Source organism: Ranitomeya imitator, unplaced genomic scaffold (assembly GCF_032444005.1).
Source record: "Ranitomeya imitator isolate aRanImi1 unplaced genomic scaffold, aRanImi1.pri SCAFFOLD_458, whole genome shotgun sequence".
NCBI lineage: Eukaryota > Metazoa > Chordata > Amphibia > Anura > Dendrobatidae > Ranitomeya > Ranitomeya imitator.
The window spans coordinates 1-136,051 of record NW_027194712.1 but is presented as its reverse complement, the minus strand read 5'-3'; the positions used below and the strand labels follow the sequence as shown (position 1 = coordinate 136,051).

At 46.9% G+C, this 136,051-nt stretch overlaps 1 protein-coding gene across 1 annotated transcript; it reads right to left on the bottom strand.

The window, feature by feature from the left end:
* Positions 1–70,002: 70,002 nt before the first annotated feature.
* Positions 70,003–117,842, bottom strand: LOC138656306 (scavenger receptor cysteine-rich domain-containing protein DMBT1-like). Its single transcript, XM_069743671.1, has 10 exons — positions 117,756–117,842; positions 115,797–116,100; positions 113,746–114,069; positions 111,787–112,110; positions 99,184–99,236; positions 96,759–97,056; positions 94,707–95,030; positions 73,496–73,671; positions 72,047–72,435; positions 70,003–70,255 (listed from the first exon to the last, which is right to left on the bottom strand). The coding sequence occupies exons 1-10, from the start codon at positions 117,840–117,842 to the stop codon at positions 70,003–70,005; spliced, it is 2,532 nt and encodes an 843-aa protein (XP_069599772.1).
* Positions 117,843–136,051: the final 18,209 nt, after the last annotated feature.

The window sequence follows — 136,051 nt, the reverse complement described above, 5'->3', positions numbered from 1 at the left end:
GCCGTGATCAGGACGGCGCACAGTCTGAAGAAGAGGGAGGAATGAGCGAGAGTCGAGGGAAGATATGCACTGTGCATGCCCATGGTTCCAAGGCCCGCAGTGGGATTACGTTAGATGAGACTGCGAGGTGGGATCTGGAGCAGCGTGGACGCACAGGCACTGACAGCCTGACACCAAATTATGTCAGAAGACAGGCAGCGCTAATTGGGCATGGCCAAGGGCTAACAGAACAGCGCAGGCTCCGTGGCAGCTTAAAACAACGCTGAGGAGGCAGCGCACGGCATCAAGGGGATAGGAATGACAGCTGTGCTGTGTCCCATTACGAAGGAAATTCGCACCTCCGGAACGGTTTAACGGTATAAAGGGACACATTTTTAGTGTTTACTTCGGTGTTTGCAAGGAGCATAATTAAAAGAGCAACCTTTTCCTTTTGCATCCTTAGTGCTGCACAACATGGCTCTTTCAGCTACAAACGTCTTGGGGGGGGGGGGTTAAAGGTTTCCTTTCAACTTGCTCCAATCAGGCTTCGGCCTACACTCTGTTCCTCTGCTCCTCCTGCTGTCCCTGGGCTCTAACACCGCCAGTTGGTGCCTGGAAGTGCTGTGTGCACAGTCAACAGTCGCTCCTCTGTTATTGGGGTTCAGTAACGTCAGCTGATCCCCAGCTGTGTGTGCGGCAATACCTCCAATCTGCTCCTCCTGCTGTCCCTGGGCTCTAACACCGCCAGTTGGTGCCTGGAAGTGCTGTGTGCACAGTCAACAGTCGCTCCTCTGTTATTGGGGTTCAGTAACGTCAGCTGATCCCCAGCTGTGTGTGCGGCAATACCTCCAATCTGCTCCTCCTGCTGTCCCTGGGCTCTAACACCGCCAGTTGGTGCCTGGAAGTGCTGTGTGCACAGTCAACAGTCGCTCCTCTGTTATTGGGGTTCAGTAACGTCAGCTGATCCCCAGCTGTGTATCCGGCAACGTGTCATGCGACCGCCACGCTGGCACAACTAAAATGTAAGGGGACCTGTCCCCCCCCCCCCCCTAGGCGTTTGTTACTGAAAGAGCCACCATGTGCAGCACTAATACTGCACAAGGGAAAGGTCGCTCTTGAAATTATGCTCCTTGCAAACGCTGAACTACACACTCATGTAATGTGTCCCCTCACACCGTCCAACCGTCCCGGAGGTGGGACTTTCCTTTGTAATGTGACACAGCACAGCCGTCATTGCTACCCCCTTGGCACCGTGCGCTGCCTCCTTAGCGTTGTTTGATTCCGTCATGGACCCTGCGCTGTTATGTTATCCCTTGGCCATGCACAGTTTGCGCTGCCCGTCCTCTGACATCATTTGTTGTCGTCCTGGCTGCGCCTGTGCGTCCACGCTGCCCGAAATCACACCTCGCAGTGTCGTCTAATGTGATCCCACAGTGGGCCTGGTATCCATGGCCATGCGCAGTGCATATACTAGCCTCTCACTCCCCTTCTTCACGCTTCTTCAGACTAGGCGGCGTCAGCTGATCCCTAATAGCATGCCACGGCCGTGACGCCGCACAGTCTGAAGAAGCAGGAAGGAGGTGAGTGAGAGGCGATGATATGCACTGCGCATGCCCATGGATCCCTGGCCCGCAGTGGGACTACATTAGATGACACTGCAAGGTTGGATCTCGGGCAGCTTGGACGCACAGGCACTGCCAGCCTGACACCTACATGATGTCAGAAGACGGGCACCGCTAACTGTGCATGGCCAAGGGATAACATTACAGTGCGGGCTCCGTGACAGAACCAAACAACGTTGAGGAGGTGGTGCCCGGCACCAAGGGGGTTGGAATGACGGCTGTGCTGTGTCACATTACAAAGGAAAGTCCCACTTCCGGGATGGTTTGACGGTGTGAGGGGACACATTATATGAGTGTGTACTTCAGCGTTTGCAAGGAGCATAATTTTCGGAGCCACCATTTTCCATGTGCAGTATTACTGCTGTACAAGATGGCTCTTTCAGCAACAAATGCCTGGGGGGGGGGGGTTAAAGGTTCCCTTTCAACTTGCTCCACTGCAGGCTTCGGCCTACACTCTGCTCCTCTTTGATTCCCTGGGTTTCAACACTGTCAGTTGCCACCTGGAAGTGTTGTCTACACAGAAAAAAACACTAGGTGATGTGTCAGTGGGGTTCAGCACCGCCAGCTGTTCCCCTGCTGTGTAGTCGGCAACGTGTCCAGCACAAGCCACGCTGGCACAACAGAACAAAAGCTGCCACCAGTGCAGGCTTCGGCCTACACTCTGCTCCTCTCCTCCTCCTGCTGACCCTGGGCTCAAACACCGCTAGTTTTTGCCCGGAAGTGCTAGCTGCACAGAGAAAAACACCAGCCAATGTGTTAGTGGGGTTCAGCAACGCCAGCTGTTCCCCTGCTGTGTAGCCGGCAACGTGACCTGCAAACGCCATGCAGGCACAGGAACTGAAATTAAAAGGGAACCTGGCCCCACCCCCCCAGGTGTTTCTATGTATAACAGCCACCTAGTACAGCAGTACTGCTGCATTTGTACAAGGTGGCTGACTTTTTCTCCTTGCCCACGTGGAACTCAACACGTACAAAATGTGTCTCATTGAGACCATTCCACTGTCCCTGAGGTGTGACTTTCCTTTGTAATGATACGCAGCACCCCCCTTGGTAGCGTTTCCCGTCTTTTGTCATCATGGTTAGCTGGCTGCGCCTGTGCATCCGCCCTGCTAGAAACAACGCCCCTCGTTGTCATATTTATTTTGTCAGCGAGGGTGTGGTTTATGGGCACGAGCAGTGCATATGTTCGCCTGTCTTAACTCATCTCCTTCCGCCTTCTTCAGACTGTGCGGCCTCCTGGCCGTGGTAGGCGATAAGGGATCAGCTGAGGCCGCCCAGTCTGGAGCCGGTGTAAGGACATGTGTAAGCGGCAAACCTATTTACTGCACAAGGCCACGAATCCCAGCCACGTAGTGTGATTGTTTGAAAACACACTGTGGGTCTGGGATTCATGTCCATCGCTAACCGCAACGGCCGACATGAAATGAGGTCAGAAGACAGGAAGCGCTCACAGCGCATGGCCAAGGGATCACAATAGCGCAGACTCCTGTACAGCAAATAACAACGCTCAGGAATCTGCGCCCAGTACCTAGGTGCAAATTTTGACACCTGTGCTGCGTCTCGTTAAAAAGACAAGTCACGCCTCCACAACTGTTTGACAGTATAATGGGCTAAATAGTGTACGTGTTTTAGTCAGCGTGTGCAAGGAGCAAAACAAATAGAGCAACCTTTTACTTGTGCAGCATTAATGCTGCACAAGGTGTGGCTCTTGTACCTTGCAACACCTGAGGGGGGGGTTAAAGGTAACCTTTGAAATTGGTTCAACTAGGCTTCGGCCTACACTCTGCTCCTCTACTCCTCCTGCTGACCCTGGGCTCAAACACCGCTAGTTTTTGCCCGGAAATGCTAGCTGCACAGAGAAAAACACCAGCCAATGTGTTAGTGGGGTTCAGCACCGCCAGCTGTTCCCCTGCTGTGTAGTCGGCAACGTGTCCAGCACAAGCCACGCTGGCACAACCGACCAAAAGCTGCCACCAGTGCAGGCTTCGGCCTACACTTTGCTCCTCTCCTCCTCCTGCTGACCCTGGGCTCAAACAACGCCAGTTTCTGCCCGGACATGCTAGCTGCACAGAGAAAAACACCAGCCAATGTGTTAGTGGGGTTCAGCACCGCCTGCTGTTCCCCCGCTGTGTAGCCGGCATCGTGTCCAGCACAAGCCACGCTGGCACAACCGACCAAAAGCTGCCACCAGTGCAGGCTTCGGCCTACACTTTGCTCCTCTCCTCCTCCTGCTGACCCTGGGCTCAAACAACGCCAGTTTCTGCCCGGACATGCAATCTGCACAGAGAAAAACACCAGTCAATGTGTCAGTGGGGTTCAGCAACGCCAGCTGTTCCCCTGCTGTGTAGCTTGCAACGTGACCTGCAAACGCCACGCAGGCACATGAACTGAAATTGAAGGGAGCCTGCCCCCCACCCACAGGTGTTTCTATGTATATCAGCCACCTTGTACAGCAGTACTGCTGCATTTGTACGAGGTGGCTGACTTTTTCTCCTTGCCCACGTGGAACTCAACACGTACAAAATGTGTCTCATTAGAGACCATTACAATGTCCCTGAGGTGTGACTTTCCTTTGTAATGACACGCAGCACCACCCTTGTTAGCGCTGCCCGTCTTTTGACATCATTGGTTAGCTGGCTGCGCCTGTGCATCTCCCCTGCTCGAAACAACGGCCCTCGGTGTCTTATTTTTTTGGACAGCGAGGGTGTGATTGATGGGCATGTGCAGTGCATATGTTTGCCTGTGTTCACTCATCTCCTTCCGCCTTCTTCAGACTGGGTGTCCTCATGGCCGCGGCAGGCGATAAGGGATCAGATGAGGCCGCCCAGTCTGAAGCAGGTGTAAGGACATGTGTGAGCGGCAAACATATTTAGTGCACCAGGGCACGAATCCCAGCACCGCAGTGTGATTTTTTAAAAACACACTGTGGGTCTGGGATTCATGTCCATCGCTAACCGCAACGGCCGACATGAAATGAGGTCAGAAGACAGGAAGCGCTCACAGCGCATGGCCAAGGGATCACAATAGCGCAGACTCCTGTACAGCAAATAACAACGCTCAGGAATCTGCGCCCAGTACCTAGGTGCAAATTTTGACACCTGTGCTGCGTCTCGTTAAAAAGACAAGTCACGCCTCCACAACTGTTTGACAGTATAATGGGCTAAATAGTGTACGTGTTTTAGTCAGCGTGTGCAAGGAGCAAAACAAATAGAGCAACCTTTTACTTGTGCAGCATTAATGCTGCACAAGGTGTGGCTCTTGTACCTTGCAACACCTGAGGGGGGGGTTAAAGGTAACCTTTGAAATTGGTTCAACTAGGCTTCGGCCTACACTCTGCTCCTCTACTCCTCCTGCTGACCCTGGGCTCAAACACCGCTAGTTTTTGCCCGGAAATGCTAGCTGCACAGAGAAAAACACCAGCCAATGTGTTAGTGGGGTTCAGCACCGCCAGCTGTTCCCCTGCTGTGTAGTCGGCAACGTGTCCAGCACAAGCCACGCTGGCACAACCGACCAAAAGCTGCCACCAGTGCAGGCTTCGGCCTACACTTTGCTCCTCTCCTCCTCCTGCTGACCCTGGGCTCAAACAACGCCAGTTTCTGCCCGGACATGCTAGCTGCACAGAGAAAAACACCAGCCAATGTGTTAGTGGGGTTCAGCACCGCCTGCTGTTCCCCCGCTGTGTAGCCGGCATCGTGTCCAGCACAAGCCACGCTGGCACAACCGACCAAAAGCTGCCACCAGTGCAGGCTTCGGCCTACACTTTGCTCCTCTCCTCCTCCTGCTGACCCTGGGCTCAAACAACGCCAGTTTCTGCCCGGACATGCTAGCTGCACAGAGAAAAACACCAGCCAATGTGTTAGTGGGGTTCAGCAACGCCAGCTGTTCCCCTGCTGTGTAGCTTGCAACGTGACCTGCAAACGCCACGCAGGCACATGAACTGAAATTGAAGGGAGCCTGCCCCCCACCCACAGGTGTTTCTATGTATATCAGCCACCTTGTACAGCAGTACTGCTGCATTTGTACGAGGTGGCTGACTTTTTCTCCTTGCCCACGTGGAACTCAACACGTACAAAATGTGTCTCATTAGAGACCATTACAATGTCCCTGAGGTGTGACTTTCCTTTGTAATGACACGCAGCACCCCCATTGTTAGCGCTGCCCGTCTCCTGACATCATTGGTTGGCTGGCTGTGCCTGTGCGTCCCCCCCTGCCCGACACAACGCCCCCCGTTGTCTCATATATTTTGACTGCGAGGGTGTGATTGATGGGCACGAGCAGTGCATATGTTCCCCTGTTTTCACTCCCCTCCTTCCGCCTTCTTCTGACTGTGCGGCCTCATGGCCGCGGCATGCGATAAGGGATCAGCTGAGGCCGCCCAGTCTGAAGCAGGTGTAAGGACATGTGTGAGCGGCGAACATATTTACTGCACAAGGCCACGAATCCCAGCACCGCAGTGTGACTTTAGGAAAAGCCACTGTGGGTCTGGGATTTATGGCCATCGTTAACCGCACCGGCCAACATGAAATGAGGTCATGAGACGGCCTGCACTAACAGGGTATTGCCAAGGGATAACACAAGAGCGCAGACTCCTGTACAGCAAATAACAACGCTCAGGAATCTGCGCCCAGTACCTAGGTGCAAATTTTGACACCTGTGCTGCGTCTCGTTAAAAAGACAAGTCACGCCTCCACAACTGTTTGACAGTATAATGGGCTAAATAGTGTACGTGTTTAATTCAGCGTGTGCAAGGAGCAAAATTAAATAGAGCAACCTTTGACTTGTGCATCATTAATGCTGTTCAAGGTGTGGCTCTTGTACCTTGCAACACCTGAGGGGGGGGTTAAAGGTAACCTTTGAAATTGGTTCAACTAGGCTTCGGCCTACACTCTGCTCCTCTACTCCTCCTGCTGACCCTGGGCTCAAACACCGCTAGTTTTTGCCCGGAAATGCTAGCTGCACAGAGAAAAACACCAGCCAATGTGTTAGTGGGGTTCAGCACCGCCAGCTGTTCCCCTGCTGTGTAGTCGGCAACGTGTCCAGCACAAGCCACGCTGGCACAACAGAACAAAAGCTGCCACCAGTGCAGGCTTCGGCCTACACTTTGCTCCTCTCCTCCTCCTCCTGCTGACCCTGGGCTCTAACACCGCTAGTTTTTGCCCGGACATGCAATCTGCACAGAGAAAAACACCAGTCAATGTGTCAGTGGGGTTCAGCAACGCCAGCTGTTCCCCTGCTGTGTAGCTTGCAACGTGACCTGCAAACGCCACGCAGGCACATGAACTGAAATTGAAGGGAGCCTGCCCCCCACCCCCCCAGGTGTTTCTATGTATAACAGCCACCTTGTACAGCAGTACTGCTGCATTTGTACAAGGTGGCTGACTTTTTCTCCTTGCACACGTGGAACTCAACAAGTACAAAATGTGTCTCATTACAGACCATTACAATGTCCCTGAGGTGTGACTTTCCTTTTTAATGACACGCAGCACCCCCATTGTTAGCGCTGCCCGTCTCCTGACATCATTGGTTGGCTGGCTGTGCCTGTGCGTCCCCCCTGCCCGACACAACGCCCCCCGTTGTCTCATATATTTTGACTGCGAGGGTGTGATTGATGGGCACGAGCAGTGCATATGTTCCCCTGTTTTCACTCCCCTCCTTCCGCCTTCTTCTGACTGTGCGGCCTCATGGCCGCGGCATGCGATAAGGGATCAGCTGAGGCCGCCCAGTCTGAAGCAGGTGTAAGGACATGTGTGAGCGGCGAACATATTTACTGCACAAGGCCACGAATCCCAGCACCGCAGTGTGACTTTAGGAAAAGCCACTGTGGGTCTGGGATTTATGGCCATCGTTAACCGCACCGGCCAACATGAAATGAGGTCATGAGACGGCCTGCACTAACAGGGTATTGCCAAGGGATAACACAAGAGCGCAGTTTCCTGTACTGCAAATAACAACGGTAAGGAATCTGCGCACAGCACCTAGGTGTAAATTTGTACACCTGTGCTGCGTCTCCTTAAAAAGACTAGTAGTCACGCCTCCACTACTGTTTGACAGTATAATGGGCTAAATAGTGTACGTGTTTAATTCAGCGTGTGCAAGGAGCAAAATTAAATAGAGCAACCTTTGACTTGTGCATCATTAATGCTGTTCAAGGTGTGGCTCTTGTACCTTGCAACACCTGAGGGGGGGGGTTAAAGGTAACCTTGGAAATTGGTTCAACTAGGCTTCGGCCTACACTCTGCTCCTCTACTCCTCCTGCTGACCCTGGGCTCAAACACCGCTAGTTTTTGCCCGGAAATGCTAGCTGCACAGAGAAAAACACCAGCCAATGTGTTAGTGGGGTTCAGCACCGCCAGCTGTTCCCCCGCTGTGTAGCCGGCATCGTGTCCAGCACAAGCCACGCTGGCACAACCGACCAAAAGCTGCCACCAGTGCAGGCTTCGGCCTACACTTTGCTCCTCTCCTCCTCCTCCTGCTGACCCTGGGCTCTAACACCGCTAGTTTTTGCCCGGACATGCAATCTGCACAGAGAAAAACACCAGTCAATGTGTCAGTGGGGTTCAGCAACGCCAGCTGTTCCCCTGCTGTGTAGCTTGCAACGTGACCTGCAAACGCCACGCAGGCACATGAACTGAAATTGAAGGGAGCCTGCCCCCCACCCACAGGTGTTTCTATGTATAACAGCCACCTTGTACAGCAGTACTGCTGCATTTGTACGAGGTGGCTGACTTTTTCTCCTTGCCCACGTGGAACTCAACACGTACAAAATGTGTCTCATTAGAGACCATTACAATGTCCCTGAGGTGTGACTTTCCTTTGTAATGACACGCAGCACCACCCTTGTTAGCGCTGCCCGTCTTTTGACATCATTGGTTAGCTGGCTGCGCCTGTGCATCTCCCCTGCTCGAAACAACGCCCCTCGGTGTCTTATTTTTTTGGACAGCGAGGGTGTGATTGATGGGCATGTGCAGTGCATATGTTTGCCTGTGTTCACTCATCTCCTTCCGCCTTCTTCAGACTGGGTGTCCTCATGGCCTCGGCAGGCGATAAGGGATCAGATGAGGCCGTCCAGTCTGAAGCAGGTGTAAGGACATGTGTGAGCGGCAAACATATTTACTGCACCAGGGCACGAATCCCAGCACCGCAGTGTGATTTTTTAAAAACACACTGTGGGTCTGGGATTCATGTCCATCGCTAACCGCAACGGCCAACATGAAATGAGGTCATAAGACAGGAAGCGCTCACAGCGCATGGCCAAAGGATCACAAGAGCGCAGACTCCTGTACAGCAACTAACAACGCTCAGGAAGCTGCGCCCATGCAAAAAGGTGTTTTCGACACCTGTGCTGCTTTTCTTTAAAAAGACAAGTCACGCCTCCACTACTGTTAAACAGTATAATGGGCTAAATAGTCTACGTGTTGCATTCAGCTTGTGCAAGTAGACAAATTAATAGAGCAACCTTTTACTTGTGCAGCATTAATGCTGCAGAAGGAGTGGCTCTTGTTCTTTGTAACACCTGAGGGGGGGTTAAAGGTAACCTTTGAAATTGGTTCAACTAGGCTTCGGCCTACACTTTGCTCCTCTCCTCCTCCTCCTGCTGACCCTGGGCTCTAACAACGCTAGTTTTTGCCCGGAAATGCTAGCTGCACAGAGAAAAACACCAGCCAATGTGTTAGTGGGGTTCAGCAACGCCAGCTGTTCCCCCGCTGTGTAGCCGGCATCGTGTCCAGCACAAGCCACGCTGGCACAACCGACCAAAAGCTGCCACCAGTGCAGGCTTCGGCCTACACTTTGCTCCTCTCCTCCTCCTCCTGCTGACCCTGGGCTCAAACACCGCTAGTTTTTGCCCGGAAATGCTAGCTGCACAGAGAAAAACACCAGCCAATGTGTTAGTGGGGTTCAGCAACGCCAGCTGTTCCCCCGCTGTGTAGCCGGCATCGTGTCCAGCACAAGCCACGCTGGCACAACCGACCAAAAGCTGCCACCAGTGCAGGCTTCGGCCTACACTTTGCTCCTCTCCTCCTCCTCCTGCTGACCCTGGGCTCAAACACCGCTAGTTTTTGCCCGGAAATGCTAGCTGCACAGAGAAAAACACCAGCCAATGTGTTAGTGGGGTTCAGCACCGCCAGCTGTTCCCCTGCTGTGCAGCTTGCAACGTGACCTGCAAACGCCACGCAGGCACATGAACTGAAATTGAAGGGAGCCTGGCCCCCACCCCCAGGTGTTTCTATGTATAACAGCCACCTTGTACAGCAGTACTGCTGCATTTGTACAAGGTGGCTGATGTTTTCTCCTTGCCCACGTGGAACTCAACACGTACAAAATGTGTCTCTTTGAGACCATTCCACTGTCCCTGAGGTGTGACTTTCCTTTCTAATGATACGCAGCACCCCCCTTGGTAGCGCTTCCCGTCTTCTGACATCATTGGTTGGCTACTTGCGCCTGTTCGTCCGCCCTGCCTGAATAAAATGCTCCTCGTTGTCTTAATTATTTTGACTGCGAGGGTGTGATTGATGGGCACGAGCAGTGCATATCTTCGCCTGTCTTAACTCATCTCCTTCAGCCTTCTTCAGACTGTGCAGCCTCATGGCCGCGGCATGCAAGAAGGGATCAGCAGAGGCCGCCCAGTCTGAAGCAGGTGTAAGGACGTGTGTGAGCGGCCAAAATATTTACTGCTCAAGGCCACGAATCCCAGCACCGCAGTGTGGCTTTATGAAAAGACACTGTGGGTCTGGGATTTATGGCCATCGTTAACCGCACCGGCCAACATGAAATGATGTCATAAGATGGGCAGCGCTAACAGGGCATTGCCAAGGGATAACACAAGAGCGCAGACTCCTGTACAGCAAATAACAACGCTCAGGAAGCTGCTCCAAGCACCAAGGCGTTATTTTGGACACCTGTGCTGCGTCTCATCAAAAAACCAAGTCACGCATCCACTACAGTTTGACTGTAGAATGGGGTAAATTGTGTATGTCTTTCATTCAGCGTGTGCAAGTAGACAAATTAATAGAGCAACCTTTCACTTGTGCAGCATTAATACTGCACAAGGTGTGTCTCTTGTACTTTGTAACACCTGAGGGGGGGGTTAAAGGTTTCCTTTGAAATTGGTTCAACTAAGCTTCGGCCTACACTCTGCTCCTCTCCTCCTCCTCCTGCTTCAACACGGGCTCTAACATCGCTAGTTTTTGCCCGCAAGTGCTAGCTGCACAGAGAAAAACACACGCCATTGTGTTAGTGGGGTTCAGCAACGCCAGCTGTTCCCCCAGTGTGTAGCCGGCAAAGTGTCCTGCAAACGCAACGCAGACACAAAGCTGCCTCCAGTGCAGGCTTCGGCCTACACTCATCTCCCCCTGCTTACCCTTTGCTCCAACACCGCTAGTTGGGGCTCTAGGAAGACAATCTTTAATAGGCAAGGCAACGCATCCGGGTTCCAGCACCGCCAGCTGGTTCTCGGCAGTGTTTTTGTCACAGGTACTCCCTCGTGCCAAGCCTGGTTTCAGCACCGTCAGCTGTTTCCGGGTTGTGTCAAGCTCACTGAGACACCTATGCTTGCCTCGTCGTGGTGCGGTCGGGTTAGCCAACTCCAGGGTGCCTCCAGTTTAGGAGCTTCCTATGTGGGCTGCGTGAACTGGTAGTCAAGGCTGGTTCTGTAGTGCCAGTAGGCCCAGCTCCCCCTGTAGGACTGTTGGGGTTCGGTAACTGCGGCTGCCTCGCGGCCTAGCTGTTCTCTCCTCTCCTGTGGACCTTCGGGTCCACCACCTGGTTCCAGCACCGTCAGCTGGTTCCGGGCCGAGCCTTTGGCTTAGGTGCCTCCTCCTGGGTATCCGAGTTCCGCCAACGCCAGGCGGTCCTTGGTAGTGCTTTTAAGCGCGGGCACCTACAGCTTAGTAACCGGGTTCCAGCACCGTCAGCTGGTCCTCGGTCGTGCCATTGGCTCTTGCACACTGGGGCAACGCATCCGGGTTCCAGCACCGCCAGCTGGTTCTCGGCAGTGTTCTTGTCACAGGTACTCCCTCGTGCCAAGCCTGGTTTCAGCACCGTCAGCTGTTTCCGGGTTGTGTCAACTTCACTGAGACACCTATGCTTGCCTCGTCGTGGTGCGGTCGGGTTAGCCAACTCCAGGGTGCCTCCAGTTTAGGAGCTTCCTATGTGGGCTGCGTGAACTGGTAGTCAAGGCTGGTTCTGTAGTGCCAGTAGGCCCAGCTCCCCCTGTAGGACTGTTGGGGTTCGGTAACTGCGGCTGCCTCGCGGCCTAGCTGTTCTCTCCTCTCCTGTGGACCTTCGGGTCCACCACCTGGTTCCAGCACCGTCAGCTGGTTCCGGGCCGAGCCTTTGGCTTAGGTGCCTCCTCCTGGGTATCCGAGTTCCGCCAACGCCAGGCGGTCCTTGGTAGTGCTTTTAAGCGCGGGCACCTACAGCTTAGTAACCGGGTTCCAGCACCGTCAGCTGGTCCTCGGTCGTGCCATTGGCTCTTGCACACTGGGGCAACGCATCCGGGTTCCAGCACCGCCAGCTGGTTCTCGGCAGTGTTTTTGTCACAGGTACTCCCTCGTGCCAAGCCTGGTTTCAGCACCGTCAGCTGTTTCCGGGTTGTGTCAAGCTCACTGAGACACCTATGCTTGCCTCGTCGTGGTGCGGTCGGGTTAGCCAACTCCAGGGTGCCTCCAGTTTAGGAGCTTCCTATGTGGGCTGCGTGAACTGGTAGTCAAGGCTGGTTCTGTAGTGCCAGTAGGCCCAGCTCCCCCTGTAGGACTGTTGGGGTTCGGTAACTGCGGCTGCCTCGCGGCCTAGCTGTTCTCTCCTCTCCTGTGGACCTTCGGGTCCACCACCTGGTTCCAGCACCGTCAGCTGGTTCCGGGCCGAGCCTTTGGCTTAGGTGCCTCCTCCTGGGTATCCGAGTTCCGCCAACGCCAGGCGGTCCTTGGTAGTGCTTTTAAGCGCGGGCACCTACAGCTTAGTAACCGGGTTCCAGCACCGTCAGCTGGTCCTCGGTCGTGCCATTGGCTCTTGCACACTGGGGCAACGCATCCGGGTTCCAGCACCGCCAGCTGGTTCTCGGCAGTGTTCTTGTCACAGGTACTCCCTCGTGCCAAGCCTGGTTTCAGCACCGTCAGCTGTTTCCGGGTTGTGTCAACTTCACTGAGACACCTATGCTTGCCTCGTCGTGGTGCGGTCGGGTTAGCCAACTCCAGGGTGCCTCCAGTTTAGGAGCTTCCTATGTGGGCTGCGTGAACTGGTAGTCAAGGCTGGTTCTGTAGTGCCAGTAGGCCCAGCTCCCCCTGTAGGACTGTTGGGGTTCGGTAACTGCGGCTGCCTCGCGGCCTAGCTGTTCTCTCCTCTCCTGTGGACCTTCGGGTCCACCACCTGGTTCCAGCACCGTCAGCTGGTTCCGGGCCGAGCCTTTGGCTTAGGTGCCTCCTCCTGGGTATCCGAGTTCCGCCAACGCCAGGCGGTCCTTGGTAGTGCTTTTAAGCGCGGGCACCTACAGCTTAGTAACCGGGTTCCAGCACCGTCAGCTGGTCCTCGGTCGTGCCATTGGCTCTTGCACACTGGGGCAACGCATCCGGGTTCCAGCACCGCCAGCTGGTTCTCGGCAGTGTTCTTGTCACAGGTACTCCCTCGTGCCAAGCCTGGTTTCAGCACCGTCAGCTGTTTCCGGGTTGTGTCAACTTCACTGAGACACCTATGCTTGCCTCGTCGTGGTGCGGTCGGGTTAGCCAACTCCAGGGTGCCTCCAGTTTAGGAGCTTCCTATGTGGGCTGCGTGAACTGGTAGTCAAGGCTGGTTCTGTAGTGCCAGTAGGCCCAGCTCCCCCTGTAGGACTGTTGGGGTTCGGTAACTGCGGCTGCCTCGCGGCCTAGCTGTTCTCTCCTCTCCTGTGGACCTTCGGGTCCACCACCTGGTTCCAGCACCGTCAGCTGGTTCCGGGCCGAGCCTTTGGCTTAGGTGCCTCCTCCTGGGTATCCGAGTTCCGCCAACGCCAGGCGGTCCTTGGTAGTGCTTTTAAGCGCGGGCACCTACAGCTTAGTAACCGGGTTCCAGCACCGTCAGCTGGTCCTCGGTCGTGCCATTGGCTCTTGCACACTGGGGCAACGCATCCGGGTTCCAGCACCGCCAGCTGGTTCTCGGCAGTGTTTTTGTCACAGGTACTCCCTCGTGCCAAGCCTGGTTTCAGCACCGTCAGCTGTTTCCGGGTTGTGTCAAGCTCACTGAGACACCTATGCTTGCCTCGTCGTGGTGCGGTCGGGTTAGCCAACTCCAGGGTGCCTCCAGTTTAGGAGCTTCCTATGTGGGCTGCGTGAACTGGTAGTCAAGGCTGGTTCTGTAGTGCCAGTAGGCCCAGCTCCCCCTGTAGGACTGTTGGGGTTCGGTAACTGCGGCTGCCTCGCGGCCTAGCTGTTCTCTCCTCTCCTGTGGACCTTCGGGTCCACCACCTGGTTCCAGCACCGTCAGCTGGTTCCGGGCCGAGCCTTTGGCTTAGGTGCCTCCTCCTGGGTATCCGAGTTCCGCCAACGCCAGGCGGTCCTTGGTAGTGCTTTTAAGCGCGGGCACCTACAGCTTAGTAACCGGGTTCCAGCACCGTCAGCTGGTCCTCGGTCGTGCCATTGGCTCTTGCACACTGGGGCAACGCATCCGGGTTCCAGCACCGCCAGCTGGTTCTCGGCAGTGTTTTTGTCACAGGTACTCCCTCGTGCCAAGCCTGGTTTCAGCACCGTCAGCTGTTTCCGGGTTGTGTCAAGCTCACTGAGACACCTATGCTTGCCTCGTCGTGGTGCGGTCGGGTTAGCCAACTCCAGGGTGCCTCCAGTTTAGGAGCTTCCTATGTGGGCTGCGTGAACTGGTAGTCAAGGCTGGTTCTGTAGTGCCAGTAGGCCCAGCTCCCCCTGTAGGACTGTTGGGGTTCGGTAACTGCGGCTGCCTCGCGGCCTAGCTGTTCTCTCCTCTCCTGTGGACCTTCGGGTCCACCACCTGGTTCCAGCACCGTCAGCTGGTTCCGGGCCGAGCCTTTGGCTTAGGTGCCTCCTCCTGGGTATCCGAGTTCCGCCAACGCCAGGCGGTCCTTGGTAGTGCTTTTAAGCGCGGGCACCTACAGCTTAGTAACCGGGTTCCAGCACCGTCAGCTGGTCCTCGGTCGTGCCATTGGCTCTTGCACACTGGGGCAACGCATCCGGGTTCCAGCACCGCCAGCTGGTTCTCGGCAGTGTTCTTGTCACAGGTACTCCCTCGTGCCAAGCCTGGTTTCAGCACCGTCAGCTGTTTCCGGGTTGTGTCAACTTCACTGAGACACCTATGCTTGCCTCGTCGTGGTGCGGTCGGGTTAGCCAACTCCAGGGTGCCTCCAGTTTAGGAGCTTCCTATGTGGGCTGCGTGAACTGGTAGTCAAGGCTGGTTCTGTAGTGCCAGTAGGCCCAGCTCCCCCTGTAGGACTGTTGGGGTTCGGTAACTGCGGCTGCCTCGCGGCCTAGCTGTTCTCTCCTCTCCTGTGGACCTTCGGGTCCACCACCTGGTTCCAGCACCGTCAGCTGGTTCCGGGCCGAGCCTTTGGCTTAGGTGCCTCCTCCTGGGTATCCGAGTTCCGCCAACGCCAGGCGGTCCTTGGTAGTGCTTTTAAGCGCGGGCACCTACAGCTTAGTAACCGGGTTCCAGCACCGTCAGCTGGTCCTCGGTCGTGCCATTGGCTCTTGCACACTGGGGCAACGCATCCGGGTTCCAGCACCGCCAGCTGGTTCTCGGCAGTGTTCTTGTCACAGGTACTCCCTCGTGCCAAGCCTGGTTTCAGCACCGTCAGCTGTTTCCGGGTTGTGTCAACTTCACTGAGACACCTATGCTTGCCTCGTCGTGGTGCGGTCGGGTTAGCCAACTCCAGGGTGCCTCCAGTTTAGGAGCTTCCTATGTGGGCTGCGTGAACTGGTAGTCAAGGCTGGTTCTGTAGTGCCAGTAGGCCCAGCTCCCCCTGTAGGACTGTTGGGGTTCGGTAACTGCGGCTGCCTCGCGGCCTAGCTGTTCTCTCCTCTCCTGTGGACCTTCGGGTCCACCACCTGGTTCCAGCACCGTCAGCTGGTTCCGGGCCGAGCCTTTGGCTTAGGTGCCTCCTCCTGGGTATCCGAGTTCCGCCAACGCCAGGCGGTCCTTGGTAGTGCTTTTAAGCGCGGGCACCTACAGCTTAGTAACCGGGTTCCAGCACCGTCAGCTGGTCCTCGGTCGTGCCATTGGCTCTTGCACACTGGGGCAACGCATCCGGGTTCCAGCACCGCCAGCTGGTTCTCGGCAGTGTTCTTGTCACAGGTACTCCCTCGTGCCAAGCCTGGTTTCAGCACCGTCAGCTGTTTCCGGGTTGTGTCAACTTCACTGAGACACCTATGCTTGCCTCGTCGTGGTGCGGTCGGGTTAGCCAACTCCAGGGTGCCTCCAGTTTAGGAGCTTCCTATGTGGGCTGCGTGAACTGGTAGTCAAGGCTGGTTCTGTAGTGCCAGTAGGCCCAGCTCCCCCTGTAGGACTGTTGGGGTTCGGTAACTGCGGCTGCCTCGCGGCCTAGCTGTTCTCTCCTCTCCTGTGGACCTTCGGGTCCACCACCTGGTTCCAGCACCGTCAGCTGGTTCCGGGCCGAGCCTTTGGCTTAGGTGCCTCCTCCTGGGTATCCGAGTTCCGCCAACGCCAGGCGGTCCTTGGTAGTGCTTTTAAGCGCGGGCACCTACAGCTTAGTAACCGGGTTCCAGCACCGTCAGCTGGTCCTCGGTCGTGCCATTGGCTCTTGCACACTGGGGCAACGCATCCGGGTTCCAGCACCGCCAGCTGGTTCTCGGCAGTGTTCTTGTCACAGGTACTCCCTCGTGCCAAGCCTGGTTTCAGCACCGTCAGCTGTTTCCGGGTTGTGTCAACTTCACTGAGACACCTATGCTTGCCTCGTCGTGGTGCGGTCGGGTTAGCCAACTCCAGGGTGCCTCCAGTTTAGGAGCTTCCTATGTGGGCTGCGTGAACTGGTAGTCAAGGCTGGTTCTGTAGTGCCAGTAGGCCCAGCTCCCCCTGTAGGACTGTTGGGGTTCGGTAACTGCGGCTGCCTCGCGGCCTAGCTGTTCTCTCCTCTCCTGTGGACCTTCGGGTCCACCACCTGGTTCCAGCACCGTCAGCTGGTTCCGGGCCGAGCCTTTGGCTTAGGTGCCTCCTCCTGGGTATCCGAGTTCCGCCAACGCCAGGCGGTCCTTGGTAGTGCTTTTAAGCGCGGGCACCTACAGCTTAGTAACCGGGTTCCAGCACCGTCAGCTGGTCCTCGGTCGTGCCATTGGCTCTTGCACACTGGGGCAACGCATCCGGGTTCCAGCACCGCCAGCTGGTTCTCGGCAGTGTTCTTGTCACAGGTACTCCCTCGTGCCAAGCCTGGTTTCAGCACCGTCAGCTGTTTCCGGGTTGTGTCAACTTCACTGAGACACCTATGCTTGCCTCGTCGTGGTGCGGTCGGGTTAGCCAACTCCAGGGTGCCTCCAGTTTAGGAGCTTCCTATGTGGGCTGCGTGAACTGGTAGTCAAGGCTGGTTCTGTAGTGCCAGTAGGCCCAGCTCCCCCTGTAGGACTGTTGGGGTTCGGTAACTGCGGCTGCCTCGCGGCCTAGCTGTTCTCTCCTCTCCTGTGGACCTTCGGGTCCACCACCTGGTTCCAGCACCGTCAGCTGGTTCCGGGCCGAGCCTTTGGCTTAGGTGCCTCCTCCTGGGTATCCGAGTTCCGCCAACGCCAGGCGGTCCTTGGTAGTGCTTTTAAGCGCGGGCACCTACAGCTTAGTAACCGGGTTCCAGCACCGTCAGCTGGTCCTCGGTCGTGCCATTGGCTCTTGCACACTGGGGCAACGCATCCGGGTTCCAGCACCGCCAGCTGGTTCTCGGCAGTGTTTTTGTCACAGGTACTCCCTCGTGCCAAGCCTGGTTTCAGCACCGTCAGCTGTTTCCGGGTTGTGTCAAGCTCACTGAGACACCTATGCTTGCCTCGTCGTGGTGCGGTCGGGTTAGCCAACTCCAGGGTGCCTCCAGTTTAGGAGCTTCCTATGTGGGCTGCGTGAACTGGTAGTCAAGGCTGGTTCTGTAGTGCCAGTAGGCCCAGCTCCCCCTGTAGGACTGTTGGGGTTCGGTAACTGCGGCTGCCTCGCGGCCTAGCTGTTCTCTCCTCTCCTGTGGGCCTTCGGGTCCACCACCTGGTTCCAGCACCGTCAGCTGGTTCTCGGCAGTGTCTTTTGCTCTTGTACCTTCTGCTCCCCATCCTGGTTCCAGTACCGTCAGCTGGTTCCGGGCAGAGCCTTTGGCTTAGGTGCCTCCTTCTGGGTATCCAAGTTCCACCAACGTCAGGTGGTCCTTGGTAGTGCTTTCAGGCACGGGTACCTCCTGCTTAGTAACCGGGTTCCAGTAACGTCAGCTGGTCCTCGGTAGTTCCATTGGCTCTTGGACCTTCGGCTACCCATCCGGGTTCCAGTACCGTCAGCTGGTTCTCGGCAGTGTCTTTTGCTCTTGTACCTTCTGCTCCCCATCCTGGTTCCAGTAACGTCAGCTGGTTCCGGGCAGAGCCTTTGGCTTAGGTGCCTCCTTCTGGGTATCCGAGTTCCGTCAACGTCAGGCGGTCCTTGGTAGTGCTTTTTAGCACGGGTACCTCCTGCTTAGTAACCGGGTTCCAGTAACGTCAGCTGGTCCTCGGTAGTTCCATAGGCTCTTGAACCTTCGGGTAGCCATCCGAGTTCCAGTTCCATCAGCTGGTTCTTGGCATTTTCTCAGCCTTCTTGTACCTTCTGCTACATTTCCAAGTTGAAGACCCTAACGTCGACGACCCGGAAGACCACCACGATGACGACGACACGGAAGACCACCCCGATGACGACGACGACGACGGCGGAGATGACGACACTGGAGACGACGACCCTGGAGACGACAACATGGAAGACCGAGAAGCAGAAGAACAAGAGGCTGCAGAACAAAGAGCAGAAGAACATTAAGCATAAGACTTAATATCAGAGCAAAAGATATTATCTAAATTATATGCAGAAGAAGACTAAGCAGTGTATGGGGGTGAGTCCGTTCCTCCTCGTGGTGCCCCTGGATAAAGCCTGATGCTGCAGGCCAAACTGAACGCGGACAAATGTAACTTTTGTGACTGGCAGAACGGAAGGTGTAATCTTCAAACTTTTATAGATAACAACTACGGGAATGCCTGTCACAAATGAGAATATGATGAAGAAGTAGAATAGGAAGAATAATAACAGTGGAATAAAAAGAATATGTAGAATAAGAAGAATAATAATAGTTGAATAAAATGAATATGAAGAATGTAATAAAAAAAAAAAAATAGGTAGAAGATGAAGAAGAAGATGAATAAGGTGAAGAAGTTGATGTCAAAGATGCTGATGATGATGAAGATGAAAGTGTGGGAAAAGAAAAAAAAAAAGAAAAAAAAGAAGGGGAAGGGCGTGGAATAGTGAAACATCAATATCTGACAAAATAAAAAAAAAATTTACATAGTCAATATCTTTGTCACTCCGAACGTCTTAAAAAAAAACAAAAAACATGCTATTCTATTTGATTGGGATAAACCTCTATGACTTTAATGTCTCCGCCACCTCCCCAAATACATCCGGCATTATTCTTAGTTGTTTTCCTTCATGTAGAATGAACCTACAAGGAAAGAAAGGGTTTATTTTAATTCCGATATTTTGGTCCCATTGACTTGCATTGGGATCGGGTATCGGTATCGGCGATATCCGATATTTTTTGAATATCGGCCGATCCAAACCGATACCGATACTTTCCGATATCGGAAGGTATCGCTCAACACTACTTATCAGCCAAGTCAAAGCCATTAAAAAAATGCAGGTCTTTTTGTTTAATACATAATTGTAGTGAAAAGGATTGCAGATTGCCACATAGCGGTCATAGGACATCACTGTTAATGTGAAAAGCTCTGCAGACTGTAAAGTTATAAAAATGTAACCCTGCACCATACATTGCAAAAGGGATATTCTTCTCATGTTCACAAAAGTGCCTAACAATTTGGGAATGATGAGTGAGGTGAAGGAAATGTCTATAAAGGACAAGTTACATAGGAAGAAATACATAGGCTTGTGTAAATGAGAATCCAGGTAAATGAGGACAATCAAGGTTACATTCTCCAAAACACTGAGGATATATGAAAGTATAAAGATGATAAATAGTGGAATTCTTAGGTTTGGATATTCATAAAATCCCAAAAGGATGAATCCACCATCTTCCGTTGTGTTGACCACCATTCTTAAGATAGAGTATAGAGGCAGAAAAACAAACTTCACTGTAATACAAAGTATCTTTAACATGAAATAAAGAGCCATGATAAGCAAGACCTGAAAAGTGTCAAATAATATAATGTAGAAAAGTATATTAAAACTTACCTCTCCACAATCCAGCTCTGTTGCTCTTTCTGGTAGCTTTCTTCCCTCTCTGTGACTTTTTGCGGCTTCCCTGATTCCTATCGGCAGACTCCTGTTGTCCATTATTGGTCTTATCTGACATGACTCCTTCTTTGCCCCTACCTATTTACACATTGTTGAACTATCTAAAATCCACTATAGCACAGTCCTCTGATCAAATCTCGGAAAATCCTTGTCACTTCTACTCAACCCTGACTGCCACTCTCAAGATGATCCTTGGCTATTCTGGCCTAGAATTCTGCATTCATCATGTAGCTCTGACGGCTTTACCAAAAGCCAATTTCTTTGGTAAAAGATCATACTTTTATTAGAAGGTTAAAGGAAACCTATCACCAGTTTTTTGGCTTATAAACTATGCCCATCACCTTTAAAATCATGTGAATCGGGATCATAAAACCCCTTTATATCCTCATAAGGGCCTCTGAATACCTTTGAAAAAGTGTTTTATACATGTCCCGCACTGCCTGTAAGTTGCGCGATCTGGTCCAATGGGCGAACCCAGATTTCCATCAGAGCCACCCCAGTCCCTTCAAACGCCACCTCTTCTATCTGGGCAAAAATGAATGACATCACTTTTATCATCAAAGTGCTTGAAATCTCGCACCTGGGCAATCAAATCAGTGACAATGGCAGGCGCACCTCACTGGTGACGTACAAATGAAGTCTGCTCCTACGCATTACATGACTTCACGTAGCCGGTCGCTCATTTCCATGTGCAGGAGCGGGACTTTGAGCACCGCATAAATGACATAGAAACATCATCCACTTTTATTCAGAAAGAAGAGACAGCATTTGAAGGAACCAGGACAACGCTAAGTTCACCCATTAGTTTACATGCAGTGCAGGATATGAAGAAAGCACTTTTGAAAATGCATGCAATGATACGTATGAGGATATAACGGGGTTGTAGGAACCCAATTCACATGATTTCAAAGGTAACAAACATGGTTTATAAGCCAAAAAAACTGGTTCCCTTTCAAGGAGAACAATGTGAGGCTCCATCAGATTTTACATAGTTGTAAATCAGTGCCCTTGTCTTGATTACTTGCCCAATAAACACATACAATCTGCCTTCTTATTATTCACAAAAAATCATAACTCTAATTCACCATCCACAGTTACCAATTTGCTATTTCTAAAAAATGATAGAGTCTAATGATAAAATTCTGATTATGGTAATTAAAAAACTATCTTCTAAATCTCTGTTTAATTTCCAGTGGCATCATTTCAATGGGGGAACAGGGTCATAAGCTTTATACATCTCTCATGCCTAAATATTTAGAATTAAAATTCTGAACCAAATAACAACTTACAAATTCTTCAAAATGCCTTCCACATCATTCTTTAGAAAATCTGGATGTAAATAACCATGTGGGAAGTATCAAGTACCCATGCAACAGTGAAGGTGTGAAATGAACTGCAGTTATTAGTTTATGCATATTTGATACCTGTGGGAATGAAAAGTCCTCTGATGCTTTATCAGTGTTTACAAATCTAAACTTTTAACTTTTAGAAAAGTGGCATAACTACCAATATAAAACTTTTTACAGATGGCTGATATCTTGAGATTTTGCTTTCATATCTCTACATAATTTTTATATCTAATTATGTCATCTATTCTGTTTAATGCATAAGCCCTTCCTGCAGCAAAGTACTCACATGCACTTAAGCACATAAGCACTTGTTTTTTCATCTACTTCTTTCAAGAGCCATATCTATTTTATTTTTCTGTTGACATAGCAATGCGAGGACTTGTTTTTTGCTATGTGATGTTGTTTAGAATTACTTAATTACTTAATTCATTTACCATATAAAGTACTGAAAACCAGGAAAAAAGTTCTAATTTTAGAAACTAGTGGCTTGACCCTCGGAGGATCGAATTCAAGTCAAATTTCCTGCAATATGTGGTTTCACGCGAATTAATACATTTTGAGACTCAATTCACCATTCCCAGAGCTGGAATTTATTCTTAAGGCTCCATGTAAACAAGGTAGTCAATAAAAAGGAAACAGATTTTCCAATTCTTCCCATTTCATGGATCTTTACCTCCAAAAATACTTCCTCTCTTCCTTACACCCTTCTTTCGTCACTTCATTCCTTCCATTTTTCCATCCTCTTTTCCTTCTTTCCTTTCTTCCATTTGTCCTTCTTTCCTTCCTTTCTTGCTTTTTTCCTTCTTTCCTCCCTTCCTTTCATCCTCCCTTCCTCCTTTCCTTCTATCCATTTCTCCTTCTTTCCTCAACTCCTTCCTCCTTTCCTTTCTTCCATTTTTCCCTCCCTTCCATTTTTGCAAAAAGTCCAGAGTAACCCTGCTGTCTCATTATAGTGAATAGATCCCTGAAGGGGTTTCATCTGAATCACATAATTCTGAAATTAAATGGAAACCCCGTTGTAAGTGGTCAGAGTAGAGCACAGGATAAATGTGATCCAAAATGCTATGTAAAATGTTCCCAATAAAAGCTTCAACTCAATACACATAAAAAGCAGGTACCCACTCAGGTCCATCATTGTCAATGGAAATATAGGGGGCTTGTACACTAGTGGTAGCACAAAGGCTCTGGAAAAGCACTATAACTGCTCACGCCACACAAGAAATATAGTGAATTTTGGACTCCAAAATCCAAATGCCCCCTTACCTTCTGAGTCCCACAGTGTGCCAAAACCACATATTAGCTTCAATATGTGTGGCATTTTTGTAGCAATGAGAACCCACTTAATCTATGAGTGCATATCTACACAAGCAAGAGCTGGCCATAATATATGGGCACTACAATGATAAATTTGCAATTTTCACTTAGAAACATCCATATCCGGTTACTTCTGGAAAACACCCAGTGAGTTAAAATCATTACTACACCTGTAGATAAATTACCAGAAGGGTGTAACTTTCCAAAATGGGGTCACTTGAGAGGGACTTCTGCTCATCCACTGCCGCTTGCATCTGGAAAACACCACAGAGTCAAAATCATCACTACACCTGTAGATAAAATCACAGAAGGGTGTAATTTCCAAACTGGGGTCACTTGAGGGGGACTTCTGCTCTTCTGACACTTAAAGGGAAGGTGCCCTGATTTTAATTTTTGTATTAATAATTATTGATTATACAATCAGTTATTTTTAATACAAAATTAAATTAACTACTTTAATAGTTTTTTATTTATTGACATTTGTGTGTGCCACTGGGGGCTGCCATTTTGACTAGTGGGGGTGTGTGTGTCTGGGAACGACACTTGCACTCCTCACTTACGGCACACATGGACATAGGAGCCAACAGTCGGACCCCGACCGCATCTCTTACATTGAGGCTGCTTCTCCTGCCTCTCAGCTGTGACCTGGACACGCCCACTGGGCTGCTACGTCACAGCTGTGAGAGGAGCTGTGAGAGGAGATCGCGGCCATTTTGTTTGCTGTGGGCTGCGAGGACAGAAGATGTTGAGGAGAAGCTGCTGGGAGCGAGGGTTTGGGGTAAGTATCTGCAGCATTAGCAGTGATCACAGCCTGTACTTATTACAGTACAGGCTGCGATCACTGCCGACCTGCCCTGTGTTGCTGAAAGCTTCCTCCCTCAGTCCAGGGGCAGGAAATCCCCCAGCAGCAGCAGTGTGTCTCCCTGTACATGGAGCGTTATGTGTGCAGCACTGATCTGTGGCAACACTTCATCACCCCACACAGTGACTGTCCCTGTAGATTGCAGCCTGGAGTCTGAAGCCCCATGATTCTAAAAATAGAGCGATTCTCTGCAGCAGGGGATCCCTCCTGTCATGATCCCAATGGCAGGGGATCACAAAAATGACAAGCACAGATACAAACAAGCTCTAGGGCGATGGAACCTGAGCTGACCGCGACCCTGAACCTAACACACAAATAAAAGTAGCCGGGGAACGTGCCTACGATGATCCTAGACGTCTCGCTCCAGCCGAAGATCTAACTTCCCCTATCAGAAGAAACACAGACCTCTCTTGCCTCCAGAGAAATACCCCACAGCAAATAGCAGCCCCCCACATATAATGACGGTGAAATGAGAGGAAAGCACATACGTAGTATGAAAACAGTGTCAGCAAAATGAGGCCCGCTAAAGCTAGATAGCAGAGGATACAAAAGTGAACTGCGCGGTCAGCGAAAAACCCTTCAAAAAACCATCCTGAAATTACTTGAACTCATGTGCCAACTCATGGTACATGAAAAGCAATTTCAGCCCACTAGAGCAACCAGCAGCAGAAAATCACATATCTGCAGGCTGGACTAAAAACCAAATTATGCAAAACACAAAACAGGAAAATCCAAACTTAGCTTGTCCAGAAGGTTCTAGGAGCAGGGAGCAGAGGTAACAAGACACACTGGATACATTGATAACCGGCGAGGAAATGCCAGCAAAGCCAGGTTAAATAGGAAACTCCCATATGCTGATGGAACAGGTGGAACCCAGAAACCCAGGAAAGACAAGTCACCCAGTACCATCAGTAACCACCAGAGGGAGCCCAAAAACAGAACTCACAACACCCTCCTGGTTACAAGGGGCAGCACCCAGGCTGGCCTGTAATGGTTAACCCTTCCCTGCCTGCAGCTGTGCATGGTGCAGGGGGATCAGTGTGCAGGCAGGCAGCAGCCTGGGGGCTTCACCTATGGATCAGGTGGGAGGTCTGCACAGTGTAAAGAGGTGGGCTATGGTTGGCACAGTAATAGTGTTCTAACATTTGGGCTATGGTTGGCACAAGGAAGCAGACCCAGGGGGTGATGACACTCAGCAAGCTCTAGCTGCTGTGTCACTACAAGTCCCAGCATGCCAGGACTGAGCTCCTAAGTGTTGTAGTCCTGCAGCTCCTCAGGTCTCCTGCCTGATCGTCCTACTATACAGTGCAGAGCAGAGGGCAGGTGGTCTGAGACTAGTGATCCAGGGAGCAGAAGAGGAAAGACTGAGACTGAGCCCTGACACCCACCCTAAGCTCACTGACCCACCCCATGCCCCCTGACACCCATCTCCTGCTCCCTGAAACCCACCTCAATCTCACCGACACCCCAAGCCTGCTGTCTTTCAGGACAAGCTGTGAGGATCGTCACCAGGGGCGTACATACAAATCATAGGGCGACATAGCATAAGGTCTAATTGCCCCCCCCCCCAAAAAAAAAAAAAATAATAATAATTGTGGGGGTCACAGAAGGGCATAGCTCACAACTGTCCTGCCTTTACATAATAAATATACCGCCATATATATTTATTACATAATACTGCCATATAGGTCATACATAATGCCGCCAGATATATCTATTACATAATATTGTAATATGGACGGAACGTAATGTTGCCATATATATATTTTTTGCATACTGCTGCCATATAGATCAAACTTGATGCCACCATATAATGTATATTTTTTACATAATGCTGCCATATAGACCACACTTGATGCCGCTAATTATTATGTGTGACCTGTATGATGGCATTATGTGTGATCTATATGACAGTATTATATGTAATATGTATGGTTGTATTATGTTTGATCAGTATGGTGCAATAATATAAGAACTATATGACGGGATTATATGAGAACTGTATTGTGGGATTATGTGTGATCTATCTATGTGGCAGTATTATGTGAGAATTATATGGTGGTTTTATGTGTGATCTACATGGCGGTATTATGTGTGATCTGTATGTCAGTATTATATTCAGAAAGCGGACCCATTCTAGGGTGGTTCTGGCTGAGCACCTGCACGCGGGTCTGGCGTAATAGAGGGGACAGCATGACCTCCAGTTAGGTGTAGTCAGGGGAAGGCTGGTGAGGCAGCTGAAGAGAGGGGTCTCATTTTTATTGTTACTATATGGCTACATTTCCTTCCCAGCGTCACCCCGACTGTGCCTGTCGCCTTGCTTTCACACATCGCCAGGACAGGATCTGAGGAGGGGAATGGGGTCTGCATGCAATGTCTGGATCAGAACAGGCCATCAATCCTCAGAAATGTTTCCTGGATTTCTGTGGAGCAGACGGTCCATCCAGGTGTGTATAAGACAGCGCTCTATGTATAATCCCTGGCTGCTCCGTGCACCAAACAGGGGGCCCCTATAGACCAGCACACTGCTCTCCTGAAATACTCTGTGCTGCTGTCACCCTGCTCCCTCCACCACATATCTCCCAGAATCCTTGCTGCCTGCCATGGTGACTGTCTACTTGTCAGTATAAGGCTGCTTTCACACTAGCGTCGGTACGGGCCTTTCACAGTGCGTCGTACTGACGCATGCTGTGAAAGAAATGCCCGACGTGGGCAGCGGAAGCAGTCTTGCGACGCTTCCGTTGCCCCATTGTAAGGTCTGGGCATGAGGGGGCGGAGTTTCGGCCGTGCATGCGCGGTCGAAAATGGTGGACTCGACGCACAAACGTTACATGCGTCGGTAATGTTAGTCTATGGGGAAAAACGCATCCTGCAGACAACTTTGCAGGATGCGTTTTTTCTCCTGAATGACGCATTGCACCGTACAGCCAAAATCGCTAGTGTGAAAGTAGCCTAAGGTTTGCCGTCCACGCTCAGTATTTGGTCAGTATTTTACCTCAGTATTTGTAAGCCAAATCCAGGAGTGGGTGATAAATGCAGAAGTGGTGCATATGTTTCTGTTATACTTTTCCTCTATTTGTTCCACTCCTGGTTTTGGCTTACAAATACTGAGGTAAAATACTGACCAAATACTGATAGTGTGACGGCAGCCATACTCTGCAGTCACCAACAAAATGGCTGCTCACTGGGTCCCTGAATCTCATCCTCTCTAATCCCTTAGCAAACACCCAGAAGGGGAGGAGACATCACACAGGTCAGCAGACTCCGCCCATAATTACTGCAGTGCTGTAATGTGAGCTATTTGTACACTAGGTTTTTCTGAAATTTCAGCAGCTGCTCCCCCTAGTGTTGAAAAGTGGAAATTCCAAAACTTTTCAAATTATTTTTCATATTTTACTAAATTATAAACAAATGATAATATTTTTTAAGAAAATGTAATCATTAATTCTTTACATTTTTACAATTTCTGAAAAAAAAAATTTTTTTATGGCACCTTCCCTTTAAGGGCTCTGTGTATGGTGTCCACAAACTATTTTGCGATAATTTGCTCTCCAAGAGTCAATAGAGCTCCATTCCTCCTGAATCTCATCGTGTTCCTAAGCTGTACTGTACAGCCTCATATGTAAAAAATGTGAAAATGTGTGACAACATTTGGTACAATTCTTACCCATTTCCCCATGTGATAATGTAAAATTTGAGGCTAAAACAACATTTTTGTGGTAAAAATGTAATTATTTTTTCTACACTGATCAATGGTGTACCATTTAATGACACACCCATCATGTTAATATAATCACTGCACCCTTAGAGGAATTCATCGAGAGGTGCAGGTTGTAATGGCATCATTTAAGAGAGGATTCTGGTTTTCTGCCATCTTGGGGGCTTTTCCATTGGGTCATGGCACCCACAAACCATTACAGCAAATCTGCACTATAATATGCAGGACCTTCCTGATGGTCCAATAGGAGCCACAGCAGGACCTGCGCATGTGACCCCCGATCTCAAATGGGAAGTCGTCCCGTGGACATGCTCAGTATGGGAAAAGCAGGGCTTAGTCCCTGAAACTGAAGCTGCTCATTAGTGCTGGCCACAAAGGCAGTGCCTGGAAAGGCAGCAGTAACCAAGCGCGCCGTATCAACTTGAGCCAGACACTGGGATCAACATCTCTGCTGAGCAGGTTCCACTGCAGCTGGAGGAGAATAGGAGACTGCAGTGGACATGTTTTGTGATTCCCCTTGTGCAGCAGCAGGAACTTGACACATGGGACCCCTTCTTTGATTTCACCGTCACAGTTCTTGCATCCATTGAACTTGTGAGTTTTTGGAGAGTTTCTGCTTGTATTTCTTTGCATGGAGTCAGAATAGCCTCCCAGAGCTGCTGTTTTGATGTGAACTGCCTCCCACCCTCATAGATCTTTTGCTTGATGATACTCCAAAAGTTCTCTATAGGGTTGAGGTCAGGAGAGGATGGTGGCCACACCATGAGTTTATCTCCTTTTATGCCCATAGCAGCCAATGACTCAGAAGTATTCTTTACAGCATGAGATGGTGCATTGTCATGCATGAAGATGATTTGGCACCTGAAGCCACGTTTCTGCTTTTCATACCATGGAAGAAAGTTGTCAGTCCGAAACTCTATATACTTTGCAGAGGTCATTTTCACACCATCAGGAAACTTAAAGGTTTCTACCAGCTGTTTCCCTATGATTTCAGCCCAAAACATGACTCCTCCACTTCCTTGCTGACATCCCAGCCTTGTTGGGACATGGTGGCTATCCACCAACCATCCACTACTCCATCCATCTGGACCATCCAGGGTTGCTTGACATTCATCAGTAAACAAGACTATTTGGAAATTAGTCTTCATGTATGTCTGGGCCCACTGCAAACATTTCTGCTTGTGAACACTGTTTAGGGCTGGCCGAATAGTAGGTTTATGCACCACAGCAAGCCTTTGAAGGATCCTACACCTTGAAGTTCAAGGGACTTCAAAGGCACCAGCAGCTTCAAATAACTGTTTGCTGCTTTGTAATAGTATTTTGGCAGCTGCTCTCTTAGTCCAATCAATTTGTCTGGTAGAAACCTTCCTCATTATGCCTTTATCTGCATGACCTCTGTCTGTGCTCTGTTTCAGTTACAAATCTCTTCACAGTATGATCATCACTTAAGTGATCTCTCTTAAGTTTTGTATGTAAGTGAGTATGATCATCTCTTAAGTTTTCGTGAAATATCTAATGTTTTCATACATTGTCCAAGGCATTGCACTTTTTAAAGCTTTTCAGCAGCAGAGAGATGCTTTTTTATTTCCCATATTGCTTGAAACTTGTGGCCTGCTTAATAATGTGGAACATAATTTTTAAGTAGTTTTACTTTAATTAGAATCACCTGGAAAACTAATTATCACATGTGTTTAAGATTGATTTCAGTGATCCATTGAGCCCTGAGACAGAATACCATCCACGAGTTTATTTGAAAAACAAAACAATTAAATCTTTATGACACTTAAATCCAATTTGCATAATAATTGGGAACATGGCGTTTTACCGTGTATTGCCCCCTCTAACATCAATGACAGCTTGAAGACTTTTGTGATAGTTGGGGATGAGGTTCTTTATTTTCTCAGATGGTAAAGCTGCACACTCTTCTTGGCAAAAAGCCTCCAGTTCCTGTAAATTCCTAGGCTGTCTAGCATGAACTGCGTGCTTGAGATCTCCCCAGGGTGACTCAATGATATTGAGGTCAGGAGACTGTGATTGCCACTCCAAGACCTTCAATTTGCTCTGCTGTAGCTGATGACAGGTTGACTTGGCTTTGTGTTTTAGATTGTTGTCATATTGGACCATCCAAGTACATCCTATGCGCAGCTTCCGTGATGATGAGTGCGAATTCGCCTCCAGTATTTGCTGATAATGTCCTGCATTCATCTTTCCTTCAACTTTGACCAAGTTTCATGTGTCTTTGTAGCTCATACATCCCCAAAACATCAGCGATCCACCTCCGTGCTTTACAGTAGGAATGGTGTTCCTTTCATCATAGGCCTTGTTGACTTCTCTCCAAATGTAACGTTTATGGTTGTGGTCAAAAAATTCAATGTTGGTGTCATCACTCCAAATTATCGTGTTTCAGAAGTTTTAAGGCTTGTCTCTGTGCTGTTTTGCGTATTGTAGGTGAGATACTTTGTGGCATTTGCGCAGTAATGGCTTTCTTTTGGTGACTCAACCATGTTCCTTCAAGTGCCTCCTTATTATGCATCTTGAAACAGCCACATCACTAGTTGTTAGGTGTAGAGTTCCCGCCGATGCACAGGGGGAATCTCGAACCACCTCCGCTGCAGTCTCCCATTCTTCTTCAGCCGCAGTGGAGCCTGCTCTGCGGACATGTCGGTCCCAGTGTCTGGCTCAGCCAGATACTGTGCGCTTTGTTACTGCTGAACTTCCAGGCTCAGCCATTGTAACTAGCACTGTTCTGCGGTGAGCAGATGCTCCTGGTACTAAGTCCTGCTTATCTGCTACTGAGCATGCCCAAGGACCGACCTCTCATTGGAGGCCGGGGGTCACATGCTCAGGTTCTGAAGCAGTTCCTATTGGACCACTAGGAAGGTCCTGGAGTGCTTTCTCCATAAAAGGTTCGCATGGCCACACGGCCATGCGCTGCTATCAGCCTATGTTTATGAGCTTAGTTACCTTGTGGTCAGTGTCTGCACCTCCGGACAGGAGTTTGTATGTGTGAATTTAGGGCTGGCATATAGCCACTAGAATTCCGGCACCTCCGGAAAGGAGTTGTTTGTGTGCTTATGCTGATTGTATGAACACTGTATTCTATCTGCTCCGTTAGTTGCTGTGATGCTCTGTGAAGTTAACAGGGCACAGCGTTATCCTAATCTCGGCAACTCTGTGAAGCAACAGAGTTCGCTCCTATACAGACCGGATGACGGAACCCGTGTCTATTCTGCCGTTATACAGCCATATAGTGCCGCCATTTACTAGAAGCAGGTTCCACTCCTGCACGATGGACCCCGGGCTGCGAACACACCTATATTATCTCAATATTTACTCGGTGCGTTCCACCAGCCCTAACACTAGTTTTCACAGAGTCCTATATTTCAGCTGATGTTATTTGTGGGTTTTTCTTTCCATCCCAAACAATTTTCCTTGCAGTTGTGGACGACATTTTTATTGGTCTATCTGACCGTGGTTTTGTTTTTACAGAGCCCTTGATTTTCCATTTGTTAATCACAGTTTGAACACTGCTGACTTTCATTATCAATTTCTTGGATATCTTTTTGTATCCCTTTCCTGTTTTATACAGTTCATCTTCTTCCTGTAGGTCCGCCAACAATTGTTTTGCTTTCTCCATGACTCATAATCCAGAAACTTTAGTGGCTGGATGAAAGATGCAAGAGTCTGTCCGGATCCCAGAAACTCACTCAGCTTTTATGCACACACACTCATTACAAGCAAACAGGTCACAGGTGAGGATGTTACCTTTAGTAGCCATTCAAACCCATTTGTGCAAACTTTTGTGCATGATATCAGGCCAAAATCACCAGGGTATGTGAAGTTTTGATCACGGTCATTTAGATGCTTTGGGTTGTCAATATGGGGCTAATATAACATTTTTGTATGAAAAAATCTGTTATAAATGTCTGTGAATAACCTGAGGGTCCAGGTGCTCAGCACACATCTAGATGAGATCCTGTAGGGGTCTAGTTTCCAAAATGGTGTCAATTGTGGGGAGTTTCCACTGTTTAGGCACATCAGGGGCTCTCCAATTGCAACATGGAATTCGCTAATTATTCCAGCAAGTTTTGCATTCAAAAAGGCAGATGGCGCTCCTTCCCTTCCAAGCCCTGCCATGTGCCGAAACAATTGTTTTTCCCTACATATGGTGTATCGGCATACTCAGGAGAAATTGCAAATTGCACACCTGTCCTCGGTCCTCCCTGCTCCTGTTTGGCAGCAACTGGTTCCCTGCTTAGCTCTTCTATAAGTTTTTCTTCCATTTGCAAGGCCCCAGGTTGTCATGTGTGGCATGATGCACATTGTTGACATCTGTTATGCTGTATGCGGTTACATGGGGTCTGGTAAGAGGAAGACTCAGATGGATACAAGATAGATGTAAAGTAATGGAAGACAAAAGATAGAAAAGTCAAACAGAGGCAGAAGGACAGGTATGGAGCGGGCCAAGGAAGGATGACTATAGGATTTTTTACAACTCCTTAAATCCAGTAATAATGATGTCCAGCCACCATTTTGCTGAATTTGTCTAAAGCAAAAAATTAGGATTCTTGTCACATCTGCAATCAAGAAAGAGGATGAGAACTCTAGTGCTATCTACCGGTTGTAATAATTGTAAAAGCCAATATCAACTCTTTAAAGGGAACCTGTTGTTAGGGCTAGCAGAATGCACCAAGTATAGATAGGTAGCTACAAGGTGCGTTCGCAGCCTGGGGTCCACTGTGCAGAGATATCTGCTGCAAAGTAACGGCGGATAAACTCTGAGCTCACACGTGGGTTAAGCTTCACCCCGTGTGAGCTGAAAGCGATCTCTGTTGCCTCACAGAGTCATGCTGTACACAAAACTATTACCCTAACTAGGGTTGTGCTTGCTCTGGAACTCTTTTGTGCTAACCGCACACATGAAGGAACCAGATGCTAAGCCAAGGCTAATTGCCCCCACTGATGCTAGCTGCCTGCCTGAGTGTACAGTCCCAAAGCTACAGCCTCACACCACATATGTATAAAGTGGTATAGTATCCACTGGCATAAGCCAAAACACATTTGCTACTAGCGCATGGCCATGCAGCTATGCAAACCATTTATAGTGGTGGACCAATAGGAGCTGCTACAGGGGCCTGAGTGACCCCCGACCTCCAATGAGAGGTCCTCCCGTGGGCATGCTCAGTGCGTGAAAAGCAGGACTTAGTAACAGAAAAGCCTGCTTGCCGCTGACCAGTGCTGGCTACAAAGGCAGAGCCTGGAAAGGCAACAGTAACCATTCGTACATTATCAGGCTGAGCCAGACGCTGGGACCGACGTCTCAGCTGAGCAGGTTCCACTGCGGCTGGAGGAGAATGGGAGACCACAGCAGACATGGTTCGAGATTCCCCCTGTGCAGCGGCAGGAACACAACACCTAACATTACCCCCCCAGGGCCCCCTCATCCTTGAGCCTCGCTACGCTTAAAGGCTGCAATAAGCAGCGGAGCCCGAATGTGCTCCACAGGTTCCCAGGTTCTGTCCGCTGGGCCGTGACCCTTCCAGTCCACAAGATAATAATAATCTTTTACTTTTATATAGCGCTAACAAATTCCGCAGCGCTTTACAGGTTGCACACATCGCTGTCCCCGTTGGGGCTCACAAACTAAATTCCCTATCAGTATGTCTTTGGAATGTGGGAGGAAACCGGAGTACACCCACGCAAACACGGAGAGAACATACAAACTCTTTGCAGCTGTTGTCCTTGGAGAGGTTTGAACCCAGGATGCCAGCACTGCAAGGCTGCTGTGCTAACCACTGCACCACCGTGCTGCCCAGATAGTATTTATTGGCACGTACCACCTTGCACCCCAAGATAGAGTTCACCTCGTACCCATCCATGGATGAACCCGATGTCACGGCAGATGACTCGGAAAACCGGGACATATAGATGGGCTTTAAGAGGGAAACATGAAAGGTGTCGGTGATACCAAGACGCGGAGGAAAAGTCAAACGGTAGACCACAGGGTTAACATGTTCCATAACCTTGAAAGGACCAATGTAATGAGGCGCAAACTTCGTGGACTCAACTCACAGCCTGATGTTATGGGCGGAGAGCCACACTAAGTCAACAGGAGTGAAGGTCGGAGCGGGGCACCTATGTGCATCAGCAGAAACCCTCATTCTCCCCTTGGAGGCCCGAATGGCATCCTGTGTGTGGTCCCAAATGTCAAGTGCCTCCACTGCCCAGTTTGCCATCCTGGAATCAGTGGATGACACGGGCATGGGCACAGGGACACGTGAATGCTGGCCATAATTAAGGAGAAAAGGAGTCTGCCCAGTGGAGTCGGCTACGGTGTTGTTCAAAGCAAATTCTGCCCAAGGTAGCAAAGATGCCCAGTCATCCTGCATAGTAGAGACAAAATGTCGCAGGTATGTCACCAGAGTCTGGTTGGCCCTCTCTACCAACCCATTCATCTCAGGATGGTATGCAGAAGAGAAATTCAGCTCAATGCTGAGTAAACAACAGAGCTCACTCCAAAACCGAGATGCGAACTGGGGATCCCGGTCACTGACAATATTGTCAGACATGCCATGTAGACGGAAAATATGTTTAATGAACAACGACGCCAAGGCCCATGCAGAAGGTGACCGTGGAAGCGGCACCAAGTGCACCATTTTATAAAAATGATCAGTGACTACCCAGATAACGGTGCAGCTACGAGACTTGGGTAAGCCCACCACGACAGGCAGGGGGTAAAGTAGCTCAGCAGGCCATTGCCGAGGAAACTGATTCTTGGCGCAGGAGACACACACTCAAATATAATCCCCGATGTCACAAGCCATATGCGGCCACCAGTATGTCCTCGTCAGAAGCTCAAATGTCCTCTTGGTCCCAAAATGTCCACCCACCCTGGACGAATGAGCCCAAGGGCGAACCTCTAGTCGCAAATTTGATGGTACAAAAGTCTTGCCCGGGGGCACCGACTCTAGCAAAACCAGAGCCACGGTTCTCAGGCTCTCAGAAGGGACAATAAGCTGAGGCTCCTCCTCCACTGATGACACTACGGAGCGAGAGAGAGCGTCAGCACGAATGTTCTACTCCCCAGTGAGAAAATGGAGGGTGAAATGGAACAGGGAGAAGAACAGGGACCATCTGGCCTGGCGAGAATTTAGCCGCTGGGCTGTCTGTATGTACACCAAATTTTTGTGTTGTGTAAAAACTTGGAAGGGAAATCGAGCCCCATCCAGGAGGTGTATCCACTCTGAGAAAGCCAACTTCATGGCTAGCAAATCCCTGTCCCCGATGGAATAATTGCTCTCCACTGGTGAGAAGGTCTTGGAAAAGAAGAAGCTAGGATGCTTCCGACCTTGAGCATCCTTTTGGAAGAGGACTGCTCCAGCACCAATGGATGAGGCATCCACCTCCATTATAAACGGCTTATCTACATCGGGGCGATGTAGGATGGAAGCGCTAGCGAAGTGTGACTTAATAGCGAGAAAGGCCTTGGAGACCTCCTCCAGCCACAATTTGGGATTTGCTCCCTTCTTGGTGAGGGCAACCAAGGGAGCTACCAAAGTTGAGAAGTGGGGAATGAACTGGCAATACTAATTAATGAACCGCATAAAGCGCTGCACCGCTTTAAGAGAACAAGGTTCCTGCCAGTCCATCACAGCCTGTAGCTTGGCAGGATCCATAGCCAATCCCTGGGCAGAGATGATATAACCAAGGAAAGGCAAGGACTCCTGCTCAAACACATACTTCTCCAACTTAGCATAGAGGGAGGTTGCATGTAAGAGGTCGAAAAACTTTACAAACATCTCTCTGGTGGGAGTCAATATCTGGAGAGTAGATGAGAATATCATCCAGATAGACTACCACCGAGTTGGTGAGCATAGCCCAGAAGATGTTGTTCACAAAGTCTTGGAAAACGGCTGGGGCATTACAGAGCCCGGAGGGCATCACCAGATATTCATAGTGCCCATCCCTGGTGTTAAAAGACATCTTCCATTTGTTCCCCTCACAAATGCGAATCAGGTTGTAAGAAACCTGCAGATCTAATTTAGTAAATACCCTTGCTCCTTGTAGCCTATCAAAGAGCTCAGATATCAGGGGTAATGGGTACTTATTCTTAACAGTGATGGCGTTAAGACCCCTGTTGTCTATGCATAGATGTAGTTCTCCACACTTCTTCTGCACGAAGAAGAACCCAGTCCCTGCAGGTAAAACTGACTTCCTAATGATCCTCTTGCCAGATTCTCTAGGATGTACTGGGACATTGCCTCCTTCTCCGGAAGAGATAACAGATAGACTCAACCCCGGTGAGGCTCTGCACCAGGCAAGAGGTCAATAGGACAGTCATAGGGGCGGTGAGGTGGAAGGGTCTCCGCAGCCCTTTTGGAGAACACGTCCGCATAGGGCCAATAGTGCTTGGGGAGAGAGGAAAGATCTCTCGGGTACCTCAGTTGTAGCAATCTGAATGCACTCCTTCTGACATCTACCCTCACAGGATTTACTCCATCCCAGAATTCTCCCTGAGGACCACTCTATATGAGGAGAGCCATGGTATACCCTACAGGACCTCATCAATTCCCTCGGGAATGACTAGTAGGGAAATAATCTCCTGATGAGATGGAGACATGGAAAGAGTGAATGGAATGGTTTGGTGTGTAATTTATGAGGGTGGTGTCGATCCATTTACCACTCCAACGGTCACAGGTTTGGCGAGCATCACCAGGGGTATTGCGTGTTGTTGGGCAAAAGCAGATGACATTAAATTGCCCTCTGCCCCGGAGTCCACGCAAAGCTCTACCATAAGAGTGGATGGTCCTTTGGTAATTGTCCCCTTGAAGGACAATTTGGAGGGAAATGTTGCCGTGTCTAGTGTACCTCCTCCGACTACCACTAGCCGCTGACGTTTTCCTGACCGCTGAAAACACCTGGAGGCAAGGTGTCCTGACTGCCGGCAAACATGACAGACCTTAAGAGCATGAGTGGTCCGGGACTTAGATCCTGCTCGTGACACCTTCATAGCCTCATGTGACTTGGATGCCTGGACCAGAGATTCCAGAGTTTTGGCGAAAGTGGGAGCCAGCCGAAACCTCTGCCTACACTGGGCTCACTCCAACCTTTACTCATTATAACGAAGGTCGATGCGAGTTGATACTGCTATGAGTTCCTCCAGTGTGGCGGGAATCTCACTAGCGGCCAAAGCGTCCTTCACATGGTCAACCAGCCCCCTCCAAATTACCGGGATGAGGGCTTTATCTGGCCACTCCAGCTCGGATGCTAAAGTCTGGAAGTGGACAGCAAAATGGCTGACCATGGACGAACCCTGAGTTAATGCCAGCAGTTGGACCGCCATATCATGGGTGATTCGAATTCCTAAAAAGACCTATTTCAGAGCGCTCAAAAACCGAGGAGCACTCTGCACCACATGGTCGTCGCGCTCCCACAGCGGCGCAGCCCACTCCAACACCCTGTCCGACAGAAGAGAAATAATGAATCCCACCTTTGCCCGCTCTGTGGGAAAACGTGCAGCCAGGAGCTCGAGGTGTAAACCGCACTGGCTCACGAAACCCCTACATGATTTACTGTTACCAGAGTATTTCTCTGGCAGTGGGAGGTAGGATAAGGTCGGAACAGGGGTGGCAGTGGTTAAAGTTGCTGCAGCCACGCTAGCAGCTTGAACAGATATTGCGGTAACATCCACAGCTGAGGTTGCACGTTCGCCAACCTGCCCACCAGCTGCTGGATGTACCCCTGCAAATACTGTTTGTCTGCCATTACTTAGCCAGACCCTGGCGCTAGTGTACTGTTAGGACTAACGGAATGCACCGAGTACAGATAGGTAGCTACAAGGTGCGTTCGCAGCCTTGGGTCCACCGTGCAGAGATATCTGCTGCAAAGTAACAGCAGATAAACTCTGAGCTCAAACATGGGTTAGCTTCACCCCATGTGAGCTGAAAGCGATCTCTGTTGCCTCACAGAGTCGCGCTGTACACAAAACTATTACTCTTATGAGGGTTGTGCTTGCTCTGGAACTCTTCTGTGCTAACGGCACACATGAAGGAACCAGATGCTAAGCCAAGGCTTTTTGTCCCTATTCTGTAATGCTGTAGATAAGCCCCCGATGTATCCTGAAAGATGAGAAAAAGAGGTTAGATAATACTCACCTAGGGGCAGTCCCACTGCTGTCCTGTCCGATGGGTGTCATGGTCCGGTCCGGGGCCTCCCATCTTCTTATGATGATGTCCTCTTCTTGTCTTCACGCTGCGGCTCCGGCGCAGGCGTAATATGTCTGCCCTGTTGAGGGCAGAGCAAAGTACTGTAGTGCGCAGGTGCTGGGAAAGGTCAGAGAGGCCCGGCGCCTGCACACTGCAGTGCTTTGCTCTGCCCTCAACAGGGCAGACAAAGTACACCTGCGCCGGAGCCGCAGCATGAAGACAAGAAGAGGACATCATCGTAAGAAGATTGGAGGCTCCTTACCGGACCACGACACCTATTGCATCGGACCGCCCGCCCAGGTGAGTATAGTCTAACCTCTTTTTCTCATGTTTCAGGTTACATTGGGGGCTTATCTACAGCATTACAGAATGCTGTAGATAAGCCCCTGATGCCGGTGGGTTTAGCTCACCTTTGACTTTGGCAGTCACTATTCCCTTTAATGGGCCTTGCCACATGATTAAGCATAAGAAGCCAAACAAGAAACTCAGTTTGCAGACACTTGTTTGTGGGTCTTTACCCTAAATCAGTGCAAAGCAGGAGATCTGATTTGGTGGGGTGAGATTCTCCTTGTGTAGTGTGCCATGACTGCATAAGGAAATGTATAAGTCGCGCAATGCTTCTCTGGGAAATTATGTATGCAAATAGCCTCTTCAGGGAGGAAGAGGACAGAAACTCTAACACCACCTATTGGAATTGGCACTCATAAAGGTCAATATAGAGCCTTGCCACGTGAGAGAGAATAATAAGCAAAACTAGAAAGTCTATTGGTAGACAATTATTTTGGGGTGTTTTCCCCTCATCAGTGCAAAGCAGGAGATGGATGTCTGGGTGAGAGCCTTCTGCATTCAGATTAGCTTTTTTGGTAATAATTAGCCTAACAAGTTATTTTAATGGCTTCTTTTGTAAATGACCATAGTGGTTACTTATAATTACCCAATGATGATTAGCGCAATTTTGAATTAATTCTGTCAGCAAGTGTGTTCCTAGAACACATGGGAGAAAGGCTAAAGGAGAAAATGTTATGTAATGGTTACTAGCATTCCCAATAGGTCATGTAAAGGATTCATAAAACAGATTGGCTGCTTCTCGTAATTCAGTTTCTGAGACACGGTACATGTCCAGACTCACTGCTAGTTTAACTAGGAACTGCTGGTAAGTTGGTTTCTTGCAAAAAACCTGTCTCTGCCGTGAATAATGAAATAGCTATTCTTTGTCTTAATACTGTATTATTACATATCTATTTAACCCCTTTCCACCATAACCAATTTTCTTCCTTGCGCTTTTGTTTCTTCCTTAATTTCTTCCAAGAGTCATAATGTTTTTCCATCTACATAGCAATATAGCGGCTTGGTTGCTGTGGGGCAAGCAGTAGTTGTGATTATCACCATTAATTGTACATCGCAATAAAAAAAAAATTCTGTAAAATTGTGAAAAATAGAATTCAGATATTCTTTTTTTAGTTTTTTTTTCACAGCATTCATATTAAAGTAACTCTACAGGTCAATAGAATTATGACGGTACCAAACTTGTATAAATTTTAGTTTTAATTATGTGGTGAAGAATATTTTGAAATTTAAAAGAAAAAAAAAGAAAAAAATGTTTGATCGCTGGGCATCATCTAAAGCCCCAGGCAACTATAACAGCCCAACGCTGCAATCACATGGAGGGAGGAAATTGGCAATGGAAGTGCACCAGTAACCAGCCCATTTATATGCCACTGTCAAAAATTGTTAGCAACATTTACCGTAAATGGATAAACAACAGTAATTGCAGCTTAGGCTGGTTCCTTTTGTTACAAGCAGATGCAGGCTGCCAACAGCTGCTGTGTATAAAGCAGGATCAGGGACTGAGCCTGCTGCATACAACGACATCTGATATAAGATTAACAATTACATCCTGCATTGGAAAGCAGTAAAAGTAAGATTGGTCAAACAATTATATATGTGTACATTGTTTTTGTAAAATGTTTAAAAACCTTTGTGGCCTAATTGTCAGATTGTCCCAAATCCTTAATGTAGTATCTAAATTGAATCTGCAAGATAACCTTACATTATTGTCTTAAGCAACAGCTTAACAGTCCTATTAAAAACTTGACAAGATGACAAAAAAAACTACCTCCAGTTATTAGATTTTACAAGTAGTCACAGTAGTCATAGCTCCACATCTCCTTGATGTTGAGGCTCACCCTTGATACAGATATAACATTTTTTAACCTAACTCAGAACAAGTACACCATACAACATGATGCAGTAAATTAACACAAGCCAATTAACAAGTTAAGTTAAGGTACCTTCACACATAACGATTTTGTTAACGATATCGTTGCTTTTTGTGACGTAGCAACGATATCGTTAACGAAATCGTTATGCGTGTCAACGGCCAACGATCAGGCCCCTGCTGGGAGATTGTTGGTTGCTGGGAATGATCAGGACCTTTTTTTTGGTCGCTGATCAGCCGCTGTCATCGCTAGTAACCAGGGTAAATATCGGGTTACTAAGCGCAGAGCCACGCTTAGTAACCCGATGTTTACCCTGGTTACCATTGTAAAAGTTAAAAAAAACAAACAGTACATACTCACATTCCGGTGTCTGTCACGTCCCCCGGCGTCAGCTTCCCACACTGACTGTCAGCGCCAGCCGGCCGTAAAGCAAAGCACAGCGGTGATGTCACCGCTGTGCCCTGCTTTACGGCCGGCCGGCGCTAACACAGTGCAGGGAAGCTGACGCCAGGGGACGTGACAGACACTGGAATGTAAGTATGTACTGTTTGTTTTTTTTTACTTTTACAATGGTAACCAGGGTAAATAACGGGTTAATAAGCGCGGCCCTGCGCTTAGTAACCCAATGTTTACCTTGGTTACCCGGGGACTTCGGCATCGTTGGTCGCTGGAGAGAGCTGTCTGTGTGACAGCTCTCCAGCGACCACACAACGACCTAAACAGCGACGCTGCAGCGATCGGCATCGTTGTCTATATCGCTGCAGCGTCGCTAAATCTGACGGTACCTTAACTGTAGGTCTTGACTCTTGAGTTACAGCTTTATGCACCAAGACATCTTACTGAATGTGAGACAAATTAGAAATTGCTACATTTATAGGCTTCTATGCAGCAGTAGATTTCTTAATCCACTTTGACAGGTTATTCCAACAAAGAATAATTATGGGGACATTCACTAGCAATAAAACCCATGAGAAAATTTAGGAAATAGTCGGTGGTATACAGGTTGACTCTGCTGACCATTATTGCTTTATGCCCCCAGATTATTTTATCTATATAATAAAAACATATCCTCATGGATTTTACTACTACTTGAGGATAGTCACATATTTATTCTTTCTGGAATACATTCTTGGATTGCTATTGAAAACTGAGCATTTTTGATGCAAAAAAATGCCTAGCTCTTATAATTGGAACTTCAGCTGATGAATGATGGCAGTGCCAATTGTATGGTCCCCTGCATTAATTGAAACCATGACCCAGACCTAGTCTATATCTGTACAATGATGGTTCCAAATGGCTCTTGATGGACCACATTGACTTTCATTGGCTTCCAAGTAGATAGTACTTGAGGGACTCTGGCGCTTGCTGTTGAACCCGCATGCTTTCCTTGTCATGAAATCTGATAAAAGGAACTACTAGATTATCTCACAGATACTAATTATCTGTCTTTAATTTACAAAATATGTTTTTGTATCGAGGAAGGATGATATATGAAAATACATCAGTGGAAGGATTCACCCTGTTGGGCTATTTTGAATACCCAAATTTCAAATTTTTACTCTTTTTTGGATTTCTGACTGCTTACTCCCTGTGCATTTTGGGGAACATAGTTCTTATTGCCCTAGTTTGTCTTAATTCTCAGCTTCATTCTCCTATGTATTTTTTCCTTTGTAACCTATCCTCCTTAGACATTTGCCTGACCACTCTCATCCATCCAAAATTCTTGTTGACATTTTTGAATATGAGATCAATTTCCTTCCATGAATGCATGGGCCAGCTTTATCTTTACATTGCTTTTCAAAGTTTGGAGTATCTTTTGCTGACAGTCATGTCCTACGACCGCTATGTGGCCATCTGTAATCCACTCCACTACAATATTATTTTGAATAGAAAGTTCTGTGTAATTCTATCTGCTGTCACCTGGCTGATCAGTTTAATAGATCCAGCCCCCATCATGCGATTAGTGACCAAGTTGCCTTTCTGCAAGTCGCATCAGATTAACCACCATTTTTGTGATTCTGTTGAATTGCTGAAACTCTCTTGTGGAAGCATTACCAGACTAGGAATTGTTATACTTATTGAGAGTGTGATTTTGGCATTACCAGCCTTCTTATTTACATTGTATACTTATGTTTCTATAATTTCTGTCATTCTCAAGATCCAAACAGCCAGAGGAAGACTGAAAGCATTCTCCACCTGCGCATCCCACCTCACAGTGGTATCTATGCTCTATGTGACTCTGACTTGCGTCTATTTTGTGCCTTCATTTAGTCAATCGGTCAATGATTCTAAAACAGTCTCTCTCCTAAATATAGTCCTTATTCCAATGCTAAACCCTGTCTTATACAGCCTGCGGAACAAAGATGTGAAAAATGCATTTCTGAAACTTATAAAACAAAAGCAAATTTCAGCTAAGTAATGTCCAGTATGCCCACTTCATGAAGACCCATATTGATGAGCAAGCTTGCTGGATGGAGTCAGACTCTCCTGATTCATGATGAGATGGAATCTGGAGCGTCTGATGAGTGGTGGCCGCCTCTGTGCACTATACCAGAAATCTCACTTCAGTCAGTGACTGAAGTGAGATTTCTTGCATCCGTAGTGCAATAGCTTATCATGAATTAGATAAGCTGTGACATCGCACCCCAACCACGCCCCGTCCCTCCCCATGTCCACCCAGTTCATTGGAGCTGGGAGAAATAGGCATGAAAGCACTGAGTTGCACCTAAAATTTGCAACTTTTCAAAGTTTTTACACCAGAATTATGTCGTGAAAGCTTTGATGAATCGGGTTCTTTGTGTTTAATGGCTTATCTGATATTGATTATTGACACAGACTTACCTTTATATACAGCAACAACATACAAAAATAATGAGTGACTTTGCAATTAATTTATGTTACATATCTCTCACTGTTCTTAGGCTACAGCTTGTAATATTCTTGAGCTGCATTTTGGTTCTTGTTGGCTACTAAACCTGTAAGCATGAACACACATATATAAAGAAATTTGATATTTCATTGTGTGAAAAGATAAAATAGATAGAAATGGTAAAAAATAAGTTTGGAGGAGGGTCAGAATAAAAGTGAAAAAAAAAAACCTCACTACTCACCTGTCTCGCTGCTGACTAGGCTTCTGATATTACATAATAATCATTTTATTTCTAGAGCACCAACATATTTAGCAGAACTTTAACCCCTTAAGCCCCGAGGGTGGTTTGCACGTTAATGACCGGGCCAATTTTTACAATTCTAACCACTGACCCTTTATGAGGTTATAACTCTGGAACGCTTCAACGGATCCCGGTGATTCTGACATTGTTTTCTCGTGACATATTGTACTTTCACAAAAAATTTACTTCAGCTCCATTTTGTTTTATTTTACCAAGGGTAACAAGAAAAAATAAACCCCAAACGTTGTTATACAATTTGTCCTGAGTACGTGGGGGAAAACCACTGTTTGGGAGTATGGGAGAGCTCAGAAGGGAAGGAGCGCCATTTGACTTTTCAATGCAAAATTGACTGGAATTGAGATGTGACGCCATGTTGCGTTTGGAGAGCCACTGATGTGCCTAAACATTGAAACCCCCCACAAGTGACACAATTTTGGAAATTAGACCCCCTAAGGAACTTATCTAGATGTGTGGTGAGCACTTTGACCCATTAAGTGATTCACAGAAGTTTATAATGCAGAGCCGTAAAAATAAAAAATCATATTTTTTCACAAAAATGATTTTTTGCCCCCAAGTTTTTTATTTTCCCAAGGATAAGAGAAGAAATTTGACCCCAAACGTTGTTGTACAATTTGTCCTGAGTACGTGGGCGTAAACCACTCTTTGGGCACATGGGAGAGCTTGGAAGGGAAGGAGCGCCATTTGACTTTTCAATGCAAAATTGACAGGAATTGAGATGGGACGCAATGTTGCGTTTGGAGAGCCACTGATGTACCTAAACATTGAAACCCCCCACACATGACACCATTTTGGAAAGTAGACCCTCTAAGGAACACATCTAGATGTGTTGTGAGAGCTGTTAAGGACCGGCGGAACACACCAAGTATAGATGATATGAAACTAGGTGCGTTCGCAGTCCGAGGTCCACCGTGCAGGTAAAAGTCCCTGCTGCTAGTAAGACGGACTATATGGCGGTACTAAGTATACACACATGGGTTAACTTCACCCTGCGTGAAGGAAGCGATCCTGTTGCGTTACAGGACCGCAGTACCGCATATAGAGCGCGAGCAAGAAGTCAGCGAACTCAACCCCTACAAAGGATTGAAGTCCGATTAGACACTTGCTGGCACAACACCGCAACTGGGTGTGTAAGGAAACTTATAAAATAGAATCTATAGGCACGAGAGTGCGTGCGGTGCCACACTGACGGACGCCACTAACCACCCAGGCTTGGGTAAGGAAAGCGAAGAGGAAGCGCACGGCGCCGTACTGGCGGGCACAGCAACAGGACGCTGTGATGTGTGTTACGTGCAGATGGCTAGTCGGGCGCTAGATAGCTACCATCATCCGCGAGCAGTCAACAACTCTAGGGAGGGATACTTAGGAGCTTTCATCCATCGACATACATCCATCTACACACACACATAATATCAAGACAATACTAGCGCATGGTCATGCGCAGTTTATATAGCTGCAGCACAGGAAACAGCTACAGAAGTTTTGCCCTTTCAGGACCTGCCAAAAGGACCAATGGGATGTGCTGCAGTACCTGAGCATGTGACCCTCGATCTCCAACGGGAGATCTTGCCCTGGGCATGCTCAGTGTGTGCAAATAACGACTTAGTCCCAGAGAAGCCCGCTCTCTGCAGATCAGTGCAGGGTACAACAGGATAGCCAGAAAAGGCAGCAGTAACCCTTTGCACAGAATCAGTCCCAGCAAGACGCTGGGAGCGACGCCTCCGCTGAGCAGAGCCCACTGCGGCCGAAGCAGAATGGGAGACCGCAGCAGACACGGATCGAGATTCCCCCTGTGCAGCAGAGGAAACTCGACTCCTAACAAGAGCTTTGAACCCCCAAGTGTTACACTACAGTTTATATCGCAGAGCCGTGAAAATAAAAATTCTTTTTTTCCCCACAAAAATTATTTTTTAGCCCCCAGTTTTGTATTTTCCCAAGGGTAACAGGAGAAATTGGACCCAAAAAGTTGTTGTCCAATGTGTCCTGAGTACGCTGATATCCCATATGTGGGGGGAACCACCGTTTGGGTACATGGGAGAGCTCGGAAGGGAAGGAGCGCCATTTGGAATGCAGACTTAGATGGAAAGGTCTGCAGGCATCACATTGCGTTTGCAGAGCCCCTAATGTACCTAACAGTAGAAACCCCCCACAAGTGACCCCATATTGGAAACTAGACCCCCCAAGGAACTTATCTAGATGTGTTGTGAGACCCCAAAAGTTGTTGTACAATTTGTTCTGAGTACGCTGATACCCCATATGTGGGGGGAACCACCATTTGGGTGCAATGCAGAGCTCGGAAGGTTAGGAGCACGATTTGGAATGCAGACTTAGATGGATTGGTCTGCAGGCGTCATGTTGCATTTGCAGAGCCCCTGATGTAACTAAACAGTAGAAACCCCCCACAAGTGACCCCATATTGTAAACTAGACCCCCAATGAACTTATCTAGATGTGTTGTGAGAACCTTGAACCCCCAAGTGTTTCAATACAGTTTATAACGCAGAGTCGTGAAAATAAAAAATCTTTTTTTTCCACAAAAATTATATTTTAGCCCCTAGTTTTGTATTTTTCCAAGGGTAACAGTTGAAATTGGACCCCAAAAGTTGTTGTACAATTTGTTAACTGAAACCCTAATCCAAACACACCCCTAACCCTAATCCCAATGGTAACCCTAACCACACCCCTAACCTTACACACCCCTAACCCTAATACCAACCCTATTCTCAACCGTAAATGTAATCCAAACCCTAACTTTAGCCCCAACCCTAACCCTAACTTTAGCCCCAACCCTAACCCTAACTTTAGCCCCAACCCTAACTGTAGCCCTAACTCTAGCCCCAACCCTAACCCTAGCCCTAACCCTAACCCTAGCCCTAACCCTAGCCCTAGCCTAACCCTAATCCTAGCCCTAGCCCTAACCCTAGCCCTTACCCTAACCCTAACCCTAACCCTGATGGGAAAATGGAAATAAATCCATTTTTTAAATTTTTTTTATTTTTCCCCAAACTAAGGGGGTGATGAAGGGGGGTTTGATTTACTTTTATAGCGGGTTTTCTAGCGGATTTTTATGATTGGCAGACGTCACACACTGAAAGATGCTTTTTATTGCAAAAAATATTTTTTGCGTTACCACATTTTGAGAGCTATAATTTTTCCATATTTTGGTCCACAGAGTCATGTGAGGTCTTATTTTTTTGTGGGATGAGTTGTCGTTTTTATTGGTAACATTTTCGGGCACGTAACATTTTTTGATCGCTTTTTATTCCGTTTTTTGTGAGGCAGAATGACCAAAAACTAGCTATTCATGAATTTCTTTTTTTTTGGGGGGGGCGTTTATACCGTTCCACGTTTGGTAAAATGGATAAAGCAGTTTTATTCTTTGGGTCAGTACGATTACAGTGATACCTCATTTATATCTTTTTTTTATGTTTTGGAGCTTTTATACGATAAAAATTACTTTATAGAAAAAATAATTATTTTGCATCACTTTATTCAGAGGACTGTGACTTTTTTATTTTTCGCTGATGATGCTTTATCATGGCTTGTTGTTTGCGGGACAAGATGACGTTTTCAGCGGTACCATGGTTATTTATATCAGGCTTTTTGATCGTGTGTTATTCCAATTTTTGTTCGGCGGTATGATAATAAAGCGTTGTTTTTTGCCTCGTTTTTTTTTTACGGTGTTCACTGAAAGGGGTTAACTAGTGGGACAGCTTTTAAAGGTCGGGTCGTTACAGATGCGGCGATACTAAATATGTGTACTTTTACTGTTTTTTTTATTTAGATAAAGAAATGTATTTATGGGAACATTTTTTTTTTTTTTTTTAGGATTTTTTTTAATTTTTTTTACACTATAACATTGCCCCAGGGGGCATCAGGTTATAGTGTAAGTGTTAGGGGTCGAGTTCCCGCTTCTGCACAGGGGGAATCTCGAGCCATCTCCGCTGCGGTCTCCCATTCTTGTCCAGCCGCAGTGGAGTCTGCTCAGCAAAGACGTCGGTCCCAGCGTCTTGCTCATTCTCACTCTGTTCTGAGAGTTACTGCTGTTTCTCCAGTCTCTGCCATTAAAGCCAGTACTGGTCAGCAGCGAGCGGACTTCTCTGGGACTAAGTCCTTGTCTGCGCATACTGAGCATGCCCAGGGTAAGATCTCCCGTTGGAGATCGAGGGTCATGTGCTCAGGCTCTGCGGCACATTCCATTGGTCCTCTTGACAGGTCTTGGAAGGGCAAAAGTCCTGTGGCCACTTCCTGTGCTGCAACTATATAAACTGCGCATGACCGCACGGCCATGCGCTAGTATTGTCTTGTAAATATGTGTGTGTGTTGTGAGTGAAAGTCGCTCTTTAAAATACCCTCCCTATTGAATGTCTGTTCGCGGAAGGTGTATGTTTGCTATCTAGCGCCCGACTTGTCCAACAGCACGAAACACACATTGCAGCGTCCTCTTGCTGTGTCCGCCTGTACGGCGCCGTGCGCTTGCCTTGCGCTTTCCATACCCAAGCCAGTGTGGTTGGTGGCGTCCGTCAGTGCGGCATTGCTCGCACTCCTGTGCAGTTATATATTCATTCTTAGTTTCCTTACACACCCAGTTGTGGTGTAGTGCCAGCGAGGGTCTAATCGGACTTCAATCCCAGTTGGGGTTAAGTACGCTGACTGCTCGCTCGCGCTTTAGGTGCGGTGCCGCGATCCTGTGACGCAGCAGGATTGCTCCCTTCACGCTGGGTGAGGTTGAACCCACGTGTATATACTATAGTGTACCGCCATATAGTCTGCTATTTACTAGCAGCAGGGTTTCTCCTGCACGGTGGACCCCGGACTGCGAACGCATCTTTCTTGGTGCGTTCCGCCAGTCCTAACAGAATACTAGCGCCAGGGTCTGGCTAGTAAATGGCGGACGACCAGCGTTTACAGAGGTACATCCAGCAGCTGGAGGGAAGGTTGGCAGCTCTTGAGCGTACAACCTCAGCTGTGGATGTCACTGCTGTAGCTGTTCAGGCTGCTAGTGTAGCCGCAGCCAGTTTGTCCGCTGCCACCCCTGCTCCGACTTTATCCCGTCTCCCGCTTCCTGACAAGTTTGCTGGCGACAGTAAACAATGTCGCGGATTCGTGAGCCAGTGCTCCATACATCTTGAGCTCCTGGCGTCACGCTTCCCTACGGAACGGGCGAGAGTGGGATTTATTCTATCTCTCTTGTCGGGCAGGGCGTTGGAGTGGGCAACGCCACTTTGGGAGCGAGATGATCGTGTGGTACAGAGTGCTCCTCTCTTCTTGGACACTCTGAAGCAGGTCTTTTTAGGACCTCGTGTTACCCACGATACCGCGCTCCAGTTGTTGACAATTATTCAGGGCACGTCCGTGGTCAGCCAGTTTGCCATCCAGTTCCGGACTCTAGCTTCTGAGTTAGAGTGGCCAGACAAAGTTCTTATTCCGGTGTTCTGGAGGGGACTGGCAGACCATGTGAAGGACGCCTTGGCCACCAGGGAGATACCCGCCACACTGGAGGAACTTATCTCAGTATCTACCCGCATCGACCTCCGTTTTCACGAGCGGAGGTTGGAGCGGACCCAGTGTAGGCAGAGGTTTCGGCTGGCTCCTACCTTCGCCAGACCTCTTGAATCTCCTGTCTTGGCGTCAGACATCTGTCATCAACTTGGACATTACGCCAATAAATGTCCGCGGCGGTCGGGAAGACGATCGCGTCTAGTAACCATTGGGGGAGGTTCACTAGACACAGCAGCATTTTCCTCCAAACTGTCCTTTAAAGGGACAATCCTGTTAGGCTCCTCCACTCTAACAGTCGAGCTTTGTGTGGATTCAGGAGCAGAGGGAAACTTCATGTCCTCTGCTTTTGCTCTACGCCATGCTATACCACTAGTCACGCTCGCCAAACCAGTTACAGTTAGAGTTGTGAATGGGGCGACACTTCCACTGCAGATCACACACCAGACAGTTCCGTTCACGCTGTCTATGTCCCCTTCCCACCAGGAGATTATTTCCCTTCTTGTTCTTCCCGAGGGAATGGATGAGATTTTGCTGGGAATACCCTGGCTCCGTTTCCACTCTCCACATATTGAGTGGTCCTCAGGGAGAATATTGGGTTGGAGTAAGTCTTGTATGGGCAGGTGTGTGAGTGAGTGTCTACAGGTTTCTACTACTGAGGTACCCGCAGACCTTTCATCTCTTCCTAGGTGCTATTGGTGCTATGCAGATGTATTCTCTAAGAAGGCTGCTGAGACCCTACCGCCTCATCGCCCCTACGACTGTCCTATAGACCTCTTGCCTGGAGCTGAACCTCCTCGGGGAAGAGTATATCCCCTCTCCCTCCCAGAGACGGAGGCTATGTCTCAATACATTCAGGAGAATTTGGCAAGAGGGTTTATAAGGAAGTCGGTGTCTCCGGCAGGGGCGGGATTCTTCTTCGTACAGAAGAAGAACGGGGAGTTACGTCCTTGCATCGATTACAGGGGTCTCAATGCTATCACCATTAAAAATAAATACCCGTTGCCCCTGATATCGGAGCTCTTTGACAGGCTAAGGGGAGCTAAGATATTCACCAAATTAGATCTGCGGGGTGCCTATAATCTGATTCGTATCCGTGAGGGGGACGAATGGAAAACGGCTTTCAATACCAGGGATGGGCACTATGAGTACCTGGTGATGCCCTTCGGGCTCTGTAATGCCCCAGCCGTTTTTCAGGACTTTGTCAACGATATCTTCCGGGATATGCTTTCCACCTCGGTTGTAGTCTATCTGGATGATATTCTCATCTTCTCTCCAGATATTGACTCCCACCGGAGAGATGTTGGCAGAGTCTTCGAACTCCTACGGGCGAATTCCTTATATGCAAAGTTGGAGAAGTGTGTGTTTGAGCAGGAGTCCTTACCTTTCCTGGGCTATATCATCTCGGCCCAGGGATTGGCTATGGATCCTGCCAAACTACAGGCAGTGATGGACTGGCAGGAACCCCATTCTCTTAAAGCGGTGCAGCGCTTTATGGGGTTCATAAATTACTATCGCCAGTTCATCCCCCACTTCTCAACTTTGGTAGCTCCCTTGGTATCCCTCACCAAGAAGGGAGCAAATCCCAAATTGTGGTCCGAAGGGGTCTCCAAGGCCTTCGCTTCTATAAAGTCCCATTTTGCTAGCGCTCCCATCTTACATCGTCCCGATGTAGATAAGCCATTCCTTATGGAGGTGGATGCCTCATCCGTTGGTGCTGGAGCAGTCCTCTATCAAAAGGATGCTCAAGGTCGGAAGCACCCATGCTTCTTCTTCTCAAAGACCTTCACACCAGCGGAGAGAAATTACTCCATCGGGGATAGGGAGTTGCTGGCAATGAAGTTGGCCTTTTCGGAGTGGAGACACCTCTTGGAGGGTGCTCGGTTCCCATTCCAAGTCTTCACGGACCACAAGAATTTGGTCTATTTGCAGACAGCCCAGCGGCTGAATTCTCGTCAGGCCAGATGGTCCTTGTTTTTCTCCCGGTTCCACTTTACTCTACATTATCTCGCCGGAGAGAAGAACATTCGTGCTGACGCTCTCTCTCGCTCCCTTGTGTCAACTGAGGAGGACGAGGACGAGCCTCGGCTCATTGTCCCTTCGGAGAGTCTGAGAACCGTAGCTCCGGTTTCGCTTGAGTCTGTGCCTCCGGGCAAGACTTTTGTTCCCATCAATTTGCGACCGGAGGTTCTCTCCTGGGCTCATTCGTCCAGAGTGGGTGGACACTTTGGGGCAAAGAGGACATCAGAGTTGCTGGCGAGAATGTACTGGTGGCCACTAGGGTTGAGCGAAACGGGTCGAACATTTTCAAAAGTCGCCGACTTTTGGCTAAGTCGGGGTTTCATGAAACCCGATCCGACCCCTGTGCGGGGTCGGCCATGCGGTACGCGACTTTCGCGCCAAAGTCGCGTTTCAATGACGCGAAAAGCGCCATTTCTCAGCCAATGAAGGTAAACGCAGAGTGTGGGCAGCGTGATGACATAGGTCCTGGTCCCCACCATCTTAGAGAAGGGCATTGCAGTGATTGGCTTGCTGTCTGCGACGTCACAGGGGCTATAAAGAGGCGTTCCCGCCGACCGCCATCTTACTGCTGCTGATCTGAGCTTAGGGAGAGGTTGCTGCCGCTTTGTCAGAAGCAGGGATAGCGTTAGGCAGGGTCCATTAACCACAAAACCGCTTGTGCTGCAGCGATTTGCACTGTCCAACACCACCCTCGGTGTGCAGGGACAGTGGAATTTTTTTTTTTTTTTTTTTTCCCCTCAGCGCTGTAGCTCATTGGGCTGCCCTAGAAGGCTCCCTGATAGCTGCATTGCTGTGTGTACGCCGCTGTGCAAACCAACTGCTTTTTTCAAAGCACAAATCCTCTTGTTCCTTCCTTTCTGCACAGCTATCTTTTTTGTTTGTCCACACTTTTTATTTCATTTGTGCATCAGTCCACTCCTTATTGCTGCCTGCCATACCTGGCTGAGATTACTGCAGGCAGGGAGATAGTAGCTGCCTGCCATACCTGGCTGAGATTACTGCAGGCAGGGAGATAGTAATTGTAGGACATTCCCTGTTTTTTTTTTTTTTTTTTTTTTGGTGGGAGATTAAGATTGGCAATTTGGCATTTCTGCTAGAGTGCCATCCCTGTGTGTGCCATCTCTCTCACATAGTGGGCCATAGAAAGCCTTTTCATTTTTCTGTATTTTTTTTTGTGGGGTGTATAAATTCTCCCTGATAAAAATACAGTGGGAGATTAATATTGGCCTTTGGGCTTGTGTGCCAGTCCTGAGTGTGCCATCTCTCTCACAAATAGTGGGCCATAGAAAGCCTATTTTATTTTTTTTTGGGTTTTATAAATTCTCCCTGAAAAAAAGGGAGATTAATATTGGCCTCTGGGCTTCTGTGCCAGTCCTGAGCGTGCCATCTGTGCCAGTCCTGAGCGTCCCATCTCTCTCACAAATAGTGGGCCATAGAAAGCCTATTTAATTTTTTTTTTGGTTTTATAAATTTTCCCTGAAAAAAGGGAGATTAATATTGGCCTCTGGGCTTGTGTGCCAGTTGTGAGCGTGCCATCTGTGCCAGTCCTGAGCGTGCCATCTCTCTCACAAATAGTGGGCCATAGAAAGCCTATTTAATTTTTTTTTTGGTTTTATAAATTTTCCCTGAAAAAAGGGAGATTAATATTGGCCTCTGGGCTTGTGTGCCAGTTGTGAGCGTGCCATCTGTGCCAGTCCTGAGCGTGCCATCTCTCTCACAAATAGTGGGCCATAGAAAGCCTATTTAAATATTTTTTTGGTTTTATAAATTCTCCCAGAAAAAAAGGGAGATTAATATTGGCCTCTGGGCTTCTGTGCCAGTTGTGAGCGTGCCATCTGTGCCAGTCCTGAGCGTGCCATCTCTCTCACAAATAGTGGGCCATAGAAAGCCTATTTAAATATTTTTTTGGTTTTATAAATTCTCCCAGAAAAAAAGGGAGATTAATATTGGCCTCTGGGCTTCTGTGCCAGTCCTGAGCGTGCCATCTGTGCCAGTCCTGAGCGTCCCATCTCTCTCACAAATAGTGGGCCATAGAAAGCCTATTTTATTTTTTTTTTGGGTTTCAGAAATTCTCCCTGGAAAAAAAAAGGGAGATTAATATTGCCCTTTGGGCTTGTGTGCCAGTACTAAGCGTTCCATCTCTCTCTCTCTCTCAGTCAGTGGGCCATAGAACGCATATTTTTGGTTTTATTTGTTTTCTAAATTCTCCCTGAAAAAATCATTTTATTTTATTTGGTTTCTAAATTCTTCCTGATAAAATCATATTTTTTTTATTATTTTTATTTCTAAAGTCTCCCTGAAAAAAAAAAAAAAAAAAAACAACCAAAAAAACAGTGGGAGATTAATATTGGCCTTTCTGCTTGTGTGCCAGTCTTGACTCCTGGGTGTGCCATCTCTCTCTCTCTCTCTCTCTCTCTCTCTCTCTCCAATTGTGGTCCATAGAAAGCCTATATTTTTTTTCCTTGATTTGGGTTCTAAAATCTACCAGAGAAAATAACTACATCAATCATTGGTAGAAAAATATTGGCCTCTGGGTTTGTGTGCCACTCCTGACTCCTGTGTGCGTCATCTCTCAGTCAGTGGGCCATAGAACGCCTATTTTTGGTTTTATTTGTTTTCTAAATTCTCCCTGAAAAAATTATTTTATTTTATTTGGTTTCTAAATTCTTCCTGATAAAATCATATTTTTTTTATTATTTTTTTTTCTAAAGTCTCCCTGAAAAAAAAAAAAAAAAACAGTGGGAGATTAATATTGGCCTTTCTGCTTGTGTGCCAGTCTTGACTCCTGGGTGCGTCATCTCTCAGTCAGTGGGCCATAGAACGCCTATTTTTGGTTTTATTTGTTTTATAAATTCTCCCTGAAAAAATCATTTTATTTTATTTGGTTTCTAAATTCTTCCTGATAAAATCATATTTTTTTTATTATTTTTTTTTCTAAAGTCTCCCTGAAAAAAAAAAAAAAAAAACAACCAAAAAAAACAGTGGGAGATTAATATTGGCCTTTCTGCTTGTGTGCCAGTCTTGACTCCTGGGTGCGTCATCTCTCAGTCAGTGGGCCATAGAACGCCTATTTTTGGTTTTATTTGTTTTCTAAATTCTCCCTGAAAAAATCATTTTATTTTATTTGGTTTCTAAATTCTTCCTGATAAAATCATATTTTTTTTATTATTTTTTTTTCTAAAGTCTCCCTGAAAAAAAAAAAAAAAAAAACAACCAAAAAAAACAGTGGGAGATTAATATTGGCCTTTCTGCTTGTGTGCCAGTCTTGACTCCTGGGTGCGTCATCTCTCAGTCAGTGGGCCATAGAACGCCTATTTTTGGTTTTATTTGTTTTCTAAATTCTCCCTGAAAAAATCATTTTATTTTATTTGGTTTCTAAATTCTTCCTGATAAAATCATATTTTTTTTATTATTTTTTTTTCTAAAGTCTCCCTGAAAAAAAAAAAAAAAAAAACAACCAAAAAAAACAGTGGGAGATTAATATTGGCCTTTCTGCTTGTGTGCCAGTCTTGACTCCTGGGTGTGCCATCTCTCTCTCTCTCTCTCTCCAATTGTGGTCCATAGAAAGCCTACATTTTTTTTCCTTGATTTGGGTTCCAAAATCTACCAGAGAAAATAACTCCATCAATCATTGGTAGAAAAATATTGGCCTCTGGGCTTGTGTGCCACTCCTGATTCCTGTGTGCGTCATCTCTCACTCAGTGGCCCATAGAAAGCATATAGTTTGTTACATTTGTTTTCTAAATTCTCCCTGCAAAAATCTATTTTTTTTTTTTTGGGGGGTTTCTAAAGTGTTCCTGAAAAAAATAAAAATAAAAAAAAAATAATAGTGTGACATTAATATTAACATTTGTGCTTCAGTGACAGTCCTGCGTGTGGGGCATCTCTCTAATTTGCAGCCACCAAAAAAAGAGTGTGTAACATTGGGCCTGATTTTCGCTGTGGTCTCACCAACCTGTAAAGGGGTAGCTAAATCATACAGAAGTTATAGCTCACCGTGTAAGTTGTGTGACTGCAACAAATAACGTTAGTTTGGTTACGTTTTTAAAACAATGAGGAAGTCTAGTGGAAGAGGTCGTGGCCGGGGGCGTTCATTGTCAGCTGGTAATGAGGGTAGTGGTAGTGGTGGAGCATCAGGTGGTCGTGGGGGAAAAAATATTGCACCTAAGTCTGGAGCTGTGGAGCCAGGTTCGTCGTCCGGCTACACAAGGCCTCGAACGCTCCCTTTTCTGGGATTAGGAAAACCGCTTTTAAAGCCGGAGCAGCAAGAGCAAGTTTTGGCTTATCTTGCTGACTCAGCCTCTAGCTCTTTTGCCTCATCTCGTGAAACTGGTAAAAGTAAAAGCAGCGCGTCGTTAGTGGATGTTCACGGTCAGGGACAAGTCACTTCCTTGTCCTCTTCAGCAAAAACAACAACAGAGAAGAATGCAGCAGGCGACACAACGGGTTACTCCATGGAGCTCTTTACACATACCGTCCCTGGCTTAGAAAGTGAAGCAGTTAACAGTCCATGCCCATTACAAATTGAATCTGACATGGAGTGCACTGACGCACAGCCACAGCCAGACTACTATGCTGGTCCTTTGACTCAGACCACAACATTGCCCTCGCAGGGTGCTGATCAAGAATCAGACCCTGATGAGACTATGTTGCCCCATCACGAACGCTATACCACCGAACGACACGGTGACACAGACGAAGTTGCGCAGGAGGTACAAGAAGAGTTATTAGATGACCCAGTTCTTGACCCCGATTGGCAGCCATTGGGGGAACAGGGTGCAGGCGGCAGCAGTTCTGAAGCAGAGGAGGAGGAGGGGCCGCAGCAGGCATCAACATCGCCACAGGTTCCATCTGCCGGGCCCGTATCTTGCCCAAAACGCGTGGCAAAGCCAAAACCTGGTGGAGGACAGCGTGGCCATCCGGTTAAAGCTCAGTCTGCAATGCCTGAAAAGGTATCCGATGCTAGAAAGAGTGCAGTCTGGCATTTTTTTAAACAACATCCAATTGATCAGCGCAAAGTCATCTGTCAAAAATGTTCTACTTCCTTAAGCAGAGGTCAGAATCTGAAAAGTCTCAATACTAGTTGCATGCATAGACATTTAACCACCATGCATTTGAAAGCTTGGACTAACTACCAAACGTCCCTTAAGGTTGTTGCACCCTCGGCCAATGAAGCTAGTCATCAACGCAACATCCCTTCCGGCAGTGTAGGACCACCATTTAGCGCACCACCTGCTGTATCTGTGCAGGTATCTTTGCCAGGCCAAAGCAGTCAGGGTCAGGGAATCACCAGTTTCGTAGTAGGAAACACTGCATCTAGGGCACCGGCGGCAACAATACCATCTCCCACCGTCTCTCAGTCTGCCATGTCCACCGGCACCCCCGCTAGTTCCACGATCTCCAGCTCTCCAGTCCAGCTCACCCTACATGAGACTATGGTTAGAAAAAGGAAATACTTAGCCTCGCATCCGCGTACACAGGGTTTGAACGCCCACATAGCTAGACTAATCTCGTTAGAGATGATGCCCTACCGGTTAGTTGAAAGCGAAGCTTTCAAAGACCTGATGGACTACGCTGTACCACGCTACGAGCTACCCAGTCGACACTTTTTTTCCAGAAAAGCCATCCCAGCCCTCCACCAGCATGTTAAAGAGCGCATCGTCCATGCACTCAGGCAATCTGTGAGCACAAAGGTGCACCTGACAACAGATGCATGGACCAGTAGGCATGGCCAGGGACGTTACGTGTCCATCACGGCACACTGGGTAAATGTGGTGGATTCAGGGTCCACAGGGGACAGCAAGTTTGGGACAGTTCTGCCTAGCCCACGGTCTAGTAAACAGTTGTCTGTAGCCGTTCGCACCCCCTCCTCCTCCTCCTCCTCGTCCTCCTGCAGAAGCAAGAGCTCGTCCACAGACCGCAGTCGCACAAACACTCCATCCGCACCTGCCACTGTTGCACACCAGGTCTCCCATTATGGGGCAGCTACTGGCATACGTCAGCAGGCTGTATTGGCTATGAAGTGTTTGGGCGACAATAGACACACCGCGGAAGTTCTGTCCGAGTTCTTGCAGCAAGAAACGCAGTCGTGGCTGGGCACTGTAGATCTTGAGGCAGGCAAGGTAGTGAGTGATAACGGAAGGAATTTCATGGCTGCCATCTCCCTTTCCCAACTGAAACACATTCCTTGCCTGGCTCACACCTTAAACCTGGTGGTGCAGTGCTTCCTGAAAAGTTATCCGGGGTTATCCGACCTGCTCCTCAAAGTGCGTGGACTTTGCGCACATATCCGCCGTTCGCCTGTACACTCCAGCCGTATGCAGACCTATCAGCGTTCTTTGAACCTTCCCCAGCATCGCCTAATCATAGACGTTGCAACAAGGTGGAACTCAACACTGCACATGCTTCAGAGACTGTGCGAACAGAGGCGGGCTGTTATGTTTTTGTGGGAGGATACACATACACGGGCAGGCAGTAGGATGGCAGACATGGAGTTGTCAGGTGTGCAGTGGTCGAAGATTCAAGACATGTGTCAAGTCCTTCAGTGTTTTGAGGAATGCACACGGCTGGTTAGTGCAGACAACGCCATAATAAGCATGAGCATCCCCCTAATGCGTCTGCTGATGCAAAGTTTGACGCACATAAAGGATCAGGCGTCTGCACCAGAGGAAGAGGAAAGCCTTGATGACAGTCAGCGATTGTCTGGTCAGGGCAGTGTACATGACGAGGTACCGGGCGAAGAGGAGGTGGAGGATGAGGAGGATGATGGGGATGAGTATATTTTTAATGAGGAAGCTTTCCCGGGGGCACGGGAAATTGGTGGCGTGGCAAGGCCGGGTTCTGGTTTTTTGAGGGACACAAGTGACGTAGATTTGCCTGCAACTGCCCCTCAACCAAGCACAACCGCAGATTTGACAACGGGAACTTTGGCCCACATGGCGGATTATGCCTTGCGTATCCTCAAAAGGGACACACGCATTACAAAAATGATGAACGATGACGATTACTGGTTGGCCTGCCTCCTTGATCCTCGCTATAAAGGCAAATTGCAAAATATTATGCCACATGAGAACTTGGAACTAATATTAGCAACAAAACAATCAACTCTTGTTGACCGTTTGCTTCTGGCATTCCCTGCACACAGCGCCCGTGATCGTTCTCACACGAGCTCCAGGGGCCAGCAGACCAGAGGTGTTAGAGGGGCAGAAATCAGAAGTGGCGTTGGACAGAGGGGTTTTCTGACCAGGTTGTGGAGTGATTTTTCTATGACCGCAGACAGGACAGGTACTGCAGCATCAATTCAAAGTGACAGGAGACAACATTTGTCCAGTATGGTTACAAACTATTTTTCATCCCTTATCGACGTTCTCCCTCAACCGTCATTCCCATTTGATTACTGGGCATCCAAATTAGACACCTGGCCAGAATTGGCAGAATATGCATTGCAGGAGCTTGCTTGCCCGGCAGCTAGTGTCCTATCAGAAAGAGTATTCAGTGCTGCAGGTTCAATACTAACAGAAAAAAGGACTCGTCTGGCTACCCAAAATGTAGATGATCTAACCTTCATTAAAATGAACCACAACTGGATTTCAAAATCTTTTGCCCCACCCTGCCCGGCTGACACCTAGCTTTCCTATGAAAAGGTCTTGCCTGTGGACTATTCTGAATGACTTTTCCAATCTCGTAATTTTCTTCACCTGATTGTCCAGCATACGACATGTTTCCACCTCACGAAATGGCCAAACTCCCCACACGGGGCCGTGCTATCGCCACTTTGCGCTTGGACCCTTGAGAGTGCTGTTTGTCTGAAGAGGTGGGTGTGGCCGCTTTTGGTCGACGGCACTGCCACTGGGTCCCTCATAGTACAATAAAGTGTCTCTGGCGGTGGTGGTGCGCACCCAACGTCAGACACACCGTTGTAATATGAGGGGCCCTGTGCCTGTACCGCCGGCCACAAGACAGTTCCCCCCCCCAGCTCAAACAGTGCTCTACCACTAGCAAAATTATCTCTCACAGCTTCACCAATGTGTAGTCTAGCCGCTGACATCCTTCAATGCCTGGCACTGACAATACCATTGTTTTGACATTTTTGTTATGTTAGGCCTTCGAAGCCTGTCTGCGGTCCCTTCTTTCTACAACTACTACACTGACCAGGCCACTGCTGGCCGTGTTACCCTGGAACCAATTTAAAAGTGCCTACAGTCAGCCCAATTTTGTTATGTTAGGCCTTCGAAGACTGTCTGCCGTCACTCCTTCCACTAGACTTCCACTGACCATACACTGCTGCCCATGTACCCCTGGAACCAATTTAAAGTGCCTACAGCCAGCCCAATTTTGTTATGTTAGGCCTTCGAAGCCTGTCTGCGGTCACTCCTTCCACTAGACTTCCACTGACCAGACCACTGCTGCCCGTGTACCCCTGGAACCAATTTAAAAGTGCCTACAGCCATGTGTTATTATTTTAGGCCTTCGATGCCTGTCTGCGGTCACTCCTTCCACTAGGCCTCCACTGACCACACCACTGCTGCCCGTGTACCCCTGGAACCAATTTAAAATTGCCTACAGCCAGCCCAATTTTTTTATTTTAGGCCTTCGATGCCTGTCTGCGGTCCATTCTTTCAACTACTACTACACTGACCAGGTCACTGCTGCCCGTGTACCCCTGGAACCAATTTAAAATTGCCTACAGCCAGCCCAATTTTTTTATTTTAGGCCTTCGATGCCTGTCTGCGGTCCATTCTTTCAACTACTACTACACTGACCAGGTCACTGCTGCCCGTGTACCCCTGGAACCAATTTAAAATTGCCTACAGCCAGCCCAATTTTTTTATTTTAGGCCTTCGATGCCTGTCTGCGGTCCATTCTTTCAACTACTACTACACTGACCAGGTCACTGCTGCCCGTGTACCCCTGGAACCAATTTAAAATTGCCTACAGCCAGCCCAATTTTTTTATTTTAGGCCTTCGATGCCTGTCTGCGGTCCATTCTTTCAACTACTACTACACTGACCAGGTCACTGCTGCCCGTGTACCCCTGGAACCAATTTAAAATTGCCTACAGCCATGTGTTATTATTTTAGGCCTTCGATGCCTGTCTGCGGTCACTCCTTCCACTAGGCCTCCACTGACCACACCACTGCTGTCCGTGTACCCCTGGAACCAATTTAAAATTGCCTACAGCCATGTGTTATTATTTTAGGCCTTCGATGCCTGTCTGCGGTCACTCCTTCCACTAGACTTCCACTGACCAGACCACTGCTGCCCGTGTACCCCTGGAACCAATTTAAAAGTGCCTACAGCCAGCCCAAGTTTGTTATGTTAGGCCTTCGATGCCTGTCTGCGGTCCATTCTTTCAACTACTACTACACTGACCAGGTCACTGCTGCCCGTGTACCCCTGGAACCAATTTAAAATTGCCTACAGCCAGCCCAATTTTTTTATTTTAGGCCTTCGATGCCTGTCTGCGGTCCATTCTTTCAACTACTACTACACTGACCAGGTCACTGCTGCCCGTGTACCCCTGGAACCAATTTAAAATTGCCTACAGCCATGTGTTATTATTTTAGGCCTTCGATGCCTGTCTGCGGTCACTCCTTCCACTAGGCCTCCACTGACCACACCACTGCTGCCCGTGTACCCCTGGAACCAATTTAAAATTGCCTACAGCCAGCCCAATTTTTTTATTTTAGGCCTTCGATGCCTGTCTGCGGTCCATTCTTTCAACTACTACTACACTGACCAGGTCACTGCTGCCCGTGTACCCCTGGAACCAATTTAAAATTGCCTACAGCCAGCCCAATTTTTTTATTTTAGGCCTTCGATGCCTGTCTGCGGTCCATTCTTTCAACTACTACTACACTGACCAGGTCACTGCTGCCCGTGTACCCCTGGAACCAATTTAAAAGTGCCTACAGCCAGCCCAAGTTTGTTATGTTAGGCCTTCGATGCCTGTCTGCGGTCCATTCTTTCAACTACTACTACACTGACCAGGTCACTGCTGCCCGTGTACCCCTGGAACCAATTTAAAATTGCCTACAGCCAGCCCAATTTTTTTATTTTAGGCCTTCGATGCCTGTCTGCGGTCCATTCTTTCAACTACTACTACACTGACCAGGTCACTGCTGCCCGTGTACCCCTGGAACCAATTTAAAATTGCCTACAGCCATGTGTTATTATTTTAGGCCTTCGATGCCTGTCTGCGGTCACTCCTTCCACTAGGCCTCCACTGACCACACCACTGCTGCCCGTGTACCCCTGGAACCAATTTAAAATTGCCTACAGCCAGCCCAATTTTTTTATTTTAGGCCTTCGATGCCTGTCTGCGGTCCATTCTTTCAACTACTACTACACTGACCAGGTCACTGCTGCCCGTGTACCCCTGGAACCAATTTAAAATTGCCTACAGCCATGTGTTATTATTTTAGGCCTTCGATGCCTGTCTGCGGTCACTCCTTCCACTAGGCCTCCACTGACCACACCACTGCTGCCCGTGTACCCCTGGAACCAATTTAAAATTGCCTACAGCCAGCCCAATTTTTTTATTTTAGGCCTTCGATGCCTGTCTGCGGTCCATTCTTTCAACTACTACTACACTGACCAGGTCACTGCTGCCCGTGTACCCCTGGAACCAATTTAAAATTGCCTACAGCCAGCCCAATTTTTTTATTTTAGGCCTTCGATGCCTGTCTGCGGTCCATTCTTTCAACTACTACTACACTGACCAGGTCACTGCTGCCCGTGTACCCCTGGAACCAATTTAAAATTGCCTACAGCCATGTGTTATTATTTTAGGCCTTCGATGCCTGTCTGCGGTCACTCCTTCCACTAGGCCTCCACTGACCACACCACTGCTGTCCGTGTACCCCTGGAACCAATTTAAAATTGCCTACAGCCATGTGTTATTATTTTAGGCCTTCGATGCCTGTCTGCGGTCACTCCTTCCACTAGGCCTCCACTGACCACACCACTGCTGTCCGTGTACCCCTGGAACCAATTTAAAATTGCCTACAGCCATGTGTTATTATTTTAGGCCTTCGATGCCTGTCTGCGGTCACTCCTTCCACTAGACTTCCACTGACCAGACCACTGCTGCCCGTGTACCCCTGGAACCAATTTAAAAGTGCCTACAGCCAGCCCAAGTTTGTTATGTTAGGCCTTCGATGCCTGTCTGCGGTCACTCCTTCCACTAGGCCTCCACTGACCACACCACTGCTGCCCGTGTACCCCTGGAACCAATTTAAAATTGCCTACAGCCAGCCCAATTTTTTTATTTTAGGCCTTCGATGCCTGTCTGCGGTCCATTCTTTCAACTACTACTACACTGACCAGGTCACTGCTGCCCGTGTACCCCTGGAACCAATTTAAAATTGCCTACAGCCAGCCCAATTTTTTTATTTTAGGCCTTCGATGCCTGTCTGCGGTCCATTCTTTCAACTACTACTACACTGACCAGGTCACTGCTGCCCGTGTACCCCTGGAACCAATTTAAAATTGCCTACAGCCATGTGTTATTATTTTAGGCCTTCGATGCCTGTCTGCGGTCACTCCTTCCACTAGGCCTCCACTGACCACACCACTGCTGTCCGTGTACCCCTGGAACCAATTTAAAATTGCCTACAGCCATGTGTTATTATTTTAGGCCTTCGATGCCTGTCTGCGGTCACTCCTTCCACTAGGCCTCCACTGACCACACCACTGCTGTCCGTGTACCCCTGGAACCAATTTAAAATTGCCTACAGCCATGTGTTATTATTTTAGGCCTTCGATGCCTGTCTGCGGTCCATTCTTTCAACTACTACTACACTGACCAGGGCACTGCTGGCCGTGTACCCCTGGAACCAACATCAGAAAATATAAAAATAAGTATTTTGCTTATAAAAAAGAAAATACTGGTGAGATATCAAATGCAGACATTTTAACATTAAAAACAAACACACAACTCTAATCTGGTACAGTACTAAAAATGGCCACCAGCTACAATTACTTTCTCCTGCAAGTAGTTAACTGAAAGTTTTTTTAAATTGAAAACACACATATGGCATCCACCGAGTGTTGTCCTGTCGCGTCTTCTTTATATTATTGCCGAGAAGATGCAAAATAATGAAAATAATAAAATCATTAATTACCAAAATAATAGAGAAAGTCAACACCACATTGCAAATAAACATTCATTCCAAATAAAGAAGCAGGGCGCGTCCGAGGGTGAGTATATACCTAATAAGAATATAATCACCCTCGGACGCGCAATGCTTATTTCCAACAGCCTTCCTTCCTAAGAATCAGCCCTTCCGTCGTGTAGAGAGACGTTGTGTTACACTCCAAGGTGTTCCCCAGGTTGCCTTTCCTGAGCTTCGATCTTCCGGCTCTCGTTTAGTAGTTCTTGGAAACTACTCTGCATTAGGCCTTCAAATTGGGTATGGGGTGTAGAGAGATGGTGTGTTCCACTCCAAGGTGTTCCCCAGGTTGCCTTTCCTGAGCTTCGATCTTCCGGCTCTCGTTTAGTAGTTGTTGGAAACTACGCTGCATTAGGCCTTCAAATTGGGTATGGGGTGTAGCGAGAGGGTGTGTTACACTCCAAGGTGTTCCCCAGGTTGCCTTTCCTGAGCTTCGATCTTCCGGCTCTCGTTTAGTAGTTCTTGGAAACTACACTGCATTAGGCCTTCAAATTGGGTATGGGGTGTAGAGAGATGGTGTGTTCCACTCCAAGGTGTTCCCCAGGTTGCCTTTCCTGAGCTTCGATCTTCCGGCTCTCGTTTAGTAGTTGTTGGAAACTACGCTGCATTAGGCCTTCAAATTGGGTATGGGGTGTAGCGAGAGGGTGTGTTACACTCCAAGGTGTTCCCCAGGTTGCCTTTCCTGAGCTTCGATCTTCCGGCTCTCGTTTAGTAGTTCTTGGAAACTACACTGCATTAGGCCTTCAAATTGGGTATGGGGTGTAGAGAGAGGGTGTGTTACACTCTAAGGTGTTCCCCAGGTTTCCTTGCCATTGCTTCGGTCTTCCGACTCTCGTTTAGTAGTTGTAGAAAAGTACACTGCATTAGGCCATACAAAATGGGTATGGGGTGGAGAGAGATGGTGTGTTACACTCCAAGGTGTTCCCCAGGTTGCCTTTCCTGAGCTTCTATCTTCAGGCTCTCATTAAATTGTGGTTAAATGGAACAACTGCATTTGGCGTACTAGTTGGTTTGGGGCCTACTATCGGTGTCTGCCACTCCTTGCTGTTCTCCTCCACTGAACAAAGCTGTGCCGCCTGTTTACTACGGTTGCCAATTTTGAACTGCATTTCGACTACTTACTGATTTGGCCCTACTCTCTGTGTCAGCCTCTCATTCCAGTTGTCCTCCACTGCAATGCCCCCTGGTTATTCCTGTGTTACCAATTTTGAACTGCATTTAGCCCACTTTCTTCTTTGGGCCTATATCTGTGTTTCCACTTCATCGTGCCCATTGCCCAGCCAGTGATAGATGAGTCTGCTGGTACATTGACCCATAACGCAACATTCCCCGTGCACGCTACACAACAACATTGTGACCCTGCTGAAAGTCAGGTTGCTCTTCCCGCATACCATACCACCTTACACGGGGACAAAGAGGAAGGTGCAGATGAAAGTGCAGGTTCCTTCATCAGGTGGGGGGAGGAATACTAGTTGGCGACGTCACTGGCACAGGGCCTCTCATAGTACGCAAAAGTGTTGCTGCCGGTGGGAGGCGCCCCCGCCGTGCAAACACACCGCTGTACTTTGAGGGGCCCTGTGCCAGTGCCAATGCCAACGAGTGGGCCCCCCCTGCTTGCTCAGGTTCACAGCACTTGCAAAGTTGAAATACTTACCTCTCCCTGCTCCACTGCCGTGACGTGGTCCAGATTTCCTGGGCCCACTAATTACTTGAACCAGCCCTACCCCCCACAACTTTAGCCAAATGACCCCCAATTTCAAATGCCTTCCAATTATTATAAGGTAAATTACGCTTGACAAGCTTCATTAAGAAGAATGGATGGTTTTGACATTAAAATGGCCACTCTAGGTGTTTTCCTGGCCCCCACTCACTGCCGACTATGCTGCCCCATTGACTTGCATTGGGTTTCGTGTTTCGGTCGATCCCGACTTTACGTCATAATCGGCCGATTTCACTCGACCCGACTTTGGACATAGTCGGGTTTCGCAAAACCCGGCTCGACTCTAAAAAGGTCAAGGTCGCTCAACTCTAGTGGCCACATATGGTTCGTGACGTCGGAGACTACGTTCGGGCATGTGTCTCTTGTGCCAAGAATAAGTCTCTCCGTCAACGGCCAGCTGGGTTGTTATACCCTCTGCCGGTGGCAGACAGGCCCTGGGAGATGGTCGGGATGGACTTTGTGGTGGGTCTGCCCAAGTCTCGTGGCTGTACCATTATTTGGGTAATCACCGACCATTTTTCTAAAATGGTGCATTTGGTGCCGCTTCCTCGGCTACCTTCTGCACGGGCCTTGGCAGCGTTGTTTATTAAACACATCTTCCGTCTTCACGGTATGCCAGACAAAATTGTCAGTGATCGGGGTCCCCAGTTTGCGTCTCGGTTCTGGAGAGAGCTTTGTCATCTTCTCACTATTGAGTTAAATCTCTCTTCGGCATATCATCCCGAGACGAATGGGTTGGTGGAGAGAGCCAACCAGACCTTAGTCACATATCTGCGACATTTTGTCTCTGCTAAGCAAGATGACTGGGCATCTTTGCTACCGTGGGCGGAGTTTGCTCTTAACAATGCTGTAGCTGACTCCACTGGACAGACCCCATTCCTCCTTAACTATGGTCAGCATCCGCGGGTACCTGTGCCCATGCCCGTGTCTTCCGCCGATTCCAGGGTGGCAGACTGGGCTGTGGAGGCACGGGACATTTGGGATCGCACTCAGGATGCCATTCGGGCTTCCAAGGAGAGAATGAGGTCCTCCGCCGACGCACATCGGCGCCCCGCTCCAACCTTTGCTCCTGGCGATTTGGTGTGGCTCTCCGCCCGTAACATCAGGCTGCGAGTTGAGTCTACCAAGTTTGCACCTCGCTACTTAGGTCCTTTTAAGGTCCTCGAACAGGTTAATCCTGTGGTTTACCGCCTGGCCCTTCCTCCACGCCTTGGTATCACCGACACCTTTCATGTGTCCCTCCTTAAGCCCGTCTACATGTCCCGGTTTTCTGAGTCTTCTACTGGGACGTCGGGTTCGTCTACGGACGATTACGAGGTGAACGCTATCTTGGGGTTCAAGGTGGTTCGTGGCAAAAAATTTTATTTGGTGGACTGGAGGGGTTACGGTCCTGAGGATAGATCCTGGGAGCCTGCTGAGCACATCCGGGCTCCGCAGCTCATTGCTGCCTTCGAACGTAGCGAGGCCCAAGGAGGGGGGGGCCCTAGGAGGGGGGGTAATGTTAGGGGTCGAGTTCCCGCTTCTGCACAGGGGGAATCTCGAGCCATCTCCGCTGCGGTCTCCCATTCTTGTCCAGCCGCAGTGGAGTCTGCTCAGCAAAGACGTCGGTCCCAGCGTCTTGCTCATTCTCACTCTGTTCTGAGAGTTACTGCTGTTTCTCCAGTCTCTGCCATTAAAGCCAGTACTGGTCAGCAGCGAGCGGACTTCTCTGGGACTAAGTCCTTGTCTGCGCATACTGAGCATGCCCAGGGTAAGATCTCCCGTTGGAGATCGAGGGTCATGTGCTCAGGCTCTGCGGCACATTCCATTGGTCCTCTTGACAGGTCTTGGAAGGGCAAAAGTCCTGTGGCCACTTCCTGTGCTGCAACTATATAAACTGCGCATGACCGCACGGCCATGCGCTAGTATTGTCTTGTAAATATGTGTGTGTGTTGTGAGTGAAAGTCGCTCTTTAAAATACCCTCCCTATTGAATGTCTGTTCGCGGAAGGTGTATGTTTGCTATCTAGCGCCCGACTTGTCCAACAGCACGAAACACACATTGCAGCGTCCTCTTGCTGTGTCCGCCTGTACGGCGCCGTGCGCTTGCCTTGCGCTTTCCATACCCAAGCCAGTGTGGTTGGTGGCGTCCGTCAGTGCGGCATTGCTCGCACTCCTGTGCAGTTATATATTCATTCTTAGTTTCCTTACACACCCAGTTGTGGTGTAGTGCCAGCGAGGGTCTAATCGGACTTCAATCCCAGTTGGGGTTAAGTACGCTGACTGCTCGCTCGCGCTTTAGGTGCGGTGCCGCGATCCTGTGACGCAGCAGGATTGCTCCCTTCACGCTGGGTGAGGTTGAACCCACGTGTATATACTATAGTGTACCGCCATATAGTCTGCTATTTACTAGCAGCAGGGTTTCTCCTGCACGGTGGACCCCGGACTGCGAACGCATCTTTCTTGGTGCGTTCCGCCAGTCCTAACAGTAAGATTGCTGATCTGACACGCTTCTGTGCACTGTGTCAGATCAGCGATCTGACGTGTACCGGCGCCTGCTCTGAGCAGGTGCTGTGAAGCCACCTCCCTGCAGGACCCGGATGCAGAACCGTGGCCATTTTGGATCCGGGCCTGCAGGGAGGAGGAGGTAAGAGACCCTCGGAGCAACGCGATCAAATCGCATTACTTCGAGGGTCTCAGGGAAGCACACAGACTCCCTGCGCGATGCTTCCCTATACTGCCGGAACACTGCGATCATGTTTGTTCGCGGTGTGCCAGGGGTTAATGTGCCGGGGGCGGTCCGTGACCGCTCCTGGCACATAGTGCCAGATGTCAGCTGCGATAGTCAGCTGACACACGGCCGCGATCGGCTGCGCTCCCCCCGTGAGCGCAGCTGATCGCGCTGGACGTACTATCCCATCACTGTGAATTAAGTCCCAGGTCACCTTGACGGGATAGTACGTCCAACGGGATTAAGGGGTTAAATTTTAGAGGGAACTTGTACAGACAATAAAAAACCTTACGGAATAACAATAATCACATAAACAACAGATACCGAGAGGAATGAGGGCCCTTCTCGCAAGCTTACAATCTTTTGGGGAATTTTGGTTCTACTTCATGAGATTTTCCAGGAGGAAAATAGAGGTAGATCCTCTTAAACAAAAATAAAAGAACTACAGCATTTTGCTGTTTATAAGGCGCACCACATTATAAGATGCACCTCAAACTTTTTTTTGATAAAATGGTGGTGCTTCTTACAATTTATGCGTGCGCAGATGGAAATCTTGGCCCTGGGATCTCCATCTGTGCATGCACTGCCCTCGGCAGCCATTTTCCCGGAGTCCAGCACAATGTAAACCATGGAAGTGCGGGGGTCCTGGGCTTTCACGAAATGTTGACAGGGGCCCCCACACCACCAAACACCCGCAGTGTCACACCTCCAAACACCTCCTCATCACAGCCTGCAGCAATGCGCCACTCTTGCCTCCTCCAGCAGTGACCCTGAGACCCTGTTCCACCGCATCTAGTAAGGTATAGTCGAATTATAAGATGCACCCCCATTTTCCCCCCAAATTTGGGGGGAAAATGTGTGTCTTATAATCTGAAAAATACTGTAGTTTGTTTTGAAATTCTATTTAGTGTTACTGAAGATAGGAGTTGAATCTCTTCCAAGACTGTTTTCTCTGTGACAAACATATTCATAACCACCACAATAATTGAGCAACTGTCATGCTACTGCAGTGCAGTATAGCACAACCTCCACCAGGGGGAGCTTGTGAGGGAAGTGAGGCTGCACACAGAGAGTAGCACCACAGAGCAGCAGCACAGGTGCCACCAAGTGGCAAGAGAGTGGTCAGACAAGCCGAGTCAAAAAACAGTCAGAAGCAGAAGTACCAGAAGTTGCAGCAGTACACGTGGTCAGGAACAAGCCAGGGGGTTCAGCAACGGTTGAGTTGAAAAGACAAAGACAGAAAGCAGAATCAAGTCCGAATACAAGCTAAGTCAAAAACCAGGGAATTAAACCAACTAACACGGAAACACTGGGGAAGGACTGACAGAGGGAGTCAGCAGATATGGGGCAAGTCAGGGATCACAGCAGGACAAATCAGGATCTACCAGAGTCAGGTACACACGCCGAAGGCAAAACTATAGCTGACACCACCAGCAGGATGCATCGGAGCTAAATAGCAAACCTGAACCCAGAACAAGGCAGAGCAAAGTTAACCCTTGATATGATCCACCCGGAAAAAGGGCAGACAGGACAAAAAACCGTAATGGATCATGACATCAACACGATTATCTACACTTTGGTAAGTACATTGCAATATAATGAATTTTCATGCCTCAGAATAACTCTTTCTTGCTACCTTATTGAGGACAGTTCCTTTGTTTAATATTCTGATTCCTGACCTGGCTCATTACTCATTTCTCTTCTGGTTGTTGTCCTGATTGCTAATCTGAAGTTGACCCTGAATTGTGTGACCATTCTCTTGTCTTCTGTTTCTGCCTGATAACTTGGACTTGACCTTGGATACACGCTTTCCACACACAGGTCCTAACAGGCATTGCTCAGTTTCATTGTTCAGGTTTCCTGTCATCTACTAGTATATGTAATTGTCCCACTTTGCTATATTTTAGTAAAATAGTATGCATCCATAAATGTTACCATATTGGACTAATGTTTTCGTTTTCATGGCATCTTCGGCGTACATGCCTTCCTCTACAGTTTCTTGGTAGAGTCGACATTTTACATTTAAACTTATTTTTTTTGTGGGTAACGATTGTGTTAGCTGAGTTGGTGACCAGGGGGTTTATATAACTTATTGTGTCATTTTCAACCTATAAGAAAATGAAAACAATTTTGAATTTGAGGATTGATTCTTAAATATGCAAATTGTTTCTTCAGAGAGGAACAGGACTATTATTATTATTGGAAGCAGCGATCCAAAAGTCAGTATCTACTCTTTAATGAGCCTTGCAATATGACTTTTGATAAAAGCCACCCCAGAATCTCAATTTGCAGACAAAATGGTTTGGAGTGTTTAGGCTAGCTGACAGGCACTGGATTGGGGTCTAAGGGGTAGCATTTCACTTTGTGAGGCTTGTCACTTGTCAGTTTGCATATTTAATTTCCCAGGTAAGCATGCTCGACTTATAAGTCTCCTCACTCTCCACAAGGATAAAGATTACCCTTAAGACCCCAGGATTGATACTTCAAATCGTTTACCAGGCCACACTAGAGTTATGGTCCTTTTCCTCTCTAAAGAGGATTTTTTGCATATTGAAATTCCCAAGGGAGCATTTCATGGGCTACAAGACTCTCAACGCTGACAGTGCACTTGAGACACTTTACCCTTTAGAGTAAGTTACCACTTCGCGTCATCTACCAGAGTTGAAATATGTTACTTTTTATACCGAATTTTTTCTATTAATAGAAGGGACCATAAATGTTACACTTTCACTTTGTTGAAAAAGTGAATAAATGTTTGAAAAAGAAAACCACAAGAATATGTGTTTGCAAATGATGTGTATTTTTATTTTAGCACTTTAATACATAGTTATTGGTTTTATACTATCTATCACTGGTATTGATTTACTATATCAACGCTCAAATCACATATTTGACAATCCTTTTGAACATGTACTACCATTAGAATTAACTCCATTATTTTCCCTTGACTCTCAGTATATTTTTTTTATTAATGTTGCAGATGTAAAGGTCCAGCCACCACGTTAATCTCTTTATGTTGAAGAGAATCTGTTGTTCTTTTGCGTCTTCGTGCACAACCTTGACTACATCGAGAGTTGGCATTGCCCTCACTGCACACCACAATCTTGCACAGAATATAAACATTGCATTGATTCCGTGAAAAGCTGAAGGCATTATATCCAAAGCGGATTACGTTGTTTGATGGGGATGGATACGTTTTGTAATGTTGAACTCTGATGCACCTGAAATTACAAAAAATAATGTTAATGATCATTATTATGATTTGTATAATGAGAAACAGACATTTTCTTCATATTGACCTGTGATGCCAAAGAGTGATTGGCATGGTATTACATTTGCAATGGTGACAAAAAGCACGATAGACTAAAGCTTCTGTCACATCAGTGGGATTAGAGAGATTACAAAAAGTATCTGCTGTTTCTGTTTCCCTAGAAAATAATTAAATTATTTCAAAATATTTCAGTTTATCCAAATAAATAATGATGGTTTTATTGAATGGTCGATGACCTGTTTATTTAGATTGGTTGGTTTTTCAAGATTCTGCAGATGAAAATTATACTTTTTGGGGGGCACAGTTACATAAGGACGTAGAAAAAGGATAAAAGAAAAATGAAAATGTGAGGAAGATAGTTTTCTATTACTAATTTTATTGTTGGTGGTGAATCATTAAATCTCCCAAAATAATTGGAAACCATGCAAAGATTACAGGTATCTACAGGCAGGAATGACTTGTTGTAAGGAAAGTATTTCAATCATGATCATCATTTCGCCTGGAGTACACAAAGACAATATAGCATGATAGATACATACATAGATACTGTAGATAGATGATAGATCATTATATAGATAGAAAGCTATATAGGATAGGATAGACACTAAATCTGGTCATACACATTAGACTTATGTTGTCAGAAGCCGCCAATATCAATGGATTCAACAGTCGTTGATATCCGCAGGTTCCAACAACATGACTAGTGTGAGATGAGCTGCCGGCTGATGTGTCAGTCGGCAGCATTCTCATAGAGACTGCAGGAATGCTAGGCCGAACAAGCGCTCATGCATTTGGCAGAGTCAGCTGAGATGGCTGACAGATGATCGTTCAACCGACAGCTATCTAATGGCTATCTAATGTGTATGACCAGACCAATAGCGGAAGATCAACCGTGATAGAGCAACATGCAACATTGTTGGTGACCACCCTTAGTGTAATTCATTGAAGGGTATGTGAAATCATTGATCCATCATCGAACGATGAACATGTCATTTTATGTGCCCTTCCTATAGGGTAAGGAGCACAACCTAATGTCACCTCATACTTATCTTTTTTGAAAGATATAGTCTTGCGTTCTAATGTTGAGGAAAAATAGATGTTGATAATTTGTGTTCTCTATTTAAATGCAGGCAGCCTGCTTGAGTTGGTGAGCGTGACAACTAGTTAACATGGTAATCTACACCTAGCTGTGATTTGCACTTTGTAAAAGCCTTACCTCTTTACAATCTTTATGCAATCACCCCTCCTCAGTTATATATCTGGAAGTGGTTGTTCATTACTATTTTCTGACTATACAACCTCACTTATGTAAAATTGTGAGTTGTCTATTTCCTTTACTGGTAAATGCCCCCATGCACATTGGATTAACATCTGACAAACCCCCCCAATATCAGAGAGATCGGATGAGAGTCTAATATGTCTGGGAGACTCTGAACTCTATTATCCGTCACATTGTATTTCCTATAACCAATCCTTTTGTTATCCAAGAGGTGAGCCGCCAGAGAGCTCTTTTGTAGAGAACCCACGAGCAATCAGGAAAATGAAGTGTTTCTGTGTTTGGGGGAGTTGGGGGATAACATTTTCGGCTAAATTATTGTTTGAACTACAGTTATACAATGTGTATAAGGGGCTTTAGAAAAGCATCTTTTAGTGTTACAATGCACGTCAGTCTACTATGAATGTACAAAGCAATGCTGATAATAAAACATAGTAATAATCATCAAAAGGAACACTACTTTACCCATTGCGAATAATATAATGGACATTTCTTGTGAATTCAAACGCGTTAGCAGATTCCACGCAAGTATCTAAGAACAGGACCATGGTAGGATCAGACGTATGTACAGTAATTTGCAGATGTAGATGCTGATTGAGCTCCACATTGTATGGATAGTCATTCACTGGTTGTATAAAGCTTGAAGACTGGAAGAATGTCAATTCAGCAGCATACATGCCATATTGGACTAATGTTTTCGTTTTTATGGCATCTTCAGCGTACATGCCTTCCACTACAGTTTCTTGGTAGAGTCGACATTTTACATTTAGACATAATTTTTTTTTGTGAGTAACGATTGTGTTAGCTGAGTTGGTGACCAGGGTGTTTGTATAACTTATTGTGTCATTTTCAACCTATAAGAAAATGAAAACAATTTGTAAAAAAGAAGTAGCTACTAGATACTAGATAGTTAGATAGATAGATAGAATTATTTGAAATATCTGGGCTAACTAGGACATCCAACCTCTATCTTGTACCCACATTTGGTGACACCTGAAACTGTTGTCAGCAAGCACAGCTACTTACATATTTTTAAAGGAAAAGAGGGAAAAATAAACTTTATGCAACTTCTAAAGTAGAAGTGCATAACCTTTTTAGGTTCGAGTGCCGAATTTTGTGATTACATCACTCCCAATGGCTCCATAAAATTTGAAGTGGGTATTCTGATCTGAGGTACATATCGACAGTAATATACATGACATCATCTTTCTTTAGTTTCCTCTATGGTAGACAAGGGGTGTCCTTTGATCCCCTTCTTAGCACATCAACAAAAAGGAGTAAGGATGATCATACAAGATCCGTATTGTTTATGAGAGTAACTGTACACAGAGGATTCAAAGACGGCTGAGGGCCACACAAAATGGCATCACGGGGAGCATTTGACTGTTGTGCACCCCTGATCTAAGCCTTATACTACCCAAATGGAAGAATGTGATCCAGCAAAGGAAATAAAGTTCGGTCAAGTACGGTCTGAAACGTGTAAAGTTTCATAGGTCTTGCTTTTGTGGATGTTTTTTACTCTCCAGTTTTTATGTATTTCTGAGTAAACTTTGGAATTTTTATCAGTTGCAATGCTGGATCACATTTTTCCATTTTCCCTTTGACTCCTCGTGGATACCGGTCCTACAGATCCGTGCATCGGATGTTTTCTCTATCCATGGTCTATTTATTCGATTATTTTTGGTTAACTGACTGTTCATCCCCTTTTTTATTTTATATATTTAGTCACCTTCCATTTGGAAACAGAATAAAAATTGAGGCATGAAGAATTCCTCATTAGAAACCCTGTTTTAAAGCTGGGCAAATTGATAGCACATGGGTGAGCTTGGGCCTGCTATTTATAAGGCTTCTGAAAGAAGTACCCCACCCTTACTGCCTAATAGCACCCCTGGAAAGATTCTGTAACTTTCCTACCTGTTTTACTGTCAGACATTCGTGATAATTTGTTTTAAACTCCAACCAATCTGCTAAAACTTGTGGACGGCACCAAGGATCGTTCAGAAATACTTGATCTGGCGTATATTCCAATGATTGAAGATAGCTCAGGGAGACCCAAACTATCATGTAGTCTGAATAGCATGAGAGACGGACTATAAAAAAAACATAATGATAAAGATTTTGATTTAAAGCTTGTTTTCAAATGTACAAATGTAAATACTGAAAAGAGAAGAAATTAACTTACTTTTCATCTATTGGTCAAACTAGAACTCTACCTAGAGTAGCCAAAATTAAAGAGGGTATTGGAATACACATTATAATTACTGTAATTTTTACCCCCAAAGAACTCGACTCCATCTTTTGACATTGTGCAGCTCAATTCTTGAATTGCATTGGCATTTACAATGGTTGCATTGCCGGTTAGGTGTATAGATGTCAGAGACAGCAGAAAAAGTTTTCAACAGTTTCTAACTTTACTTTTTCATTTTTCTTAGCGTACAATAAAAAAAAGCACGCTACTACTCTCTAAATTACAATAGTTGGATTTCCACAAGGATTTTGGACCCTGTTTGAGCCTTTAATTACAGGTAGCCATAGCATAGCTGTGATAGGATTCCTCACAGAACTAAAGCTCATTTGTTAGCCCCAGTTACTGTGGAAATTTCCATTATAGTTTATTTACCCAGAATCCTTTGCAGTAGGCGGAGCTATGCAAATCATCTCTTTCCACCCCTGTCTAATCCACAGCGCTTGGAACCGCCAAGCGTGCAATGCTGCGGATTAATCCGCAGCATTGCACGCTTGGCGGTTCCAAGCGCTGTGGATTAGACAGGGGTGGAAAGAGATGATTTGCATAGCTCCGCCTACTGCAAAGGATTCTGGGTAAACCTGCTATTCTTTGTATTATGCTGCTTGCAAGTACTTTCCGTTTCAGGAAAGCATCCACTATGTATTTCCTTTAAGTAGAGGGCTTTTCGGTCTCTTTCGTCCCGCTACATTTAGCCCAACTTGGGTCTCTCCCTAAGGTGGCTAGCATATATGCATCATTATAGTTTAGTAACACTTTGGGGCATATATATCGTAATGGTTTTCATTTTACTGTAAATAACCTATTCATAGAGTAAAAGTAATGGAACTCTAGTGCACCTGATTGGATTTAAAAATCCTGAAAAGTCAGCATAGCCCATTTAAAGAGTCTTGTCACATGACTTAGGATGGGAAGCCAAACCAAAAATTCAATTTGTAGACAAGTGTTTTGGGGATTTTGTCCCTCATCAGTGCAAAGCAGGGGAGCTGGCTGTACTTGGTAAGAGCGCCCCCTATTTCCTGTCAAAGACCTTTTAGCTGGTCGACCCAGACGTCCTGATTTGCACTGATGAGGGGAAAACTCCTTGGAACACGCATCTGCAAATTGATTTTTTTTGGTTTAGCATCTTATCCTGAGACATTTGGCAAGGCCTTTTGAATTTTAGGATTGATTCTTAAGTATGCAAATTGTTTCTTCAGAGAGGAACAGGACTATTATTATTATTGGAAGCAGCGATCCAAAAAGTCAATATCTACTTTTTAACGAGCCTTGCAATGTGACTTTTGATAAAAGCCACCCAGAATCTCAATTTGCAGACGAAATGTTTTGGAGTGTTTAGGCTAGCTGACATGCTTTTCAACAACACCAAAAAGCATGTAATGAAAACTTGACCTTAAAATAAAAAGAAATGAAAAAAAATATATATCTAAATATTAATTACCATTTTGATTGGTGGTATAGGTAGAGTAGTATGCTGCAGAGAATTCTAATCTTGATGATCTATCAGAGGTTGAATACACAATGCTGATGCTGTTTGAAGAGGAGATGAAATCCAAAGATTTTGCACTGCAGAGGTCTCCGAGTAAAGTTGATCCAAGAGGAGTTCCATCATAAACTGACAAAGTCGATGACCGGCAGGACCAAAGACTCACCATTCTGGTCATAAGAATTCCAGTAATACAATATTAGTTTACAAAATTCATTACTGAATTTTTCCATGCATTAAAAGAAACCTAAAATGAGATTCATGCTGCCCAAAACATGGTCAGAATGATTCCAGATGCATTTCAAATGACTAGTCCAAGGCAAGCCCATGGCGACTTTCCACTGTCCCGCCATCGTATACTGACAATTCTCTCCCTATGTGTGTAAATGTATGGGACATACCTCAGTGACCAGTCATTCGAGATGCATTGTCCTCACCTGCATTTCAGTTTCCCTTTAAGCACTGCAATATTGTATCAATATAAAAATGAAAGATTATTTTTTACCATATACTCACATGAATGTTCTGAAGTTGAGATGAATTCTGTAATTGTTTGGCACACTAATATACCAAACGCAGTAATCAGACACTGAAGATATATTTGATTCAAAAGAAATATTTCCATATAAATTGGTCAAAATGTCCCCACATTTGACTGCAGATAGTAAATGAAAAAGAGATTGCTTTTGATAAAATGTGCAATGTAAACAAAAAAATATCTTATATAGTAAGATGAACTATACATCTGGCCTACCATGTACAAAACAGACATAATTATTATATTTAATGAAGAGATTGATCCTGAATTTCCCATAAAGATAGTAGGTTCTGGATAAGAAGCCAAAATTGTCTCTTGACTTCAAAAGGCTTTTGCAAATGAACTGTATTAATTGTGCAAAATTACAAATACGTAAATGCTACGTATGAGATTGCTATCTGTTTTTTTGGAAAGCACAGGGACCCACAGTGTTTCATTGATCCATACGCACATCGATTTTTTTTAAACGGATCCGTGTCTCCGAGAAATAAGATTCAGAGGGTTTCCTATCCTCATCCGTTTGAAGATCAGACTAGGGTATTAAAGTCTTTATATAAAACTGATGATACACTGAAGACGTCCTTTGCACTTCAGAGTTCCATCCAAGTTTCATCCATTTTTAACTGATCCATTGATAAGAGTCAATGGATAAAAGAATGTTCAGACAGTCTAAGACCACATTCACATGCTCAGTATTTGATCAGTATTTGACATTAGTATTTGCATAAGCCAAAACCATGAGTGGAATAATCAGAGGAAAAGTATAATAGAAACTCATCACCACTTCTGTATTTTAAACCTGCTCCTGATTTTGGCTTACAAATACTAAGTGAAATACTGACCAAATACTGAACATGGCCTAACTGATTAAGTGGAAAAAAACTATGAGAAAAGAAAAGGAAACAAGAAATATGCAACTAGTATGACACCCAAGAAAAAATCATTTTGTTTCTCTAAGTTGGTAACACTTACACAGCTTTGTCAATGCAGCCTAAGAGGTTGTTCACACATCCAATTTTTTTGTGCGAGTGTTATCCGTGAAAACCTAAGATAGCAGTCATATGAATGATATTCTATGGGGCTGTGTATGTGAGTTGGCTACAGAAAACATTGGAGACATGTCCAATTTTGATCCGAGGACCAGATCGAAATCTTCAACGCAAGTTTGTGGGTCTGTGAAAAACTTGGACCGCACTGAGATGATATCCGAGTGTGGTCCCATTTTCATGGACTGTCAGAAAGGAGAAGATGAAGAAGCACTTTTTTTCTCTCCATGTATCACACTCTAGTCAAACTCTGATCAAAATAATCAGTCCGTTTTTCTCGCACCTAAAAGATCCTGTCATCAGAAAGAGTCCCAACTCAGACTGGGACCCTTGACTCTATTGAAAAGGTCTTTTCAGTCTTTTTAATGTTTATTTGCAGTTAAAAATTATAGAAAAACATTGCTATAACAATTAGCCCACTCTGCAGCCTTCCCCTTTCCCTTTTTATTATTATTATTATTATAATACTTTTTTTTTATAGCGCCATTTATTCCATGGCGCTTTTCATGTGAAATGGGGGAAAATATAGACAAATACAATAAACATGAGCAAAAACAAGGCATTAATAGGTACAGAAGGAGAGAGGACCCTGCCGGCGAGGGCTCACAGTCTGCAGGGGATGGGTGAGGATACACTAGGAGAGGGTAGAGCAGGTTGTGCGGCGGTTCCGTAGGTTGAGGATCACTGCAAGCTCTAGGCTTGTTGGAAGAGGTGAGTCTTCAGGTTCTTTTGGAAGTCATCCTCTCATTTTTCTAGTGTTATTAATCTTTAATTCACATAAACATTTACAAAAATGCATAAAGTTCAGTATATTCATGTGTAAGTGTATCGGTCAGTGGGCGCACTTTCATTCCACGGCCCAACTGTTTTACTGACTCATATCTAATGTACTTATTGGTTAATATGGGTAAAGAAACATATTTACTTACTGTCAGCATTAATGTTCTGATCACCTGTAATGTCACAAGGAAACAAATTAGATATCAAGTAAAAGTAGATATTGTATAGAATTTTATGTTGAAAATATTGAGCATTGTGTAATCTGTAAAGAACTATAGAAAATATAACGCAACCAAACTATTGTTTTAATCTTAAACAATATATAATTTGCAAAGAACTACAGAAATACAATGCTACCACATTATTGCTTTTGAATAATTTGGAATAATTAAAAATAAAATCAAAACTAAATAAATAAAATATATTTTTCCATAATTCATTATCACTAGTGATGAGCATTCTGATACTGCAATCGGGTATCAGCCGATATTCGCTGTATCGAAGTTCCGATACTGAGTTCCGATATTTTTACAATATTGAATACCGGAATGGGAAGCTCCCATAATGCAATGAGCCAGTTGAGGATCCTAAGAAGTGTGGACACATCCTGTTAGGCATGTTAGCCATGTTAACTAATGGCATGGCTGTGATTGGCTGCTGAAATGATGTAATGATGTGCTGTAATGGAGTATTGGCGGTGCGTGGGTGGAGACTGCATGTCTGTGTGTGTGGGCAGGGTCTGTGTGGGCCTGCCGGGGGTCTGTGTGGGCTGCGGGGGTCTGTGCGGGCTGCCGAGGGTCTGTGCGGGCCTGCCGGGGGTCTGTGCGGGCTCTCGGGGGTTGTGTGTGTGGGCAGGCATCATCCGATGGGACAAGTCCCATTGGGCTATGCCTGCTACAATGACAGTGACTGACACATTAGCCAATCATGGGACAGTAGTAGTCCCATCATCCGGCTAATGTGTTGAATGTAAAAAAAACACAAACATACATACTGCATACTTACATGCAACATACATACAACATACTACATACATACAACATACATACTACATACATACAACATACTACATACATACTTCATACATACAACATACTACATACATACAACATACATACTACATACATACTACATACATAATACATACATTATTATTATTATTATTATTATTATTATTATTTATTATTATAGCGCCATTTATTCCATGGCGCTTTACATGTGAGGAGGGGTATACATAATAAAACAAGTACAATAATCTTGAAAAATACAAGTCACAACTGGTACAGGAGGAGAGAGGACCCTGCCCGCGAGGGCTCACAATCTACAAGGGATGGGTGAGGATACAGTAGGTGAGGGTAGAGCTGGCCGTGCAGCGGTTTGGTCAATCGGTGGTTACTGCAGGTTGTAGGCTTGTCGGAAGAGGTGAGTCTTCAGGTTCTTTTTGAAGGTTTCGATGGTAGGCGAGAGTCTGATATGTTGTGGTAGAGCATTCCAGAGTAGGGGGGATGCACGAGAGAAATCTTGTATGCGATTGTGGGAAGAGGAGATAATAGGGGAGTAGAGAAGGAGATCTTGTGAGGATCGGAGGTTGCGTGCAGGAAAGTACCGGGAGACGAGGTCACAGATGTATGGAGGAGACAGGTTGTGGATGGCTTTATATGTCATGGTTAGGCTTTTGTACTGGAGTCTCTGGGTGGTGGGGAGCCAGTGCAGGGATTGACAGAGGGGAGAGGCCGGGGAATAGCGGGGGGACAGGTGGATTAGTCGGGCAGCAGAGTTTAGAATAGATTGGAGGGGTGCAAGAGTGTTAGAGGGGAGGCCACAGAGCAGGAGGTTACAGTAGTCAAGGCGAGAGATGATGAGGGCATGGACTAGGGTTTTTGCAGATTCTTGGTTTAGGAATGTGCGGATCCGTGAAATATTTTTGAGTTGGAGGCGGCAGGAAGTGGAAAGGGTTTGGATATGTGGTTTAAAGGAGAGATCAGTGTCAAGGATTACCCCAAGACAGCGGGCTTGTGGGACTGGGGAGAGTGGGCAGCCGTTTACTGTAATGGATAGGTTCGTTGGGGAGATCGTGTGAGATGGGGGAAAGATGATGAATTCTGTTTTGTCCATGTTAAGTTTTAGAAATCTAGTGGAGAAGAAGGATGAAATAGCAGACAGACATTGAGGGATTCTGGTTAGTAGGGAGGTGATATCTGGTCCAGAGATGTAGATCTGTGTGTCGTCAGCATAGAGATGCATAATACATACTACATATGTACAACATACTACATACAAACAACATGTATGTAGTATGTTGTATGTATGTAGTATGTTGTATGTATGTAGTATGTATGTTGTATGTATGTAGTATGTTGTATGTATGTATGTATGTAGTATGTTGTATGTATGTAGTATGGATGTTGTATGTATGTAGTATGTTGTATGTATGTTGCATGTATGTATGTTTTTTTACATTCAACACATTAGCCGGATGATGGGACTACTACTGTCCCATCATTGGCTAATGTGTCAATCACTGTCATTGTAGCAGGCAAGGCCCGATGGGACTTGTAGTCCCATCGGACGATGCCTGCACACAGACACAAAGACCCCCGAGAGGCCTGCACAGACCAAAGGAAGGCCCGCAAAGACCCCAAGAGGCCCGTACAGATCCCCGGCAGGCCCGCACAGACCCCTGAGAGGCCCGTACAGGCCACGGCAGGCCTGCACAGACCCCCGAGAGGCCCATGCAGGCCCTGGCAGGCCCGCACAGACCCCCGAGAGGCCCGTACAGGCCCCGGCAGGCCTGCACAGACCCCCGAGAGGCCTGTGCAGGCCCCGGAAGGCCCATACAGACCCCCGAGAGGCCTGTACAGACCCCCAGCAGGGCAGAAAGGGTTTATTTTTATTCTGATATTTGTGTCCCATTGACTTGCATTGGCTTCCGGTATCGGAATCGGCGATACCCGATATTTTTGGGGTATCGGTCCGATCCGATATTTCTCGATATCTGAAGGTATCGCTGAATACTAATTATCACCCTTTTTTCTCTTTAGAAAATAATGAATGGCCTACTAGGACCGCCAAGGGTCTGCTGAAGTCCCCGTTACTGTCCTCTTGGTACTGCTGTGAAACTCAGCTGTAGTTAAATACATAGTACAAACAATCAAATAATTACAAAAATAGGCTAAAATCTATAGAAAATAAAACAAAATGAACATTTGCCTAGCAACAAATCACCATGAGAAAATACACTCAAAATTCAGGTTCCTCTTTATCTGAAAAGCATGAGAATTGCATTGTCTCTATGATTCTCCTACTTGTTTTGTTTAATTTACACCAAAATCATGCATGCTTTATTAGATAAATCTCTACCTTTCAGCTAAATTTTCACAAAACACAGGGATTTTTTATAATCCGGTATTATGCAGTTATTAGATTAACTACTGATATTTATGCACATAAGGAAAGAAATATGCGGCACTCACCCCAATTCAGCAGTGGAAGGCGTGAACTTTAATGGAGAACATAAACAGATACAAAAATCCGTTAAAACATCAGGTAAGCAGGAGGGTGCGGTGTTGGAGCTTGGACGACGGCCGTTTCGCACACCAGGTCTACGCACCAGCTTGCATATTTGTTTTTCTTGCTTGCTGGAAGCTCTGGGACGCAGAGGGTGTACCTCCGTGCCGTTAGTTCGGTACGGAGGGTCTTTTTGCCCCCTTTGCGTGGTTGTTTGTAGGGTTTTGTGTTGACCGCAAAGTTACCTTTCCTATCCTCGCTCTGTTCAGAAAGTCGGGCCTCACTTTGCTAAATCTATTTCATCTCTACATTTGTCGTTTCATCTTAACTCACAGTCATTATATGTGGGGGCTGCCTTTTCCTTTGGGGTATTTCTCTGAGGCAAGGTAGGCTTATTTTCTATCTTCAGGTTAGCTAGTTTCTCAGACTGTGCCGAGTTAGGCGCAATCCACGGCTGCCTCTAGTGTGTGTTGGAGAGGATTAGGGTTTGCGGTCAGCAGAGTTTCCACATCTCAGAGCTCGTTCTATGTTTTTGGGTTATTGTCAGGTCACTGTGTGTGCTCTGGCTTCTATGTCCATTGTGGTACTGAATTGCCTTATCATAACAGTACTGGAGGCCCAAAGTACTAATGATTCTCAATAGAGGGAAAAAAGAAGTTCTGAGACCATTTTTTTTTCTCTGCACTGTGTTTTGCCTTTTTTTTCCCCTAGACATTTGGGTGGTTCAGGACACAGGTGTAGCGATGGAGACATTAAAGGTCTGTCTTCATGTGTGGATCAGCTCACGGCAAGAGTACAAGATATTCAGGACTTTGTGGTTCAGAATTCTATGTTGGAACCAAGAATTCCTATTCCTGATTTGTTTTTTGGAGATAGAACTAAGTTTGTGAATTTCAAAAATAATTGCAAACTGTTTCTGGCCTTGAAACCTCGCTCCTCTGGTGACCCAGTTCAACAAATGAGAATTATTATTTCTTTTTTGCGTGGCGACCCTCAAGACTGGGCATTTTCGTTTGCGCCAGGAGATCCTGCATTAAGTAATATTGATGCGTTTTTCCTGGCGCTCGGATTGCTGTACGATGAACCTAATTCGGTGGATCAGGCAGAGAAAAATTTGCTGGATCTGTGTCAGGGTCCGGATGAGATTGAGATTTACTGTCAGAAATTTAGAAGGTGGTCCGTGCTCACTCAATGGAATGAAGGTGCGCTCGCAGCTATTTTCAGAAAGGGTCTCTCTGAAGCCCTTAAGGATATCATGGTGGGATTTCCTATGCCTGCGGGCCTAAATGAGTCTATGTCTCTGGCCATTCAGATCGGTCGACGCTTGCATGAGTGTAAATCTGTGCACCATTTGGCGGTATTATCTGAGCATAAACCTGAGCCTATGCAGTGCGATAGGACTTTGACCAGAGTTGAACGGCAAGAACACAGACGTCAGAATGGGCTGTGTTTCTACTGTGGTGATTCCACTCATGCTATCTCCGATTGTCCTAAGCGCACTAAGCGGTTCGCTAGGTCTGCCACCATTGGTACAGTACAGTCAAAATTTCTTTTGTCCATTACTTTGATCTGCTCTTTGTCATCCTATTCTGTCATGGCATTTGTGGATTCAGGCGCTGCCCTGAATTTGATGGACTTGGAGTATGCCAGGCGTTGTGGGTTTTTCTTGGAGCCCTTGCAGTGTCCTATTCCACTGAGAGGAATTGATGCTACACCTTTGGCCAAGAATAAGCCTCAGTATTGGACCCAGCTGACCATGTTCATGGCTCCTGCACATCAGGAGGATATTTGCTTTCTGGTGTTGCATAATCTGCATGATGTGGTCGTGTTGGGGTTGCCATGGCTACAGGTCCATAATCCAGTATTAGATTGGAAATCCATGTCTGTGTCCAGCTGGGGTTGTCAGGGGGTACATGGTGATGTTCCATTCCTGTCTATTTCTTCATCCACCCCTTCTGAGGTCCCAGAGTTCTTGTCTGATTACCGGGATGTATTTGATGAGCCCAAGTCCGATGCCCTACCTCCGCATAGGGATTGTGATTGTGCTATCGATTTGATTCCTGGTAGTAAATTTCCAAAAGGGCGACTGTTTAATTTATCTGTACCTGAGCACGCCACTATGCGGAGTTACGTGAAGGAGTCCTTGGAGAAGGGGCACATTCGCCCGTCATCGTCGCCATTGGGAGCGGGGTTCTTTTTTGTGGCCAAGAAGGATGGTTCGCTGAGACCTTGTATAGATTACTGCCTTCTAAATAAGATCACGGTCAAATTTCAGTACCCCTTGCCGCTATTATCTGATTTGTTTGCTCGGATTAAGGGGGCTAGTTGATTCACCAAGATAGATCTTCGTGGTGCATATAATCTTGTGCGTATAAAGCAAGGCGATGAATGGAAAACTGCATTTAATACGCCCGAGGGCCATTTTGAATACCTAGTTATGCCATTCGGACTTGCCAATGCTCCATCAGTATTTCAGTCCTTTATGCATGACATCTTCCGAGAGTACCTGGATAAATTCCTAATTGTGTACTTGGATGATATTTTGGTCTTCTCGGATGATTGGGAGTCTCATGTGAAGCAGGTCAGAACGGTGTTTCAGGTCCTGCGTGTTAATTCTTTGTTTGTGAAGGGATCAAAGTGTCTCTTTGGTGTTCAGAAGGTTTCATTTTTGGGGTTCATTTTTTCCCCTTCTACTATCGAGATGGATCCTGTTAAGGTCCAGGCCATCCATGATTGGACTCAGCCGACTTCTCTGAAGAGTCTGCAAAAGTTCCTGGGCTTTGCTAATTTTTATCGTCGCTTCATCTGCAATTTTTCTAGTATTGCTAAACCATTGACCGATTTGACCAAGAAGGGTGCTGATGTGGTCAATTGGTCTTCTGCTGCTGTGGAAGCTTTTCAAGAGTTGAAGCGTCGTTTTTCTTCTGCCCCTGTGTTATGTCAGCCAGATGTTTTGCTTCCGTTCCAGGTCGAGGTTGATGCTTCTGAAATTGGAGCGGGGGCTGTTTTGTCGCAGAGAAGTTCTGATTGCTCGGTGATGAAAACATGCGCCTTCTTTTCCAGGAAGTTTTCGCCTGCTGAGCGAAATTATGATGTTGGCAATCGAGAGTTGCTGGCCATGAAGTGGGCATTCGAGGAGTGGCGTCATTGGCTTGAAGGAGCTAAGCATCGCGTGGTAGTCTTGACTGATCATAAGAACTTGACTTATCTCGAGTCTGCCAAACGGTTGAATCCTAGACGAGCTCGCTGGTCGCTGTTTTTCTCCCGTTTCGACTTTGTGGTTTCGTACCTTCCGGGCTCTAAAAATGTGAAGGCGGATGCCCTGTCTAGGAGTTTTGTGCCCGACTCTCCGGGTTTATCTGAGCCGGCGGGTATTCTCAAAGAGGGAGTAATTGTGTCTGCCATCTCCCCTGATTTGCGGCGGGTGCTGCAAAAATTTCAGGCTAATAAACCTGAATGTTGCCCAGCGGAGAAACTGTTTGTCCCTGATAGGTGGACGAATAGAGTTATCTCTGAGGTTCATTGTTCGGTGTTGGCTGGTCATCCTGGAATCTTTGGCACCAGAGAGTTAGTGGCTAGAACCTTTTGGTGGCCATCTCTGTCACGGGATGTGCGTTCTTTTGTGCAGTCCTGTGGGATTTGTGCTCGGGCTAAGCCCTGCTGTTCTCGTGCCAGTGGGTTCCTTTTGCCCTTGCCGGTCCCGAAGAGGCCTTGGACACATATCTCTATGGATTTTATTTCAGATCTTCCCGTCTCTCAAAAAATGTCAGTCATTTGGGTGGTTTGTGATCGCTTCTCTAAGATGGTCCATTTGGTACCCTTGTCTAAATTACCTTCCTCCTCTGATTTGGTGCCATTGTTCTTTCAGCATGTGGTTCGTTTACATGGCATTCCGGAGAATATCGTTTCTGACAGAGGTTCCCAGTTTGTTTCAAGGTTTTGGTGAGCCTTTTGTGCTAGGATGGGCATTGACTTGTCTTTTTCCTCGGCTTTCCATCCTCAGACTAATGGCTAGACCGAACGAACCAATCAGACCTTGGAAACATATCTGAGATGCTTTGTTTCTGCTGATCAGGATGACTGGTTGTCCTTTTTGCCTTTGGCTGAGTTCGCCCTTAATAATCGGGCTAGCTCGGCTACCTTGGTTTCGCCGTTTTTCTGCAACTCTGGGTTCCATCCTCGTTTCTCTTCAGGGCAGGTTGAGTCTTCGGACTGTCCTGGTGTGGATACTGTGGTGGACAGGTTGCAGCAGATCTGGACTCATGTGGTGGACAATTTGACCTTGTCCCAGGAGAAGGCTCAACGTTTTGCTAATCGCAGACGCTGTGTGGGTCCCCGACTTCGTGTTGGGGATTTGGTTTGGTTGTCATCTCGTCATATTCCTATGAAGGTTTCCTCTCCTAAATTTAAGCCTCATTTCATTGGTCCATATAGGATTTCTGAGGTTCTTAATCCTGTGTCTTTTCGTTTGACCTTTCCAGATTCTTTTTCCATCCATAACGTTTTCCATAGGTCATTGTTGCGGAGATACGTGGCACCTATGGTTCCATCTGTTGATCCTCCTGCCCTGGTTTTGGTGGAGGGGGAGTTGGAGTATATTGTGGAGAAGATTTTGGATTCTCGTGTTTCGAGACGGAAACTCCAGTACCTTGTTAAGTGGAAGGGTTATGCTCAGGAAGATAATTCCTGGGTCTTTGCCTCTGATGTCCATGCTCCCGATCTTGTTCATGCCTTTCATATGGCTCATCCTGGTCGTCCTGGGGGCTCTGGTGATGGTTCGGTGACCCCTCCTCAAGGGGGGGTACTGTTGTGAATTCTGTGGCAGAGCTCCCTCCTGTGGTCACAAGTGGTACTTCAGCTGATTCTGTCTGTGAGCTTCTGTTGGTAGAGGAGAGTGGTACTGCGGCTTCTGAGTTTCCTTCCTCAGGTGATGTGGTGAAGTCGTTAGGTGCTGTTCTATTTAACTCCACCTGGTGCTCTGATCCTGGCCTCCAGTGAATGTTCTAGTATAGGACTTGCTTCCTCCTGGATCGTTCCTGTGGCCTGCTGCTCTGCATAGCTAAGTTCCGCTTTTGTTATTTTGTTTACTGTTTTTTCCTGTCCAGCTTGCGTATTTGTTTTTCTTGCTTGCTGGAAGCTCTGGGACGCAGAGGGTGTACCTCCGTGCCGTTAGTTCGGTACGGAGGGTCTTTTTGCCCCCTTTGCGTGGTTGTTTGTAGGGTTTTGTGTTGACCGCAAAGTTACCTTTCCTATCCTCGCTCTGTTCAGAAAGTCGGGCCTCACTTTGCTAAATCTATTTCATCTCTACGTTTGTCGTTTCATCTTAACTCACAGTCATTATATGTGGGGGCTGCCTTTTCCTTTGGGGTATTTCTCTGAGGCAAGATAGGCTTATTTTCTATCTTCAGGTTAGCTAGTTTCTCAGGCTGTGCCGAGTTGCATAGGGAGCGTTAGGCGCAATCCACGGCTGCCTCTAGTGTGTGTTGGAGAGGATTAGGGTTTGCGGTCAGCAGAGTTTCCACGTCTCAGAGCTCGTTCTATGTTTTTGGGTTATTGTCAGGTCACTGTGTGTGCTCTGACTTCTATGTCCAGTGTGGTACTGAATTGCCTTATCATAACAGAGTGCCGCATATTTCTTTCCTTACGTGCATATATGGACTTCTGGCTTACATTTTGTATGCAGAGCACCGTTAACCCTAGCATGCGTAACGCCTGACGCTCTGGATCCTATTATCAGTCCTGCTTGCTGGATGTGTATCGCTCTAGTGCCGTCCTTTTCTATATACTTGTGCGGTTTACTACTAATATTTATTCTGCATTGCTTTTTATGTACAGTCCTTTGCATTAAAATTGCAACATCTATCTATAGAATTGTTTTAGGGTCACTTCTGTCTGCTTGTCTGTCTGTCGTGGAAATTCCGCGAGACTGCTACGTCATCTGGGTAATTTCACAATGCATCACTGGGAACGGAAGCTGCCGGCCGCATCGCGAGGAGCGGTACAGCTTCAGTGGACCCCGGAAGGTGAGTATATAACTTTTTGTTATTTTAATTATTTTTTAGCAGGGATATGGTTCCCACACTGCTATATACTACGTGGGCTGTGCTATATACTACGTGGGCTATGCTATATACTACTTGAGCTGTGTTACATACTACGTGACTGCTATATACTACGTGGCTGTGCAATATACTACGTGGCTATGCTATACACTACATTGCTATATACTACATGCTATATACTTTGTCGCTGCTATACACTACGTGGCTATATACTACATGCTATATGTTGTTTGCTGTCTGTCTTACATACTACCTGGCTGTTCTATATACTACGTATAGCTATATGCTACATGGCTGCGACCATTCAGCGTCAGGCGCAGTCCGCCCGTAAATTGGCACGGGATTTGAACCATGCTTCGCTAATTGGTTGCGCTCGGCTGGCCGCGACCAATCAGCGATATTGGCGCGTAATGTAAACACCGCTTCGGTGATTGGCGCAGTATTTAAACAGAATTAGCACGGGATTTGAACCACGCTTTGCTGATCGGCCAGCCGGGCGTGACCAATCATCCATATTGGCGCAGAATTTAACCCCCACTCACAGCACGACGTACATACATACATACATACATACTCTAGAATACCTGATGCATTAGAATCGGGCCACCATCTAGTTAAGAATAAAAATGTGGCATTATGAAAATCATTGAATGGTAATGACATGCAATTGATGAAAATGAAACACATTTTTCAAAACATCTCGATTTATTCAGTTCTGAATTTTTTTAATTAATTTTATTCACTTATATGGCACCATTAATTCCACACCGCTTTACAGACATTATCATCACTAGGGTTGAGCGAAACGGGTCGGCCATTTTCAGAAGTCGCCGACTTTTGGCAAAGTCGGGTTTCATGAAACCCGACCCGACCCCTGTGTGGGGTCGGCCATGAGGTCGGCGATCTTCTGAATCTGGTATTGGAATTCCGATACCGAGTTCCGATATGTTTGCAATATTGGAAATCGGTATCGGAATCCATATTTAAGTGTAAAATAAAGAATTAAAATAAAAAATATTGCTATACTCACCCTATGACGCGCCCTGGTACTAACCGGCAGCCTTCCTTCCTTAGAATCAGCGCGTGAAAGACCTTAGATGACGTTGCGGCTTGTGATTGGTCACGCGACCGCCCATGTGACCGCTCACGCGACCAATCACAAGCCGCGACGTCACCGAAGGTCCTTCAAGCGCTGATTTTTAGGAAGGAAGGCTGCCGGAAAGAAGCAGGGCACGTCCGAGGGTGAGTATATACCTAATAGGAATAGGTCACATGGGCGGTCGTGCGACCAATCACAAGCCGCGACGTCATCTAAGGTCTTTCACGCGCTAATTCTAAGGAAGGAAGGCTGCCGGTTAGTACCAGGGCGCGTCATAGGGTGAGTATAGCAATATTTTTTATTTTAATTCTTTATTTTACACTTAAATATGGATCCCAGGGTCTGAAGGAGAGTTTCCTCTCCTTCAGACCCTGGGAACCATTAGAAACCCAATGCACTGCATTGGGTTTCGTGTTTCGGCCAACCCCGACCCCGACTTTTCTATAGGATCGGCCGATTTCACTCAACCCAACTTTTGAGAAAGTCGGGTTTCGTGAAACCCGACCCGATCCTATAAAAGTAAAAGTCGCTCAACCCTAATCATCACTGTTCCCATCAGGACTCAGAACCTACATTCCATATCAGTATGCCTTTGGTGTGTGTGAGGAAACCCATGCAAACACAGAGAGGACATACAAACTCTTTTTAGTTGTTGTCCAAGAGTGGGATGTGAACCCAGGTCCCCAGTGCTGCAAAGTAACAATGCTAATGACAGAATCAATGTTCTGTTTAGCATGTGTGTCATGCGCAGAGATGAACACGTGCTTTCATTCCTTGGCTGCTATCAATGAAGTTACTAATCTAAGGAATGCTCTCCCACTCTGAATGCACTTTGGCAAATCATCAAGATCTGTTGCTGGTAGCTCCCTTTGCAGTTGCCGACCATTGACATCCAAGATGTGCTCAATGGGAGACAAGGTTGGAGACAGTGCAAGCTGTCATAGCAGTTTTAGGCCACAGAGACTGCTCACAGTAGCATGAACAACAAAAATGATATGGGATTCCCCCTATGTTTAATAACCATCAAAGGCTAAGCATACAGCTTTGGCTGATATTAATAGGCTGAGAAGGGCCATGGATATGGGCCCCTTCCAAGTCTAAGAGCAGCCCTCAGTTGTCTCAGAAATGGCTCATCCATTAGATGTGCCAATTATGGTGCTTAGCCTCATTTCTTCCCGATTGACCGGGTGTGTGGGCAATCAGGGTAAAGGTTTTGGAGATGATGTCGTCTGTGTAATGTCTGCAGACCTCAAATCCATAGGTTAGTAATGGAAAGGCATCAATTACCCCCATTACTAACCCCAGAGTCAAAAGAAAGAAACACATACACAAAAGATCTTTAAAAGTAAAAAGCACTCACAAACAATTACCCTCTTTTACCTAGTTATTACTAACAAAAAAGGTAATCCACAAGGGTCAGGTGTAATACATAATATAGAGATCCCACGACGATCCCCATCTTCTTCGTCTAGTCTATGGAGCCCCATTTAGAGAACACAACTTCATAGACTGGAGCAGCAGCCACTGCTGGTTCTAACACTGCGCAGCATGAGAACTCGGCTGCTGTGATGAGGGATCACGTCAAACAGAGTGATCCATTTCAAGTATTTCTGTTAATGTTGATTATGGTTTACAGAAAATGAAAACCCAAAAGTCATTATCTCAGTGAATTATAATAATTAACAAAAACACCTGCAAAGGCTACCTAAACGTTTAAAAAAGTTCCCTTATTCTGTCTCAGTAGGCTCCACAATCATGGGAAAGACTGCTCACTTGACAGATGTCTAGAAGACAGTCATTGACACACTCCACAAGGAGGGTAAGCCACACAAGGTCATCGCTAAAGAAGCTGGCTGTTCACAGAGCGCTGTATCCAAGCATATTAATGGAAAGTTGAGTGGAAGGAAAAAAAGTGGTAGAAAAAGGTCCACAAGCAATAGGGATAACCACAGCCTTGAAAGGATTTTAATTTGAAAGGATTTTAAAGGCTATTCAAAAAATTGAGGGAGAGTCACAAGGAGTGGACTGCTGCTGGGGTCATTGCTTCAAGGGCTACCACACACAGACATATCCAGGATATGGGCTACAAGTGTCGCATTCCTTGTGTCAAGCCACTGATGACCACGAGACAACACCAGAAGCGTCTTACCTGGGACAAGGAGAAAAAAAACTGGACTGTTGCTCAGTGGTCCAAGGTGTTGTTTTTCAAATGAAAGTACATTTTTCACTTCATTTGGAAATCAAGGTCCCAGAGTCTGGAGGAAGAGTGGAGAGGCCACAATCCAAGCTGCTTGAGATCTAGTGTGACGTTTACACAATCAGTGATGGTCCGGGGAGCCATGTCATCTGCTGGTGTAGGTCCACTGTGTTTTATCAAGACCAAAGTCAGGCTAAAACCGTGCTCCAACCATAAACTGGACCAGAAATACCAATGACAGGGAATATTTTAAAATACATATATTTTATTTAATAGCAAAAGACAAACCATTGAAATATACAAAGAATAAAATCATATAAATATGTATATATATAATATATTACATGTGCACATATCAAGAAATATATCAAAACATCAAATTATTTCATAAGGCAGGTCAATTTGTATTATGTATTATACCCCTATGGCCTAAATAAGTATCAAAAGAGAGACCGTGTATTGCACACAGGGCTGCCATCAGGGCATTACAGTCCTTACTACTGTATGGGGCCCGGTTATGAGGAGCAAAAAGGGGGGCCCGAACACGCTGGCAGCTCGGGCCCCCCTCTCTTTGCTTCTCCTCATCGGGCCCCTGGACATTTTGTTCAAGGCTTCCGAACCCAATATGCATAACAGCACTGTGGTGTTTTAACGATACACCTGCAGTATTGTTAGTGCATTCGGGGAACGGAAAATGGCACTGTACCTATAAAAGCTGCGGCCGGCCAAGGTGCATCATGGTCTTGCCTGACATCACATGCTGCTCCACTTCCTCATTCCTGAGCAGAGAGAGCAGCATGTGGTGTATCACGCGGGGCGGACTGCAGATGATGGACGAGCAGGGTGCGTCTCTCCAGGGATCACATCTGCTGAGTTGTTTGTAATCCTCTCCTGTGTGATACTGTCTGCTGAGCAGTATATCTAATCCTATACTGTGTGCTGAGCCGTGTATCTAATCCTATCCTATGTGATACTGCCTGCTGAGCTGTATCTAATCCTATCCTATGTGATACTGTGCTGAGCTGTGTATCTAATCCTATCCTGTGTGATGCCGTCTGCTGAGCTGTGTATCTAATCCTATCCTGTGTATTACTGTCTGCTGAGCTGTATCTAATCCTATCCTATGTAATATTGTCTGCTGAGCTGTATCTAATCCTATCCTGTGTGATGCCGTCTGCTGAGCTGTGTATCTAATCCTATCCTGTGTATTACTGTCTGCTGAGCCGTATCTAATCCTATCCTGTGTATTACTGTCTGTTGAGCCGTATCTAATCCTATCCTGTGTTAAACTGCCTGCTGAGCTGTATCTAATCTTATCCTGTGTGATACTGTCTGCTGAGCCGTGTATCTAATCCTATCCTGTGTGATACCGTCTGCTGAGCTCTTTATCTAATCCGATCCTGTGTGATACTGTCTGCTGAGCCGTGTATCTAATCCTATCCTGTGTGATACTGTCTGCTGAGCTCTTTATCTAATCCTATTCTGTGTTATACTGCCTGCTGAGCTGTGTATCTAATCCTATCCTGTGTGATACTGACTGTTGAGCTGTGTATGTAATCTTATCCTGTGATACTGTCTGCTGAGCTGTGTATCTAATCCTATCCTATGTGATACTGTCTGCTGAGCTGTATCTCATTATATCCCATGTGATACTGTCTGCTGAGCTGTGTATCTAATCCTATCCTATGTGATACTGTCTGGTGAGCTGTATCTCATCCTCTCCCATGTGATACTGTCTGCTGAGCTGTGTATCTAATCCTCTCCCGTGTGATTAGCTGTATCTCATTCTCCCCTGTGTGACCCCATCCGGTGGACACTGTGGTATAACCCCTTCTCGCTGTTTCAGGTTGGGTGGACTTGGAGGTCATCGCTTTTGCTGTTCTGTTCTTCTGACTGGGGGGCGATGGATGAGCAGGTGGAGGCGGAAGGTAGATCAGGCGGAGGGCGGGCGAGCAGGGTGAGTGTCTACGGTGAGAAGAGGCTTCAGGTGGCTCACTGTGGCTGTGTCTGTACTGGTATCGTGAGGCTGATGAGGGAAGGCGAGTGGTGACTGGGGGTGGCATCCAACAGGGCCCAGGGGGAGGCGAGTGGAATGTATAAGCTACTGGATGATCCTGACCTGCTGCAAAACCAAATGCCCAATTATAACAGGCAGCAGCTCAGGATAATCGAGTAGCTTATAAGTTTTGGTTGGGGTTTGGAAGGGGGGTGGGAAATTATTGAAGCAAGTTGGTATATATGATCGGGAAACATCTTTATTATTATTAGTATAGAAAAATAGGAGACAAAAAAGTGCAAATAGGGTCTTATCTCCAGGATTGCTTCTAATCAATTGTGAGAGAACTGCACACCTGGTGGTACACAGTACAGGCATGTAATTTGTCAGCTGCTGCAGATCCACAGGTTGGCGCTGCGACCTCTCAGAACCATTAAAATAGATGAAATGTGGATTAAATCCGCGCTGCTGCGACAAATAATGGTTGCAGATATAATTGTAAGGTGTAAGGTGATATATCTTTGTGTGGAAACTTCCTGAAGAAGAAGCCATGAGCTTCGAAACGCGTTGAATAAACCACCCGAACACCTTACAATTATATCTGGATCCATTATTTGTTGCAGCAGCGTGGATTTAATCCACATTTCATCTATTTTAATCTTTATTATTATGGCAGTGTAATTTTTGAAATGGGGCTATTGGTCTGCACTCCCACAGCAGTGCTTGGACTGGACGCCGATCTCCTGACCAGCATCCTCATTCATACATGCTGTGAGGCTGCTGAGTTCAGGTCAAGAGACCCGCGGCCGGTCCATGCACTGCGGTCCAAGTGCAGACCGATATTCGCCAGAAGTGGAGCTTTTCCAAGAGAGGGTGGAGGAACTGTGGAAGGTTCGTGGGGTGGAGGCAGCGCTAGGGTGGAGGTGGAACTGGGGGTGGAGCCTGGGTGGAATTTCAAGGGGGCCCCAAAAGTTTGACAGTATGGGGCCCTGAAATTCCTAGTGGCAGCCCTGATTGCACATGCCACAAGAAGTGATCGTATTAGAAAATCAATATGACAAATTGTGCATATAAGGTGACTATGAACATTAGACCAAGTGAAAGGGAATCAAAAGCTCAATAAAAAGTGCATAATGTGCTATACGCAGATACTATCAAAAGCCACTTACTTATAAAGATGGGGGAATTTATTTCAGGACCGCCAAATACTTGATAATGTGCACCCCGACGCGCATTTCGGAATCACAGTTCCTTCGTCACCCCCTGACAAATTGGTATTTCTGGTCCAGTTTATGGTTGGAGCACGGTTTTAGCCCTTCCTAGTGGTTTCACTACACTTTTGGCACATGTGGTGACTCTCTGGTATCTTAGTATAATTGGATTATCATTTTTTTTAAAAAGCACCGGAGATTTTTAGATATAGTATTTGGGTGTCATTGCTGTGTTTAATAAATCAAGACCAAAGTCAGCGCAGCCATCTAACAGGAAATTTTAATGCACTTCATGCTTCCCTCTGCCGACAAGCTTTTGGGAGAAGGAAATTTAATTATCCAGCAAGACTTGGCACCTGTCCACACTGCCAAAAGTACCAATACCTGGTTTACCAACAACAGTATCACTGTGTTTGATTGGCCAGGAAACTCGCCTGACCTTAATCTTATAGAGAATCTATAGGGTATTGTCAAGAGGAAGATGAGAGACACCAGACCCAACAATGCAGACAAGCTGAAGGATGCTATCTAAGCAACCTGGGCTTCCATAACACCTCAGCAGTGTCACAATAGTTTGTGCTAATTTTCTGGTGCAGGCAGGAGCACACATTTCATAATCTAATATTAGCCAAATATTGGTTATAGTTAGTCAAACATTACATTAATAATTAATATGTGGAATAAAGCCCTGTAACAGAAACCCATCAGCATCTTATTATTGTTGTGTCAATGACTTCACAAAGGCATCCTACTACCACATAAAACCTCTTAACATTTTGGACTTAATGGGGAAGGAACCAAAGTACCTCCAGTCCTTTAAGATTTTCTTATAAAAACTATTTATTTTTTGAGTTTCCCTTAGTAGTAGAAAATATGAAATGTGGATTACTTGAACATCTATGCAAACAACATATGATATCAGATGATTGTATATGATTTCATAATTTCAAAAATATACCTGAGCAGACGACTCCAGCATCTTCATTATGTCCACAGTTATGCACTGTAAATGGTTGGTGTAGACAGTCCCATACGTGTTGTTCATTGCCGGTGCATTGCACATCATCCAATACAATTACTCCTTGTCCTTGGCCAAATGCAGCACTGCCATTAAATGCAAGAGCTTGGCCACAATTTAACTGACGGCATACAACTTGTGCAGCATTAATATCCCAATAATCATCACACACAGTTCCCCATGCTCCATTATAGAGGATTTCTACACGACCGTTACATTGACCATTGCCATTTACCAGTCTTATTGACAAGTCTGAACCTGAACCTAAAAAAAAGGAGAATGGTCATTTCTAAAAACAATGTATTATAAATTATCTTAAAGGGAACCTGACAGGTCCCCTATAAAGCATTTGTATTATTGTTACTAAATACCCTGCCTATTCAGCCCTTTGTAGTGTTTAAAACCTAAATACATGTTAAAAAAATTCTTTTTTAATAGTGATGAGCAGACTTTTCCGGAAAACTTTCAGCAATCTCAAATTTGGCACAAACATAGCTCATTTGGATTTGTGCACGAATTTGAGAGCATTTTCCCTGAAAGTCAGCAGAATTCGGGAACGGTTCAGTAAATGATTGTGTTTCCACTAATGCTTTTGTTAGGACTTTGGCTAGGATAGTGGTGCTGTATGTTGAGCGGGGGGGGGTCTTTAATGAGGGGATTTTGTGTGGAGAGGTCAGAGGAACGGCGGACTGTTTTTCTTTTTTAATTTTTTCTCTTTATGTTAACTTAATGTGTGTAGATTCTGGCAGATGATCACACCACAAATACCTTCCACAATGTCCAGACACAAGGGCTTCTGTAATTGGTTGCAAAAATCACATGACCCTCTCCTTATAAAAAAGCGGATATGTTGTTTTGGTGGCATGATTTTGTCAGTGTAACAGTACAGAGAGGCTGCTACAGTGGCTGCTGCAAGTTTTCAGATAGTTAGAAATGCAGTTTAGTGTCAGTTTCTTCAGCTATCTTGGATCCTGTGTAAAATCAACCTTCCTTCATCTAAAATTATTGTGTTAATAGTGTGGTTCAGGCAGGGTGCCACATTTCCTTATCACAATTGTATTAATATTTTGGTGCAGGAAGAAAGCTACATTTCCTATTCAAAATCGTTTACACTAACATTGTGGTGTAGGCAGGAGGCCAGATTTGCTAATGAAAATAGTTTGGGCTAATATGGTGGTGCAGGCAGAAAGCCACATTTCCCAATCATGATCTTTTGGGCTAATATTGTGGTGCCAGCAGGATGTCACATTTCCTAATCAAACGTGTTTGGGCTAAGGTTTTGTGGTGCAGAAAGGAGGTCACATTTCTTTATCTAAATTATTTGTGCTAATACTGTCTTGCAGGCTTGTCATCACATTTCAGAATCTAAATCCTTTTAGCTAATAGTAGGGTCCAGACACCAGCCTACATTTTTTAATCTGAATCCTTTCTGACAACAGTTTATTCCAGACACACTAAATCTTCTGCTCTATTATTGTGGTGTACGCAGGAGGCCACATTTCCCAATCTAAATAGTTTGTGCGAATATTCTGATGCAGGCAGAAGACCACATTTCCTAATCTATATCGTTTGTGCTAATAGGAGGCCACATTTTCTAATCTAAATAGTTTGTGCTAATATTCTGGTGTAGGCAGGAGGACACATTTCCTAATCTAATATTAGCCAAATATTGGTTATTGTTAGTCAAACATTACATTAATAATTAATATGTGGAATAAAGCACTGTAACAGAAACTGATCAGCATCTTATTATTGTTGTGTCAATGACTTCACAAAGGCATCCTACTACCACATAAAACCTCTTAACATTTTGGACTTAATGGGGAAGGAACCAAAGTACCTCCAGTCCTTTAAGATTTTCTTATTAAAACTATTTATTGTTTGAGTTTCCCTTAGTAGTGGAAAATATGAAATGTGGATTACTTGAACATCTATGCAAACAACATATGATATCAGATGATTGTATATGATTTCATAATTTCGAAAATATACCTGAGCAGACGACTCCAGCATCTTCATTATGTCCACAGTTATGCACTGTAAATGGTTGGTGTAGACAGTCCCATACGTGTTGTTCATTGCCGGTGCATTGCACATCATCCAATACAATTACTCCTTGTCCTTGGCCAAATGCAGCACTGCCATTAAATGCAAGAGCTTGGCCACAATTTAACTGACGGCATACAACTTGTGCAGCATTAATATCCCAATAATCATCACACACAGTTCCCCATGCTCCATTATAGAGGATTTCTACACGACCGTTACATTGACCATTGCCATTTACCAGTCTTATTGACAAGTCTGAACCTGAACCTAAAAAAAAGGAGAATGGTCATTTCTAAAAACAATGTATTATAAATTATCTTAAAGGGAACCTGACAGGTCCCCTATAAAGCATTTGTATTATTGTTACTAAATACCCTGCCTATTCAGCCCTTTGTAGTGTTTAAAACCTAAATACATGTTAAAAAATATATTTTTTAATAGTGATGAGTAGTGTTGAGCGATACCGTCCGATACTTGAAAGTATCGGTATCGGATAGTATCGGCCGATACCCGAAAAATATCGGATATCGCCGATACCGATATCCGATACCAATACAAGTCAATGGGACATCAAGTATCGGAATGTATCCTCATGGATCCCAGGGTCTGAAGGAGAGGAAACTCTCCTTCAGGCCCTGGGATCCATATTAAAGTGTAAAATAAAGAATTAAAATAAAAAATATTGTTATATTCACCTCTCCGGCGGCCCCTGGACATCAGCGGGAGGATCCGGCGTCCGGCACGGCTTCTTTCTTCAAAATGCGCGCCTTCAGGACCTGTGGAATGACGTCCCGGCTTCTGATTGGTCGCGTGCCGCCCATGTGACCGCCACGCGACCAATCAGAAGCCGCGACGTCATTCCTCAGGTCCTAGAAGGCGCTCATTCTAGGACTTTAGCTGAGGAATGACGTCGCGGCTTCTGATTGGTCGCGTGGCGGTCACATGGGCGGCACGCGACCAATCAGAAGCCGGGACGTCATTCCACAGGTCCTGAAGGCGCGCATTTTGAAGAAAGAAGCCGTGCCGGACGCCGGATCCTCCCGCTGATGTCCAGGGGCCGCCGGAGAGGTGAATATAACAATATTTTTTATTTTAATTCTTTATTTTACACTTCCGATACCGATACCCGATATCACAAAAATATCGGATCTCGGTATCGGAATTCCGATACCGCAAGTATCGGCCGATACCCGATACTTGCGGTATCGGAATGCTCAACACTAGTGATGAGCAGACTTATCCGGAAAACTTTCAGCAATCTCAAATTTGGCACGAACATAGCTCATTTGGATTTGTGCACAGATTTAAGAGCATTTTCCCTTAAAGTCAGCAGAATTCGGGAACAGTTCTGTAAATGATTGTGTTTCCACTAATGCTTTTGTTAGGACTTTGGCTAGGATAGTGGTGCAGTATGTTGAGCGGGGGGGTCTTTAATGAAGGGATTTAGTGTGGAGAGGTCAGAGGAACGGCGGACTGTTTTTCTTTTTTAATTTTTTCTCTTTATGTTAACTTAATGTGTGTAGATTCTGGCAGATGATCACACCACAAATACCTTCCACAATGTCCAGACACAAGGTGTTAGGACTGGCGGAACGCACCAAGAAAGATGTAATAGATGCGTTCGCAGTCCGGGGTCCACCGTGCAGGTGAAAACCTGCTGCTAGTAAATGGCAGCATAATATGGTGGTGGAAGTGAACCCGGTAAAGCCACAGGTCCGCAATACCGCACTAAAGAGTGCAAGCAAGGAGTCAGCGAACACAACCCCAAGACACAGGATTGAAGTCTGATTAGACCACTTGCTGACACAACACCGCAACTGGGTGTTAAGCAACTATAGTAATTAGAGCACCGAAGTGCGAACTGTGCCGTGCTGGCAGACACCACTAAGAACCCAGACGTGGGTCAGGAAGCGCACTACTGGCGCGTGGCGCCGCACTGGCGGTCACAGCAATAGATGCTGATACGTGTGTGACACGTTGAGTGGTTAGTCGGGCACTAGATAGCAGCCATACTCCATACGCGAACAGTCATACAATAGGATAGGGGTATTTAATGAACGACTTGCACTCACAACAAACACACGTATACAATTGTACACTAGCGCATGGCCGTGCGTTCATGCACAGTTTATATAGTTGCAGCACAGGAAGTAGCTACAGAAGTTTTGCCCTTTCAGGACCTGCCAAGAGGGCCAATGGGATGTGCTGCAGTGCCTGACCATGTGACCCTCGATCTCCAACGGGAGATCTTGCCCTGGGCATGCTCAGTGTGTGCAAATAAGGACTTAGTCCCAGAGAAGCCCGCTCGCTGCTGCCCAGCACTGGCTTTAATGGCAAAAGCTGGAGAAGCAACAGCAAGCCTAAGTACCGAGTGAGACTGAGTCAGACGCAAGGACCGTCGTCTCTGCTGAGCAGGTTTACCTGCGGCAGGAGAGGAATGGGAGACCGCAGCAGAAGCGGCCCGAGATTCCCCCTGTGCAGAAGCGGGAACTCGACCCCTAACATTACCCCCCCCTCCTAGGGCCCCCCCCTCCTTGGGCCTCGCTACGTTCGAAGGCAGCAATGAGCTGCGGAGCCCGAATGTGCTCAGCAGGCTCCCAGGAGCTATCCTCAGGACCGTAACCCCTCCAGTCCACCAAATAAAATTTTTTGCCACGAACCACCTTGTACCCCAAGATAGCGTTCACCTCGTAATCGTCCGTAGACGAACCCGACGTCCCAGTAGATGACTCCGAAAACCGGGACATGTACACGGGCTTAAGGAGGGACACATGAAAAGTGTCGGTGATACCTAGGCGTGGAGGAAGGGCTAGATGGTAAACCACAGGATTAACCTGTTCGTGGACCTTAAAAGGACCTAAGTAGCGAGGTGCGAACTTAGTAGACTCAACTCGCAGCCTGATGTTACGGGCGGAGAGCCACACTAAGTCGCCAGGAGCAAAGGTTGGAGCGGGGCGCCGATGTGCGTCGGCGGAGGACCTCATTCTCTCCTTGGAAGCCCGAATGGCATCCTGAGTGCGATCTCAAATGTCCCGTGCCTCCACAGCCCAGTCTGCCACCCTGGAATCGGCGGAAGACATGGGCATGGGCACAGGTACCCGCGGATGCTGACCATAGTTAAGGAGGAATGGGGTCTGTCCAGTGGAGTCAGCTACAGCATTGTTAAGAGCAAACTCCGCCCACGGTAGCAAAGATGCCCAGTCATCTTGCCTAGCAGAGACAAAATGTCGCCGATATGTGACCAAGGTCTGGTTGGTTCTCTCCACCAACCCATTCGTCTCGGGATGATATGCCGAAGAGAGATTTAACTCAATACTGAGAAGACGACAAAGCTCTTTCCAGAACCGAGACGCAAACTGGGGACCCCGGTCACCGACAATTTTGTCCGGCATACCGTGAAGATGTGTTTAATAAACAACGCTGCCAAGGCCCGTGCAGAAGGTAGCCGAGGAAGCGGCACCAAATGCACCATTTTAGAAAAATGGTCGGTGATTACCCAAATGATGGTACAGCCACGAGACTTGGGCAAACCCACCACAAAGTCCATCCCGACCATCTCCCAGGGCCTGTCTGCCACCGGCAGAGGATATAACAATCCAGCTGGCCGTTGACGAGGAGACTTATTTTTGGCACAGGAGACACATGCCCGGACATAGTCTCCAACATCACGAACCATATGCGGCCACCAGTACATTCTCGCCAGCAACTCAGATGTCCTCTTTGCCCCAAAGTGTCCACCCACTCTGGACGAATGAGCCCAAGAGAGAACCTCCGGTCGCAAATTGATGGGAACAAAAGTCTTGCCCGGAGGCACAGACTCTAGCGAAACCGGAGCTACGGTTCTCAGACTCTCTGAAGGGACAATAAGCCGAGGCTCCTCTTCCTCCTCCTCAGTTGACACAAGGGAGCGAGAGAGAGCGTCAGCACGAATGTTCTTCTCCCCGGCGAGATAATGGAGAGTGAAGTGAAACCGGGAGAAAAACAAGGACCATCTAGCCTGACGAGAATTCAGCCGCTGGGCTGTACGCAAATAGACCAAATTTTTGTGGTCCGTGAAGACTTGGAAGGGAAACCGAGCACCTTCCAAAAGATGTCTCCACTCCGAAAAGGCCAACTTCATTGCTAGCAACTCCCTGTCCCTGATGGAGTAATTTCTCTCCGCTGGTGTGAAGGTCTTTGAGAAGAAGAAGCATGGATGCTTCCGACCTTGAGCATCCTTTTGATAGAGGACTGCTCCAGCACCAACGGATGAGGCATCCACCTCCATAAGGAATGGCTTATCCACATCAGGACAATGTAAGATGGGAGCACTAGCAAAATGGGACTTTATAGAAGTGAAGGCCTTGGAGACCTCTTCCGACCACAATTTGGGATTCGCTCCCTTCTTGGTGAGGGATACCAAGGGAGCTACCAAAGTTGAGAAGTGGGGGATGAACTGGCGATAGTAATTTATGAACCCCATAAGGCGCTGCACCGCTTTAAGAGAATGGGGTTCCTGCCAGTCCATCACAGCCTGTAGTTTGGCAGGATCCATAGCCAATCCCTGGGCCGAGATGATATAGCCAAGGAAAGGTAAGGACTCCTGCTCAAACACACACTTCTCCAACTTAGCATAAAGGGAATTCGCCCGTAGGAGTTCGAAGACTCTGCCAACATCTCTCCGGTGGGAGTCAATATCTGGAGAGAAGATGAGGATATCATCCAGATAGACTACAACCGAGGTGGAAAGCATATCCCGGAAGATATCGTTGACAAAGTCCTGAAAAATGGCTGGGGCATTACAGAGCCCGAAGGGCATCACCAGGTACTCATAGTGCCCATCCCTGGTATTAAAAGCCGTTTTCCATTCGTCCCCCTCACGGATGCGAATCAGGTTGTAGGCACCCCGCAGATCTAGTTTGGTGAAAACCTTCGCTCCCCTTAGCCTGTCAAAGAGCTCAGATATCAGGGGCAACGGGTACTTATTTGTAATGGTGATAGCATTAAGACCCCTGTAATCGATGCAAGGACGTAATTCCCCGTTCTTCTTCTGTACGAAGAAGAATCCCGCCCCTGCAGGAGACACTGACTTCCTAATGAACCCTCTTGCCAAATTCTCCTGAATATATTGAGACATAGCCTCCGTCTCTGGGAGAGAGAGGGGATATACCCTTCCCCGAGGAGGTTCAGCTCCAGGCAAGAGGTCAATAGGACAGTCGTAGGGGCGATGAGGCAGTAGAGTCTCAGCAGCCTTTTTAGAGAATACGTCAGCATAGCACCAATAGCACTTGGGAAGAGAAGAAAGGTCTGCGGGTACCTCGGTAGTAGAAACCTGTACACACTCACTCACACACCTGCCCATACAAGACTTACTCCAACCCAATATTCTCCCTGATGACCACTCAATATGTGGGGAGTGGAAACGGAGCCAGGGTATTCCCAGCAAAATCTCATCCATTCCCTCGGGAAGAACAAGAAGGGAAATAATCTCCTGGTGGGAAGGGGACATGGACAGCGAGAATGGAACTGTCTGGTGTGTGATTTGCAGTGGAAGTGTCGCCCCATTCACAACTCTAACTGTAACAGGTTTGGCGAGCATGACTAGTGGTATAGCGTGGCGCAGAGCAAAAGCAGAGGACATGAAGTTTCCCTCTGCTCCTGAATCCACACAAAGCTCGACTGATAGAGTGGAGGAGCCTAACAGGATTGTCCCTTTAAAGGACAGTTTGGAGGAAAATGCAGCTGTGTCTAGTGAACCTCCCCCAATGGTTACTAGACGCGATCGTTTCCCGACCGCCGTGGACATTTATTGGCGTAATGTCCTAGTTGATGACAGTTTTTACAAACCATGAGTACTCAAGCGGCCTGAGACTTAGGTCCCGCTCGAGAAACCTCCATGGCCTCATGGGAGTCGGACGCCAAGACAGGAGATTCTAGAGGTTTGGCGAAGGTGGGAGCCAGCCGAAACCTCTGCCTACACTGGGTCCGCTCTAACCTCCGCTCGTGAAAACGGAGGTCGATGAGGGTAGATACAGAAATAAGCTCCTCCAGTGTGGCGGGTATCTCCCTGGTGGCCAAGGCGTCCTTCACGTGGTCTGCCAGTCCCCTCCAGAACACCGGAATAAGAACTTTGTCTGGCCACTCTAACTCTGAAGCTAGAGTCCGGAACTGGATGGCAAACTGGCTGACCACGGACGAGCCCTGAGTAATAGTCAACAACTGGAGCGCGGTATCGTGGGTAACACGAGGTCCTAAAAAGACCTACTTCAGAGCGTCCAGGAAGAGAGGAGCACTCTGTACCACACGATCATCTCGCTCCCAAAGTGGCGTTGCCCACTCCAACGCCCTGCCCGACAAGAGAGATAGGATAAATCCCACTCTCGCCCGTTCCGTAGGGAAACGTGACGCCAGGAGCTCAAGGTGTATGGAGCACTGGCTCATGAATCCGCGACATAGTTTACTGTCGCCAGCAAACTTGTCAGGAAGCGGGAGATGGGATAAAGTCGGAGCAGGGATGGCAGCGGACAAACTGGCTGCGGTTACACTCGCAGCTTGAACAGCGACAGCAGTGACATCCACAGCTGAGGTTGAACGCTCAAGAGCCGCCAACCTTCCCTCCAGCTGCTGGATGTACCGCTGTAAACGCTGATCGTCCGCCATTTACTAGCCAGACCCTGGCGCTAGTGTTCTGTTAGGACTGGCGGAACGCACCAAGAAAGATGTAATAGATGCGTTCGCAGTCCGGGGTCCACCGTGCAGGTGAAAACCTGCTGCTAGTAAATGGCAGCGTAATATGGCGGTGGAAGTGAACCCGGTAAAGCCACAGGTCCGCAATACCGCACTAAAGAGTGCAAGCAAGGAGTCAGCGAACACAACCCCAAGACACAGGATTGAAGTCCGATTAGACCACTTGCTGACACAACACCGCAACTGGGTGTGTTAGGCAACTATAGTAATTAGAGCACCGAAGTGCGAACTGTGCCGTGCTGGCAGACACCACTAAGAACCCAGACGTGGGTCAGGAAGCGCACTACTGGCGCGTGGCGCCGCACTGGCGGTCACAGCAATAGACGCTGATACGTGTGTGACACGTTGAGTGGTTAGTCGGGCGCTAGATAGCAGCCATACTCCATACGCGAACAGTCATACAATAGGGTAGGGGTATTTAATGAACGACTTGCACTCACAACAAACACACGTATACAATTGTACACTAGCGCATGGCCGTGCGGTCATGCACAGTTTATATAGTTGCAGCACAGGAAGTAGCTACAGAAGTTTTGCCCTTTCAGGACCTGCCAAGAGGACCAATGGGATGTGCTGCAGTGCCTGAGCATGTGACCCTCGATCTCCAACGGGAGATCTTGCCCTGGGCATGCTCAGTGTGTGCAAATAAGGACTTAGTCCCAGAGAAGCCCGCTCGCTGCTGCCCAGCACTGGCTTTAATGGCAAAAGCTGGAGAAGCAACAGCAAGCCTAAGCACCGAGTGAGACTGAGCCAGACGCAAGGACCGTCGTTTCTGCTGAGCAGGTTTACCTGCGGCAGGAGAGGAATGGGAGACCGCAGCAGAATCGGCCCGAGATTCCCCCTGTGCAGAAGCGGGAACTCGACCCCTAACACAAGGGCTTCTGTAATTGGTTGCAAAAATCACATGACCCTCTCCTTATAAAAAAGCGGATATGTTGTTTTGGTGGCATGATTTTGTCAGTGTAACAGTACAGAGAGGCTGCTACAGTGGCTGCTGCAAGTTTTCAGATAGTTAGAAATGCAGTTTAGTGTCAGTTTCTTCAGCTATATTGGATCCTGTGTAAAATCAACCTTCCTTCATCTAAAATGATTGTGCTAATATTGTGGTGCAGGCAGGGTGCCACATTTCCTTATCACAATTGGATTAATATTTTGGTGCAGGAAGAAAGCTACATTTCCTATTCAAAATCGTTTGCACTAACATTGTGGTGTAGGCAGGAGGCCAGATTTCCTAATGAAAATAGTTTGGGCTAATATTGTAGTGCAGGCAGAAAGCCACATTTCCCAATCATGATCTTTTGGGCTAATATTGTGGTGCCAGCAGGATGTCACATTTCCTAATCAAACTTGTTTGGGCTAAGATTTTGTGGTGCAGAAAGGAGGTCACATTTCTTTATCTAAATTATTTGTGCTAATACTGTCTTGCAGGCTTGTCATCACATTTCAGAATCTAAATCCTATTAGCTATTAGTGTGGTCCAGACACCAGGCTATATTTTTTAATCTGAATCCTTTCTGACAACAGATTATTCCAGACACACTAAATCTTCTGCTCTATTATTGTGGTGTACGCAGGAGGCCACATTTCCTAATTTAAATAGTTTGTGCGAATATTCTGGTGCAGGCAGAAGACCACATTTCCTAATCTATATCGTTTGTGCTAATAGGAGGCCACATTTTCTAATCTAAATAGTTTGTGCTAATATTCTGGTGCAGGCAGGAGGACACATTTCCTAATCTAATATTAGCCAAATATTGGTTATTGTTAGTCAAACATTACATTAATAATTAATATGTGGAATAAAGCCCTGTAACAGAAACCCATCAGCATCTTATTATTGTTGTGTCAATGACTTCACAAAGGCATCCTACTACCACATAAAACCTCTTAACATTTTGGGCACAAAGGGGAAGGAACCAAAGTACCTCCAGTCCTTTAAGATTTTCTTATAAAAACTATTTATTGTTTGAGTTTCCCTTAGTAGTAGAAAATATGAAATGTGGTTTACTTGAACATCTATGCAAACAGCATATGATATCTGATGATTGTATATGATTTCATAATTTCGAAAATATACCTGAGCAGACGACTCCAGCATCTTCATTATGTCCACAGTTATGCACTGTAAATGGTTGGTGTAGACAGTCCCATACGTGTTGTTCATTGCCGGTGCATTGCACATCATCCAATACAATTACTCCTTGTCCTTGGCCAAATGCAGCACTGCCATTAAATGCAAGAGCTTGGCCACAATTTAACTGACGGCATACAACTTGTGCAGCATTAATATCCCAATAATCATCACACACAGTTCCCCATGCTCCATTATAGAGGATTTCTACACGACCGTTACATTGACCATTGCCATTTACCAGTCTTATTGACAAGTCTGAACCTGAACCTAAAAAAAAGGAGAACGGTCATTTCTAAAAACAATGTATTATAAATTATCTTAAAGGGAACCTGACAGGTCCCCTATAAAGCATTTGTATTATTGTTACTAAATACCCTGCCTATTCAGCCCTTTGTAGTGTTTAAAACCTAAATACATGTTAAAAAAAATTCTTTATAAATAGTGATGAGTTGACTTATCCGGAAAACTTTCAGCAATCTCAAATTTGGCACGAACATAGCTCATTTGGATTTGTGCACGGATTTAAGAGCATTTTCCCTTAAAGTCAGCAGAATTCAGGAACAGTTCAGTAAATGATTGTGTTTCCACTAATGCTTTTGTTAGGACTTTGGATAGGATAGTGGTGCTGTATGTTGAGCGGGGGGGGGGGGGGTCTTTAATGAGGGGATTTAGTGTGAAGAGGTCAGAGGAACGGCGGACTGTTTTTCTTTTTTAATTTTTTCTCTTTATGTTAACTTAATGTGTGTAGATTCTGGCAGACGATCACACCACAAATACCTTCCACAATGTCCAGACACAAGGGCTTCTGTAATTGGTTGCAAAAATCACATGACCCTCTCCTTATAAAAAAGCGGATATGTGTTTTTGGTGGCATGATTTTGTCAGTGTAACAGTACAGAGAGGCTGCTACAGTGGCTGCTGCAAGTTTTCAGATAGTTAGAAATGCAGTTTAGTGTCAGTTTCTTCAGCTACATTGGATCCTGTGTAAAATCAACCTTCCTTCATCTAAAATGATTGTGGTAATAGTGTGGTGAAAGCAGGGCGCCACATTTCCTAATCACAATTAATTGGATTAATATTTTGGTGCAGGAAGGAGGCTACATTTCCTATTCAAAATCGTTTGCACTAACATTGTGGCGTAGGCAGGAGGCCAGATTTCCTAATGAAAATAGTTTGGGCTAATATTGTGGTGCAGGCAGAAAGCCACATTTCCCAATCATGATCTTTTGGGCTAATATTGTGGTGCCAGCAGGATGTCACATTTCCTAATCAAACTTGTTTGGGCTAAGATTTTGTGGTGCAGAAAGGAGGTCACATTTCTTTATCTAAATTATTTGTGCTAATACTGTCTTGCAGGCTTGTCATCACATTTCAGAATCTAAATCCTTTTAGCTAATAGTGTGGTCCAGACACCAGCCTACATTTTTTAATCTGAATCCTTTCTGACAACAGTTTATTCCAGACACAATAAATCTTCTGCTCTATTATTGTGGTGTACGCAGGAGGCCACATTTCCTAATCTAAATAGTTTGTGCGAATATTCTGGTGCAGGCAGAAGACCACATTTCCTAATCTATATCGTTTGTGCTAATAGGAGGCCACATTTTCTAATCTAAATAGTTTGTGCTAATATTCTGGTGCAGGCAGGAGGACACATTTCCTAATCTAATATTAACCAAATATTGGTTATTGTTAGTCAAACATTACATTAATAATTAATATGTGGAATAAAGCCCTGTAACAGAAACCCATCAGCATCTTATTATTGTTGTGTCAATGACTTCACAAAGGCATCCTACTACCACATAAAACCTCTTAACGTTTTGAACTTAATGGGGAGGGAACCAAAGTACCTCCAGTCCTTTAAGATTTTCTTATAAAAACTATTTATTGTTTGAGTTTCCCTTAGTAGTAGAAAATATGAAATGTGGATTACTTGAACATCTATGCAAACAGCATATGATATCTGATGATTGTATATGATTTCATAATTTCGAAAATATACCTGAGCAGACGACTCCAGCATCTTCATTATGTCCACAGTTATGCACTGTAAATGGTTGGTGTAGACAGTCCCATACGTGTTGTTCATTGCCGGTGCATTGCACATCATCCAATACAATTACTCCTTGTCCTTGGCCAAATGCAGCACTGCCATTAAATGCAAGAGCTTGGCCACAATTTAACTGACGGCATACAACTTGTGCAGCATTAATATCCCAATAATCATCACACACAGTTCCCCATGCTCCATTATAGAGGATTTCTACACGACCGTTACATTGACCATTGCCCTTTACCAGTCTTATTGACAAGTCTGAACCTGAACCTAAAAAAAAGGAGAATGGTCATTTCTAAAAACAATGTATTATAAATTATCTTAAAGGGAACCTGACAGGTCCCCTATAAAGCATTTGCATTATTGTTACTAAATACCCTGCCTATTCAGCCCTTTGTAGTGTTTAAAACCTAAATACATGTTAAAAAAATTCTTTATAAATAGTGATGAGCGGACTTATCCGGAAAACTTTCAGCAATCTCAAATTTGGCACGAACATAGCTCATTTGGATTTGTGCACGGATTTAAGAGCATTTTCCCTTAAAGTCAGCAGAATTCAGGAACAGTTCAGTAAATGATTGTGTTTCCACTAATGCTTTTGTTAGGACTTTGGATAGGATAGTGGTGCTGTATGTTGAGCGGGGGGGGGTCTTTAATGAGGGGATTTAGTGTGGAGAGGTCAGAGGAACGGCGGACTGTTTTTCTTTTTTAATTTTTTCTCTTTATGTTAACTTAATGTGTGTAGATTCTGGCAGACGATCACACCACAAATACCTTCCATAATGTCCAGACACAAGGGCTTCTGTAATTGGTTGCAAAAATCACATGACCCTCTCCTTATAAAAAAGCGGATATGTGTTTTTGTTGGCATGATTTTGTCAGTGTAACAGTACAGAGAGGCTGCTACAGTGGCTGCTGCAAGTTTTCAGATAGTTAGAAATGCAGTTTAGTGTCAGTTTCTTCAGCTATATTGGATCCTGTGTAAAATCAACCTTCCTTCATCTAAAATGATTGTGCTAATAGTGTGGTGAAGGCAGGGCGCCACATTTCCTAATCACAATTAATTGGATTAATATTTTGGTGCAGGAAGGAGGCTACATTTCCTATTCAAAATCGTTTGCACTAACATTGTGGCGTAGGCAGGAGGCCAGATTTCCTAATGAAAATAGTTTGGGCTAATATTGTGGTGCAGGCAGAAAGCCACATTTCCCAATCATGATCTTTTGGGCTAATATTGTGGTGCCAGCAGGATGTCACATTTCCTAATCAAACTTGTTTGGGCTAAGATTTTGTGGTGCAGAAAGGAGGTCACATTTCTTTATCTAAATTATTTGTGCTAATACTGTCTTGCAGGCTTGTCATCACATTTCAGAATCTAAATCCTTTTAGCTAATAGTGTGGTCCAGACACCAGCCTACATTTTTTAATCTGAATCCTTTCTGACAACAGTTTATTCCAGACACAATAAATCTTCTGCTCTATTTTTGTGGTGTACGCAGGAGGCCACATTTCCCAATCTAAATAGTTTGTGCGAATATTCTGGTGCAGGCAGAAGACCACATTTCCTAATCTATATCGTTTGTGCTAATAGGAGGCCACATTTTCTAATCTAAATAGTTTGTGCTAATATTCTGGTGCAGGCAGGAGGACACATTTCCTAATCTAATATTAGCCAAATATTGGTTATTGTTAGTCAAACATTACATTAATAATTAATATGTGGAATAAAGCCCTGTAACAGAAACCCATCAGCATCTTATTATTGTTGTGTCAATGACTTCACAAAGGCATCCTACTACCACATAGAACCTCTTAACATTTTGGACTTAATGGGGAAGGAACCAAAGTACCTCCAGTCCTTTAAGATTTTCTTATAAAAACTATTTATTGTTTGAGTTTCCCTTAGTAGTAGAAAATATGAAATGTGGATTACTTGAACATCTATGCAAACAACATATGATATCAGATGATTGTATAAGATTTCATCATTTCAAAAATATACCTGAGCAGACGACTCCAGCATCTTCATTATGTCCACAGTTATGCACTGTAAATGGTTGGTGTAGACAGTCCCATACGTGTTGTTCATTGCCGGTGCATTGCACATCATCCAATACAATTACTCCTTGTCCTTGGCCAAATGCAGCACTGCCATTAAATGCAAGTGATTGGCCACAATTTAACTGACGGCATACAACTTGTGCAGCATTAATATCCCAATAATCATCACACACAGTTCCCCATGCTCCATTATAGAGGATTTCTACACGACCGTTACATTGACCATTGCCATTTACCAGTCTTATTGACAAGTCTGAACCTGAACCTAAAAAAAAGGAGAATGGTCATTTCTAAAAACAATGTATTATAAATTATCTTAAAGGGAACCTGACAGGTCCCCTATAAAGCATTTGTATTATTGTTACTAAATACCCTGCCTATTCAGCCCTTTGTAGTGTTTAAAACCTAAATACATGTTAAAAAAATTCTTTATAAATAGTGATAAGCGAACTTATCCGAAAAACTTTCAGCACTCTCAAATTTGGCACGAACATAGCTCATTTGGATTTGTGCACGGATTTAAGAGCATTTTCCCTTAAAGTCAGCAGAATTCAGGAACAGTTTAGTAAATGATTGTGTTTCCACTAATGCTTTTGGTAGGAATTTGGCTAGGATAGTGGTGCTGTATTTTGAGCGGGGAAATCTTTAATGAGGGGATTTAGTGTGGAGAGGTCAGAGGAATGGCGGACTGTTTTTCTTTTTTAATTTTTTCTCTTTATGTTAACTTAATGTGTGTAGATTCTGGCAGACAATCACACCACAATACCTTCCACAATGTCCAGACACAAGGGCTTCTGCAATTGGTTGCAAAAATCACATAACCCTCTCCTTATAAAAAAGCGGATATGTTGTTTTGGTGGCATGATTTTGTCAGTGTAACAGTACAGAGAGGCTGCTACAGTGGCTGCTGCAAGTTTTCAGATAGTTAGAAATGCAGTTTAGTGTCAGTTTCTTCAGCTATATTGGATCCTGTGTAAAATCAACCTTCCTTCATCTAAAATGATTGTGCTAATAGTGTGGTGCAGGCAGGGTGCCACATTTCCTAATCACAATTAATTGGATTAATATTTTGGTGCAGGAAGGAGGCTACATTTCCTATTCAAAATTGTTTGCACTAACATTGTGGTGTAGGCAGGAGGCCAGATTTCCTAATGAAAATAGTTTGGGCTAATATTGTGGTGCAGGCAGAAAGCCACATTTCCCAATCATGATCTTTTGGGCTAATATTGTGGTGCCAGCAGGATGTCACATTTCCTAATCAAACTTGTTTGGGCTAAGATTTTGTGGTGCAGAAAGGAGGTCACATTTCTTTATCTAAATTATTTGTGCTAATACTGTCTTGCAGGCTTGTCATCACATTTCAGAATCTAAATCCTTTTAGCTAATAGTGTGGTCCAGACACCAGCCTACATTTTTTAATCTGAATCCTTTCTGACAACAGTTTATTCCAGACACAATAAATCTTCTGCTCTATTATTGTGGTGTACGCAGGAGGCCACATTTCCTAATCTAAATAGTTTGTGCGAATATTCTGGTGCAGGCAGAAGACCACATTTCCTAATCTATATCGTTTGTGCTAATAGGAGGCCACATTTTCTAATCTAAATAGTTTGTGCTAATATTCTGGTGCAGGCAGGAGGACACATTTCCTAATCTAATATTAACCAAATATTGGTTATTGTTAGTCAAACATTACACTAATAATTATGTGGAATAAAGCCCTGTAACAGAAACCCATCAGCATCTTATTATTGTTGTGTCAATGACTTCACAAAGGCATCCTACTACCACATAAAACCTCTTAACGTTTTGGACTTAATGGGGAAGGAACCAAAGTACCTCCAGTCCTTTAAGATTTTCTTATAAAAACTATTTATTGTTTGGGTTTCCCTTAGTAGTAGAAAATATGAAATGTGGATTACTTGAACATCTATGCAAACAGCATATGATATCTGATGATTGTATATGATTTCATAATTTCGAAAATATACCTGAGCAGACGACTCCAGCATCTTCATTATGTCCACAGTTATGCACTGTAAATGGTTGGTGTAGACAGTCCCATACGTGTTGTTCATTGCCGGTGCATTGCACATCATCCAATACAATTACTCCTTGTCCTTGGCCAAATGCAGCACTGCCATTAAATGCAAGAGCTTGGCCACAATTTAACTGACGGCATACAACTTGTGCAGCATTAATATCCCAATAATCATCACACACAGTTCCCCATGCTCCATTATAGAGGATTTCTACACGACCGTTACATTGACCATTGCCATTTACCAGTCTTATTGACAAGTCTGAACCTGAACCTAAAAAAAAGGAGAATGGTCATTTCTAAAAACAATGTATTATAAATTATCTTAAAGGGAACCTGACAGGTCCCCTATAAAGCATTTGTATTATTGTTACTAAATACCCTGCCTATTCAGCCCTTTGTAGTGTTTAAAACCTAAATACATGTTAAAAAAATTCTTTATAAATAGTGATGAGCGGACTTATCCGGAAAACTTTCAGCAATCTCAAATTTGGCACGAACATAGCTCATTTGGATTTGTGCACGGATTTAAGAGCATTTTCCCTTAAAGTCAGCAGAATTCGGGAACAGTTCAGTAAATGATTGGGTTTCCACTAATGCTTTTGTTAGGACTTTGGTTAGGATAGCGGTGCTGTATGTTGAGCAGGGGGGTCTTTAATGAGGGGATTTAGTGTGGAGAGGTCAGAGGAACGGCAGACTGTTTTTCTTTTTTAATTTTTTCTCTTTATGTTAACTTAATGTGTGTAGATTCTGGCAGACGATCACACAACAAATACCTTCCACAATGTCCAGACACAAGGGCTTCTGTAATTGGTTGCAAAAATCACATGACCCTCTCCTTATAAAAAGCGGATATGTTGTTTTGTTGGCATGATTTTGTCAGTGTCACAATACAGAGAGGCTGCTACAGTGGCTGCTGCAAGTTTTCAGATAGTTAGAAATGCAGTTTAGTGTCAGTTTCTTCAGCTATATTGGATCCTGTGTAAAATCAACCTTTCTTCATCTAAAATGATTGTGCTAATAGTGTGGTGCAGGCAGGGTGCCACATTTCCTAATCACAATTAATTGGATTAATATTTTGGTGCAGGAAGGAGGCTACATTTCCTATTCAAAATCGTTTGCACTAACATTGTGGTGTAGGCAGGAGGCCAGATTTGCTAATGAAAATAGTTTGGGCTAATATTGTGCTGTAGGCAGAAAGCCACATTTCCCAATCATGATCTTTTGGGCTAATATTGTGGTGCCAGCAGGATGTCACATTTCCTAATCAAACTTGTTTGGGCTAAGATTTTGTTGAACAGAAAGGAGGTCACATTTCTATATCTAAATTATTTGTGCTAATACTGTCTTGCAGGCTTGTCATCACATTTCAGAATCTAAATACTTTTAGCTAATAGTGTGGTCCAGACACCAGCCTACATTTTTTAATCTGAATCCTTTCTGACAACAGTTTATTCCAGACACTAAATCTTCTGCTCTATTATTGTGGTGTACGCAGGAGACCACATTAACTAATCTAAATAGTTTGTGCTAATATTCTGGTGCAGGCAGGAGGACACATTTCCTAATCTAATATTAGCCAAATATTGGTTATTGTTAGTCAAACATTACATTAATAATTAATATGTGGAATAAAGCCCTGTAACAGAAACCCATCAGCATCTTATTATTGTTGTGTCAATGACTTCACAAAGGCATCCTACTACCACATAGAACCTCTTAACATTTTGGACTTAATGGGGAAGGAATCAAAGTACCTCCAGTCCTTTAAGATTTTCTTATAAAAACTATTTATTGTTTGAGTTTCCCTTAGTAGTAGAAAATATGAAATGTGGATTACTTGAACATCTATGCAAACAACATATGATATCAGATGATTGTATAAGATTTCATCATTTCAAAAATATACCTGAGCAGACGACTCCAGCATCTTCATTATGTCCACAGTTATGCACTGTAAATGGTTGGTGTAGACAGTCCCATACGTGTTGTTCATTGCCGGTGCATTGCACATCATCCAATACAATTACTCCTTGTCCTTGGCCAAATGCAGCACTGCCATTAAATGCAAGTGCTTGGCCACAATTTAACTGACGGCATACAACTTGTGCAGCATTAATATCCCAATAATCATCACACACAGTTCCCCATGCTCCATTATAGAGGATTTCTACACGACCGTTACATTGACCATTGCCATTTACCAGTCTTATTGACAAGTCTGAACCTGAACCTAAAAAAAAGGAGAATGGTCATTTCTAAAAACAATGTATTATAAATTATCTTAAAGGGAACCTGACAGGTCCCCTATAAAGCATTTGTATTATTGTTACTAAATACCCTGCCTATTCAGCCCTTTGTAGTGTTTAAAACCTAAATACATGTTAAAAAAATTCTTTATAAATAGTGATAAGCGGACTTATCCGAAAAACTTTCAGCAATCTCAAATTTGGCACGAACATAGCTCATTTGGATTTGTGCACGGATTTAAGAGCATTTTCCCTTAAAGTCAGCAGAATTCAGGAACAGTTTAGTAAATGATTGTGTTTCCACTAATGCTTTTGTTAGGAATTTGGCTAGGATAGTGGTGCTGTATTTTGAGCGGGGGAGTCTTTAATGAGGGGATTTAGTGTGGAGAGGTCAGAGGAATGGCGGACTGTTTTTCTTTTTTAATTTTTTCTCTTTATGTTAACTTAATGTGTGTAGATTCTGGCAGACAATCACACCACAAATACCTTCCACAATGTCCAGACACAAGGGCTTCTGCAATTGGTTGCAAAAATCACATAACCCTCTCCTTATAAAAAAGCGGATATGTTGTTTTGGTGGCATGATTTTGTCAGTGTAACAGTACAGAGAGGCTGCTACAGTGGCTGCTGCAAGTTTTCAGATAGTTAGAAATGCAGTTTAGTGTCAGTTTCTTCAGCTATATTGGATCCTGTGTAAAATCAACCTTCCTTCATCTAAAATGATTGTGCTAATAGTGTGGTGCAGGCAGGGTGCCACATTTCCTAATCACAATTAATTGGATTAATATTTTGGTGCAGGAAGGAGGCTACATTTCCTATTCAAAATTGTTTGCACTAACATTGTGGTGTAGGCAGGAGGCCAGATTTCCTAATGAAAATAGTTTGGGCTAATATTGTGGTGCAGGCAGAAAGCCACATTTCCCAATCATGATCTTTTGGGCTAATATTGTGGTGCCAGCAGGATGTCACATTTCCTAATCAAACTTGTTTGGGCTAAGATTTTGTGGTGCAGAAAGGAGGTCACATTTCTTTATCTAAATTATTTGTGCTAATACTGTCTTGCAGGCTTGTCATCACATTTCAGAATCTAAATCCTTTTAGCTAATAGTGTGGTCCAGACACCAGCCTACATTTTTTAATCTGAATCCTTTCTGACAACAGTTTATTCCAGACACAATAAATCTTCTGCTCTATTATTGTGGTGTACGCAGGAGGCCACATTTCCTAATCTAAATAGTTTGTGCGAATATTCTGGTGCAGGCAGAAGACCACATTTCCTAATCTATATCGTTTGTGCTAATAGGAGGCCACATTTTCTAATCTAAATAGTTTGTGCTAATATTCTGGTGCAGGCAGGAGGACACATTTCCTAATCTAATATTAACCAAATATTGGTTATTGTTAGTCAAACATTACACTAATAATTATGTGGAATAAAGCCCTGTAACAGAAACCCATCAGCATCTTATTATTGTTGTGTCAATGACTTCACAAAGGCATCCTACTACCACATAAAACCTCTTAACGTTTTGGACTTAATGGGGAAGGAACCAAAGTACCTCCAGTCCTTTAAGATTTTCTTATAAAAACTATTTATTGTTTGGGTTTCCCTTAGTAGTAGAAAATATGAAATGTGGATTACTTGAACATCTATGCAAACAGCATATGATATCTGATGATTGTATATGATTTCATAATTTCGAAAATATACCTGAGCAGACGACTCCAGCATCTTCATTATGTCCACAGTTATGCACTGTAAATGGTTGGTGTAGACAGTCCCATACGTGTTGTTCATTGCCGGTGCATTGCACATCATCCAATACAATTACTCCTTGTCCTTGGCCAAATGCAGCACTGCCATTAAATGCAAGAGCTTGGCCACAATTTAACTGACGGCATACAACTTGTGCAGCATTAATATCCCAATAATCATCACACACAGTTCCCCATGCTCCATTATAGAGGATTTCTACATGACCGTTACATTGACCATTGCCATTTACCAGTCTTATTGACAAGTCTGAACCTGAACCTAAAAAAAAGGAGAATGGTCATTTCTAAAAACAATGTATTATAAATTATCTTAAAGGGAACCTGACAGGTCCCCTATAAAGCATTTGTATTATTGTTACTAAATACCCTGCCTATTCAGCCCTTTGTAGTGTTTAAAACCTAAATACATGTTAAAAAAATTCTTTATAAATAGTGATGAGCGGACTTATCCGGAAAACTTTCAGCAATCTCAAATTTGGCACGAACATAGCTCATTTGGATTTGTGCACGGATTTAAGAGCATTTTCCCTTAAAGTCAGCAGAATTCGGGAACAGTTCAGTAAATGATTGGGTTTCCACTAATGCTTTTGTTAGGACTTTGGTTAGGATAGCGGTGCTGTATGTTGAGCAGGGGGGTCTTTAATGAGGGGATTTAGTGTGGAGAGGTCAGAGGAACGGCAGACTGTTTTTCTTTTTTAATTTTTTCTCTTTATGTTAACTTAATGTGTGTAGATTCTGGCAGACGATCACACAACAAATACCTTCCACAATGTCCAGACACAAGGGCTTCTGTAATTGGTTGCAAAAATCACATGACCCTCTCCTTATAAAAAGCGGATATGTTGTTTTGTTGGCATGATTTTGTCAGTGTCACAATACAGAGAGGCTGCTACAGTGGCTGCTGCAAGTTTTCAGATAGTTAGAAATGCAGTTTAGTGTCAGTTTCTTCAGCTATATTGGATCCTGTGTAAAATCAACCTTTCTTCATCTAAAATGATTGTGCTAATAGTGTGGTGCAGGCAGGGTGCCACATTTCCTAATCACAATTAATTGGATTAATATTTTGGTGCAGGAAGGAGGCTACATTTCCTATTCAAAATCGTTTGCACTAACATTGTGGTGTAGGCAGGAGGCCAGATTTGCTAATGAAAATAGTTTGGGCTAATATTGTGCTGTAGGCAGAAAGCCACATTTCCCAATCATGATCTTTTGGGCTAATATTGTGGTGCCAGCAGGATGTCACATTTCCTAATCAAACTTGTTTGGGCTAAGATTTTGTTGAACAGAAAGGAGGTCACATTTCTATATCTAAATTATTTGTGCTAATACTGTCTTGCAGGCTTGTCGTCACATTTCAGAATCTAAATCCTTTTAGCTAATAGTGTGGTCCAGACACCAGCCTACATTTTTTAATCTGAATCCTTTCTGACAACAGTTTATTCCAGACACTAAATCTTCTGCTCTATTATTGTGGTGTACGCAGGAGACCACATTAACTAATCTAAATAGTTTGTGCTAATATTCTGGTGCAGGCAGGAGGACACATTTCCTAATCTAATATTAGCCAAATATTGGTTATTGTTAGTCAAACATTACATTAATAATTAATATGTGGAATAAAGCCCTGTAACAGAAACCCATCAGCATCTTATTATTGTTGTGTCAATGACTTCACAAAGGCATCCTACTACCACATAGAACCTCTTAACATTTTGGACTTAATGGGGAAGGAACCAAAGTACCTCCAGTCCTTTAAGATTTTCTTATAAAAACTATTTATTGTTTGAGTTTCCCTTAGTAGTAGAAAATATGAAATGTGGATTACTTGAACATCTATGCAAACAACATATGATATCAGATGATTGTATAAGATTTCATCATTTCAAAAATATACCTGAGCAGACGACTCCAGCATCTTCATTATGTCCACAGTTATGCACTGTAAATGGTTGGTGTAGACAGTCCCATACGTGTTGTTCATTGCCGGTGCATTGCACATCATCCAATACAATTACTCCTTGTCCTTGGCCAAATGCAGCACTGCCATTAATTGCAAGTGCTTGGCCACAATTTAACTGACGGCATACAACTTGTGCAGCATTAATATCCCAATAATCATCACACACAGTTCCCCATGCTCCATTATAGAGGATTTCTACACGACCGTTACATTGACCATTGCCATTTACCAGTCTTATTGACAAGTCTGAACCTGAACCTAAAAAAAAGGAGAATGGTCATTTCTAAAAACAATGTATTATAAATTATCTTAAAGGGAACCTGACAGGTCCCCTATAAAGCATTTGTATTATTGTTACTAAATACCCTGCCTATTCAGCCCTTTGTAGTGTTTAAAACCTAAATACATGTTAAAAAAAATTCTTTATAAATAGTGATAAGCGGACTTATCCGAAAAACTTTCAGCAATCTCAAATTTGGCACGAACATAGCTCATTTGGATTTGTGCACGGATTTAAGAGCATTTTCCCTTAAAGTCAGCAGAATTCAGGAACAGTTTAGTAAATGATTGTGTTTCCACTAATGCTTTTGTTAGGAATTTGGCTAGGATAGTGGTGCTGTATTTTGAGCGGGGAAATCTTTAATGAGTAGTGTTGAGCATTCCGATACCGCAAGTATCGGGTATCGGCCGATATTTGCGGTATCGGAATTCCGATACTGAATTCCGATACTTCCCGCGTATCGGATACCGGAATCGGAAGTTCCCAGAATTCAAATTGAACGCAGCAGCCAATGAGGAATGAATGAAAGTGTGGGCACATCCTGTTTAGCATGGTGGGCATGTAAGTACTGGCAAGGCTTGGATTGGCTGCTGAAATGATGTCACTCTGCACTATAAAAAAGCGCTGCCGCCATTTTGCGCTCACTCTGCTGTGATTTCAGTTAGGGACAGGACGCTGTGTTCTAACTGAGGGCCAGTTGAGCTAGCTAATTGCTTTATTTTCCTTTCCAAAGGCTAATTTAGCAAAACGCTGTGTGTTCTTCACTGTTCACCTTGCTCTTGCCTTGCAGCGCTGTTTTAACAGCGTTCTGCAAGGTCTCTGTGTGTGTGTGTGTGTGCAGCTCACTCTGTAGTCTGTGTGCAGCCATATACCCGGTTGTATTCAGCTCAGGGGGGGTTCACACTGCCTCACACAGTTGTTCTTTTTTGCTCTTAGTGCAGCCTGCTGCACATTTTTTCTCAAATTTCCTATTAGTGTTTTTCCACCAGTCTCCAGCTCTATTGTGGAAAAACACTACATAGGATAACCTAGAGGGGGGTTTTTGGGCCTTGCAGCGCCGTTTACGGCTGTCTGCACGGTCTCCGTGTGAGCCCAGCTCGCCCTGTAGTCTGTGTGCAGCCATAGCCGGTTGGATTCAGCTCAGGGTTCGTTACTGGCTCATACCTTGAGAAAAATTTTCCTTTTTTTCAAATAGTGCAGCCTGTTTAAAATTTGAAAAAAAAAATTCCTATTAGTGTCTTTCCACTCGTATCCAGCTAAATAGTGGAAAAACACTATATAGGATAACCTAGAGGAGGGTTTTTTGGCCTTGCAGCGCCGTTTACGGCTGTCTGCACGGTCTCCGTGTGAGCCCAGCTCGCCCTGTAGTCTGTGTGCAGCCATAGCCGGTTGGATTCAGCTCAGGGTTCGTTACTGGCTCATACCTTGAGAAAAATTTTCCTTTTTTTCAAATAGTGCAGCCTGTTTAAAATTTGAAAAAAAAAATTCCTATTAGTGTCTTTCCACTCGTATCCAGCTAAATAGTGGAAAAACACTATATAGGATAACCTAGAGGAGGGTTTTTTGGCCTTGCAGCGCCGTTTACGGCTGTCTGCACGGTCTCCGTGTGAGCCCAGCTCGCCCTGTAGTCTGTGTGCAGCCATAGCCGGTTGGATTCAGCTCAGGGTTCGTTACTGGCTCATACCTTGAGAAAAATTTTCCTTTTTTTCAAATAGTGCAGCCTGTTTAAAATTTGAAAAAAAAAATTCCTATTAGTGTCTTTCCACTCGTATCCAGCTAAATAGTGGAAAAACACTATATAGGATAACCTAGAGGAGGGTTTTTTGGCCTTGCAGCGCCGTTTACGGCTGTCTGCACGGTCTCCGTGTGAGCGCAGCTCGCCCTGTAGTCTGTGTGCAGCCATAGCCGGTTGGATTCAGCTCAGGGTGCGTTACTGCCTCATACCTTGAAAAACAATTTCCTTTTTTTCAAATAGTGCAGCCAGTTTAAAATTTGAAAAAAAAAATTCCTATTAGTGTCTTTCCACTTGTATCCAGCTAAATAGTGGAAAAACACTATATAGGATAACCTAGAGGAGGGTTTCTTGGCCTTGCAGCGCCGTTTACGGCTGTCTGCACGGTCTCCGTGTGATTTAAACTAGCTCTGTAGCCCGATCTGCACCAAAAAAAAGGTTAAGTTCACCAAACACAACTTACACTTGTGTAGGCCACATTTGAAAAATAATAAAGTTTAGTCCACAATTTACAACATTAGTGTTTCTTACACCTGTTAGGAGGAGCATTACAGGAATAAGCACACTAAGGCCTTAGTACTTTTCTGCTTATCTTTATCTGTCAACCAAGATGAAGAGGGCAGGGAGTAAGGCACGTGGGCGTGGGCGCGGAGCAGGGAGAGGAGCAGGGAGAGGACGTGGTGATTCTGTGCCTGCTGCGGGCGCCGGTGACTCGTCGTCACTCAGTTTCAGCAGGGAACAGTCCTTCATGCGCAGCTTTGTCGGAGAGCGCCGTGCACCGCTGCTGCGTGAAGACCAAATTGAAGCCGTTGTCGGGTGGATGGCAGCTAACGCCTCGGCATCGACTTCAGTTAGTGCCACATCCTCTCAGGCACAGAGCACTGGAGAGCAGCCATCTGTCTCTTCACCACCTGCCAAATTGGCCAGGCAGTCAGAGAGCCCAGGACAGGAGCCGTCTCTACTTCTGTTCTCTGAATCTCTTGGCTTGGAAACAGGGGGCCAGCCAAGCAGCATTGGAGAAATGGAAGAAGAGGCAGTGTGCAGTGATGCCCAACACCTTTTTCTCTCTGACTCTGAAGAGGCAGGTGGGCCAGTGCCTCCGGTGACCACAGCGCAGTACGCATCTGATGATGAAACTCAGGTGCCGCTTTCTCGTGCGTACTGTGCTGCTGAGACTACCCAGGAGGAGCAGTTGGTGGCAGAGGGTAGTGGAGATGATGAGGTCCTTGACCCATCGTGGCGTGAGGAACAGGAAGGTGGTGGGAGCAGCTCAGAGGAAGAGCTTCCTCTTACGGGCCAAAGAGGGAGAGGGAGGGGGAAGACTGCGGAGCCTGTAGCCTCCACTTTGGCACCCGTTAGGAGCCTGTCTCTTTCCAAAGCCAAAAAGGGCGCTCCCAAGACTTGCAGTGCCTGGTCCTTTTTTGACACAGTTGCAGATGACATTTGTTTTGTCAAATGCAAGCTGTGTCATCATAAAGTAAAAAGAGGGAAAAATGTCAGCAACCTCAATACCACAAATATGTGGAAACATGTGCGGACCAGGCACGCGGTGGAGTTACAGAAACACACTGAAGATGTAGGCCAACCAACAGCGGCAGCTACCACCTCTTCAGCTCGTGTTGCCTCTTCCTCCAGCTCACGCACAGCTGGTTTGGCTTCCTCCCAGAGACCTTGTGTAATTCCACCCACAGCACCACCTTCCCAGTCATCCTCACACTCCCAGTCTACTCTACAGCCATCGGTAGTACAGGCATGGGAGAAAAGGCGGGCATTCTCGGCCAACCACCCCCGAGCACAGGCTCTGAATGCAGGCATTGCCAAACTGTTGTCCCTGGAAATGCTCTCGTTCAGGCTGGTGGAGACTGACAGCTTCCGTGACTTGATGGCATTGGCAGTCCCACAGTACAAGGTGCCCAGCCGCTTTTACTTCAGCAGGCAGGCTGTCCCTGCCCTGCACAGGCATGTTGAGGCAAACATAAAACATGCGCTACTGAACGCCGTCAGTAGCAAGGTCCACCTCACCACCGATGCGTGGACCAGTCAGCATGGACAGGGGCGATATGTTTCCCTCACTGCCCATTGGGTTAATGTTGTTGAGCCAGGTACAGATCGTGCGAGTGGCGCAGGACGTGTCCTGCCCACTCCAAGGATTGCAGGAATCCAGTCTGTACGCATCGACTCCTCCTCTTACACCAGTTCCTCTGATTCCTCTCTGCAGGATCCGTCACAGTCCACCTCCACATGGACCCGTGAACGTTTACCTATGACCGACATGAGCACAGCCGTGGCCAAACGTCAGCAGGCCGTCTTGAAACTAGTTTCATTGGGGCATCGAAGCCACACAGCGCAGGAGCTCTGGAATGCCATCAAGCAGGAGAGCGATGTGTGGTTACTGCCAGCGAATCTCCAGCCAGGCATGGTAGTGTGTGACAATGGCCGAAATCTGGTGGCAGCTTTGGCCCTTGGCAACCTCACTCACATCCCATGTCTGGCACATGTGCTCAATTTGGTTGTGCAGAGTTTTCTGAGGGACTATCCGGATCTTGATGCCCTGCTGCACAAGGTCCGCCTAGAGTGTGCTCACTTGCGGCGTTCCAGCTTGGCCAGATCCCGCATTGCTGCTCTGCAGCGCCGATTCCGCCTTCCGGAACACCGCATCATATGTGACCTACCTACCCGGTGGAATTCCACGTTACATATGTTGGAGCGGTTGTGTGAGCAGCAGCAAGCAGTTATGGAGTACCAGCTGCATCAGGCGCAAAGAAGTCGCAGTCAGCGCCGATCAGACTTCACAACCACAGAGTGGGCCACTATGAAGGACGTCTGCCAGGTTTTGCGTCCTTTTGATTATTCCACGCGGATGGCAAGTGCAGATGATGCACTAGTCAGCATGACTGTCCCCCTTATCTGCCTGCTTCAGCAAACTTTGCAAGGGTTAAGGGATGATGTGGTGGAAGAGGTGGAGGATGAGGAGTCACCTTTTCCATCAGCTTCTGGAGAGTCAGCGCCACGTGGTTCCTCACAAAGGGGTACGCAGGGGCCAATTTGTGAGGAGGATGAGGAGGAGTCAATGGAGGAGGAAGAGCTCCGTCCAGAGGAGGGAGCGACACAATTGTCCAGTGGTCAGTGTGTACAGCGAGGGTGGGGTGATGACGAGCGGGCAGAGATCATGTCTCAAGCAGGGGACAGCGTTTCTGGGCCGGTTGGCACTCTGCAGCACATGGTGGATTTCATGCTGCAGTGCCTGAGAAACGACCGCCGCATCGACCACATTCTCAACATGCCTGATTATTGGGTGTTCACCCTCCTCGATCCTCGCTACCGGGACAACGTCCAAAACCTCATCCCTGCGTTGACCCGGGAGCGTAAATTGCGGGAGTACCACGACACACTGGTGAATTCCATCATCTTCTCCTGTCCAACTGAGAGGAGTGCTGCTAGTGCTTTACAAAGCAGCTCAGTGCGTCGAGGCAGTGGGGGAGGCTCTGCCCAAAGAGGGAGCAGAAGCAGTGCCTCTGCCCAAGGCAAGCCCAGTATGGCACAACTCTGGCACACTTTTGTGTGCCCGCCCCAAATGTCTACACCATCACCGGCGGCTCCAGTCAGCAGGAGGCAACGGTTCCGTCAGATGGTGACAGACTACATGGCTTGCCCTCTTACTGTACTCCCAGACGGCTCTTCCCCGTTCAAGTTTTGGGTCTCTAAGCTGGATACATGGCCAGAGCTAAGCCAGTATGCATTGGAGGTGCTGGCTTGCCCTGCGGCTAGTGTCTTATCGGAACGTGTCTTTAGTGCCGCAGGTGGTGTACTAACAGACCGTCGCATGCGACTATCCTCCGATAACGTTGACCGGCTTACTTTCCTGAAAATGAACCAGGCCTGGATCTCGCAGGAATTTGCCACTCCTCTGCCTGATTAAGTAATTGGGTGTCATCCAGGTCTCCTGCTGTGTTCATCTTTCTACCACCTGAACTGCTATTCCTGGGCTCCAACACCGCCAGTTGCGGCTCAGAAGTGCAGGCTGCACAGTAAAAACATACGACCCAGTGTTATTGGGTTTCAGTAACGTCAGCTGATCCCCAGCTGTGTAGCCGGCAATGTGTCCTGCGACCGCCACGCTGGCACAACAACCTAAATGTAAGGGAACCTGTCCCCCCCCCCCCCCCCGTCGTTTGTTACTGAAAGAGCCATCTTGTGCAGCAGTAATGCTGCACAAGGAAAAGGTAGCTCTTTTTTTTTAGCTCTTTGCACACGCAGAACTTAACACTTATAAAATGTGTTCACTGATACCGTTATACCGTCCCGGAGCTGGGACTTTCCTTCGTAATGTGACGCAGCACAGCCGTCATTCCTACCCCCTTGGTGCCATGCGCTGCCTCCTCAGCGTTGTTTTAAGCTGTCACGGAGCCTGCGCTGTTCTGTTATCCCTTGGGCATGCCCTATTTGCGCTGCCTGTCTTCTGACATAATTTGGTGTCAGGCTGGCTGCGCCTGTGCGGCCGCGGTGCCCGAGATCCCGCCTCGCAGTGTCTTCTGATTGAGTCACACTGCGGGCCTGGGATCCATGGGCATGCGCAGTGCATATCTTCCCCTCGGGCTCTCGCTCATTTCCCTCCGCCTTCTTTAGACTGTGCGCCGTCAGCTGATCCCTAGCATGCCACGGCCGTGACACCGCACAGTCTGAAGAAGAGGGAAGGAGGGGAGTGAGAGTCGAGGTTATGCACTGTGCATGCCCATGGTTCCAAGGCCCGCAGTGGGATTACGTTAGATGAGACTGCGAGGTGGGATCTGGAGCAGCGTGGACGCACAGGCACTGACAGCCTGACACCAAATTATGTCAGAAGACAGGCAGCGCTAATTGGGCATGGCCAAGGGCTAACAGAACAGCGCAGGCTCCGTGGCAGCTTAAAACAACGCTGAGGAGGCAGCGCACGGCATCAAGGGGATAGGAATGACAGCTGTGCTGTGTCCCATTACGAAGGAAATTCGCACCTCCGGAACGGTTTAACGGTATAAAGGGACACATTTTTAGTGTTTACTTCGGTGTTTGCAAGGAGCATAATTAAAAGAGCAACCTTTTCCTTTTGCATCCTTAGTGCTGCACAACATGGCTCTTTCAGCTACAAACGTCTTGGGGGGGGGGGTTAAAGGTTTCCTTTCAACTTGCTCCAATCAGGCTTCGGCCTACACTCTGTTCCTCTGCTCCTCCTGCTGTCCCTGGGCTCTAACACCGCCAGTTGGTGCCTGGAAGTGCTGTGTGCACAGTCAACAGTCGCTCCTCTGTTATTGGGGTTCAGTAACGTCAGCTGATCCCCAGCTGTGTGTGCGGCAATACCTCCAATCTGCTCCTCCTGCTGTCCCTGGGCTCTAACACCGCCAGTTGGTGCCTGGAAGTGCTGTGTGCACAGTCAACAGTCGCTCCTCTGTTATTGGGGTTCAGTAACGTCAGCTGATCCCCAGCTGTGTGTGCGGCAATACCTCCAATCTGCTCCTCCTGCTGTCCCTGGGCTCTAACACCGCCAGTTGGTGCCTGGAAGTGCTGTGTGCACAGTCAACAGTCGCTCCTCTGTTATTGGGGTTCAGTAACGTCAGCTGATCCCCAGCTGTGTATCCGGCAACGTGTCATGCGACCGCCACGCTGGCACAACTAAAATGTAAGGGGACCTGTCCCCCCCCCCCCCTAGGCGTTTGTTACTGAAAGAGCCACCATGTGCAGCACTAATACTGCACAAGGGAAAGGTCGCTCTTGAAATTATGCTCCTTGCAAACGCTGAACTACACACTCATGTAATGTGTCCCCTCACACCGTCCAACCGTCCCGGAGGTGGGACTTTCCTTTGTAATGTGACACAGCACAGCCGTCATTGCTACCCCCTTGGCACCGTGCGCTGCCTCCTTAGCGTTGTTTGATTCCGTCATGGACCCTGCGCTGTTATGTTATCCCTTGGCCATGCACAGTTTGCGCTGCCCGTCCTCTGACATCATTTGTTGTCGTCCTGGCTGCGCCTGTGCGTCCACGCTGCCCGAAATCACACCTCGCAGTGTCGTCTAATGTGATCCCACAGTGGGCCTGGTATCCATGGCCATGCGCAGTGCATATACTAGCCTCTCACTCCCCTTCTTCACGCTTCTTCAGACTAGGCGGCGTCAGCTGATCCCTAATAGCATGCCACGGCCGTGACGCCGCACAGTCTGAAGAAGCAGGAAGGAGGTGAGTGAGAGGCGATGATATGCACTGCGCATGCCCATGGATCCCTGGCCCGCAGTGGGACTACATTAGATGACACTGCAAGGTTGGATCTCGGGCAGCTTGGACGCACAGGCACTGCCAGCCTGACACCTACATGATGTCAGAAGACGGGCACCGCTAACTGTGCATGGCCAAGGGATAACATTACAGTGCGGGCTCCGTGACAGAACCAAACAACGTTGAGGAGGTGGTGCCCGGCACCAAGGGGGTTGGAATGACGGCTGTGCTGTGTCACATTACAAAGGAAAGTCCCACTTCCGGGATGGTTTGACGGTGTGAGGGGACACATTATATGAGTGTGTACTTCAGCGTTTGCAAGGAGCATAATTTTCGGAGCCACCATTTTCCATGTGCAGTATTACTGCTGTACAAGATGGCTCTTTCAGCAACAAATGCCTGGGGGGGGGGGTTAAAGGTTCCCTTTCAACTTGCTCCACTGCAGGCTTCGGCCTACACTCTGCTCCTCTTTGATTCCCTGGGTTTCAACACTGTCAGTTGCCACCTGGAAGTGTTGTCTACACAGAAAAAAACACTAGGTGATGTGTCAGTGGGGTTCAGCACCGCCAGCTGTTCCCCTGCTGTGTAGTCGGCAACGTGTCCAGCACAAGCCACGCTGGCACAACAGAACAAAAGCTGCCACCAGTGCAGGCTTCGGCCTACACTCTGCTCCTCTCCTCCTCCTGCTGACCCTGGGCTCAAACACCGCTAGTTTTTGCCCGGAAGTGCTAGCTGCACAGAGAAAAACACCAGCCAATGTGTTAGTGGGGTTCAGCAACGCCAGCTGTTCCCCTGCTGTGTAGCCGGCAACGTGACCTGCAAACGCCATGCAGGCACAGGAACTGAAATTAAAAGGGAACCTGGCCCCACCCCCCCAGGTGTTTCTATGTATAACAGCCACCTAGTACAGCAGTACTGCTGCATTTGTACAAGGTGGCTGACTTTTTCTCCTTGCCCACGTGGAACTCAACACGTACAAAATGTGTCTCATTGAGACCATTCCACTGTCCCTGAGGTGTGACTTTCCTTTGTAATGATACGCAGCACCCCCCTTGGTAGCGTTTCCCGTCTTTTGTCATCATGGTTAGCTGGCTGCGCCTGTGCATCCGCCCTGCTAGAAACAACGCCCCTCGTTGTCATATTTATTTTGTCAGCGAGGGTGTGGTTTATGGGCACGAGCAGTGCATATGTTCGCCTGTCTTAACTCATCTCCTTCCGCCTTCTTCAGACTGTGCGGCCTCCTGGCCGTGGTAGGCGATAAGGGATCAGCTGAGGCCGCCCAGTCTGGAGCCGGTGTAAGGACATGTGTAAGCGGCAAACCTATTTACTGCACAAGGCCACGAATCCCAGCCACGTAGTGTGATTGTTTGAAAACACACTGTGGGTCTGGGATTCATGTCCATCGCTAACCGCAACGGCCGACATGAAATGAGGTCAGAAGACAGGAAGCGCTCACAGCGCATGGCCAAGGGATCACAATAGCGCAGACTCCTGTACAGCAAATAACAACGCTCAGGAATCTGCGCCCAGTACCTAGGTGCAAATTTTGACACCTGTGCTGCGTCTCGTTAAAAAGACAAGTCACGCCTCCACAACTGTTTGACAGTATAATGGGCTAAATAGTGTACGTGTTTTAGTCAGCGTGTGCAAGGAGCAAAACAAATAGAGCAACCTTTTACTTGTGCAGCATTAATGCTGCACAAGGTGTGGCTCTTGTACCTTGCAACACCTGAGGGGGGGGTTAAAGGTAACCTTTGAAATTGGTTCAACTAGGCTTCGGCCTACACTCTGCTCCTCTACTCCTCCTGCTGACCCTGGGCTCAAACAGCGCTAGTTTTTGCCCGGAAATGCTAGCTGCACAGAGAAAAACACCAGCCAATGTGTTAGTGGGGTTCAGCACCGCCAGCTGTTCCCCCGCTGTGTAGCCGGCATCGTGTCCAGCAAAAGCCACGCTGGCACAACCGACCAAAAGCTGCCACCAGTGCAGGCTTCGGCCTACACTTTGCTCCTCTCCTCCTCCTGCTGACCCTGGGCTCAAACAACGCCAGTTTCTGCCCGGACATGCTAGCTGCACAGAGAAAAACACCAGCCAATGTGTTAGTGGGGTTCAGCACCGCCTGCTGTTCCCCCGCTGTGTAGCCGGCATCGTGTCCAGCACAAGCCACGCTGGCACAACCGACCAAAAGCTGCCACCAGTGCAGGCTTCGGCCTACACTTTGCTCCTCTCCTCCTCCTGCTGACCCTGGGCTCAAACAACGCCAGTTTCTGCCCGGACATGCAATCTGCACAGAGAAAAACACCAGTCAATGTGTCAGTGGGGTTCAGCAACGCCAGCTGTTCCCCTGCTGTGTAGCTTGCAACGTGACCTGCAAACGCCACGCAGGCACATGAACTGAAATTGAAGGGAGCCTGCCCCCCACCCACAGGTGTTTCTATGTATATCAGCCACCTTGTACAGCAGTACTGCTGCATTTGTACGAGGTGGCTGACTTTTTCTCCTTGCCCACGTGGAACTCAACACGTACAAAATGTGTCTCATTAGAGACCATTACAATGTCCCTGAGGTGTGACTTTCCTTTGTAATGACACGCAGCACCACCCTTGTTAGCGCTGCCCGTCTTTTGACATCATTGGTTAGCTGGCTGCGCCTGTGCATCTCCCCTGCTCGAAACAACGGCCCTCGGTGTCTTATTTTTTTGGACAGCGAGGGTGTGATTGATGGGCATGTGCAGTGCATATGTTTGCCTGTGTTCACTCATCTCCTTCCGCCTTCTTCAGACTGGGTGTCCTCATGGCCGCGGCAGGCGATAAGGGATCAGATGAGGCCGCCCAGTCTGAAGCAGGTGTAAGGACATGTGTGAGCGGCAAACATATTTAGTGCACCAGGGCACGAATCCCAGCACCGCAGTGTGATTTTTTAAAAACACACTGTGGGTCTGGGATTCATGTCCATCGCTAACCGCAACGGCCGACATGAAATGAGGTCAGAAGACAGGAAGCGCTCACAGCGCATGGCCAAGGGATCACAATAGCGCAGACTCCTGTACAGCAAATAACAACGCTCAGGAATCTGCGCCCAGTACCTAGGTGCAAATTTTGACACCTGTGCTGCGTCTCGTTAAAAAGACAAGTCACGCCTCCACAACTGTTTGACAGTATAATGGGCTAAATAGTGTACGTGTTTTAGTCAGCGTGTGCAAGGAGCAAAACAAATAGAGCAACCTTTTACTTGTGCAGCATTAATGCTGCACAAGGTGTGGCTCTTGTACCTTGCAACACCTGAGGGGGGGGTTAAAGGTAACCTTTGAAATTGGTTCAACTAGGCTTCGGCCTACACTCTGCTCCTCTACTCCTCCTGCTGACCCTGGGCTCAAACACCGCTAGTTTTTGCCCGGAAATGCTAGCTGCACAGAGAAAAACACCAGCCAATGTGTTAGTGGGGTTCAGCACCGCCAGCTGTTCCCCTGCTGTGTAGTCGGCAACGTGTCCAGCACAAGCCACGCTGGCACAACCGACCAAAAGCTGCCACCAGTGCAGGCTTCGGCCTACACTTTGCTCCTCTCCTCCTCCTGCTGACCCTGGGCTCAAACAACGCCAGTTTCTGCCCGGACATGCTAGCTGCACAGAGAAAAACACCAGCCAATGTGTTAGTGGGGTTCAGCACCGCCTGCTGTTCCCCCGCTGTGTAGCCGGCATCGTGTCCAGCACAAGCCACGCTGGCACAACCGACCAAAAGCTGCCACCAGTGCAGGCTTCGGCCTACACTTTGCTCCTCTCCTCCTCCTGCTGACCCTGGGCTCAAACAACGCCAGTTTCTGCCCGGACATGCTAGCTGCACAGAGAAAAACACCAGCCAATGTGTTAGTGGGGTTCAGCAACGCCAGCTGTTCCCCTGCTGTGTAGCTTGCAACGTGACCTGCAAACGCCACGCAGGCACATGAACTGAAATTGAAGGGAGCCTGCCCCCCACCCACAGGTGTTTCTATGTATATCAGCCACCTTGTACAGCAGTACTGCTGCATTTGTACGAGGTGGCTGACTTTTTCTCCTTGCCCACGTGGAACTCAACACGTACAAAATGTGTCTCATTAGAGACCATTACAATGTCCCTGAGGTGTGACTTTCCTTTGTAATGACACGCAGCACCCCCATTGTTAGCGCTGCCCGTCTCCTGACATCATTGGTTGGCTGGCTGTGCCTGTGCGTCCCCCCTGCCCGACACAACGCCCCCCGTTGTCTCATATATTTTGACTGCGAGGGTGTGATTGATGGGCACGAGCAGTGCATATGTTCCCCTGTTTTCACTCCCCTCCTTCCGCCTTCTTCTGACTGTGCGGCCTCATGGCCGCGGCATGCGATAAGGGATCAGCTGAGGCCGCCCAGTCTGAAGCAGGTGTAAGGACATGTGTGAGCGGCGAACATATTTACTGCACAAGGCCACGAATCCCAGCACCGCAGTGTGACTTTAGGAAAAGCCACTGTGGGTCTGGGATTTATGGCCATCGTTAACCGCACCGGCCAACATGAAATGAGGTCATGAGACGGCCTGCACTAACAGGGTATTGCCAAGGGATAACACAAGAGCGCAGACTCCTGTACAGCAAATAACAACGCTCAGGAATCTGCGCCCAGTACCTAGGTGCAAATTTTGACACCTGTGCTGCGTCTCGTTAAAAAGACAAGTCACGCCTCCACAACTGTTTGACAGTATAATGGGCTAAATAGTGTACGTGTTTAATTCAGCGTGTGCAAGGAGCAAAATTAAATAGAGCAACCTTTGACTTGTGCATCATTAATGCTGTTCAAGGTGTGGCTCTTGTACCTTGCAACACCTGAGGGGGGGGTTAAAGGTAACCTTTGAAATTGGTTCAACTAGGCTTCGGCCTACACTCTGCTCCTCTACTCCTCCTGCTGACCCTGGGCTCAAACACCGCTAGTTTTTGCCCGGAAATGCTAGCTGCACAGAGAAAAACACCAGCCAATGTGTTAGTGGGGTTCAGCACCGCCAGCTGTTCCCCTGCTGTGTAGTCGGCAACGTGTCCAGCACAAGCCACGCTGGCACAACAGAACAAAAGCTGCCACCAGTGCAGGCTTCGGCCTACACTTTGCTCCTCTCCTCCTCCTCCTGCTGACCCTGGGCTCAAACACCGCTAGTTTTTGCCCGGAAATGCTAGCTGCACAGAGAAAAACACCAGCCAATGTGTTAGTGGGGTTCAGCAACGCCAGCTGTTCCCCCGCTGTGTAGCCGGCATCGTGTCCAGCACAAGCCACGCTGGCACAACCGACCAAAAGCTGCCACCAGTGCAGGCTTCGGCCTACACTTTGCTCCTCTCCTCCTCCTCCTGCTGACCCTGGGCTCAAACACCGCTAGTTTTTGCCCGGAAATGCTAGCTGCACAGAGAAAAACACCAGCCAATGTGTTAGTGGGGTTCAGCACCGCCAGCTGTTCCCCTGCTGTGCAGCTTGCAACGTGACCTGCAAACGCCACGCAGGCACATGAACTGAAATTGAAGGGAGCCTGGCCCCCACCCCCAGGTGTTTCTATGTATAACAGCCACCTTGTACAGCAGTACTGCTGCATTTGTACAAGGTGGCTGATGTTTTCTCCTTGCCCACGTGGAACTCAACACGTACAAAATGTGTCTCTTTGAGACCATTCCACTGTCCCTGAGGTGTGACTTTCCTTTCTAATGATACGCAGCACCCCCCTTGGTAGCGCTTCCCGTCTTCTGACATCATTGGTTGGCTACTTGCGCCTGTTCGTCCGCCCTGCCTGAATAAAATGCTCCTCGTTGTCTTAATTATTTTGACTGCGAGGGTGTGATTGATGGGCACGAGCAGTGCATATCTTCGCCTGTCTTAACTCATCTCCTTCAGCCTTCTTCAGACTGTGCAGCCTCATGGCCGCGGCATGCAAGAAGGGATCAGCAGAGGCCGCCCAGTCTGAAGCAGGTGTAAGGACGTGTGTGAGCGGCCAAAATATTTACTGCTCAAGGCCACGAATCCCAGCACCGCAGTGTGGCTTTATGAAAAGACACTGTGGGTCTGGGATTTATGGCCATCGTTAACCGCACCGGCCAACATGAAATGATGTCATAAGATGGGCAGCGCTAACAGGGCATTGCCAAGGGATAACACAAGAGCGCAGACTCCTGTACAGCAAATAACAACGCTCAGGAAGCTGCTCCAAGCACCAAGGCGTTATTTTGGACACCTGTGCTGCGTCTCATCAAAAAACCAAGTCACGCATCCACTACAGTTTGACTGTAGAATGGGGTAAATTGTGTATGTCTTTCATTCAGCGTGTGCAAGTAGACAAATTAATAGAGCAACCTTTCACTTGTGCAGCATTAATACTGCACAAGGTGTGTCTCTTGTACTTTGTAACACCTGAGGGGGGGGGTTTAAGGTTTCCTTTGAAATTGGTTCAACTAAGCTTCGGCCTACACTCTGCTCCTCTCCTCCTCCTCCTGCTTCAACACGGGCTCTAACATCGCTAGTTTTTGCCCGCAAGTGCTAGCTGCACAGAGAAAAACACACGCCATTGTGTTAGTGGGGTTCAGCAACGCCAGCTGTTCCCCCAGTGTGTAGCCGGCAAAGTGTCCTGCAAACGCAACGCAGACACAAAGCTGCCTCCAGTGCAGGCTTCGGCCTACACTCATCTCCCCCTGCTTACCCTTTGCTCCAACACCGCTAGTTGGGGCTCTAGGAAGACAATCTTTAATAGGCAAGGCAACGCATCCGGGTTCCAGCACCGCCAGCTGGTTCTCGGCAGTGTTTTTGTCACAGGTACTCCCTCGTGCCAAGCCTGGTTTCAGCACCGTCAGCTGTTTCCGGGTTGTGTCAAGCTCACTGAGACACCTATGCTTGCCTCGTCGTGGTGCGGTCGGGTTAGCCAACTCCAGGGTGCCTCCAGTTTAGGAGCTTCCTATGTGGGCTGCGTGAACTGGTAGTCAAGGCTGGTTCTGTAGTGCCAGTAGGCCCAGCTCCCCCTGTAGGACTGTTGGGGTTCGGTAACTGCGGCTGCCTCGCGGCCTAGCTGTTCTCTCCTCTCCTGTGGACCTTCGGGTCCACCACCTGGTTCCAGCACCGTCAGCTGGTTCCGGGCCGAGCCTTTGGCTTAGGTGCCTCCTCCTGGGTATCCGAGTTCCGCCAACGCCAGGCGGTCCTTGGTAGTGCTTTTAAGCGCGGGCACCTACAGCTTAGTAACCGGGTTCCAGCACCGTCAGCTGGTCCTCGGTCGTGCCATTGGCTCTTGCACACTGGGGCAACGCATCCGGGTTCCAGCACCCGCCAGCTGGTTCTCGGCAGTGTTCTTGTCACAGGTACTCCCTCGTGCCAAGCCTGGTTTCAGCACCGTCAGCTGTTTCCGGGTTGTGTCAACTTCACTGAGACACCTATGCTTGCCTCGTCGTGGTGCGGTCGGGTTAGCCAACTCCAGGGTGCCTCCAGTTTAGGAGCTTCCTATGTGGGCTGCGTGAACTGGTAGTCAAGGCTGGTTCTGTAGTGCCAGTAGGCCCAGCTCCCCCTGTAGGACTGTTGGGGTTCGGTAACTGCGGCTGCCTCGCGGCCTAGCTGTTCTCTCCTCTCCTGTGGACCTTCGGGTCCACCACCTGGTTCCAGCACCGTCAGCTGGTTCCGGGCCGAGCCTTTGGCTTAGGTGCCTCCTCCTGGGTATCCGAGTTCCGCCAACGCCAGGCGGTCCTTGGTAGTGCTTTTAAGCGCGGGCACCTACAGCTTAGTAACCGGGTTCCAGCACCGTCAGCTGGTCCTCGGTCGTGCCATTGGCTCTTGCACACTGGGGCAACGCATCCGGGTTCCAGCACCGCCAGCTGGTTCTCGGCAGTGTTCTTGTCACAGGTACTCCCTCGTGCCAAGCCTGGTTTCAGCACCGTCAGCTGTTTCCGGGTTGTGTCAACTTCACTGAGACGCCTATGCTTGCCCCGTCGTGGGGCGGTCGAGTTAGCCAACTCCAGGGTGCCTCCAGTTTAGGAGCTTCCTATGTGGGCTGCGTGAACTGGTAGTCAAGGCTGGTTCTGTAGTGCCAGTAGGCCCAGCTCCCCCTGTAGGACTGTTGGGGTTCGGTAACTGCGGCTGCCTCGCGGCCTAGCTGTTCTCTCCTCTCCTGTGGGCCTTGGGGTCCACCACCTGGTTCCAGCACCGTCAGCTGGTTCCGGGCCGAGCCTTTGGCTAAGGTGCCTCCTCCTGGGTATCCGAGTTCCGCCAACGCCAGGCGGTCCTTGGTAGTGCTTTTAAGCGCGGGCACCTACAGCTTAGTAACCGGGTTCCAGCACCGTCAGCTGGTCCTCGGTCGTGCCATTGGCTCTTGCACACTGGGGCAACGCATCCGGGTTCCAGCACCGCCAGCTGGTTCTCGGCAGTGTTCTTGTCACAGGTACTCCCTCGTGCCAAGCCTGGTTTCAGCACCGTCAGCTGTTTCCGGGTTGTGTCAACTTCACTGAGACACCTATGCTTGCCTCGTCGTGGTGCGGTCGGGTTAGCCAACTCCAGGGTGCCTCCAGTTTAGGAGCTTCCTATGTGGGCTGCGTGAACTGGTAGTCAAGGCTGGTTCTGTAGTGCCAGTAGGCCCAGCTCCCCCTGTAGGACTGTTGGGGGTAACTGCGGCTGCCTCGCGGCCTAGCTGTTCTCTCCTCTCCTGTGGACCTTCGGGTCCACCACCTGGTTCCAGCACCGTCAGCTGGTTCCGGGCCGAGCCTTTGGCTTAGGTGCCTCCTCCTGGGTATCCGAGTTCCGCCAACGCCAGGCGGTCCTTGGTAGTGCTTTTAAGCGCGGGCACCTACAGCTTAGTAACCGGGTTCCAGCACCGTCAGCTGGTCCTCGGTCGTGCCATTGGCTCTTGCACACTGGGGCAACGCATCCGGGTTCCAGCACCGCCAGCTGGTTCTCGGCAGTGTTCTTGTCACAGGTACTCCCTCGTGCCAAGCCTGGTTTCAGCACCGTCAGCTGTTTCCGGGTTGTGTCAACTTCACTGAGACACCTATGCTTGCCTCGTCGTGGTGCGGTCGGGTTAGCCAACTCCAGGGTGCCTCCAGTTTAGGAGCTTCCTATGTGGGCTGCGTGAACTGGTAGTCAAGGCTGGTTCTGTAGTGCCAGTAGGCCCAGCTCCCCCTGTAGGACTGTTGGGGTTCGGTAACTGCGGCTGCCTCGCGGCCTAGCTGTTCTCTCCTCTCCTGTGGACCTTCGGGTCCACCACCTGGTTCCAGCACCGTCAGCTGGTTCCGGGCCGAGCCTTTGGCTTAGGTGCCTCCTCCTGGGTATCCGAGTTCCGCCAACGCCAGGCGGTCCTTGGTAGTGCTTTTAAGCGCGGGCACCTACAGCTTAGTAACCGGGTTCCAGCACCGTCAGCTGGTCCTCGGTCGTGCCATTGGCTCTTGCACACTGGGGCAACGCATCCGGGTTCCAGCACCGCCAGCTGGTTCTCGGCAGTGTTCTTGTCACAGGTACTCCCTCGTGCCAAGCCTGGTTTCAGCACCGTCAGCTGTTTCCGGGTTGTGTCAACTTCACTGAGACACCTATGCTTGCCTCGTCGTGGTGCGGTCGGGTTAGCCAACTCCAGGGTGCCTCCAGTTTAGGAGCTTCCTATGTGGGCTGCGTGAACTGGTAGTCAAGGCTGGTTCTGTAGTGCCAGTAGGCCCAGCTCCCCCTGTAGGACTGTTGGGGTTCGGTAACTGCGGCTGCCTCGCGGCCTAGCTGTTCTCTCCTCTCCTGTGGACCTTCGGGTCCACCACCTGGTTCCAGCACCGTCAGCTGGTTCCGGGCCGAGCCTTTGGCTTAGGTGCCTCCTCCTGGGTATCCGAGTTCCGCCAACGCCAGGCGGTCCTTGGTAGTGCTTTTAAGCGCGGGCACCTACAGCTTAGTAACCGGGTTCCAGCACCGTCAGCTGGTCCTCGGTCGTGCCATTGGCTCTTGCACACTGGGGCAACGCATCCGGGTTCCAGCACCGCCAGCTGG

Excerpts from the sequence above, each read along its gene's own strand:
- LOC138656306 (XM_069743671.1), bottom strand. The coding sequence starts at position 117,842 with ATGAACAACACGTATGGGACTGTCTACACCAACCATTTACAGTGCATA. Across the intron at positions 114,070-115,796 it reads TGCTGGAGTCGTCTGCTCAG|GTTCAGGTTCAGACTTGTCA; the intron begins GTATATTTTCGA and ends CCTTTTTTTTAG. Across the intron at positions 112,111-113,745 it reads TGCTGGAGTCGTCTGCTCAG|GTTCAGGTTCAGACTTGTCA; the intron begins GTATATTTTTGA and ends CCTTTTTTTTAG.